The following is a 144,179-nucleotide window of genomic DNA, read 5'->3' on the forward strand; positions in this document are numbered from 1 at the left end:
CTCCTCTGTCCATGGAATTTTCCAGACAAGAATACCAGGGCAGGTTGCCATTTCCTACTCCAGGGGATCTTCTCAACCCAGGATTCAAACCCATGTTTCCTGTGTCTCCTGCATTGCAGACAGATTCTTGATGCACTGAACCGTCAGGGAAGCCCATCTGTCTGTCAATTATACTTCAGTGAAAGAACAAAACCAAATAAGCATACAGACTTGATTCTATGCTGCATAAATGAGATAAAGACACAAAGATTGGATATAAAAGGCTCTAAATATATATAACATTAGCCAAAAGTAAGCTAGTAGTTATATTAATGTCATACAAAGTAGATTTTTAATTTTATTTTTAAAATTTATTTTAAATGTTTATTTATATCTGGGTACTAATGAATTAGCATAGGCCTCATAATCTCTAATTCTATCTGTCATTTAGATTCTCTTTAGATGGTCCTGCAGCTCTGGTTATAAATGAAATGCCTACTACGTGCCAGGCTCTGGGCAAGAAGCTTTTCATACAACTCTCCCAGAAGTCCCATTATGTTGGCATTTTCTATCCATCTTACATATAAGTGAATGAAGTACTTGTAGTTACATGAGGCCAATTGCTTATTATAACATGTTAAATACAGAAAACCCACCCTTTTGAATTCTCCTTGAAGCTAAATAACTGGCTTTCTTAATTTTTCCTCAGTGACTAGACTGGCTGTTTGGCATTATGTACAGACTGACTAATCACTGTTTTATGCTTGGGCTATGCTTATTATAAAGGGAAAAATTCATCCTTAATTTGTCTTTTGGAAGATTATTTCTCTCCTAGTCTTTTGGAAGATTAATACATTCTTTTTCTGCTTTTTTTAATTAAAAGGGATATCATTTTACTTAGTTTTAGAGCCCACACTCAGCATTTGAAACCATATACAATAAACCATTATAATAATGACAATGTGTTTATCTGTTATAACCAAAACTGAATTCAAGCTATACAAACCTTGAATTTTAGAATTAATATGACAACCTGGTATTTTTAAGACAATATCCCTATGCCTGATCCATTTACAGGAACCTGAGGAAATAATTTGTTCTAATGGTAAGATTTAGCTTTTATCTACTGTACTATCCTCTTTGTTCTTTCCTTGTTCCTATTATTTCCATCCATGAATTATCATTACACAGCAGCAAGGGAAGGTTCTGTTGATCTCTACCTGACGTCCATTACACATTAAATGAGATTCAGACTCCTCATCATGGTTCATGAGAAGCTGCCTCGTCTTGATTCAGTTCTTTTGTCCTGCTGTCCGGCACATGCCTTACTGCCACACCGGCTACCTTGTAGTTATCAACAGTCCCTCAACAAGAGCAAGTTTTTTCCCTTCCTGGGTCCTCCACTCAGGTCTTCCCTCTGCTCTTCCAGGGCTATTCCTTCTGTGTACTGGCCTCATCTCAAATTTGGAGGGATGCCTTCCTTGCTTACTCTTTTAATATAGATTCCATCCATGTCATTCTCTAACCTTCTGCACTATTTCCTTAAGAAGACTTTACACCTTTTATTATTTATTCATTTACCTGTTATTATCAGTTCCCCCTTTAGACTGTAAGCCCTGTGAATAAAGAGAATATATCTGTTTTGTTGACCACAATACACCCAGGTTCCATCTCATTGCCTATATATATAAGATGTTTATTAACTGTTTGTGGGAAAAATTAATAAGCACTTAATACTTGGTTTCCTTGTGAACTCCTGGTGCATTTTTAGTACTACTTATGTTGTTGTCAGTCTGCTTGCTAGCACGTGACAGAAGTCAAGGAACTAGCAAGATATTGAATGTTCTGCTTTTGTTTTTTATGTGGCTAAGGAACAACATTAAGATTTTGGAGTTCTATAGTTGACTGATAGCTCTTTTAAAAACAATATTTGACCATACTCCTCCTTCATTATATTCTAAGAGTAACAAAGATCATCATTCTTCTGCATTTTACATGAGGTAATGGAGAATATAAAAGACAAAACTACACAATAGTAAATTCCAAAGCACATTTTTAAAAAAGATAACTCTTAAGGTGAAAAAAAAAGTGTAGCTCTAAAAATTGTTCATACCTTTCATAGGTTGTTGGGGAATTTTAATGTTGATATAAGTACTACAAATAATGACTCAATTATATATATGAAATGTTTGAATTGGTGTCTATTACAATCAGTATCAAATGGCACTTATTTAAACTATGAATGTGATGGTTTATTCTTTTAAAAAATCCCCCATGCTTATTGTTGGCTATTTTCCATATCTCTTCAGGCTGCAGCCCATGACATATGTAAGCATTTCCTACATGTTAAATAAGTGAGTGGTCATTGAATGTATGCTGTTGAGACTTAAAGTATACATAGTGGTTGTGTGACCTTTCCTGAAGCTGACTTCACCCTGTCCGACAGTATAATGCCGAGGAACAGATACTTTGGGAATGTTTTCCAGCTTTGCAATGTAAATGCCACTTAACCATCTTTTTCTATAATGTGTGAATATTATTTATCTCATTGGGAATTCTTCAGAATACATGTGCTGGTTATTGAAATTAATTATCATGCCTGCGGATAAACCAGATGACTATTTGTTATCTCTTTCAAATCCTTAATCAAGTAACTCTAAATAGCTTTTCTGTATTTGGACAAGGTTCTCTAGAAACTGTCGTGATATGCAAAATGTAAATGAGTTAAATGAGTTAAATAATAGCTAATAAAATACAAAAATGTATGCTTGGTTTATTCCACAGATTTAAAAATCTCCAATGGCAGCTAGAAAATAATAATAACAAGCCTTATGGGGAGTTACTGGTAAATGTTATGCTTTGGCATTATCTAGCTACACTGAAATATGCAGTGGTATCTTTTGTCCAATTACAGTGTACGTTTTTTCCTTAATTTTACCTGCAGGGGTCACTGGTGTCACAGGGCAATCTCTCTCTGTTTAGGTTTTGATGGATAATTACCTGCTGACAGGTAATGTGTTAGAGGAATAAGTTAATATATTCTTACCATTTACTATTCAGTAAGGAATGCATTAACATAAAGATTATGACCTAGAATATACCCTTGGGAAACTTTCATGTTGATATGCTTTTATTTGGAAGGTGAGTCACTATGTTTGCTAGTGGAAAATAGTTGACAGAAACTAAATTTTTAACTTACTTCTTATTGGATATAACTGTGGGGTTCAGTCAAATGACAATGAAGCAAGAACAAAATAAGTGAGTCATTCATTTACATTGTATAAAGCAGATATATCCTTGAATATCATAAGAGGTATGATTGTCAAAAGAAAAATGCATTATGTAAACCTAGTCAATAGAGCTTACTTCACACATTTTATTGGATATGTTAGTGAATTCTAAATAGTAGCCTTCATTCATTCAGGTGGTTAATATATTAGAGGCCACAAGAGATGTTTTCTATGAATTATTTAGTTGAGATGGTGACAATAAACCTTTGCCTTTCACAATCTAACACAAATTCAATTTTTTTATTCATATAATTCTTATAATATATGGCATTTGCCTAAGTACCAAATGTTGATTTTTTTTTCCAAATGTTGATTTTTAAATAATAAGTTTCTATTGATAATTTGTGAAAATGGCTCAATTAGACATTTTATTGATTTTGCTTCTTCTCTTTGAACAAATATTAAGACATGAGCATTACAGACAAACTGGACTGAATTCAATTTTCTTCCTTTTCTAGAACAACAACAAAAAAATGGTGTCAGCAGAGACACCTTAAATGTTGAAAGTCCATACAACTCCTGAGGGAGATGCGTCATTTACAGCCACTTCTGCCTCAGCTGTGATGGTCGGAAAATAATACAGGGAACATATTGCTGCTCTTTCTGTGGGGAAAAGTAATAAAAGTAACCAGAATAAAGAATGGTCAGTGATGATCCACTAAAGTTTAGATTGGCAATACAATCAGTTCAGAGAGTTTTTATGAAACATTTTAATGAACCTGATTTTGTTTTCTTCAAAGCCCAAATTGGCAATGAGATCATTCTAAATCTTTCAGATAATTTTGTAACTGTATGATGGTTAAGAGTGGGTCCATTAAGTTTTTGCAAAATTAAAATAGGATATTAAGAGTTAATATTTTAATTCCTTGGAAATTTCTTCACAACCTCTCTCTGTTTCACAGTGAAAGGCAAACACTATCCTAAGGTTGATATGCGTTGATTCTGAAAAAGTATAAATGTATTTGTACTAGAACTGCAAATGTTTGACAGAAATTGGAAAGTGACTCTTGAAGAAACTCTCAGCAGAAGAACCATAAATAGTTTTAAGATTTACTTCTTGTGGCTTTTCAGACCAACAGGACTTTGTTTGCTGTAGCATCTTAAAGTATCTAGGGGACATTCAGACTTCAAATGTCAAGGAATACTATGTTTTACTCTAGTCCAAAGAGCAATGCGACTATATGGTCAATGTAAAAATCACAACAAAAGTTCCCAAATAGAAGCCATTTAACTTGAGGTCAGTTCTCCTTACTTGGAATAGATAAAATATTTAGACTTTGCAGAATCTTAAAAGTAACCTTTGTGTGATTGTTTCTTACTCTGTGGATTTGTATATTTATTTTGAGGGAAAAAAATCCTCTTCCACTCTTTTTTGTGGTACCTCTCCCGGTTTTGAAGATGAGATATAAAAATACACACAACAGAAATAATGGCAAATTTTTAGTTTACATAAGCAGTGATAGTAAAATAAATTAACCTTTTCATTTCACATACAGAATTTGTTCTAAAAGCTTAATTTGGTAAATTTTTTGACTCACTGGTAAAGGAATATAATCAAAACATAGAATATCATATTGCTGTTAATCAACTAAGTAAAACTTATTTGAGCTTATATCAATGTGTTCATATATAAAAGTATAAAATATGGTCTTTAATGAACTTTAGTTGAGAAGAAATGAAAATAAGGTAATAATAATAATAATATAGGGTTATGTGCTAAATGGATAGAAATATTAAATAAAATCAGTATTTACTTAGAAAGGGAAGATATTCGTATTTGTGACCACTATCATAAACCCTGATAGCTCTGCAGATAAAAGAATCCACCTGTAATGCAGGAGACCCTGGTTCAGTTCATGAGTCAGGAAGATCTCCTGGAGAAGGGATAGGCTACCCACTCCAGTATTCTTGGGCTTCCCTGGTGGCTTAGATGGTAAAGAATCCACCTGCAATGTGGCAGACCTGGGTTTGATCCCTGGGTTCGATCCCTGGGTTGGGAAGACCCCCTAGAGGAGGACATGGCAATCCACTCCTGTATTTTTGCCTGGAGAATCCCCATGGACAGAGGAGCCTGGCAGGCCCCAGTCCATGGGGTTGCAAAGAGTTGGATATAACCTAGCGACTAAGCACGGCACATATCATGAACAAAAATTACATGTGAAAGTATTTAGGCACAAAGTCAAGCATAGGGAGTCCATGACTTCTAGAAGCTGATGATCGTATATTTATCAATTTTTACTCCCTAGTTCTGTAGGTGAGAAACTGAGGACCAAAATAGTAAGCAACTTGTCCAGCACACACACAAAATTCATCAAATTTTAGTTAGAATTATGAAGGTGGAATAAAATGGTGGCAGCAAGCCTGAATTAGTTTTCATGTCTATATTAGTAACCCTGCCCTCTTTTTATCTACTCTGTGTCTTGTTACTAAAATGTGTTCCAGAAATGCCTTTGAACTGCCACTGCTTTGTTTAAAGACCTCTTCAGGGCTCCAGGAGACATGAACTTAAGGCTTGCTTTCCTGCCTTTGCACTCACTGCTCTCCCCTCCCGTAAAGTAAATATGAGTTAAGCTATTCTCCAAACACATTCTGAACATTTCTAAAACACTGTGCCTTTGTGCACAGGGTCCTCTCATCCTGTGAGCCTTCCCTCTTGTGTCTTCAACTGTAAGCATAACCATCCTATGTTCTGATCAGAAACCACCTTTGGGGTCTTCCTTAATCTCTCCCAGTTGAAATTAATCTCCCCTATACTTAGCCTATTATACTGCTGGGTTTATATCTGTTGCTCCCAGAAAACTGAAAGTTCGTTGAAGACTAAGACCTTCAATCTGGCATGTTTGCATCATCTACAGTACATTGAATAACTTTCATATAGCCATAGAGAAGTAGCAATGACAGAGCAGTTCATTAATAACAATAAACATAATTAAAATAGTCAAAGTAGTTAACATAATTAATAATAGTTAATTATTATAATAGTTAATAGTTAACATAATTAAAATAGTTAATATTTATCCAGGCTTCCCAGGTGGCTCAGTGGCAAAGAATCTGCCTGCCAAGCAGAAGATGCAGGTTCAATCCCTGAGTCAGGGAGGTCCCCTGGAGTAGGAAATGGCAACCCACTTCAATATTCTTACCTTTAATATCCCATGAACAGTGGAGCCTGGTGGGCTACAGTAATACATGGGGTCGCAAAGAGTCTAACATGACTGAGCAACTAAACAATGACAATCCAGGCACTTACCCAGGGGGGCCAGGAACTAGCCTCAGTGTTGTACATGAAGCCAGAATGTGAAGCCAGGCTGTTGACTCCAGGATCCTCATTTTTAACAGTGTGGGCTCTGGAGTTGGCTGCTCTGAATTGAATCCTGATAGTACCACTTAAGGGAGAAGGCAATGGCACCCCACTTCAGTACTCTTGCCTGGAAAATCCCATAGATGGAGGAGCCTGGTAGGCTGCAGTCCATGGGGTCGCTGAAGGTCGGACACAACTGAGCGACTTGACTTTCACTTTTCACATTCCTGCATTGGAGAAGGAAATGGCAACCCACTCCAGTGTTCTTGCCTGGAGAATCCCAGGGATGGGGAGCCTGGTGGGCTGCCATCTATGGGGTCGCACAGAGTCGGACATGACTGAAGTGACTTAGCAGCAGCAGCAGTACCACTTAATAGCTGAGTGATCTCTCTGTGCCTTAGGGCTCTATCTATAAAATGAAAATATTAATAGTGCCTAACATATGTATTTTTTAATAGATTAAACTAGATAATTCGTGTTAAATATTTAGAGTAGTGCCAAGCACATAGCAGTGCTGATTAGAAGTTAACCCTATATATTATAGTTTGTTCTAATTATTTGTTGAGTTAAATTAATTCAACCTTCTTGGGTAAAACACTTCTTACTTTCTCACCTCCTATCAAAATCCTATTCTAGTTTTAAGAACTTTATGAGCCAGCTTCTCTGTAAAATCATTCCCAATGCCTCCCAGATTATCATTTTCACAGAGTTGTGTACTTGTAAACTTACACATCAATTAACTAACATCTATTACTTTAGGAAATAGTTGTGGTCAGTTATAGTTGCAATAATGTGAGAAATAGCTATAGAATTACTAACTTTTTCTCATAATAAAACATATGGTTGTCTAAACTTTTGTGTTTTGAACTCAATCTTTCTACTGACTTTATCTAAATTATTCTAAAAACTATTCTTGTGGTAAGAAGGATACTTTGAAAGACCTGAGTGGGAATATACTCAGGAATATTCTCAGGGAATCTACTTGGTCACATCTACAGTAGAATTTTAATTTATAAGTTGGAAGGAAAAAATTCTCTGAAGGTCCCCAGGTAGCCTTGACTGTAAGTCAAGTATTTACTCAATATTCTAGTAAAATCCCAACTTAATCCAGTCTTTCCCCATACAAGAATTGTTTTGTTATCTGAGGAACCATACTCATTTTTCTAGGTAATATTACAGCATGTTTTTGATGAGGTAATCCATAAAAATGTATTTTCCTGTAATGAAAAATAAATACATACCAGGCCTTCTCTGAATAAGATGAAAGCAATTTTATAATTGTCAGGACTGGGTAACTTGTTCGCTCTTCCATACTGTATGGTGTGGTTCAGTAGAGCGGCATAAATATCCAAGAGTGAGATTGCAATGAAGTATTTTGATGTTGTTCAATTTGGTCATGTCTTTTGAAACTAAAACATGAGAGTAGTCTAAATCAGTCTTTGGCTAATGTGATTTTAGCCACTGAAATAATTTTTTAATCTCTTTTCTCTAGTCATTTAATGAGAATAATCTATATAATATTAAGTGATATTTCATATTTCAGTGAGATTATACTTTAGTGGAACCATAACAAACACTAATCTGCCTTGACGTAGTCCTTAAACTTATATGTATATATATTTTCATCTCTGAGGTCATCTTGATATGTAATATACTCAATGGGGCAAAGATAGAAACAAAAAAGAGGAGAATGGGATGTAATATGAAAGTGGCAAAGAGAAAGCCTAAAAATCCAAAAGTTGAATTTTCTGTCTCAGGTTTCTCAATGACATTATATGCTCTTGCACAACCCATGTTCAGTTTCCCTGCTACAAGAAGGAGGAATATGAGAAAAACTAGTATCAACTAATTCAAATGCATGAACTTGAATTTCAGGACAAACGGTGTGTGACTGCACCAGTAATTTGGCCATGTACCTTTCAAACCCTAGAGAATACTTAGGTCATAGTGAAACCAGTATTTTATCAAATGTCTAAGACCCTCTAGTAATAGATCATTTCCTTCCCTTTCAAACATGATCATTTTAAAATATAAGCTCTACACATTTTGAAATCCACAAAAGGATATATAATGGTGTGATTTATGGATCCATCATAAATATTTGAGAAATTAACTTCACATTTCAGTTCAGTTCAGTCACTCAGTCATACCCGACTCTATACAATCCCATGGACTGCAGCACACCAACTCCTGGAGCTAGCTCAAACTCATGGCCATCAAATTGGTGATACCATCCAACCATCTCATCCTCTGTCGTCCCCTTTTTCTCTTGCCTTCAATCTTCCCCAGCATCAGGGTCTTTCCGAATGAGTCAGTTCTTCGCATCAGGTGGCCAAAGTATTGGAATTTCAGCTTCAGCATCAGTCCTTCCAATGAATATTCAGGACTGATTTCCTTTAGAACTGACTGGTTTGATCTCCTTGCAGTCCAAGGGACTCTCGAGAATCTTCTCCAAACACCACAGTTCAAAAGCATCAATTCTTCGTTGCTCAGTTTTCCTTATAGTCCAACTCTCACACCCATACATGACTACTGGGAAAACATTAGCTTTAACTAGCTGGATCTTTGTCAGCAAAGTAATATCTCTGCTTTTAAATATGCTGTCTAGGGTGGTAATAGCTTTTCTTCCAAGGAGCAAGTGTCTTTTAATTTCATGGCTGCAGTCACCATCTGCAATGATTTTGGAGTCCCCAAAAATAAAGTCTGTCACTCAATTTCCATTGTTTCCCATCTATTTGCCATGAAGTGATGGGACTGGATGCCATGATCTTAGTTTTCTGAATGTTGAGTTTTAAGCTGGCTTTTTCATTCTCCTTTTTCACTTTTCATTCTCCTTTTTCACATCAAGAGGCTCTTTGTCTAACTCGATGAAACTAGGAGCCATGCCATGTAGGGCCACTCAAGATGGACAGGTCATGGTGGAGAGTTATGACAAAATGTGGTCCACTGGAGAAGGGAATGGCAAACCACTTCAGTATTCTTGCCTTGAGAACCCCATGAACAGTATGAAAAGGGAAAAAGATATAACACTGAAAGATGAACTCCCCAGATCAGTAAGTGCCCAACATGCTACTGGAGAAGAGTGGAGAAATAACCCTAGAAAGAATGAAGAGATGGAATCAAAGTAAAAACAGCGCCCAGTTGTGGATGTGTCTAGTGATGGAAGTAAAGTTCGATGCTGTAAAGAATAATTTTGCGTAGGAACCTGGAATGTTATGTTCATGAATCAAGGTAAATTTCTTATGTCTATTTAAGTCTAAATTCTTATTAATTTTAGGATACTCAGTACCCATAAAAGAGAATGAAAGACAATACACTCAGTAACTCTCTCTTACTAATGTTAAAATTGGCATTGATCAATTAAGCCTTCTAAACAAATTATTTCTTTGGAGTAAACTGGGATATATGGTAATCCTAAATATATAGTATTGAAACAGACACAGCCAATATACATAATATCTTCCCTCTCCCTTTAACATCAATTTTAGCTAATATGCAGGGCTGAATTTTTCTCCTTCCTAACTCCCACTCCTGCAATATCCCTGGATATGACACATACAAAATTGGAATAACTGAAAACAACATTTGATAATGATGGTTAAAGACATGTTCAATTAGAAACCACAGATTGAAGTGGTCTCTCCTTTTCATGAAAACACAGATTATACCTAAAATGTAACTTTAACAAGTTCCAGCTTTCCCACTAAGAATAGCACAGAGCAACCAAGGGACTTTGAAGTTGACAGAATCTGTGGTATTTCTATTTTCTCCACAGTATGGAAGTCCCCAATTCTGGTGGTATTATCATGCTCCATATGTGAGGATCAAGAAGCCAGGTGAAGACAATGGCAAACAGTGTTGAGATAGGGAGAAATGAACTCTGAGAAGGAAAGAGACAATTAATTTATTAAACCAAAATTCTAAAACACATGAAGGAATAAAATACTAAATGTAGCTAAAAGCAAATCAACAAAGGGCTTCCCAGGTGGTGCTAGTGGTAAAAAATCCACCTGCCAATGCCGAAGATGCAAGAGAAATGGATTCGATCCTTGGTCGGGACAATGCCCCGCTTGGAGTAGGTAATGACACCCCACTCCAGTATTCTTACCTGGAAAATTCCACGGGCAGAGGAACCTGGCAGGCTATAGTCCATGAGGCCACCAAGAGTTGGACATGAGGGAGCACAGCAGAGCAGCAGCAAATCAACACCTGTTACAATCACTTCAAACAAATGGAGTATTCCACTAAAGATTTTAAACATCACCATTTAAGATAATCAAAGTGATAAAGGAATACTTTTATTTTCAAATATCAAGGAATTATATTTTATAAAGGATACTTGATTTACAATCAGTTCAGTTCAGTCACTCAGTCGTGTCGGACTGTTTGAGACCCCATGGACTGCAGCACGCCAGGCTTCCCTGTCCACCAACTCCTGGGGCTTGCTCAATCATGTCCATCGAAATTGTGATGCCATCAAACCATCTCATCCTCTGTCATCCCCTTCTCCTCCTGCCTTCAATCTTTCCCAGCATCAAGGTCTTTTCAAACGAGTCAGTTCTTCCCCTCAGGTGGCCAAAGTACTGGAATTTCAGCTTCAGCATTAGTCCTTCCAAATGGATATTCAGGACTGATTTCCTTTAGGATTGACAGGTTGGATCTCCTTGCAGTCCAAGGGACTCTCAAGAGTCTTCTCCAACACCACAGTTCAAAAGCATCAATTCTTCAGTGCTCAGTTTTCTTCATAGTCCAACTCTCATATCCACACATGACTACTGGAAAAACCATGGCTTTGACTAAAGAGGCCCTTTTTTGGCAAAGTAATGTCTGCTTTTTAATATGCTGTCTAGGTTAGTCACAGCTTTTCCTCCAAGGAGTAAGCTTTTAATTTCATTACTGCAGTCACCATCTGCAGTGATTTTGGAGTCCCAAAATATAAAGTTTCTCACTGTTTCCATTGTTTCCCCATCTATTTCCTTTGAAGTGATAGGACCTGATGCCATGAGCATAGTTTTTGGAATGTTAACTTTAAAGTCAGCTTTTTCACTCTCCTCTTTCACTTTCATCAAGGGGCTCTTCAGTTCCTCTTCACTTTCTGCCATAAGAGTGGTGTCATCTGCGCATCTGAGGTTATTGATATTTCTCCTGGCAATCTTGATTCTAGCTTGTGCTTCATCCTGCCTGGCATTTCACATGATATACTCTGCATATAAGTTAAATAAGCAGGATGACAATATACAGCCTTGACACACTCCTTTCCCAATTTGAACCAGTCTGTTCTTCCATATCCAGTTCTAACTGTTGCTTCTTGACCTGCATACAGACTTCTCAGGAGACAGATCATATGCTCTAGTATTCCCATCTCTTGAAGAATTTTCCACAGTTTGTTGTGATCTACACAAAGACTTTGGTTTAATCAATAAAGCAGATATTTTTGGAACTCTGTTGCTTTTTCAATGAGCCAGTAGACGTTGGCAATTTGATCTCTGGTTTCTCTGCCTTTTCTAAATCCAGCTTGAACATCTGAAAGTTCATGGTTCATATACTGTTGAAGCCTGGCTTGGAGAATTTTGAGCATTACTTTGCTAGCGTGTGAGATGAGTGCAATTGTGCGGTAGTTTGAACATTCTTTAACAATATTTTCCTATTTGCAATATTGATTTAGTTTCAGGTATACAGAATTATTCTTTGAAGAAGAAAAAATGAAAATGGCTAAGTATGAAAAAGAACAAATTCTATATATTTAATAAAAATCATTGTTATTAAAATGAAAAATAACTCCTATTAGACAAAGTAGAAGACACAACTACTGAATTAGAAGGGTAATTCAAGAAATTCCTTAAGAGTACAGGACAGAGGGAAAAGAAAAATTTTAAATAGAAACTCAAAATAACATGGTAAAGATAATTCCAAATGTATTACCTAATCAAAATACCATGAATGGTTCAAACTCCTGTGTTAAAAGACAGATTATAGGTTGTATTTTTAAAGTATAACTGCAAGAGATATAAAGTGATGAGGAAAACCGCACTAGTCATAAGAAACCCAGTACATCAGTATTAATATCTGATGGCATATAATTTAAGGCAATTATTAATAAGAATGCCATGTACAATAATACAGGAAAAAATCACTAAGAAATGGTAAAATTTGCATTTTATTTGCAGCTGAAAGCTAAGAGTGTTAAATATTTAAAGCAAAACTAGCACAATTACAAGAAAAAATGGATAATTTCATAGTATTAGGAAAATTGAAATAATGATTGTCAAAGCAGGCTAAATATTAGTTAGAATTGAACTACACTTTAATGAAGAATAGTTGATTTACAGTGTTGTGTTAGATTCTGCTGTACAACACAATGAAATAGACAAACGTGACCGTTCTTTTTAGATTCTATTACCAAATAGGTCATTATAGAGTCTTGAATAGAGTTCAGTTCAGTTCAGTCGCTCAGTCGTGTCCGACTCTTTGTGACCCCATGAATCACAGCACGCCAGGCCTCCCTGTCCATCACCAACTCCCGGAGTTCACTCAGACTCACGTCCATCAGGTCAGTGATGCCATCCAGCCATCTCATCCTCTGTCGTCCCCTTCTCCTCCTGCCCCATTCCCTCCCAGCATCAGAGTCTTTTCCAATGAGTCAACTCTTCGCATGTGGTGGCCAAAGTACTGGGGTTTCAGCTTTAGCATCATTCCTTCCAAAGAAATCCCAGGGCTGATCTCCTTCAGAATGGACTGGTTGGATCCCCTTGCAGTCCAAGGGATTCTCAAGAGTCTTCTCCAACACCACAGTTCAAAAGCATCAATTCTTCAGCGCTCAGCCTTCTTCACAGTCCAACTCTCACATCCATACATGACCACTGGAAAAACCATAGCCTTGACTAGACGGACCTTTGTTGGCAAAGTAATGTCTCTGTTTTTGAATATGCTATCTAGGTTGGTCATAACTTTTCTTCTATAACAGGTTCTTATTACTTACCTAATTCATATATAGGTGTGTATACCTCAATCCCAATTTCCCAATGTATTCCTCCCGCCTTACCCCTTGGTAACTGTAGGTTTGTTTTATACATGTGTGCCTCTATTTTTGTTTTGTAAATAGGCTTATTTGTACCATTTTTCTAGATTCCACATATAAGCTATATTGTATGATATTTATCTTTCTTTGTCTTACTTACTTCACTCGGTATGACAATCTCTAGGTGCATCCATATCATTGCAAATGACATCATTTTGCTCTTTAATGGCTATGTTCCGTTGTGTATATGTACCACACATTCTTTTTTTAAAAATAATTTTTATTCATTTATTTACTTTTGGCTGTGCTGGGTCTCTGTTGTTGCGTAGGCTTTTCTCTAGTTGCAGCAAGCAGGGGCTACTCTCTACTTGTGGTGCTTGGGCTTCTCATTGTGCTGGCTTCTCTTGTTGCAGAACATGAGCTCTAGGGCACGTGGGCTTCAGTAGTTGCAGCATGTGGGCTCAGAAGTTGTGGCTCCTGGACTCTAGAGCACAGGCTCAATAGATGTGGCACATGAGCCTAGTTGCTCTGCAGCACGTGGGATCTTCCCAGAGGGTTCAGTCCTGTGTCTCCTGCATTGGCAGGTGGATTCTTTACTGCTGAGCCACTAGGGAAGCCCCGGCATCTTCTCATTCATTCCTCTGTTGATAGAAGTTTAGATAGCTTCCATGTCCTAGCTATGGTAAATAGAGTTGCAATGAGCATGTATCTTTTCAATTATGGCTTTCTTCAGATATATGCCCAGGAGTGGAATTACTGGATCAAATGGTAGCTCTGCTTTTATTTTTTTAAGGAACCTCCATACTGTTCTCCATACTGACTGTACGGAGATTTATATTTCCACCAACAGTGTAGGAGGGTTCCGTTTTCTGCACTCCCTCTCCAGTATTTATTGTTTGTAGACATTTTAATGATGTTTTCTGACTGGAATGAGGTAATATCTCATTGTTTTTCTGATTTGCATTTCTCTAATAATTAGTGATGTTGAGCATCTTTCATAGATCTCAGCCATCTTATGTCTTTTTTGGAAGATGTCTATACATACATACTGTTAGTCACTTAGTCACATCCAACTCTTTGTGACCCCATGGACTGTTGCCTGCAAGGCTCCTCTGTCCCTGGAATTCTCCAGGCAAGAATACTGGACTGAGTTACCATTTCCTTCTCCAGGGTATCTTCTTGACCCAGGGATCAACCCAGGCCTCCTGCACCGCAGGCAGATTCTTTACTGTCCGAGCCACCAGGAAAGCTCAAATATAATGTAGTTGAAGATGGGTGGCAAATTCAAGTTTTGTTTTTTGGAATTTCATGGAATTTTTTTCAATTATTTTCCATCCTTCGGTTGAATCCATGGATATGCAGATACAAAGGACTGACTGTACTTTCCTTCTTTCCAAATATCAAATTCTTAGCAAATAGAGAATACCATATACAGTTTTAAATTAAAGTAAGTTCACAGGTTTTTTGTTGTTGTTGTTGTTTAATTTGCTTTAACCTGTCACGTACATATAGATATCTATTTAGATCTTCCACACTTTTTTTTTTTTTTGATTGGGTTGTTTGCATTTCTGATGTTGAGCTGCATGATCTGTTTGTATATATTGGAGATTAATCCCTTGTCAGTCACTTTCTTTGCAAATATTTTCTCTCTCTGTGGGTTGTCTTTTCATTTTGTTTATGGCTTTCTTTGCTGTGCAAAAGCTTTTAATTTTAATTAAATCCTATTTGTTTATTTTTGTTTTTATTTTCATTACTCTAGGAGATGGGTCAAAAAAGGCCTTTCTGCAATGTATGTCATAGTGTTCTGTTTTCCTGTAAGAGTTTTAAAGTGTCCCATCTTGCATTTAGGTCTTTAATCCATTTTGAGTTTATTTTTCTGTATAGTGTCAGAGAATGTTCTGATTTCATTCTTTTGCAGGTAGCTGTCCAATTTACCTAGCACCACTTATTGAAGAAACCGTCTTTTCTCTATTGTATATTCTTGCCTCCTCTGTCATAAATTAGTTGACCATAGGTGCATGAGATATTTTCTGGACTTTGAATGTATTTTGAACAACAAATTTATGAAACATGACCTAATAAATACATAGAGAACTCTATCCAAAAAGAATGTGTACATAGACTAATTACACTGACAATGCAGTAGATCACAAAGGAAATATCACTTCAAACAATGGCTGTCAACCACGTTCTATGACAGTCAGGTCAGATCAGTCGCTCAGTCGTGTCCAACTCTTTGCAACGCTATGAATCGCAGCACGCCAGGCCTCCCTGTCCATCACCAACTCCTGGAGTTCACTCAGACTCACGTCCATCAGGTCAGTGATGCCATCCAGCCATCTCATCCTCTGTCTGCCCCTTCTCCTCCTGCCCACAATCCCTCCCAGCATCAGAGTCTTTTCCAATGAGTCAACTCTTCGCATGAGGTGGCCAAAGTACTGGAGTTTCAGCTTTAGCATCATTCCTTCCAAAGAAATCCCAGGGCTGATCTCCTTCAGAATGGACTGGTTGGATCTCCTTGCAGTCCAAGGGACTCTCAAGAGCTTTCTCCAACACCACAGTTCAAAAGCATCAATTCTTCGGCGCTCAGCCTTCTTCACAGTCCAACTTTCATATCCATACATGACCACAGGAAAAACCATAGCCTTGACTAGATGGACCTTTGTTGGCAAAGTAATGTCTCTGCTTTTGAATATGTTATCTAGGTTGGTCATAACTTTCCTTCCAAGGAGTAAGCATCTTTTAATTTCATGGCTGCAGTCACCATCTGTAGTGATTTTGAAGCCCAGAAAAATAAAGTCTGACACTGTTTCCACTGTTTCCCCATCTATTTCCCATGAAGTGGTGGGACCAGATGCCATGATCTTCGTTTTCTGAATGTTGAGCTTTAAGCCAAGTTTTTCACTCTCCTCATTCACTTTCATCAAGAGGCTTTTGAGTTCCTCTTCACTTTCTGCCATAAGGGTGGTGTCATCTGCATATCTGAGGTTATTGATATTTCTCCTGGCAATCTTGATTCCAGCTTGTGTTTCTTCCAGTCCAGCGTTTCTCATGATGTACTCTGCATAGAAGTTAAATAAGCAGGGTGACAATATACAGCCTTGACGTACTCCTTTTCCTATTTGGAACCAGTCTGTTGTTTCATGTCCAGTTCTAACTGTTGCTTCCTGACCTGCATACAGATTTCTCAAGAGGCAGGTTAGGTGGTCTGGTATTCCCATCTCTTTCAGAATTTCCCACAGTTTCTTGTGATCCACACAGTCAAAGGCTTTGGCATAGTGTAATGTAATTTATACCAATTAAAAAAATCATAAAAAATTAAATGTCTTGTTAAATAACTAAGGTGTTAAATTACACTGGAAATTATGGGAAACGGGAAATAAAAGGGAATTAAAATGTTTAAATATTGTATATATGTATATACACATATATATGTTTTTAAGATATAGGTAATTATCTCAAAAACAACTGAACATGGTTAAAAATATTTGGTTTATATGAACTTTTTTTTTAAGAGAAAGGATTAAAAATAAATAGGATATACATTTATCTCAAGAAGACAAGAGAAAGAAAATAGAAGTGAATTAAAAATAACACAAACTAGTTGTACTAATGGTAGAATTTGACAAGATGCATAACATAAATGGACATATAAAACTCAATAGTGTTTTATGCATTATTGCCATAATGACCAAAATATTAAACTAATAACTAGTAGAACTAGTGAGAAACTTTGGCAAAGTAGTTGAATAAGTGACAAATAAAAATCAAGTGTTATAAAATATCAATAATTTCCCCAGGGAAGATCTTATAGGAAAAATGGTTCATTCAAAATAGTAAAAAAAAAAAATCCATAAGGTATTTATGGAGTGTGGTGGTCAGTCACTCAGTCATGGTCTGACTCTTTGTGACGCTATGGACTGTAGCCCTCCAGACTTCTCTCTCCATGGGATTTTCTGGACAAGAATACTGGAATGGGTTGCCATTTCTTCCTCCAAGATTTAGGAGTATATCTAATAGTAAACATGCAATGCATTTATGGAGAATATTTTGAAATCATAATTGAAGGAACAGAAATGCATAGAAATATATTATTCTTTTGGATGGAAAAACAATATTTTCATTTAAAAAATATTTTTAATGTCAGTTCTCCTCAAATTAATGTATGTGCTGTGCTTAGTCGCTCAGTCATGTCCAACTCTTTGTGACCCCATGGACTGTAGTCCACCAGGCTCCTCTGTCTCTGGGGATGCTCCAGGCAAGAATACTGGAGTGGGTTGCCATGCCCTCCTCCAGCGGATCTTCCCAACCCAGGGATCGAACCACATGGCAGGCAGATTCTTTACCATCTGAGTCACCAGGGAAGCCCATATTAATACGTACATTCAGTAAAATTCCATCAAAATTTAAGTTTTTAATGAAACATTGATAAGCTGATCCTACAATTTATGTGGAAGAACAGCAAAGGGCAAGAGTTACAGAGTTTTAAAGAACAATGTATAGGAACTTGCCTTACCTGGTATCAATATCTACTATAAATCTATAGAAATTTGGGCCATGTAAATCTACAAAATGAAAAAGAGAGGCAGAAATATATCTATAAAATATAAAAATTGGCACTTTAGAAACACACATTACAAATTCCATATTCCTACCTGCCTTCAAGAACCCACAAACATTTCCTTTACAGTGAGTCCCTCTATCACCCTCTGCCTCCAGTTACTGGGAAACAATGGATTGCATCTAGAACGGACATCTGAATAAATTTCTCTCTTCTAGGAGTTAAGAACTGAGATCCAGGGAACTCTAACAGTTAACTTTTGGATATATTCATTCAGGATGCAAGACTACCTTTGGAGAATTCTATTTTAGGCACCATGCATCTTGCTAGCTGTCTTGGTGATAAAGAATCCACCTGCCAATGCAGGGGACACAGGAGATGTGGGTTCAGTCCCTGGATTAGGACGATCCCCCCTGGAGGAGGAAATGACAACCCACTTCAGTATTCTTGCCTGGGAAATCTCATGAACAGAGAACGTGGTGGGCTCCAGTCCATGGGGTTGCAAAGAGTTAGACACAAAATAGTGACTAAATAACAACAAGGACAACTATGCTAGCTTTTTGCCATTCATTCATTATGAATATATTTTGCAGCTTTAATTATGATAGTTGTTCTTTGGATAAGGTTCCAATGCACACCCTTTAAGCAGAAGTGAAAGAAATGCTGATCCAATATCATTCGCAGTGTTAGCACAGCACACCTATGTGAAGTGAGGCCAAAAGTGAAGGTTATTGTAAAGGCCAAAAGTAGGTGGACTGACACTCATTTTGCCTTAAAATGTCTTTGTCTCTTATTGGATATTTGTGATTATTTGTTTATATTTTAATTATTTTGCTGTTAAAATACTAATGTCTTGCTTCATGGTTATTAAATGTCAGTAATATGTAGTTTATGCACAAAAATTTTATTCCTTTTACAAATTTTGAACAATACATATACTCATAATACAGTTTCCAGCAACATATGCCATTATAATTTTGAGTAACATGCAATGGCTTCCACAACTTTGGCATAAGTCTCCTCCATCTTGTCCTACTTTTACTATACTGAATGATGGAATTATCATATCCTGAGCCGTCTCAGTAGGCTTTAGGCTATAGTATCAGATTCCAAAGTGTTATGATTATCCAGTGTCAGTAATGTAAATGACTTCTCTCTAATGGATTTTGACCAGCACATTCTTTACAAAACGTCCCTACTTTTTTTTTTTTTTTTTTAATTGCCCTCTGCAATACTGAATCTGCAGAAATGTTGTTCTTCTTTACCTCGGCTGACCAGGGAATAGTATGTATGAATTATATTATACAAACCTAAGGACAGGAATTCTGCCAGTAGGTTATAGATGGCATTCATATGGGAAGTTCCCCCTTTATTCTTGGACACAGACTGAAATACACCTATTAGTAGGATATTTTCTTGGACTTTTAGGCTGACCTCATTTTTCATCCAAATCACATTGCTTTTGAAAGTGAAAGGAATGCTGGTAATAATTACACTGAGACACCAGTCATAAATAAGCACTATACCAGTCACATCAATATATATCTTCACTGTAGTTGTTATGTAATACATCAGTTACAGTCAGACATTTGGAAGGTTTTATTGTGATTTCCTTGATACCAAAAATTATAGTGGTGAAAAGATAACACATTTATGAAATATTGAACATAAGAAGCAGAGTCCTCAAAGGACCAAATAGTCCTTCCTTTGTTCCACTTCTGTTCCTAGATCTTACCTCTACTGTTGAACTGGCAACAAGATATTGCAATTAACTATTGAACTCTATCTTCATTTACTCAAACTAGGCAAGATTTGGGACCAGCTTGTGGCTTGGAAGAAGGTCAATGTGTATTTTTTTTAGGTCATTTGAATAAATTGATGAGAACAGAATATTTCTAGAAACTTCCTTTATAAGAGCATTACAAAGATATGATCATCTGTGGGAGAGATATGGTGTACTCATATCTCGCAGTATGTAATATACTTATATACTAGTATGGCACCATGCAGCATGGTAACATGTAACTACAGTTTTTAAGATAACTTGGTATATCTAAATTGAAGGAACAACATGGTACCATGTTCAAGAGGATCAACTCTGGGGAAAGACTGTTGGAGTCTTAATCTGTGCCAGCATATGACCTTGGGAAAACTAGCCTTTGTGCATCTATTTCTATCTGTAAAATGGAAAAGTAATAGTACTTCTCTCATTAAGTTGTAAAACATGAATGAGTTTTTCACATAAAGAACTTAAATCAGTGCCCAATTATATTTAACAATCAAGAGTTGGCTATTATAGGGTAATAATAATAGTCATTATAACTATTACTACTTATTATCATTAAAAGTTGAACCTCACATGCATAGATCAATAAAGATACAAATATAGATGTTATACTCAAAGATTCAGGCTACAACTGATTTCTTTACTTATTCATGTAATAAAACATTAACATGCTGCACTTAAATACTAATTTAAACATGGGAGTAAGATCATGTAGGCCAAAGAATTCAAATGGTAGGAAAAAAAGTCTTAAAATATGCCTGATCTCAAACACTAAAGACTATGAAATAAATATGAATGACATTTATAATCTCTTATTTTTATTTCCAATTTTCAAAGAGTAAAGATGTATTTAAAATATACGTGTTCATATCTGTGAAGATAGGAAATAAATTATCTTTTCTTAAGCTTTTATTCTCTTTCTTAGGTAGGGCTTAGAATTGTTTCATTAAACACAGAAAATTCAGGTGTAATGAAAAATTACAACTGAATTCCCAAAGATTTATGGGTAAACTGAAGAATTACTTAATATGTAGTAGCAAATATCACTTGTAGACTATATGTATAAAAATGGTTTAGATGTATGATATATTCATAAATACTTGATGCTAAAAATTTTTATTAACTGTACATAAAAGTTACCTACATAGAATTATTAAAAGTGGGTTATGGGTTAAGTGTTTACAAAGAGAATTTCTAACCTTGTATAGTGATTTTTTTAAACCCGCTGTCTCTGTTGTTTGATATTATGTTTTATAGAGTGTATCTTTAGGGAATTTTAAATCTGCTTCCACTCAGAACCAAGTCAACTGATACATAATATTGATGAATTCTACAATAGACTAGACATGTATCTGGCTTTTTAAAAAAATTCTTGAGTTTAAAAAATGGTCTAATGGTCTTAGGCTGCTAAATGCCTTGCTACTACATTTCTAGGCCATATACTGCTTTCCTTTAGACTCTACCTGCTAAACAGGCATAGCTTTGTGTTATTTTAATTTCATATTTAGGAACTTCCCTGATGGTCTAGTGTTAAGACTCCACACTTCAATACAAGGGGTACAGATTCAATCCCTGGTTGGGAAACTAAGATTTCATATACTGTGTACTATGGCCAAAAATCAATCAGTCAATCAATCAATAAAATTAACTTCATATCTAAATATAATAGAATGAGTCTGTTCAAAGAAAAGATAAACCTTTTATATATGATGTTATATTCACTACTATATCACCCCATATGATATTAGTTGACTGTTTACTCATTTACTATCACTACTGTCATTTATTAGATCTTAGAATACGTGTATTTATGTGTGTGTATGTGTGCATGCATATGTGTGTGTGTTTGAGTTATATATAGATAATCTCATGTGCTAATCAGGGAAATGTTTCCATTTAAAAAATCCACTTACTATCTTTGCTAGTTGTTCTGTTTGCGTATCCTAAAAGTTGACATGCAGAACAGGTGTGAAATTGAGAGATCAGCCATTTTTGAAGGGCATGGCAGCAGATGGGAAGATTGAGTTTCTTACACTTTATACCTTGTGATGTCTGTTGTTTTTTAATCTACTAAGCTTCTTTATTTGAAGACATGCCTTGTTCTATTAGTTTTCACATTAGCCAGTGAATTACGGTATTCATTATTATTCTTTTAGCAAATTATATAATATTTCCCATGAAATAGAATGAAGGGAATGTTTCCTGTGCCAGGAAGAATTAATATAAAAAACAATTTAATTGCTAAGAGGTATGAGAGAAAAGATTTTTTTTCTCTTTCCCACATCCCCAATCCACTGCACTACTCTGTCTTGTAGGTACATTTTCTTTATCTTTTTCTACATTGTATTTGGTAGCTTATTAATACAAAAACATTTTGGCTTTGCTAATCAGATGTCAGAATATCCTGTCCGCATTTCAGGGATAGGATAGGAAAAAGACATTGCTACAGTTCTATTCTATCCACAAGTATTGACTATGGATTCCTACAAACTAGACCTTGAGAAGTGATAGGATGGAAGAAGTCATGTTCCTCTCCTAAATAAACAGGCGGTCAGTTAGGATAATTAGTCAAATTACTAGTGCATGCACAACAGCTAGTGTCATAAGAGACCTGAAAATGAAGAGATACCACCAACTGAAATAGTAGAAGACTTCAAAAGGATTAAAGTAGTACATAGAAAAATGTACAGAGTTGCGAAGGAGGAGAGGAGGAAAGCTAACTGAAATCTTCTAGACAAAGAGGTGTACATGAGCAGACACAGAGGAACAGATGAACACGGCATGTCCTTGGGACAGTGTGAGCTGCTTGACTGACAGAAGACTTGAGGCAATGAGCGATGGATATTAGGGCTGCATGGTTCAGATGAGGTAATAAGGACAATGCACTGATTCCAACCAAGACCAGTAACTTAACTAGACATTGAAGTATGCTGCAAAATCGGTCTTGGTGTCATCTCAGCCAAACAAAAATGATTTCTCTGTAATTCACTTTTGACTTACCCATGCTACTCTTTATTATCTTGAACAAAAGAATTGAATATATTAGGAAAAGACTTAGCTCATTTTTTCTTAAATTTTCATATAATACATTGTTTCATGTCTGACAAATGAAGGTAGTATGTAGGTATCTAACAAATATAGAATTGACACAAACAACAATACTGAACTTCTTAAAGAGTTTTTTGCTTAATAAGGTTTTAGCACAGTATAGTAATGACATTCCTTATAAAACATGTTCAAAGCTAGTGAAAATTTGATTAGGTCTTAAAGAGGTTTGGGTAAAATTATGGAAATATATTTTATTAGTGACTGAATCCATTTTTAAAAGATGAAAAGTAACTTACATCTCTGAGTTTTATTATGAATTATTTCTGAAATAGAAAAAAATTAAGCAAATTAATTAAATAAATAAAAGTAACTTTTTAAGCTGTTCTATTATGTAGGAGTACAGCTGTGTAGATGTTGGAAGAACATGTGCTTCCCTATTCTTTCTTACCTTGTTGCAGAATCACGGTAGATCCTATTCCTCAGTTCCACAGAATCAGCTAAGACAGAACTTAATTAGCAAACCACCATCTTTATTGCCTAGTTCAATTTCTGTATTCACTCTGAAAATTTTAAAGGTTTCAGAGTTCAGCAGATGACCTGACTCTGGGGTGGCTGCTCTCCTGCCTGCATCTTCACTAGTTCTCCTGCTAGTTTTTTGTTTTGTTTTGTTTGCTTTTTTGCCAAAATTTATATGCAAAAATTGAGCCTAATAAAGACAGCAGGCCTGGCAATATAAAATAATATTCCATGACTAAAAAATTACTAAGAAAGTATGCTGAGTGCTATCTGGGAAAAAATTTATGTATTTCCCTGTATCTACTCTGGATACTTCTTTGTTTTCCATTTAACCAGAAGATTGGTTTATGATAACATATAAAAAATGATCCTATCTCTCTTACAAAATGATGATAGTATATATATATATATATAGTATTAAGCCAATATTCTTGAAGGTTGAGAGATGAATGTCATCTCATTGGCTCATTTATTCTTACATTGAAAAGTTTGTTGAGATGTTGGTGGCTTATGTAGATGTGACTTTTTAAAGGTATTTAATTGTACTACCTATACCTGCTTGACTCATCAATTAATTTTTAGAACTTTGTCCCTAATAGACAGCAGCCCAGCAAGATAAAAGGTGATGGTTATTATATCACATTTCGTACCCACTATAGAAACAGACGTGCAATAATACACTTCTTTTTGTTTATTCTCATGCCACATCCTCTTTTGGCTCTTAACCAATACTTGAGGGGACATGATGAAGGTAGCTAAGCTTATAAAGGTGACCCTTGTTATGATGGTTCAGAGTAAAATCTTTATTAACCAGAGGCTGCCGGTTCTTCCTGAGATCCACTTTTCTTGTTCAACATAGTGATGTGACCAAAATGGGTTGCAAAAATCTACCTCCCCTCCACCTAGCAATAGTTTCATGGTTCTTATGATTTTATTTCCAATTCTTCACAAGTGGTCATTGGAAAATCAGTTAAACCACCGATTATTTCTTTTTTGCCTGCACTGAAGTACACATGACATATTTTAAGTCCTTGGAAACTTCTTTGTAGTATTGCAAGTATGCATGACAAGGTTTAGTAAGTTAATGTTAAAGTCAAATAAAAGAGATTAAAGACGTTACATTCTTTTATGTATAAGAAAATAGTTACAGTTCAGACACCTGTGTTCATAAGTAATATAGTGTTCTTTGCATTAATAAGACACTGCATATTGACTGAAACTCTTAAAGGTAGAATGCAAAAACCAAGTCATTCAGAACTGAAGAAATGCTAACCTTAACTTTGTTGTAATATAGACCTGTCAACAAAATTATCAAGAGAGCAATTTTAGAGATAATATTCTAAGTACAGCCTACAGTATCCCACTTGTATTTAATGAAAATATGCTTTCTCAAACAATCAAATATTTGCCCTCAGTTCTACTTCAGGATGTTTGTATTTGTTCAACTAAAAAGTTAAAGTCAAGCATTCAATTTCAATGGGACTTGAGTCAAGCATGCAATTAGGGGATTTGGAAATAGTTGTGTACCTAATTAAGAAATTAAGAATATTATCTTAAACCTAAGAAAATTAAGGAAATTATCTACTACCACATGAAAGTCAGTTTAAATGCTTCATTCTCGTGTTGTCTTCCCATACATGCATGTTTCTTAGGAGTGTGGGATGGTATATACAAGTGTTAGTCATTGAATTACCTTCATAGGTTAATAAACAGATTACCTTTTCTCTCTGAAGATCAATGTTACATTCTCTATGAAAGAAGTTCCTGTTAAAAAGAAATCACCCAAATGGGCTCCCTCAGTGTGACTCTGTCCCATATTTCTGACCAAGTCAAAAGCATCAAATTACTTATTAATGCCTCCTTCCTGAGGATTAGCTGTTTGGGGTATCAAAGGAAGTGCTCTACTGTAGAACAAAGCACAAGATTTTGCATATTTTAGTCATTTAATAGTTGTTGAAACTGATTGTATAGTAATATTTTTATTATACCTATGTGACTAAAATGATTAGTTCCATTATTTCACATACTTAGCCATAGCTAATAGCAGCAACCAGTCATTGGTATATTGGATATTCATTTCTCTATCAGAAGATCTCCTTGTCTGCCTATTTGACTTTTTAAAATTTGAGATATCATTTAACAACTTGGTAACTATATAATGACTATTACCAACGATTAGTTGTTTATTCTCTTAAAGCACCTTGGGGAATAATTTATTGTTTTATAGTAAGGAAAGTTAAAAAATTTGCTTGAAGACAAAAAAAAAAAAATACCGAGTAGTCCATTTGTAAATCTTTTTTTAATTATTATCATTTAATGCTTTATGCTTTATAGGTACAAATTCATTCTGAAGCAATGTTTGTGGAACTTTTAATTTAAATTTACAACTCTGAATAATAGTTGATGTCAAAGTTGTTCAACTGTGTTGTACAATCTTCCTTTAAAAGAGAAAAAATATTGCTTATAGAAAGGCCATCCCCCAAATTTTGCAAAACTGAAAGATCATCTCTTAATTGTTTTGATCTTTGTCAAATTTGGCTTACAAATGTCCTGATTTTGTAGGTATGCAGGAGATAGTACGTATATATGTGTATTGTTATTCAGGTACACAATGTGTTTCTTCAACTTAAATCCACGCTTGGATGTTGTTTTTAAAAATATGAACTTAAAGTTGAAAGATTTGATTTATCAAAGTGTGCTGATAAATGATACAGTGGTAAATGCAAATTTCATAGTCAATATTCAAAGACCAAAAAAAGTCCTCTGTCATTGTCCATGTTTTATCTATTTTTAAAAACCACAGAGGGAAAAATATGCTCAGGGAAAAAAATGAAGCTTTACTGCAAAAGAAATGAATGCAAGAAATGGCACTTTAAGTAGTGAAGAGACATGAAGCATTGAAACTTCATAGCCTGCTAAGGAGCAACAGCTGTACCTAATTTCAACTTGACGTGCTTCAGATCTCATATTCATATAGGTATTTAATGATCCAAATATAATGGTCCTATATAGAATAATTACTTATATGAAGGAGCAAACTTCATACGCATTCCTTTTTAAATGATCCTTCAAGAGAAAAACTGCACTGGCTCTTTGAACAATGAATAGTCTCTTTCACCAATCCAAACGTTTGGGGCTAAATAGCTTATCTTTTAAGAGAGAGTAATAATAGTGCTGAGGTTACTTCTTTTTAACAGACTCTTTTTGTCTTCCCCCTTCCCAGGATAGCCAGTACAATGAAAAAAGGTAGAATGCCAAGCCAATCATTAAGTCATACTGATAGATGGTTACAAGAAATATCAGAAACAAAAGGAAGTAAGGTACTTTAGAGTTGATGTATTTTGAAAGCAGAGATTCACTTTGAGATTGACTTTCCTGGGCAGGGAGACTATCAGAAGCAGGGCTGTCAGATTCCTTGTCGCCTGAAGAGTACAGTGATTGTCCAGAGTTTATTAATCCTTCATTTTCATGCCTTACCCCTTCTATGTTCTCAGAAGCTTCACTGATTAAAATCGTTGGCCCTAGAGGTTTCTCCACACTGCATTCTCCTTGTTTGACAATCTGGCCTATACATCTTTCCTTTGTACTATCTGATGTCACTATTCCTGAACTTTTGGAAACTTCTTCCAGTGGAGATGCAGGATGAGAGTGCTTTTCAGTACCCTGGATTTCACTTGTTGGGTTACAATTATATTCTGATTTAGAAGAAATAGATTGGAGAGTCATGGTAGTAATTGCATGCCCTGTAGTAGTGGCCTGTTCGTGAGATGACCCTGAACTTTTAGCATGGTGATTGGAAACCTGAGAGCCATTCTGAGAAGTTCTATTTGTGTCTGAGTTTAAAGAAGAATGAATAATGACATCTATAATTGTTTTCTTTGATAATTCTTGGACCTGCTCATGATCTCTATTTTCTGGAAATATTTTTTTGTCTGTTGGTAACATTCCCAAATGTAAATCTAATTTTGAGGCTGCTTTTTGATTGTCTGTAATGACCTGTGAGGATTCTTCTCCAGATGTTGTATTCCCAATGACACATTTCTTCCTGTCATGTGTCTCCCCAGGATTGTATATAGCTATGGTTTCTTCCTTCTCCTTTTCATCTACATGTACATTACAAATACCTGAACATGACTCCTTTTCAAAATCATTGTCATAGATTACACCTACTGTATCTCGTTGACAAAGGGTATTATGTGAATCATCATTTCTCCCTTCATGTGGATCAAACGCTGTTTCCTTTACTTCGATGGGCCTGTCACTTTGTGCTGTCTCTTGAGGTAGCTTAGCAATTATTGCTTTTTCTCTAGCAGACATGCATTCTAGAGTACTTTCCGATGTTGTCTTAATTATATAAGCTGTACCTGCATCTGCTTTCTCAGTAATACCATGATCAGCTAGAGAAGACAGTTCACAGCTTGCTGTTTCTTGGCAGGTAAACAATTCTTCTGTAGGATTAGCTTTCAAGCTCCTTGTGTCATCTCTTTTCCCCCACGTGTCTTCACAATCTGCTTGTTCTTTGGACTGCTCTGTTATAGTTGTCTTACTCCCTCTTGCTCTTTCCTGACTTTCCAGAACATTCCAACTTTGTTTATGCTGTGTGTTCTTATTCTGATCTTCAGGATTAATCCAAACTGATTTTTCTTCTTCAGCTTGGAAAAGGTACTTATTCCTCAAAACATTTGCATTTCTTGGTGAACCAGCTTGACCAGGCATTCCTCCTAGAGCAGTGCCTTTGCTAGCCGAGAGATCAGAGTCTGAGGTTGCTGACACAGTTTCCTCCAGGCTTAGATTTGTCCTTGGTGAATGAAACGTATCTGCTCTGATTGACTGGTCATGAATTTTGGTGTCTTTACTCGGCAGAGCAGTTAGGTCTCTGTTACTGGCTCCCATCCCTTCCACACTTATTTCAGAGTGGCTCATCTTTCTTTCTTGGTCATGTAAGACTGATTGAAAACTTTTGCTTTGTTTTTCACTTACACCTAAATATATCTTTTGCTCCTCCTCCTCATTCTTACCATTGCCATAATCTTTCTTGGAAGATCCTTTTTCTATCGATTTTTCTGAATGGGAATCCAAGCGGAAGTCACCTCTTAAACATTCCCAATCTTTTACTTCAATTTCTTTAGCTTCTCCTTCAAGTTTTTTGTTAAGGTTGTCTGCCATTAGTTGGTCTGCAGAGGGACAAGACATTTGCACTCTGCCTCTCCCTTTGGCTGGATTAGCATTATCATCCAGTACTTCTTTGCTGCCAATATGTAATTGTACTATCTCATCACTACTAGTATTTCCCAATGACAGCTTGATTTCTCCTGTATCTGAAGTAAATTCCTCTGAAGGTGGATAAGTGTGCTCATTTCCTGAGAAATATTTTTCCTTGTGGTAAAAATCTCCCTTTAAGGATCTTTCTGCTGATGAACTTGAAGATGAAGGCCTTTTAAACAAGTCAGTGTATACATCATCATGGATTTGCTTCTTCTCTAACCTCTCAGCGTTATTTGGGAAATTGACTGTATTCTTTTCATCTCCAGAAGCAGTACTTCTTAGCAAGTGTTGGTTTATCTTAAGGGATAAAAACAACAAAAATAATGATTTTTATTGTTTTTAAATATACAAAGCAAGTTAGATAGGTTTCATTAACTTGACTAATAATTATCTGGTAGATTTCCTTGATTCATTTCACTTGTAGATTTTGCACAAATTCTGAAAGATGAATGTTTGGGGGAGATTCTTGTAGGCTATGACTTAGGAATGAGATTAATAAGAAAAGGGGCCAAAATTAATAACTCTCCTTCCCAGCTTCCAAATATCACATTGTATTATTCAACCATTCCTGCTTGTCATTGCCCTTTCTCCTCACTTAGGATATACACATTGATAGCTCCATGCTCATCAATTAGAGAGCGGCTTCCTGGATGTCCCTTGCCGCATTTACACTTGCTGTAGGTGCCCCTATTAGAGTTTCTCTTATTAATATGTTTTCTGCAAAGCCTCTGCAAACTATTAATAGCAAAACGTCACTCAAAGAAAAGTGAGGGAGTTAATGTCTCTGCAAATTCTGTTTTAATGACCCTCTGCCAACTGGTACTCAAATGTATTTGAGCTCTTCAGTGATGCCAACTGTCAGGATTTAACAGTGAGATGCCTGTGTTTTTTTTTCTCCTCATAACTGACATTTGCATGATCTCAATAATTATATGCAAATCTTACGTTTTCCCCTTCTTCTCACATAAGGCTCATGTTACTTGTCAACTGCACAGCTGTCTTGTAAGCCAATGCCTGTGGGTTCCACAGATTTGGTTGTATTTCCATCTATTATAGAGCTTCATTGTTTTATGCATTAACGTCAGCATGGAGCAAATTAGCATCTAAATTACAGCTCCCTGTTCATTTATTGGATGTACAATCTCAGTAACTTCTAAACAAACTTTATATTTGCGCCTGCTCATTGTAATGAGGTGTATTGGTGAAGTATGTGATTTTTCAGAGTCCTTTCATTATATTCTGTGGTTTGAAAAAAATGGCTGTGTTAACTTTCAGCTGGTGAGAATTCACACAGTGGGTGACAACTTTGTAGTTTCTTAAAGTTGGAGCAAAGTAAATTGCATACTTTAGTGATGCAGCTTCCATATCACTATAGAAAGGGTGGAATGTCGTGGGGAAAGAGATGAGCTCTATTTCTTTTCTGTTTCAGCAATGACACTTGAAGAGGCAAATGTCATTTTAATCTTTGATGATTATGAATCCATGTATCCTAATGATATGAGCTCCAACCAAATACAGTAAAGGATAAATTGCATTATGTGACTCATTTACTCCTATTTCTTTCTTTGTGATAAAAATGCTATCTAAACCATCCCCCTAAAAATCCCAAATAGATTGAATGTTCACGAAGCGTGAAATTTATAACAAATTTAATACTAAATTGTACAGTTCTAAATTTGTTTCCTGTCTAAAAATTGTGGCACAAGCTATTTTATCCTCATTTGGTAATTTAATACTTTCCAATGATATAGAACTTAGAGATTCTCATGAAGATGGAAGTAAGTTAAAAAAAAAAAAAAGCTGCTAAATGCAAGAATCAGACTTGTAGAACTGGACAGAACCCTAACAATCATCCAGTCCAGCCCTCTCATTTTACAGACGATTTTATAAGTGTACACTTGTCACAAAGATTAGAAATGCACATCAGGATAGCGCTACCTCTTCTGTAATTCCTACAAACTGTTACTCAGAGCCGCTGGTAAAGAGATAAGAAATGAATGTCATTAATTTGCCACTGCAGAGACCTGAAGTAACATACTGAAATCAAATCACTAGCCTTGTTGATGAAGCCAGAGACGCAAGGACAGAATAGGCTATGCTTTCACATTTGCAAATTATATTAGCTGAAGCTGTTGAAAAGCAGACATTGCAGCATCTTTGAAGCATAAATGGATTCATCTTCTCTAATACCTTGGCAACCAGAATACTTACCATCGGCTCTAATTCTTTTTCATTACGTTCATCCTGTTCCCTGTTTACATCTTTTACATTTTGATTACTGGTTTCCAAGTCTTCCTTGTCCTCATGAGAACAAACAATTGTTGGGATATATGTATCTGAAAAGTTAAGATAATTGTACCTATGTAAGATTGTCCTAGTTGTAGGCTTTAACAAAAGAAATATATTCTGTTTAAAAATTAAAGAAATATTACCTGTAACCTTTGAATTCTCAAAGTTATTCTCATCTGATGTTACCGATGATTCTTCTTTACTGTTAAATTTACAACAAAATGTTACACTTTTTCAGGGACTATAAATGTATAGCATTTTTATCATAGGAAATTCAAACCAGTTACAAGCTAAACAAATATTATTTAACTTTTCACATTTTCTTGCAGTACTTTGTATGTTTTTTTCATTAAAATGATCTCTTAGAATGATGCAATAAAGTATATTAGTTGTAGAAAAATGTAAAAATTATTTACACAATACCATAATTCTAAATAAAATTATTTTACTCATATTAAAACATACAGCCAAAGGAAAAATATATATAAATCTAGATTATCCCATAATTCTCACTTTGAAAGTCCAAATATTTCTCTCTTGTTTTAAATGATGAAGTTTTATGAACTGACAGTCCGTTGTGGTCATTGAAATTACTTTCTAATGTTCCAATTATTAATTTTTTTGTGTTCCATTTTACTCAAAATTCTTCCAGTTGAACTGACATAATATTAACTCTCTCTCTCCAGAAAAGGAGAAAACAAACAAATTTAACAGAAACTAAACGGCAGCTAAATTTATACCCAGTTTAAAGACTTCATGTGTGTATTGCCAAAGGCCAGTTTTACAGCCAAGACTTTGGTCATTCATATGGGAGCATATTTTTTTTTCTTTAAAATAATTCAGATTATACTTGCTTTTATCTCATATTCTGCATACTTATTGAGGAAGATAAATACTTTTTCCTTTCAAATGTATTCTGTTTATAGGTGTATTTGTAGAAGTATAAGAATTTAAATTTGCCCACTACAATAGCAAGAAAATAGTTAGTGAAAAGCTCACTTTGTGTATAGTTATGTCACAAGTCAGTCTGTCAGAAATGATTGGACCAATATTCACATTTTCTTGTACTATCTCAGCTGAATTTTCTCCTACTGACTTTTCTCAATGATTTTTCTGCAATAAAAGAAATCCAGAGAGTTCACAATGACTGATGAATTTGTATAATAGAACCTAGTTTTCATTGCATGGACAGTGTTGATCCAAATCCCCAGAGGGCTAATCTTGTTTTGACAAATCACAAGAAAATTACAAATTCTTCCATCTTGACCATGTAAGAAGTAACTCAGCTTTGTAAACATTTATGATGCTCAATTTTAGCTTTGCCAAAACTATTTTCTACCTTGAAGTGGGCCCCGAAATGAAAATAATGTTTTTACATAGCCAATTTCATTAGAAAATATTATATTACCATAAGTGATACTGTTTTAATCTATAATCTATATTGTTTAATCAGACCTATAATTATACAAAGATTCATTTTTGTGACTCCAACTGCAAGTTGACACATTTTTCTTTCTCTATGTCCAGAAAATCTATGTACTTTTTAAAATAAATAAACCATTAAACAGCATTTAAGTATTCTTTCTTTATCTTTCATCTGATAACAATATTGAAAAATCTCCTTTGTAGAGGAAAATATCATTAAAGCTTTATGTTTTTGCCTAAACAAAATGTTATTAATCATTTTTCTTATTAAATTCTTTAGAATGCTTAAATTTTTAAAATAATTTCTTTTTTTTAAAGGAACTACATAAAAATTTTAATGAAATATATTTTACATGTAAAAGAAAATATTTAATGTATATATATACTTAAATGATAATTACAAAATAAATTTCTGTTTACACAGTACCTATCTGAAGAGTTAACCTTGGTTCTCAAACCTTGGTATCTATCAGAATTCTCTGGAAATCTAATAGAGAGATCACAGAGGCCAAGCTCTTAGAAGTAGCATAGAACTCAGGTTTTTCTGGTTTGGTTTTGTTTTTACCAAATTCCCGACATGGTTCTGCTGAACTAGAACATGACTTATACTTTTGAAGGCTTCTGTATATGGAAGCCTTCATGGAATATGAATGGAATATGACTCTCACCAGTCATATTCCATTCTTTCTTTCAGAATCAAATAATTTCATCAAAAGGAAAGGAACTTGCTTTTAACTCACTGTGAGGACAAATAGGTATCAAAGTGGATATTACTCTTTTGATATCTTACAAAAACATGTAAAGACAGAAATATAGAGGGGAAATCTTAGATTTAGAGGTAAATACAAGAAAAAGAATTCAAAATAGATGAAATTTAAGTATTATATCAAATATTTGTTTAAAAAACTAATAGAAAATGTGTAAAACTCCTACAGGGAAAAGAATAGAATTGCATCAATAAGTATTAAAGACCTAGAAAATATTGAGAGATATACCATATTCATAGATAGGAAAATTATGAAGATAGTATCTCCAAATTTGATCTACAAATTGACTTCTAATCAACATTTCAAAACATGTTTTCACAAAATTTGAAGATATGATTCTAAAGAGAAGAATAAAGGACTAAAAATAGCTGGTCTACTTCTAAGGAATAGTAGAGGAAGCACCTCTATGTAGTTTCAATACTTCTATGAGGATATAGTTATTAAGACAATTATATTGGCACTGAGACAGGAAAGTATTGAGAGCTTAGAAACAGATCCATACATATCTAGAACTTTGGTATTTGATAAAAGTGGCATGTCAGACATCAGTGAAATAAGGGACCTCTCAGTAAACGGAGATAAGGAAAATGACTACCCTCATGGGAAAAAAGTGAAATTAGCACAATAAATATTCAATAATCAATTCCAGATGGATTAAGACTTTACATGTCAAAAACCTTGAAATTCTTAGTAGAATATATGAATATTTTTCAGACTTCAGAGTAGAAAATGTTTTCTTAAAGAAGGAAAAAAAACTAAAATTAAGGAAAATAAACTAAAATTAAAAAAAGATTATCAGTTTAGCTCTATTAAAATTTAAAACTTCTGTTCATTGAAAGACCTCTTTATAACAAAAATATAACTAAACTGGGAGAAGATGCTTACATTGTACAGCATCAACACAAAATAAATGTCAAGAAATATAAAGAACTTCTACAATGCAATAAGAAAGCACAAACATTTCAATAGAATCAGAGGAGAGGAGAGAAAATGCACATAGTTGATAAGCATATAAAGGATGGTCAGCGTTATTAAAAAACAGAGAAATGCAAATCAAGACCACAAGGAGATGCTATTTTATACTTATTTAATTTTATACTTATTCAACTGATAAAATTGACTGTCAGTTTTATCAGTTGATAGTTGATCGCCATCAACTACATAAAATTGAACCAATCCAAATGTTTATCAATGGAAGAGTAGACACAAAACTTGGTATACCACAAGAGAAACATACATAGCACTCAAAATTGATTTAAAATACACAGAGACATACCATGATATGGATAAATCTTAGCAACATATAATATTAAATGAACAGTGCTAAAACATTGCATCAGAGTAGGTTCTTTTTTATTGTGCTAAAAGCTATTGAAATAATCTAAATATATTTATCAAGGAATACATAGGATATCATTCATGTAAACAAGAAAGCTTGATTTTCAAGATTATGATTATGTAAAAGTGGGGTGAGTCAGAGGAGAGGAATGAGGAAATGATAAGTTGTTTTGTTTTACAGGTGTTTATTGTATCATTTAAAATATCTAAATTGTTAAATTCTAGTTTCAGGTAATATATTCAGACAAATGGATTGCTCTCTGGTCTAAGTTACAGGGTGTGTATAGATAAAATCCCACTCCAAAACCCAAAGTATCTGTTATATGACCAATTACAGTTAAGGGGTTTAATTAAAACAACTTTAGAAAATTTGAAAATAAAGGCAAAGAACTTTATGGTTGATGATGATAGGCCCCAGAACTATATACAGTCATGGTAGAAATGAAATATGTTAGAGAAAATTTCTAGTCTCCCCTTTATACTCTGAGTCCTTTTTTTTAAAAAAAAAGTAATTTATTTTAATTGGAGGATAATTACTTTACAATATTGTGGTGGTTTTTGCCATACATCACCTTGAATCAGCCACGGGTGTACACCTGTCCCCCCTATCCTGGACACCCCTTCTACCTCCCTCCCCACCCATTCCTCTGGGTTGTCCCAGAGCACCAGTTTCAAGTGCCCTACTTCATGCATTGAACTTAACTCTGGTTATCTGTTTTACATATGGTAACATACATGTTTTAATGCTATTCTCTCAAATCATCTCACCCTCATCTTCTCCCACATAGTCCAAAAGTCTGTTCTTTACATCTATGTCTCTTTTGCTGCCTTGCATATAGGATCGTCATTACCATCTTTCTAAATTCCATATATATGCATTAATATACTGTATTGCTGGTCTCTTTCTGTTTAATAGACTCCAGTTTCATCCCCCTCATTAGAACAGACTCAAAAGTGCTCCTTTTTATAGTTGACTAATATTCCGTTATGTGTATGTACCACAACTTTCTTACCCATTTGTCTGCCAATGGACATCTAGGTTGCTTCCATGTCCTAGCTATTGTAAACAGTGGTGCAGTGAACACTGGGGCACATGTGTCTCTTTCAATTCGAGTTTCCTTGGTGTGTATGCCCAGCAGTGGGATTGCTGAATCATATGGCAGTTCTATTTCATTTTTTAAGGAATCTCTGCACTGTTCTCCAAGTGGCTGTACCAGTTTGCATTCCAACAAACAGTGTAAGAGGGTCCCCTTTTCTTCACACCCTCTCCAGCATTTATTGTTTGTAGACTTTTTGACGGCAGCCATTCTGAGCAGCATGGGATGATACCTCATTGTGGTTTTGATTGGTACTCTCTAATGAGAGATGTTGAGCATCTTTTCATGTGTTTATTAGCCATCTGTATGTCTTCGTTGGAGAAATGTCTTAGTTCTTTGACCCACTTTTGATTGGGTTGTTCATTTTTCTGGTATTGAACTGCATGAGCTGCTTGTATATTTTGGAGATTAATTCATCAGTAGTTTCATTTGCTATTTTTTTTTCTGTTCTGAAGGCTGCCTTTCACCTTGCTTATAGTTTCCTTCATTGTGCAAAAGATTTTAAGTTTAACTAGGTCCCGTTTGTTTATTGTTATTTTTATTTTCATTACTCTGGGAAATGGGTCATAGAGGTTCTTGCTGTGATTTATGTCAGAGAGTGTTCTGCCTATGTTTTCCTATAAGAGTTTTATAGTTTCTGGTGTTATATTTAGATCTTTAATCCATTTTGAGTTTATTTTTGTGTATGGTGCTAGAAAGAGTTCTAGTTTCAATCTTTTACACATGGTTGACCAGTTTTCCTAGAAGCGCTTGTTAAAGAGATTTTCTTTTCCCTGAGTCCTTTTTGAGCAGGGGAGTTTCTTACTGGTCTTCCTAGTGGTTAAGTGTCTGTCATTGTGCTGAATAAATGCACAGTGTCCTTTCTACTCTTCCTGTCTGTCTGCCTCTTATCAGCATTATCATAACATTGTTCTTCTTTTCTTTCCTCATTAAAAGTCAGTGTCAAAACTAATACAATTATGTAAAGTTTAAAAATAAAATAAAATTTAAAAAAAAGTCAGTGTCATAAAAATTCTAATAAAGCATGCATATTTTTCTGTCTTATAATGTTTGAAGTACCTCCCTCTCCAAAGTTAAAAGGCAAAGTTTTTAACTATGGGCCTAAATAATTTTAAAAAATTTAAATCTAGTATAAATTTAGAAATTAAAAAGTCAAAAGGATATGTCATTTGTGGAGGGATACTTCATTAATAGTGTACCTTAAATATATACTATAGTCAGTCATTAGTATTATTTAATCTTAAGACAGGTCATTGTTGAGCACCCACTCTATGCCCTAAGTTCTAATAAACATTGGGAAATCTATATGCCATACATTCTAATAAACACTGAGAAATCCAAGATGAATTATATATGTATATATATAATTACCTCAAGGAAGCTCTAATGTAATGATGGAAATAGATACATCAGCAGGCAATTATTATAATGTGATAAATTTTATAATAAATAATGGGATATGATATTTTCCAGAGAACAAAGAACAGGAATGAGGAGAGCACTCAGTTGGAGGAATCAGGAAGTTTTTCACAAAGGAAAATTTATGTTTATGGGAAGTAGGACTTCCTCAGCTAGAGAAAAAAGATAAGGTCATTCCAGGCAGAAAAAATAAGAAGTGGTCAAAGAATTAAAGGTAAGAAAGCACAAAAAGATGAGAACCTTCCAGAAACAAAGAGATGTTCAGAGGGTTTGAGCTGTGGTTTGTGTTTTGTTCTTTAACGCCAAGGAATAGAACTGGGGTTAGTTTAAGTCAGGTTTAAAGGACTTAGTATGCCAGGAAAAGTGGAACTGAATGTCTGAATTCTTTATTTACTTTTAAATCAATGCTTGAGGAGGGGTGGCAGTGACAAGGGGGGCAGTGGAGGAGTTAAATGGGAGAGAGACAGGGTAGGTTTTACATTTAGGGACCAATCTCTGGAAGTACACTTAAGGATCTCTCTTTAGGAGAGCCTGAATGGGATAAGCCATAGTGAAGCAGGAAGGTTAAGTCATGAGACTCCTGCAGTATTTCAGGCACAAATGATGATAAAAGTGATGGCAATTAGGAGGGTGAAGAGGAATCAAATTTGTAGCATCAGTGTGATTTGTTGATCGATTCCTTGGATATGGGGTGTCCTTGGTATCACAGAGGGTGAAAAATCTGCCTTCAGTGTGGGAGACCCACGTTCGATCCCTGAGCCAGCAGATCCCCTGGAGAAGGGAATGGCTACCCACTCCAGTATTCTCGCCTGGAGAATTCCATGGACAGAGGAGCCTGACTACAGTTCATAGGATTGCAGAGTCGGCCACGCTAAGCAACTAATACACACATACTTGCCTGGATGTAGATTTTAAAGATGCCTTCTTTCTACCTAACCTTGGTTGTATTCTTGAGTTCACAAGTTCAAGAATACTTGGTTCTTAGAAACCAAGTATTGCCCTTTCCAAGACCTAAGCAAGGGAGAATTAAGTCAGTGGCCATCTACGGCTCCTGTTCTGTAAATTGGCATTCTTGAATTAGTCTGTTGGCTGACTTCTGATGTCTTCCAGGCTGGGTAATCTGCTTCTCGGGTGCTCATGTAGACACTTTTCAGCCTTCCTTTCTATTCTAGGGTATGTGTGCCTGAACAGGGCATCAGTAGGTTATGCCTCGTTTCTTGGCTTTTATTTTAGTCAGTTCATAGTGAAAAAAAGCAGAAAGACCTGGATTCAAATCTGTCTTTCCTGTTACTTACCAATTACTAAGTCACTTACTAGCTATGCAACCTCCAACAAGCCTTAATCTCAACACAACATTTAAGCTCTCTGTGTATCATTTTTCTCCAATTATTGCCTAATCCTTATACACAAGAAAATTATTTAACATAATTCTCAATATGTGGAAATGTTTAATAAATGTATTATTATTATTATCACTATTGTTATTATCATTATTAGTGACATGTAGTAAATACCATGCTGATCACCGGTTCTCCACTGCTGCAGTAACCAATTCCCATGCTTCTCCTTTTACTTTCAATTATCTATATATTTTTTAAGGTTTACTCCATTCTCTCATGTCTTTAATTCACAAGTTACCATTTTTCCCACAAGTTACTTTCAAGTGTAAAACTGGCAGCCCATGATAACATACTTGCTTAGTTTTTTTAAAAACATACCTTTACTATCAGAAGGCCACCCTCCAAAGAAAGATCACTAGATCATCAGTGAATGTACCTTTCTATTTAAAAATGTCTTCACCAAACACAGTTTGCATGGGAATGCTAATTCACACTTTCTGTTATTACCCAATTGATTTATTCAGTGTCAGAATCTATGCACCCTGTTAATATTCCTGCAGTTTCTAGGTATGTGGCACTTAGGCTTTTAGAGTTATGGTTAATTTTAACACTGCCAAAATGTAGTAGTTTTAGTATAAGTAGTAATATCATTTTTCCTGAGTTTCTGTAATGCTATTGTGCTAAAAGCTCACATATCTCTTAAAATATGAATGAAACCTGTTCCACACAATCTGTCTAATGTGATGGAATTACCCAGCCAGTCAGGGTAAATGTCAGGATTAGGTTGTAGTTAGTAGAAGTGTAACTCTGTTCCAAGAGGAATCAAAAAGTTGGCATAAAAAAAGGATCATTTCCAAAATGAGTCATGAATGTTGCATTTGTGTCTCTATAACAACTCTGCTTGAAAGTACTCAGCACTGACTAAAGATAACCAGCTTGGAATTCTTAGGCATCACCTCTTGTTCTGATAAGCAGCTAAAAAGTCAATATTGAACTCCTCAAAAAGTATGTTAAGTCTGCCCTCTTTGTTCAAAGCTGGTGCTCTCATTTGATTTCCTTTACCTTCCTTCCCTAAAGGAACAAAGGAAAATAAATGAACAGAGAGCTTTTAAGTTAGAAATAATATGTGCCTCGTTTAAGAGTTTTTAAGGGACACTTAAGAAGAATATTTCAGTATTAGAATTGGCGTTGCTAAGTGGATACTTATACTGAAAAGGTTTTCCTGAAATAAATAATTATGCATTATATGTTGTTTATTTTCATAATCTCATTGTGACATTTCGCTAAAAATGGACTTTCTTGTGTTCTGACATTTTACAGCCATTTATGATTTGGAGGAGGGAGGAGAGCAGAAACTTGTACTTAATGAGAAGTGAAGTTCATAATACATTAACCAACTACAAGGGCTCAGTATCTAATCCTTTGGTGTTAAAACACCAGTAGTCTTCTTTTGATCAGGAATAAAACTGAAAACAGAAAAGAAATATTTGATCAAAAGAAAGACAATTAGAGCAATAAATGTCTAATTGTGAACAAAAGTGTCTAAGGAAAAAAAGTTTAAAGGCACAATGCCAGAAGGAGTTCAGGATGAAAACATGCATTAAAATTCAGTTCCTTGATGATAATGCTAGATTGAATGAAGCAAAAATAATCTCAAAGAGAAAACATAAACATTTTTAAATGACTTTGTATTTCCTTAAGATGCTGAATCTGGGGACTAATAATTAATATGCTGAAGAACATGGTTTTTGTGGGCGTCACATTCCTTATCTTCAAAGTGAAAGCTCTGGATTAGATTAGGGATATCAAATACAATACTCTCACACTGGCCTCCCTCTCCAGCATCCATGGCAAGCACTGATAACAGATCAAGGGGTTTCCTTGCTGAGTCCAGATTGAGCCTGCTGACCATTCTCTATGCAGCCTGGCAGCCACTACCTATCAACTCCTTTATTGTTCAAAATAGAAAAAATTTGCCTTTCTCAGTTTTGATATTAAATAGTAGGCCTTCTGCTTTAAAATTCCATATTTATATGACTAATAGCATCCCATAAATATAATTTTGAAATATGATTTGGAAATTTTTAAAATTTATTGTCAAAAGACATATAAATGCTAGAAGAATCAATAGAAATAACTATTAACATTGCAATACAAAGATACATTCTCAATTAAATATTATAGTTAGCATTTCAAATTTAATACCTACAGAAATCCTACCACTACAATTTGTCAACTAGTCTTGTACAATTTATAATGCAGATTATACAATAATTTGTTCCCCCATTATTTTACTATGTCCAGATAAAACTTTTTAATAATGAAAAAACATTACCAATATCTACAAGTGATTGGGATGAGCAAATATATTGTGTAACACATATGATATAAGTTAATTTATTACTCTTAAAATGTAAGCATAAACCATGGCAACATAAGACCCTTGAGTAAACTCTAGTGACTTAAGTATTCAGGTAACTGAGTATATACTACCACATTAGTGACAAGATGGTTTTATTGAGTCACTTTCCTGTTTTCCATAAAGCTGAATTGCTACATTCCCAAAAATCTTCTGCATTTCTAAATTTAGCACACTGCCTATTGCTTCAGTCCTTGATCTTGAAAACATACTGACGATGATGGTGCCATGCCTTCTTGATGCGAGAAATTTCAATAGCAGAGAAAGAAGCAACTGAAAAACATAACCTGTTGAAGAATTCTTTGGTAAGTTACTTTTCCAAAGTTGCTTCATTTCCTAATTCTGTCTTCTGCCAAGGATTGCTATTTTCAAATCTGCTTTGTCATGTCAAAGTGGTGGGTACTATTTTTTTCTTGCTCACCCCATCCCACATGAATTAGAGTGAAAAAATTATTTGGATTTAATTCTGTGATCAAATCTGGGCATCATGTGCAATTTTATAGAGATGAGATCTCCTTAGAGTGTCTTCTAAAGGAATACCAAAATGTGAGAATCTAGTCTGTAATGAAGTCAAATCTTGGAAGTTCACATGTGAACAACAAAAATATTGTAGATTGCTTTGGGAGCAATGCAATTACAACCAGAATCCATGAATTTTAAATGGAAAAAAAAAAAAAAACTTATAGGTAAACCTGGTCCAAGGGACTATTCTGCCACAATCTGCCAATTATATTCTAGCAAGAGAGAAATGTAAATGTTTTTAAGTGATGGAGGAAAAACTAAAGAATGTATATCAGAGAGATACCAGAAAAAATTCTTAACTTTATTTGGTCTAAAGTCCTTATTTTACCTCAGCTCTTAATGGAAGTAATTGTCATCCATGGATGACAAAAAATTAATGGTTGTCCAGCTGAGATTCTTACTACTTTAAAATTCTGACATTCTGATTCTCCATGTTCCCCTACAAAGCAATTTCTAAGGATTTTATACTTCATCTTCCTTTCAAATATTATCAGAGAATTATTAATATCTGTTTTTTCCTAAGGATACTAATTCTCAGGCTTTATTTATTACTGATTTGTTTGTGGTTGTGTAAAATGTCATTATCACAGGGTCATGACTGTGAGCCAACTAATTGCAATTAAGGAACTCTTGATTAAACCTGTTTTCTCTGTGAAATCTACATGTAAGTATCACTAAGATACTTGGTTTGTTCAATACTGAGCTTTGACATCCAAGCTCTACAGAACTTGTGTTACATATTGTTTTGAAAACTGTTTTAAGAAGAAGGCAATTTAAAATGTAAATTGATATTCCCAGTGTGTATGTGGAAAGGTTGTATTTGGAAGGGCTGAGAGCAGGAAGGAAAACAAAGGAGCATGAGACTTCCAGGCTGTGAAATCAAATCTTTCGGAACCTCACCTCCCAAAAGGATCTGTTGCCCAACTTAGGGTGGCAGCCACTCCCCTGAGCATCTGTGCCCTGTATTGTTTCCCAAGACAGTATAGTTTGCATGTGATTGTTCTTTTCTTTTTAGTGGGGGCAAAGTGGCAATCTTCTACAACTCTTCCCCCAGCCTTTGTCCCATTCCTGTCTCTTGAGAGTTTCAAGCATATATCAATACCTTTCCCTTTATCTGTAGAGTAAATCAGGGGAAATGATGTGTAATTCAATATAAGTACTAGTAGAGCAGTTCTACAGTATTTCATATAGGAGATTATACCTTTTATGTTTGTAAAAAATCACCAGATATCATAAATATAATAATTCAGTTCAGTTCAGTCACTCAGTCATGTATGACTCTTTGCGACCTCATAGACTCCAGCACTCCAGGCTTCCCTGTCCATCACCAACTACCAGAGCATGCTGAAACTCATGTCCATTGAGTTGGTGATGCCATCCAACCATCTCATCTTCTTTCATCCCCTTCTCCTCCTGCCTTCAATCTTTCCCAGCATCAGGGTCTTTTCCTATGAGTCAATTCTTTGCATCAGGCCAAACTATTGGAGCTTCAGCTTCAGTATCAATCCTTCCAATGAATATTCAGGACTGATTTCCTTTAGGATTGACTGGTTTGATCTCCTTGCAGTCTGAGGGAGTTTCGAGAGTCTTCTCCAATAGCACAGTTCAAAAGCATCAATTCTTCAGCACTCAGCTTTATTTATGGTCCAACTCTTGCATCCATACATGACCAGCAGAAAAACCATAGCTTTCACTAGACAGACTTTTGTCAGCAAAGTAATGTCTCTGTTTTTTTTAATATACTGTCTAGGTTGGTCATAGCTTTTCTTCCAAGGAGCAAGTGTCTTTTAATTTCATGGCTGCAATCACCATCTGCAGTGATTTTGGAGCCCAAGAAAGTAAATTCTGTCACTGTTTCCATTGTTTCTCCATCTGTTTGCCATGAAGTGATGGGACCAGATGCCATGATCTTAGTTTTTTGTACGTTGAGTTTTACTTTTTCACTCTCCTCTTACACTTTCATCAGGAGGCCCTTAGTTCCTCTTTGCTTTCTGCCACAAGAGTGGTGTCATCTGCGTATATGAGGTTATTGATATTTCTCCTGGTAGTCTTGATTCCAGCTTGTGCTTCATCCGGCCAGGCATTTCATATATAATAATACAATAATTAGGACCAACAAAAGTCAGAGCAAGCCAAATCAAGTTAGAAATATTAAAGTACTGCCTTCATGTGATTGCTTTTAACTAAATGTTAAATTTATAAGTTATGAAATACTTTTTTTAGATCCTAGGACCATTTATTTATTGTCTTGTTTTTTCTCTTAATTTAAAATTCATTTATATTTTAAAATTCTATATCTTAGCAGTTTCTGCTTTTTAGTTTTATAGTTTTAGTAAGTGTTTAGTAATCTTTATGATATGAAATCCATTGAAATTCATTTCCATTTTCAAGAAATTCAATTTCACAAACATTTTTAAACTAGCTGTTCTACTTATGCTAATCATAGCATAAATTGATATATCAGTGAAAAGAGAAATATGATAAATTAGATTGGATGGTTTGTGTTGAAATCCAAATAATAATGCTATTATCAAACTGGATTTGTATGTAACTGCTTTTGAAAAGTTTTGTAGGCAGACTCAGAAAGTCTTAATGTATTATTTCTAAATTTAATGCTTTTGTGAACTTACATCACATTAAAATCATCTTAATGCACCTTTTTGTCAATTCTTCACAATAGATTACAAAAGGAAGGGAGGAGAAGGTACATTTAAAAAGCAAATGAAAAAGAACTCAATGGAAGCCTATGAGGCTACCTGTTGATGAGCCTGTAAGGGAGTCATTAATATGCGGATCATTGACATGATGGGCCATAATGACTCCTCCAGGGACGCTCAGTCTATTGTGTCAGAGACTAGTTAGGGATTCATTAACATGAAGACTCGTGACTTCTTAATATGCAAATTATTAATGCAATGCACTGAGGCATACTCACAAATGTCCACATCTTCTGTTATAGGTTTGCTTTGCCAGTCCTTCACCCACACCTTTTGTGAACTAGTATTTTCTTTCTTTTGTCCTCTGTTGCAGATTTTTTCACAAAAGATTCTGCTCTTCTGTGGAATCTACCACTTCACTTTCAAAGACCTCCTCCCCTTCAGCCCACCTTTCTTTGATTTAAGGCAGGTTTATATAAACAAACCAGTTGAACATTTTGACTAAATCAATCAAAATTCAGCATAAAATCTGATTTGATATTTTTCTGTAATATCAAATTGGTCTTTGGCCAAAGGCAGAACAATGTGAACAAAACACTTGCTTTTAAAATGTGAAACTCTGAAACAAAGAGTGTAGCCAACAGTTGAATAATTTGCTCTAAAGGTGGGTGGGGAAAGAGTAGTGGAGTAGAAAAAAGAAAAAGAGAGCAGAGAAAGGCCATGAAAGAGGACACAAGAAAGAATAGTGCAATTAAGTAAGCCAAGTAAGTGTTTGTGCCAATGTAACACATGAGTGAAGAAATGGATTTGAATTGCTCAGTGTCTGGCATACAGCAAGCAATCAATAAGTATTAGCTATTATTATTACATCAACACTTTACACTTTGCAAAAAAGATGAAATTAATATCTGCATTCCCTGTTGAAACAATAAGAAAAATGTTATAGAGTGAAAGCTGTTCAGTTCTTGAATTAACATACTATGAAGAAGGGAATCAAACTTATATTCCTATTCCCACAATAGAATTAGCTATAGAAGTCATGGAAAGGTATTCAAGTATCTTTTAAAGCTTATACACACACCATGTATGGAAATACAGTTTTTTTCTGGGACTTTATATGCTAACCTATATTCATTTTCTTCTCATTTTATTCTAGCCTTATCTAAAAAACAAAACAAGCTTTTACTACTGTTCCTCTACTAAATTTTAGGAGAAACAGACCCTTATTTCTAAACTTATAAACCCTAAATTCTGCAGTGCAGCTCAGAAATCAAGATCTGTTTATCATAATATATTTGTATCTCTACACAAAATTAGTAATATATTTTTTTAAGGTAACAGCTTTATTGAAATAAAATTTACATACCACAAAATCCACCCATTTTAAATGTTTAATTCAGATTTGTTCAATTTACAGAATTGTGCAGTTACCACTCAAATCTAATTTTAGTACATTTCCAGAACCCCCCAAAAGGATGTGACTGTTAGAATCACTCTTTACTCCTCTCCCCAGTCCTAGGCAACCACTAATCTTATTTCTGTCTTAATATATTTGCTTGTTCTGCACTTTTCACACTAAAGAGAATCATGCAATATGTGTTTTTTGCTTCTTCCCTGTTTTATGGAGGAAAATGTTTTTGAGGTTCATCAGTGTTGTAGGATGTATCAATACTTCATTTTGTATTGGTGAATAGTATTCCATTGTATAGATACACTGACTTTATTTACGCATTCACCAGTTGATAGGTATTTGAGTTGTTTCCACCTTTTGGCTCTGGTAGACAGTGCTTCTGTGAACAATTTGCATAGTGTTTGGATGGACATGTGTCTTCATTTCCCCTGGTTAGATACCTAGAAGTGAAATGGCTGGGTTTATGATAATCCTATAATTTCAGTTTCTCCACATTCTCACCAACACTTATTATTATCTCTCTTATTGATTGTTGTCATTATAGTGGGCGTAAAGTGGCATCTCATTGTGGTTTTGATTTGCATTTTCATAGTAACTGGGTTTCCCCTGTGGCTCAGCTGGTAAAGAATCCACCTACAATGTGGGAGACTTGGGTTTGATCCCTGGGTTGGGAAGATTCCCTGGAGAAGGGAAAGGTTACCCACTCCAGTATTCTGGCCTGGAGAATTCCATGGAGTACAGTCCATAGCGTCGCAAAGAGTTGGACATGACTGAGTGACTTTCACTTCACTTACTTTATAGTAGCTAATTATGTTGAGTTCTTTTTCATGCTCTTTGTGTTGCTGTTCAATTGCTAAGTTGTGTTCAACTCTTTTGCTACCCCATAGACTGCAGCTTATTGATCATTACTATATCTTCTCCAGAGAAATGTCTATTTAAATCTTTGCTCATTTTCAGATTAGGCTGTCTTTTATTATCGATCTGTGAGAGTTCTTTTGGGTAAGACACTTATTAGATACATGATTTGTAAGTCTTTTCTCCCATTTTCACTGTCCTGACTGTGTCTTTTGGAGTGCAGAGTGCTTAACTTTGATAATGTCCAAGCAGTAGAATTTTTAAATTAGCTTTAAGATCTTCGCTAACTTGCCGATACACTACATAGAATCTATTTGATTAAAATTCTTTAAATAGGAAGCAATATTATTTTTAAAATAAATAGTCTCTATAAGTGTAGTTATCACATGCAATTATCTACATCTCATATTCTTGTTCATGTTAATTTCAATACTGTGATGCTAGAAAACATATACCAGTTATTGGTCCTAGCTAATTTCTAGACTGGAGTAGATGTAAGCAGATTCAGAGATGATGCAAACAAATCTACAGATTCAAGAAAAGAAATCCAACTGATTTAAGAAGCTTAGAGCACAAACACTGTATTATTCCTCTGGTGCCTTTCACTAGAGGAGATGGAGTAGGCAGGAGGAGCTCATCTGTGCCAAGATGACTCTCCCAGTTGAAAGCTTTTGGATCCCTGATTAAGTAAAGCGATATACATTACCAGGGAATCCTAAGATGAAGTGTGAAGGGCTCACTAAGATAGACTACTATGATTAGAAGAGCAGTATGATGTTTGGGAAGCACAAGATGAGAACCAATATGAACTAAAAGACAAAGAACAGATGACTGAAGAAGTTGGGACACAGGCTGGGATTGCTGAAGGTGTCAGACACAAGAGCTAAATCCTGCAGGGATGCAGTTATGCTTCCAAAGATGGGGATCTCTGCCACACTTGTAACATGACGGCACAGGACTTTATACTTAATGTTCTGAAGAATACAGCTATCAAGTGGCTTTAAAAGGATTCTGTCCTTCTACATTATTATAACTTAGATTGGAAATCAGGCTAAGTTAGAATAATGTTGGACAAAATTTAATGTTTATTCATTCAACAAATAGTTAACTTGTGCTAGGCATCATGCTAGATCATGCTAGAAATTAAACCACTAGCACAAGCTGTGATTGAATCAACTGCCTTCATAGAGCTTACTGTCTGAAGAATGATAAATGAAAACTGGCGCTTTAAAATCACAGCCATACCTTTCAGGATTGGGGAAGTATGGAATCCTATAGAAGAAAATACAGTTAACCATTGAACAACACAGGCTTGAACTGCATGAGTCCATTTATATGCCAATTGTTTTTTCAATAGTAAATACTATAGTACTGCCTGAACTGCAGTTGGTTAACTCTGATGATGCAGAACTATGGATACAGAGGAACTGAGTGTATGTAAGGCCAACTATAAGTTATACTCAGATTTTCAACTACAAAGAGGGTCAGCACCCCTGGTATCCTCATTGTATTAAGATCCATAACAGGGTCCATACAGGATCCATACAGGGTCAACTGTAATAAGATCCATAACTCAAACTCAGGGAAGACAATAGCAACTGCGCATGTGCATAGGCTTGCAAAGAGATCAGACTGAAAGAAGATCATATCCTTTAATAAGATTACACACCATATTTAAAAGTTTGATTTTTTCTGAATTGTAAAATATACACTTTTCAAAGAGTAAATACTTTCTGAAAGCTTATTTCATTCTAAATGGAAAACTTTACCATGCTATTTAATGAGTCTTTTTTCTTTCCCAAGTCATCACAAATGATAGGACAAAATTTCTTTAATAAATGCCCTGTTTGTAAAGCTTACATTTGGTATCTTAATTCCCACAGTCCTTAATGTTGCTATTAACGCTTAAAAATCCCTCATGTCACATTTGCAACAGAATTACTTTATTTGCTAATTTTTTCTTTGTTTAATAGTGTTATTCTTTCAGTGGATATTGAGACTAAGTGATTTTCAAAAAATTTTTTAAAGTTACAACTCAAAATATCTGTGTTTCATCTTTTGTTTATACTGTTCACAACTCATTGCATATCAGAATCAGCTGAGGAGATTTTTAAAAATCTGTGCCTGCAACCCAACCCTGACCAATGAAAGTGTGGTCTTATAGGAGGATCTGGGCAGGAGTGCCTTAGTTTTCCCCTTCTGATGTGTACCCAAGCTTAAGAAACACTGCTTTACACTACTGGCTTTTACTATATCAAAGTATGGATAGTGAGAAAATATATCCTTCAGTAACAATACTCTGCTATTAAGATGGACGGGGAGGCCTGGCGTGCTGTAGTGCATGGGGTCGCAAAGAGTCGGACACGACTGAGCAACTGAACTGAACTGAAGATTTTCTGTGGGGTGGGAGGAGGAGAGGGTATACATAATCATGTAGGTTAGCATTAATGTAAATTTTATAAAGATTTTACTTCTGCTCCTGTTAGGTCTATAAAACAATTAATTTGTATTTATCACAGATATTACCAATTCATACATCAATGAATTTAAATTTACTGATTTTTTTTTAACTGAAAGGAAATCTAGATGCTATTTAGGATAAGAAACATTAATCTTCTCTACCTTAACAGCTGTATTGTTGATTATAAAATTGATGGTGTTTATTAAGACTTAAACCTGGGATGGTAAAATGTTTTCCAATTGCACTATGTGGCAAATTGCCCCAACAATTATTGTAAATGCAAGGACAATAAACTGCATTGCCAAGGACACCAGTTGGTTAGACCCCACAAAAGAGACAATTAGTCTTGAGATGACAATGGTAGTGATGAGGTGACAGTTATGGAAAAAAACAGAATATGCAATGTAATGACTTAAATATATCTGTGGATAATACTGATAGTTTAATGTGTTTGGAGTTTATAATATGTAAAATAATGTTTTATAAAGAAAGATCAAAACCGCATACATTCAGGTCTTCTTTTTTCCTTATTTGCTACAAAAGTGAAGTAACCTGCAAGATTACTTTTACTGTCTTTCCAAATCATCAATGTGAAATGATTTGCTTAATTTATTAAGGGCATTGATTTTATGAAGAATATTTTCTTCTCACAGATATCAATGTACATAAACTTATTCAATATTACAATATTCATAATCTATTGTTGGAGCTTCCCTCGTAGCTCAGCTGGTAAAGAATCCACTTGCAATGCAGGAGACCCTGGTTCAATTCCTGGGTCAGGAAGTTTCCCTGGAGAAGGGATAGCCTACCCACTCCAGTATTCTTGGGCTTCCCTGGTGGCTTAGGAGGTAAAAAATCTGCATGCAATGTGGGAGACCTGGGTTCGATACCTAGGTTGGGAAGATCCCCTGAAGGAGGGCATGGCAACCCACTCCAGTATTCTTGCCTAGAGAAGCCTGGCAGCTACAGTCCCTGGGGTTGCAAAGAGTTGGACATGACTGAGTGATTAAGCACAGCACAGCAGTCAATTGTTAGGATAACTGGAACATTTTGAAAATAAAATCATGATAGATACAATAACACAACTGCACCTTCACCAAGACAAAATTGCAACTCAGTCCTTCAGTAGCAAAGATGGATCTAAAAGATAGGATACAGAGATTTGGACAGCCAGAGAAAGCAGAAAAGGGACCCTAAAAGAGTTGATGCCAAAGATAAACTGCCAATGATGTGTTTTCATCTGTACCTATGCTGTACTCCCTCCTTCTCTCAGAGACCTTGTGAGTAGTGATGGATCCTGTGGGAAATAAACCCAAGAATGTACTGGAGACCTGAAAAGCATGAAAACCTAATGCAAACAGAAGGGGAGATCTTGGATATCCTTAGAATATTTGCAGTGGTTGCTTTGTTCAGCATGGAGCTCTCTCCCCCCAGATTTCTTCATGACTGTCTCTCTTCAAGTCTCTAATCACTTATCATGAAGTAGTCTTTATTTCTTATTCTTCTTGTTCTGCTCTGCTCTTTATATTCTCAATTGCATATATCATCTTTCAAGATAATTTGCTTAATATTTATGTTTATTACCTATTAGTTTTCCTTCCATTAGAATGTAAGCTACATGAGGACAGGGATTATCATTTTTTTTTTCCATTGATGTATCTCTAGTACTCAGAACAGTACCTGGCACATAGTAGGTGTTTAATAAATATTTGTCGAATGTATGAAGATCATTTATTCTAGTTACTAATCTTTTTTCTACACCCTTTTAATATGCAAGCTGAAAAGCAAAGTTAGAACTTTGCTAGTAATACTTTGACCATTTCTTTTCATCTGAACCAGGATCAATACCCTCTCAATCTTGGTATTATAGAAAAACCATACTGGTGTGATTTCCACGTATCCATCCAAGAGGATAAAGACTGAAATACCTGGACTAACCTTTTTAACAAAATTAAAACATACACGTTAGATTTTGAAGGAAGAATTTGGGTGAAAAAACAATTATAGCAGTAAATTTCCCCTAAGTATCACCAGAATAGTAAAATAAATCAGCCATGAAATAGTATAGAAGTGTCTAAATAAAAAATAATTAGTAGCATAATATGTATATGTTTATTTACATTAAAGATGACCTATAGCAGAATTCAATTATTGATATTAAAAATGAGAAAGGATAAACTCTACATTTTAAACATTCCATACATATAAAACAGTAATAAAGTTATGAATGTAGAAACTCTATGTCCCTTCTTATGAACAGTGACCTAGTTCATGCTTTTCTCTCCACTTTTCTCTGATTTATCCTGCATGCACTTTCTGAATTGATATAGCTAAAATAATACTTCGTCCCTGAGCATAGGAACTAAATTCAAAATCCTTGGTCTAACAAGACTGTGCAGTTCTTTCTCAACCTTGTTCTTCAAGTTTGACTCTCATAATTCTTTCTATTCCAGGCAGTCAAATTGATTAACAAAATCACCTACTTATCTATTTGCTCCTGTGTCCACAAATATTTTTTATTCTGTATAAACAGTCTCTTAACTCTTCTCTACCTACCCATTTCAAGATTAAGTTCAATTCCTCTGTGATACTGTTTCTAATCAGGGCAGCCTGCAGTATATCATTTCTCTAACATCTATGTTCATATCTCCTATGATCTCCTCTGTCTGTTTTATTCCATTTGGCACATACGGTCTTCTCATGTTCATAAATATTATCTGTTAACCAAATTAATGCTTGAAAATAGAAGCTAACTAGAAGAAAACAAGGGCTCCATAATTTCTTTATGATTAATCGGCTTAATGGAGCACAGGGAATTAGAGACCTTAATCACAAAATAACTTAAATCACAAAACAACTTTTCATCTTATATATTTCCTGAACTTGATCAAACAAATCCCTTGTTGCCTAAATTTCTTCTTATGTAAATGGAGTGGGCCTTATTGATTACAATGTATAAAAGGGTTCTAGTGGAAGATAATTTTATATCACTTAAGAAATAATAAGAGAGATATTTGAAACATGCATTCCTTAAGTTTATATAATTAGATATTTCTGAATAAAAGAACAAGCTCACATGTTAAAGTAGTAAAATATCATAAATTTAAAGCTGTTGATGGGCTACAGTCCATGAATAAGATGAGAGTCCCACTTGGTTTTGTAGACAAGTTCTAATAAATGTTATAGATGCTCAGATAAAAACTGAAAGAATGAAAGCAAATTGGTCCAAAATTACCATAAGTAGTCAAGAGATTCTCCAGAAACTGAAGAATAACACAGAAAAAAAAAAACTCTTATAATCACACCAACATAATTTTGAGGGTTTTTGAAAAATTAATGTCCTCAGAGGTTACAATTAGTCACAGACAAGTATATTCTATTGTACTAAGAAAGACTACCCCTCTTCAGTCTCACAAATGTCATTTTCAGTAGGAACCCATCCATACTTGCATACTGAAAGTTAATTGGACAACAAATGTAGATAATAAAACTTTAATTTTCAGCATTTCATTAAAACACTTCTTATGAGAAAATGAAATATAACTACTTAAAAATACCATGCATTACCTACTTCAATAATACATTTATACTTTGGATGGAAACTTCAGGTTTAATATAGTAAAGCTCTTTAGAATATTAGGAAAATTATAGTAAGACTCTTAGGAAAACTATGAGATGACAGTTGAGGATAGTGATTTCAAAGATTATTAATATATCATTATACATGGGGTTTACTATTATTTTTCCATATAAAATATGTAATTATTTATGCTAATTTCCTAAAAATATGTTTCCTAATTCTTATATCATAAAGAGAAAAATACTATAATTAAAAATTGAAAGCATTATAATATAGTGATAACTACTATTTCCATCTGAGCTTGTTATTTTCACAAAAAATTTTAAATTTACTTTATATTGTGCAAAAATCAGTAATTAGCTACACATCAGAAAGTTACCATTGCTTATGGTTTTCAATGATAAATGCTTTTACCTACAAGAATCAATGCAACTGGACTATTATATAGTTTACAAGAATATGGGACATCTTCATACTATTCCTATAACTTTTCTTTAAGTGTAAAATATATAAAGTAATTGTTTAAAGTACTCAACAGAATGTAGCAGATTCATTATTTTATCTTTAGGTAGGTTTTAAGGTTAACCATTTACATACACTGCATTATTTCTCTTTAATTGCTTTTGTTTTTATGGTTTCAAATAAACAAAGACAAAGAATCTGCAGTCTCAAGACAGGGAGGACATGGTTTAGGTGTTTAGGTTTAGGTACACAGGAGGAATCTGGTAGAGGCAAAAGACCCAGTCAAAGGAAGTCATTCAGGTAAAGAAAAGGAGACAGAACAACAGCCAGATCGGAATCCACAGGTGTCAGAATCAGTGAGTGCAGCAAGCAGCAGCGGTAGAACTAACATGAATAATCAGTATTGGCCATGGTCCTGGCAAAAAGAAAGAATGAATGACTCAGTTCTGATCAGTGGACATACAGTATCTGTTTTTGGTCTTTTGTTACTCAACCTGTTGGATTTTTCTATTTTCCCACTGGTCTGGATCGTGGCATGTGTGTGTGTATTTTAAGTTGCTTTAGTCGTGTCTGAGTTTTTGCAACCCTATGGTATGAAGGAAGCCAAAAGCTGACTAATGGATATTTATTTGGGATATTAAGATTGCATGACATTACAGAATAGTAACATTGTAGTGACTCAGTGGGCTTCCCCGATGACTCAGCGGGTAAAGAATCTGCCTGCATTGCAGGAGGCACGGGAGACAGGTTTGATCCCTGGGTTGGGAAGATCCCTTAGAGGAGGGCATAGCAACCCACTCCAGCGATCTTGCCTGGAGAATCCCACAGACTGAGGGTCCAGGCAGACTACAGTCCAAAGGGTCCCAAAGAAAATGAGTCAGTTCTTTAGAAGACAAGAAAGAAGGGAAGACTGAATGATCCTTTAGTATCATATGCTGCTAAGTCACTTCAGTCGTGTCCGACTCTGTGTGACCCCATAGACGGCAATCCACCAGGCTTCCCTGTCCCTGGGATTCTCCAGGCAAGAACACTGGAGTGGGTTGCTATTTCCTTCTCCAATGCATGAAAGTGAAAAGTGAAAGTGAAGTCGCTCAGTCGTGTCCAACTCTTAGTGACCCCATGGACCACAGCCTACCAGGTTCATCTGTCGGATTTTCCAGGCAAGAATACTGGAGTGGGGTGCCATTGACTGTATTAACTTATTTTTCAATTTGATCTTTCTTTGATATCCTGGTACCTGAAAGGAAATTTAGACTGACTACAAGATGTTAATATGGATGATATGTTCAATTCTAAATTCAATTTTGAGTCAATTTAGGCAACAAATATGCAAATATTCAGAGATAAAGTTCCCTCTTATCTGTTGTTTTTATAATATGTAAATATGGTTTTTGTATACTTTATTCTTTATTTTTAAAATAATGTTTATTTATAATCAAATGCACAGTCATTACTTCTGTGGCAACGGAATAGAATATGAGTGCAGAATTAACATGAGTTTGCAAAAGAGAAATCGCATCATCATTTCTTATGTTGATAATTCTTATTTGCATGACTGGAATGATGTCTATGATTTTAAACAAAATATAGAATAAAGGAAGAGGGATTAGGATTGAAGGGGAAATTTAACTTTGGTTTTGGACATAACGGAGTTAATTTGCCACCTGGGTATCCAGATGGAGATAACCAGAAGGCCCCTGAGTTTTAAAGATTGTGAAACCAATAAAACAACTCATCATTAATGTTATAATAAGCATAATTCATTCCTTAATTATTTAGAATGAATACTTTAGGATTTTACCAGACTTTATGGTTATCAGGTTTAATCAGTATTTTTCTTAGAGCTTTTCCACATGAAACCCTTTGTTAGTTACAGTGGGGAATAATGCTTAAACTAATATATTATCACTGACCTCAAGGACCTTGCAGTCCAATCGGGAAGATGGTACACACATAAAAGTTTCTGAAACTTTTGAAAGTGCAGGGAAAGGCCACTGTTGGAAAGGTAGTATTGACAACACTGTGACTAAACATATATAAAGGGGTATAAGACAAAAGTCTTCTTCCTTAAAATAAAGATATCTGATAAACAGTAAAGTTTCACTGAATGTAATTTCTTTGCCTATAAGTTACATCAGATGCAAACATGGCAAACATCAACACTTTTATTTAAGGAGTTGTTTTATTTTGCATCATGGGGGTAGCTACTCTATGGGAAAATATTGCCAGAAATGTAGGTATTTTAAGGAAGCTTGTCAAAGCCATGAAAGGGCAAAAGCAAGTTGCCTAACATGAATAAATCAGCCACAGGAGTAGCCCTGAACTGCATGAGTTTTATGATATTTGTAAATAAATGCCTTGAATATTTGTATAACTGCCATGGTCTCAAACCTAACTTGATTTACCAAAGTTAGCTTTGAATGAGGTATTATTACTAATACAAACAGTATAAAATACTGGAAAATTACTATCTTTGTGAAAAGTGAAAAGCTCATGTATACATATATGTGTACTTTCCACCAAAAAAGCAATGCATCAAGGATGACTTGAACGCAGGTGGGCAAAATTACTTATTCTTTCTCCCATGTTAGAAGCTCAGCACAGATATTGAATGTATAAACAAATATGAAGGAAGCTCAAGAATATCAGGAGAAGGCAATGGCACCCCACTGCAGTACTCTTGCCTGGAAAATCCCATGGACGGAGGAGCCTGGAAGGCTGCAGTCCATGGGGTTGCTGAGGGTTGGACACAACTGAGCGACTTCCCTTTCACTTTTCACTTTCATGCATTGGAGAAGGAAATGGCAACCCACTCCAGTGTTCTTGCCTGGAGAATCCCAGGGACGGGGGAGCCTGGTGGGCTGCCATCTATGGGGTCGCACAGAGTTGGACACGACTGAAGTGACTTAGCAGCAGCAAGAATATCATGCTGAAGTGATTATTTTATTCATTCATTTTATGTATATATTGACGTGTTTAGAACTTTTGAAACCCAGGTGGTGCTGGTGGTAAAGAATCCTCCTGCCAATGCAGGAGACATAAGAGATGCAGATTCGATCCTTGGGTTGGGAAGATCCCCTGGAGGAAGGCATGGCAACCCACTCCAGTATTCTTGCCTGGAGAATCCCATGGACAGTGGAGCCTGAGGGATAGTCCATAGGATCACAAAGAGTCTGACATGACTGAAATGACTTAGCACACACATGTTTAATTTAATAAATACATTATCAACTAGATTGACTATACCAATACTCTGTACATATTAATTCCTTCAAACAATACCTTTAAAATTGTAACACATTGGAGAGAGTAGCATGGAAACATATACACTACCATATGTAAAACAGATAACCAGTGGGAATTTGCTGTATGACTCAGGGAACTCAAACTGGAGCTCTGTGACAACCTAGAGGGGTGGAATGTGGTGGGAGGTAAGAGGGAAGTTCAAGACGGAGGGGACATACGTATACCTATAGCTGATTCATGTTGATGTATGGCAGAAACCAATACACATTGTAAAGCAATTATCCTCCAATTAAAAATCATATATGGGAAAAAATTGTAAACACACATAGACACAATCAATAATTTTAACATATTCAAATGACTTCTGTTTGTAGACACAGTATTAACCTTTCTACAAAATGATACTTAAATTTAATCATTGAAATTTAAGATAGCTTAAATTTCAGTTGGAAGTATTACATTTGAGTTTTATAAATCTATTCAAACTTTCTTTTCAGTGTACTCATAAAATTATATTATTGAATGAAATTGAATTAAAAATTAGATTTCTAGAAAATAGTAATGATTATTCAAAATTATTCATTATTTGTCTAAGAGAGCTTCAACAAATCTAATACAGCTAACTTTACATGTAGGATTGAGGAATAAATGGAATGATCTTCTGAAGTACTTTTAATTTTGTAATTTAGTAAAATAAAGTCTATTCCCTTCTCTGACTTCAACAGGAGTTCAATAATCAGGACTCAAAGGTAAAGGAGGTAGGATTGGGAGCGCTTCTTAGCTAGCCTACTCATCCATTCAGCTTCCCTAATAACCATGGTTCTGGCAGTGCACAGTCCTTATAATAGTGCTGTCATTCACTGCTTGGTGATGATCTTTTTCTTCTTTGACTTTTGCATTGAAATACTACAAACTAGCTTATTAGTTTAATAGTTAGGAACTCGAGGGGAGATCTAAGTTTATTGAGCTTATTTGACATAGCAAATAGAAATCAGTCACATAAACAGTGTAATTCTAACTTTAAGTAAAAGGATAGGAACTCCAACATTTATTTCAATTGAGAATCAGCATTAAAAATGACAAGATTAAAGACATAGAACAACAGGAATGACTACATGAAAGATATAGAATTTCCTGAAATAATACTTTACTAAAGAATACAATATCTCCAGGAGATGTTTAATAAGAGAATATTATAAGCATTTGGTTTGGGTAGTTTTCAGAATAATTTTGCCTGAAAGAAAAGGATAGAATTAGATGGCCTCTCCTACAATACAATTCAAGGAAGACTGTTCAGATCAAGTGCTGTATTAGCATTGGTAAAAATGATTATAATTTCATTTACACTAAAACACAATAGTCTTATATACATACTCAAGATTACATCTGAGGATCATATTTTTTTTTTTCTGCTTGTACCTGAATGTAATTTTAAAATTTGGTGAGATTTTTCAATTGGTAAAATATTCAAGATATTTAAGTAGTTACAATATATTATTTTAAGATTAATCACCAGGAGGAGATCTTATTAAAATGAAAAAATACTGTTTTATTTCCTATATGGCTTATGAAGCTGAAAGTTACCCAAGCAGTTCTATGTAATCTGTAATTGTGTGAAGACATCTATAATAATTTTTAAAAGTGAAACCAGTTTGGGATTTTTCTTATAATTTCATCATCAATAGGTTAGCTTTGTATTATGGTTTAATTCTGTAAAATAAGCAAAGTACCATCAGTGTTAAATGGGCTATAAAATCTGTTTCACATAATTAGTAAAAGCATCTACAGTTTGGCATGCTTTATAGATTTAAACCTTGGGGATATTTTGATCTTTTTTACTTTGCAAATTTCAAAAGGGGTGAATGAAATTCAAATCCACAGCTGCACACAGGACAAATCATTGTCTTACGATGTTTGAATCCCATTTCTAGTTGTAATTTGAATAGCACTGGTATGCAATACAGACAGACTGTTTTCAGGGTTAACTATAAGGGGAGGGAACAATGAAATTTCCTAAGACAGGTTTTTTTAATGAACAGTTGGTCTCTGTTACTAAACAGTGCTGTGTAACAGTCCAATGTGGCAATTTATTTCTATTTATCATAAAATCTTTAAACAGCAGGATGGTCTGATTAAGGTTTCCAAACCAGTTACTATTTATATGAGAGTGAAAGTGTTAGTTGCTCAGTCGTGTCTGACTCTTTGCGACCCCATGAACCATAGCCCTCCAGACCCCTCCATTCATGGAATTCTCCGGGGAATAATACTGGGAGTGGGTTGCCATGTCCTTCTCCACGGGATCTTCCCAACCCGGGGACTGAACCTGAGTCTCCCAATTGCAGGCAGGTTCTTAAGTGTCTGAGCCACCAGGGAAGCCCAAAGGTTTCCAGTGTTTTCCCACTGGGGAATCGAACCCTGGTCTCCAGATTGACAGGTGGGGATACTCACCACTATACTAACAGGAAATTGCAGTATTATTTATATAATAGATAATAATACTACCGTGCCAGTTACCCAAGAAAAGTTATTAGAGAAGCAGAATAAAAACCTGAAAAGATTTGAGAGCTATGTCCTGAGGACCCTTTTCTTTTTATACAGTGGTGGTGTACAGAAAATGCTTTAAAAGCAGAGAAATGATTAAAATTCAAAGGTGTATAATATATCTTCTTAGAGGAAAAAATTATATCAAATTAAATTTCACTCTCTATTCATGTTTATATACAGAGATGATAAAATGAAACTGTATAGCCAACTCAGTTTTTAGTCCAAAAGAACCATCTTAAGAACTACCTTAAGGAAAAAACATGTTGTAGTTCATTAAAAAAAATACCTAGTTTCTGACTGATGTTCCAAAAATTTTTTGTAGCCCAGAAGTTTCTGGAATTTGGGAATCATTTTTCCCCCATAGTAGCAATACTATAGAATATAGTTTCCCTAGTTAGTGCCCCCAAACTTGTTGAAAAATCCATAATTCTAAAACGTGTGTGTGTGTTAGTCACTCTGTCGTGCCTGACTCTTTGTGACCTCATGAACTGTAGCCCACCAGGCTCCTCTGTCGATGAGGTTCTCCTGGCAAGATTACCGGAGTGGGTGGCCATTTCCTTCTCCAGGGGAACTTTCCCACCCAGGGATTGAACCTGAGTCTCCTGCATTGCAGGCAGATTCTTTACCAACTGAGCTACAAAACTATGGATTTATACTAACCTGGGTCTAGGTAGCAGGAATGATATTGAGGGGAAAAAAAAACATTTCTCCATTAATTTTGGTCAAAGGACTAGCCATATACAAGATTTTAAAATATGGAATTTATCACCAATGCCATTTTGAGTATCTACAAAGTGTCAGCAACTGGGATAGATGTTTATATATGTTAGCTAATGAATTTCTCATAGCAGCTCTGCCAAGTAGAAATTATATCCCTTTTTTACATCTGAATAAAATGGATACAAAGTGTAATTTATCCAAGTTCATACAGCTACTAATTAGTAAGAATGAAAGCCCAAATATGCCCTACTTTACTGCTTACACTGTTTCCAATATGCCTTATTGCTTTTGGAATCCTCCTTCCCTCCCAAATATACACACATACTCCAGACCCCCTGGGCCCTCCTGCTTCTGTGGAGCTCTTACCAGAACTCTGTACTCAACTCTGCCCATAGTGCTCTCTTCTCTAAAATTATCCATTTCCATTGTCTCAATCCAAACTCAAAGCCCATTTGTGCAGTTGACTTTAATTCGGTATAAGGTAGGTATAGTCCCTTCTGTCCTGGAGGTGTCTGTATTCAAGAAGAGGAGTTTTGTGTGTGTGTATCGTGTAAATGTGTGCATACGCATATAAACACACACATACCTATATCTGTATGATCTTTTAAGTCTGACAACACAGTGGGCAGTCAGGCCCACTTCAGGTGTCTGCCCTTAAGGTAACTGCCCTTACACTATTCCTGTTGGCCTGTTGGGGTGAAACCTTGGAACAAGGACAGGAGTCATGGTCAGCAGAATTGGAAGAAGGTGAAAAACTTGTGTCCCACTTCACAATCATCTTTTGCCTGGAGCTTTATTGGCCCCGTGTTCTTGGCCCCTGCTCCATTTTTACAGGCTGCAGATGGGCTTCAGGTGGGAAATTAGGCTCGTAGAGATCCCAGAGGATCCATTTGAGGCCTGGCATCTATAGTGATCCCCTTTAGCTAGGGCTTGAGAGAAACTCTTGAGTGATGAGACCCTCTTCTTCTCTCAGAAAAGGTTCAAAACTACTCTAGGGAAAGTCAAGGCTTATAGGAATATGGATTTCCCATAAGACCAGGAAGCCACAAAGCCCTGGTAGATCTCCAAGGAAACTCTAAGCTAGTTGGCTCCTTGTTGTCAACCAGCCGGCAGTTTCCAAACAGTCCTCTTGACGGGTCCTGTGCAGCTGTGTTTTATGTTTCCATGTGGCCTTGCCAGAGGTCCCTCCCTTAAACAGACCAGGGTTCCACAATTAGTTAGGACTCAAAACAGGTTGGTTATGGAATATATTAAGTCCTAAAGGCTTCATGGGGCTATTTACACTTCTTTGGACTATTTCCAGGACTCCAGATTATACTGTAAGTGTAAATTAAGGAAGTCTCACAATGCTATAGCTCTGACTGGAACATGCAATGTGAGCATATATTAGGCACCATTTTCCAGTGTTTTTCTTGGCCTCATTTTAACAATTTACCACCCTGAAAGATAAACTCTCTGTAATCTTCAAGTCATACTTTAGAAAGCCTCTCTCTCATTCCTGTTCTTGAATGTGCCTGTTTCTATTATTCTTCAGGTACTGAAGAGTGATCTTTTTTTTTCCTTTGGCCTTGAAATCTTTCAGGAATTTATTTGCATTCACCTGGCCAAGTTATAAATACCATCCAACACCTATATCATGCCATTTCATTACTTAAAATAATAAATTGGTTTCACTTAATAAAATACAAGACCATATGAAGTCAGTCTGTGTACCCAACAGTTGGGAACATTTAGCAGCTGTTGGTAGGGAAAAGGATATGCTGAAAAGGTCAGTCCCCTGGCCAGTACTCAAGACCAGTTATTGATCACAGATTTGAGAAAACTCAAAATGTAACGTAAGTGGTTCTTATTTTTCATCTGTGGCTTCCCTTGTTTACCTGAAGAATCTGAGCTTGGCTTTAATGTTCTCTCCCCTCACCCCCTCTGCTCTCAGCCCCTGTGAGGACTGTTTCCTTGGGGCCTCTGGTCTTCACTGAGTCATGTTTCCAACCTTGTGCCTAACAACACAGTACCTGAAACACAGGCCCTTAATAAACACTTAGGGAATGAATTTTGAAACCCTAACAAGAAGACTATGATGTCAGAAGAAATAACACAAGTCCAAGAACCAAGAAATTAGCTGAACACAATTTGATAATAATGATGGCAATTATATTTGAGTTTTGATAGCTATATATGTGCCCAACACTTAACTAGAAGCTTTAAAAATATAATCTCATTTTATGTTAACTTAATCATCACAAGACTGGACAAGCACCATTGCCCCTATTTTACATATGAATAAATAGCGGCTTTAAGAAGTAAAATAATATGTCCGTAGCCACATAGTTATTAAGTGAATATTAACTGGGATAAATATGTATTATGAATATTATAAATATGTATTATGTATTATGAATATTATAAATATGAACTGGGATAAATAACATTTGTTCAATGCCTCAATTAAGCCTTTTTTAACCCTTTTGATCTAGTCCTTATTTTTTTAATTTATTAAGCATGAAAATTTTAATAGTCATTAAGATCTTTTCCAACTTTAAGATGTTCCAGATATCAGGTAACATACATCTCAAGAAAACTGACAATTCAGTGGGTTTCCCTTGTTGATTAAAATCCTGAAAAAAAAACAAAGAAAATTGCTCTCCAAAACAGAAATTTCAGAAACTTTGAAAAGAAAGAAAAGAGAAACTTTTGGATAGTTTGGGCCTCCCTAGGGTTTTTTAGATCCACCTAAAGCTAGAGTTAGCCTTGGCTTTTTACAGGAGTTATTATTTTCTGATAACTTACTATGTGCCATACACTAGGCCAAAACTTTGTATGTATTACTTTACGGAAATCTCTAACAATCTCTATTAGATTCTAATTGTTATTCACAATTAACAGAAGGGATATTGAGTTTAACTTGCAGAAGGTCACACAGCTAGCATGCAGTGCAGCTTAGACTCAAACCCAGATATGTTTATCTCTGAAACCCAAATTTTAACTTTGGAGGTATATTGCTTCTGCATGTTATTTTTAGTTTATTTATCTAATATATCTAATATTACTTACGTCAATTTTATTTAATTCTTTTGGTCACTTATTTTGAAATAATGTTCATGGGACATAGATCAGCAGTGTGCTTAGTTTGTTTGCTAACACATACTCCAGTACTACATATGTGGTGACACTTATCAAGTATCTCATGATGCATGCCTTTCAGTGCAATTAAATACCTCTGGGTCACTCTCGGTCACATGCCTATGAGTTACAAATTCTCTTTTCCTCCCCCACTAGATATTTCTTTTGATCCAAAGGGGATAGATTAATAAGAATAAAGAAAAACCAAAAACAAAAAAATCAGACAACCACATCAATGTGGAGGTTTGCAAACTCTGACCTGAAAAAATCTTCCATAGAGAAGACATCATGCCTAGGGTGACTGACATAACAGAAATCCTACCTCACTAAATGTGTTCCCACAGTTCATTCTGTACTGTTTAGAAGAGATTCTTGATGCTTTTAGAAGATACAATCTCTGAGATCCTGAAAGCAAATTAACTTTGGGATCAAGAGGAATTCACTTTAGTTGCTACTCTCTACGTTAAGACAGACTTATTTTCAGTCTAACTCTGACTTATATTACATACTATTATTAATCTACCTGCATATATGAAGTAAAAATTGACACATATTTCTCTTCTGCATTTGTCTTCTCAAACAACTGACGGCTAAATTAAATTACAAATTAAATTACAAAATTCTGTAACTTTTGAAGGGAGGAAGATATTTTAGAAGCTGTAACTTTTTTGATCAAATAAGTGTTAGTGAATTTTTGCTTTAGCCGAGTACACATTTCGTAAAGAAACACTAATAAGATGTGCTATTTTTCCTTAACCAAATTCTTCACAATGAAATCCAACTGCAATATTCATTTAGAAATTCGATAATGCTCTCTTGTGTGAGTTTTAGGAATATTTGAAACCCCATTGCATATAAATTATATCATGGAAAAGCTGTATAAATATTCTATTATGGCACATGCTGTTCTAAGGATCTGTCAGGATTTCCTTTATACACTCCATTTTGAGTGGTATATAAATCAGATGTAAAAATTCATGTTGGACTGAAACTTAGCACAAAAGGCCTTCTCCAGAGGCAAATGCATTTTTTTTTTTTTCAAAATGTGGTTTGAATTATGTTGGTCATTTTTAAGTTATAGAAGTGCAGAAAATGTATTTGTGGTTTTGAAGGAGAGAGATTTTTTCCATTTTTATAACTCATTAGGAAACTTTACAGGCCTTTAGACCATTTTGTGGTTTAGTTCTTCTCAAGTTTTTCCCCAAAGCAATATTAAAACTTGAATGGTGTCCGCTATGAACCTAACAATTACTGTTCTGAATATAAATGTGGGTATGGATATATATCCAGTTATACATATCTTAGACTAGGAGAAGTTTCAATAATATCAAGACTGGGGTAGATTAGGCCTAGCAGTTATCCATTTTTGTCCTTATGTTCAAGTCAAGTTTGGTCTATCAAAGGAATCCTCTATCTTTACCATAGTTCAGCTTGTAATGCTTATAATTTTAAACTGCATTTCTAACTTGCAGAAAAATCCAGAGTTAAACACTCCTTCTTTTATGAGAGCTTTGACAATACGGCTGTGCCTTTTTTAAATTTTGCTTTTCTCTAATATATAGACCAAGTTGCAGCCTATACATTATTCACTGATGATGATTTTATTTGTATTTAATATGTGTATGTTTATGTATACAAATTAGTTTATTAAATAGTGTTGAACATATTTTGTCTACATAGCTAACATGTTGCTGAGTGATCTCATAAACATAAATTATTTTAGCACACAGATTATGATTTTATTATTTCTCAATAGCATCAGTTAAAACCTAAGAAATTTATTTGGACTGAGAAAGACAGCACAACTCACAAAGTCAGGTAAACCAATCTTTAAATTACTTTAAAGGATAATGAAAACAGAAATATTTTATATGATTGAATTGTTTCACTTACATTATATTTAGTTCATTAATGCATTAGAATAGCACATTTAGTGGTTATTATTTATTATCATATAATAGATCAAGGCATTAGAGCATGAAAGATTAAAAATTTTCCAGTGTAATTCTTTATGTTTTTATTTAATTCCACTTAGAATCTGGATGTCTTGATTCCTAAAACAGTTCCCTTTTCATCATATTACACTATTTCTGGTGCAGTTACTAGAATCTTTGGGTCTAATGACAGTTAGGATGGACCATCCAGAAAATAATCAAGCTTTTGCCTGTGGCTGGTAGAGCAATGTGATTTTCCTTTGGGACACTCTGAGGAGCAGGAGACATCCATCTCCTCCTGGATGTTTTATCTACTCACCTACTGTCATGGAAATGAGCCAACTCTACAATAGAGAGAACGAACTGAATACCCATTTATTTTTATTTTATTTTATTACATTAACAGGAGAGCAAGGTTACTAATGAAGGGTCATATCCCAAATCTCTAATCTATAAAGCTAATATCCTTATTTCTACTTGGGTCATTTTTTTTTTTATTCTGCTCCATTTACTTTTACTAAATTATACTACTTTGTGTTCTATAATGTTACATTTGGTTATAATTATAAATTTTTATGGATAATTCATATACCACTCATATACTACTTTCTCTTAGCTTATCACTAAAGTCATCATAGCTCTTAAAATGTAACTAAATATGTGTTACTCCAGACATCCCTATACAACTAAATGTCATTGAAAAGTTTGAGGGGAAGTCTATGAATTTCTGAGCACTAGGTACATATTGAAACACAGTTTTATGCTCATCAGAAATGTTTTTAAGTACGGCAATAGTATTTAAAATATTAAACATAAATATACTTTAAATGGCAAATAAACAGTTTTACATGTTAAGAATCTAGATTCCATTGTTTGAATTTAAGCAATTTATAGCTCATTAGGTAGGAAATATACATATTGCACTCCCCGTGCTATCTGTTACATTATACCCATATTTTCCTTATATCTGGAGGAGAGATGACACAGTACTATTATCCAAACATCACTGACCTTGTTAAAGCCCAGCACCATTGCTTTATACATAACAAGACTATGTTTTTAAACAGTATGGCTATTTCTTGGTAGTGAAATAAAGAATGACTTTTAAAAACTTTAAAATTATGAAAAGTAATGATGTAAGATATAGCCTCACCTTGATTTTACCTTTAAGCAGCCTTTTATTTGTCTATTAGGAACGTCTTCCTGTAGTTTTTCAGGCTCCGGCTCTTGTTCTTTCTTTTGACAAATCAATACATAATTTGTGCCATTATTATTTGACCAAAATGTACCAACAGAAGTTTCATAACGTATACAAAACTCAACTTTACTGCCATCTTTTTGGTAAGGAGGAACCAATGATATCTTAAAGGAGAACTGGTCAGTTTCACCATCACATGAATTTGGAATATATTCTGCTAATATATCATAATATGACTGCCAGTCATCTAAGGACATTCTCACATATACTAACTTCTCAAAAGAAACATTCAAAACTCGAATAATGCCCTTCATACTTGTAGATCCAGGAGGATACTCGGTTGATTCCAGTATTGCTTTCTGTACTTGAAGTTGTTGCATAAGATCTTCTTTTGAAGAAGGCAAGCCAAATTGTGGAGATAAAACATATTCTTCTGTGTGGAAAACGTCCTGCCTTAAGTCAAAATCAGCTGAACCACTCGGTAATTCCCAGGAATCAAATTCTTTAACAGACACAAGATTGAGTCCAAAGGTATCAGCAAATGAAACTCTTCTTGCACCTGATGGTGGAGAGTCCAGGTAAAGGTCTTCAGATGATTCAGAACCTCGTCTGCTAGGTTGTGGGGAGAATCCAGGTCTGAAGGTAGCTTTAACTTCTTCATCTTCAGAAAGAGAATCAGATAAACTAGGAACTTCTAAAAAGTTATCTTTGCTAATCTGACTAGGTTCTTCAGAAGGCTCCATTAGGCTCTCTGATATCAAATAAGGGAGAACTGTATAACTAGTAGAGGCTGATATTTGAGACACTGAGGCTTAAAATAAGTATAAGGTTACAGTTGACATTGCAAAAAGGAGTCAGCTCTATAAATAGGTCTGATGGCGTGTAAACTATGCTTGCTTGCCTCCAAAGGCCTTTAATATGATAGCATCCACATTAACTCTCGGCAGCATGTTTCAGATTTAACTCTTAATTTTTAAAATTGAGTGTGTTTATGAGTTCTAAAGAGACATCTTAAATCATTTTCTGCTGTGTTCAAAAATCTGAAACTTTAGAATAAAATATTACTTTAACCTGTTGATATTAAAAATTAAAAATTGAACCATTTATTTTAAAAGAGAATAAAAATAGTATCACAATACTAAATATGTAGTTTGAGTTCGATCCATCCATTGAAGAAGGCAAAGGAAGGCAGGAGAGAATAAGAGCATTTATAGAATTCGAAAGATCCAGTATTTAATAATAATGATAGCCACCATTGATCATGGACTTATGTATAATGTAACTCTAAATGGTTAAATAAGATGCTGGGAGTTCTGAGGAAAGAAACAAGATTTAGATGGAGAAGGTATCATTTGAAAGAAATCATGAAGGGTAGGTAGGACATAGACATGTAGGGTTAGAATGAGGTAGATTTTCCAGGTGGAAGAAATAGTGTAAGTTAAGGTGTAAGACAAACAATTAGTCAAATCTGTTATTTCAAACATTAGTAAGTTTCTTTTAATTAAGTCACAGAAAAATATAAACAAGTAATATGTTAATGACTTGAAATATAAGTAGGCAGTGATAAACCTGGTCCAGGAATAAAATATTTATGTAGAATAAAATGTTTGGCAAAATGCCATTTTATGCTCACAAAGCAGAAGTTAATACCATGACATGTTGGGGTTCTATGTGAATTTTAGAGTGTGAGCAGCCTGTTTAGACTCTCATATTTTTGTATTAATGTAAAATCTATTTTGTAGATAACAATTGGGAAATACCTATAAAAATGTAAACATACATATGCTTTGACCTAGAAAATGCTCCAGCTACAAATTTGCCCTATCAGTAAGGGATAAGTCTGCAAAGATGAATGTAAATATATGTTCATAATAGGACTGATTATTTTAGAAGCTATCTAAATATCCATCAACAGGGAAATTGACAAATAATGTTATACCCATTCAATAGAATATTTTACAGTCATTAAAAAGGATAAAGTACCAATTTATGTGTTGATGTGGAAAGACAACCAAAATCACTTCTAAGGAAAGAAAAGAAAGTATGCGCAGATACGTACATAGAAAATTACTGGAAATACACAAAAGAAACTACTAGGAGCAGTTATCTCTAACCACAGAGGTTGAAGGTTTTAAGTGAAAAGGACTCATTCATTTCACTTTATGGTCTCTGTATTATTTGAAATACTAGCCATGACCACGGTTTTTTTTTCAATGTATTTTCAACTCAAATAAATTGTGAGAGGTGATTATTTTTTTAAGAGAAGTCAATAGCATACTTTCTTAAATTTAAACTTTATAAATAATTATGACTTACTGAATAACTTGAATTGTGTACAATAGTGAATTAAGGAATTATTTTGCAAGATTAAAAATAAGTATTATCTATCTAGGATAAGGAAATGAAAACTACTTTAGGCTTTATCACATAGCTAGAATGGATGATAACCACATGGATTGTTCAAGAATGGAGAATTGTTGTGGAAATGATATAATAATGTACTGAAGTAGTTTAACTATTCAAGGATGATAAGCAGAGACATGGAGATAAAGACCCCTGGGTTTGTACTCTGGCTGTGATACTTACTAGCTGGGTAACCTTCAGAACATTGCTTAAATTTTCTTTTCTTTGATTGCTAAAATGTAATGTTAACAATTAAATGAGATGCTTACTAAATAAATATTTATTTAATATATTGCTAAATAAATAGCTATATATGTTTGTGAAAGGTTGATTTCTGAGATACACCAATAGTTAGATCAGCTAGTTAGGTGGATAGGATAGATAGAAATAGATTGTAAAGAATCTACATATACAATAATAAGTAATGGTTTGTAATTTGTTTCATTTTTGTCTTTTTCAAAGGCTATATTATAGAACACTTAGCTTTAGAAGACATAAAATAGCTCTACATTAGGAAATGGTCCTGTTTTTTGAGTTAAAATCTCCTTTTCTTAATTTATCTTTCTGCAGAGCACTACACCCTAGATTTGTAGTAATTGCTGCCTATCTTTTGGAGTTTATAACCTTCGCATAATTATAGATGGTTGACATATTCCCCCTTAGTCACTGCTTAGCTAAAGCAGAGTGATTTCCTCTTTTTAATCTCTTCTTATAGGTCAATCCTTCAGCACTTTTTATCATTTTGTTACTCCTCTATGAATCTTTCCAGCTTGCCTATATTATTCTGGTAATGAGCTGCCCCTAGATGAATGTAGTAGCACAGATCAAGTGTCTCTGGGGCATGGAGAAAGCTCTATCAGTTTCAGCCTTGTGACTTGGTGTTTGTATCAATTAAAATTCACATCTCCTTACTTTTTTTCCATATCAGGCCAATGTCTCATTTTCTTATATTCACTGCTACCTCAATTTTAATAATATGAGTTTTATATTTTCCTCAATTACTTAAGTATACTGTTTTTATCCATTATGACTATTTATTTATTTAATCAAATTTCAGTTCAAGTTTCCATACATTTACTTCTTTTGTGTTAACCAAATATTTTCAAAGGTACCTTTAACATAAAAGACTGTTTCAATCAGGATCCCTGTAAATAGGAAATATAGACGTCATGCACAAAATTTGATAATTCCAGCAGGGCTTATTTACAAGCATCTATTTAAAAGTGTAAATGCAGAAAATCCACAGGAGTTTGTGCAGTAAACTGGAGCCAATTGCATCAGAACTGCTACAGTTTTTCAAGGAATGAGGAAAGGGGCCAAGTATCAAAACTTCAAAGCACAGAGTGTCATAAACTATTCACCAGGCTGAAGGGGATCAGTGATCTTTAGTCAAGGGACACAGTCAGCTGAAGATGAGCAGGAGTGATCCATGGGCAAACACACACTGAATTCACTCTTATCCTTTCATACAGTATCCTACCAGTTACCCGTTGGCCAAAGGCTATGAGTACTATTACAGTTCATTCAGGTCAGTCTCCCAGAGCACAGAGCAGGATGGAAAAGGGTGAAAAAAGTGGTGCATGAATTTGGAAGAGCAAACAAAAGATAATGGAGATTAAAAGTTTTGTATTTATGTATCTTTATGAGCTTATGTACTATGTTTAAGCATATGTGTGTGTGTGTATATTTTCTGAATATTCCATCTCAATGCCAACTGAGTTTCTATTCCTTGATCTTCTATTATCACAGCAAAAAAATAAGTTCAATTATCTAAGATCTATAAGCTCTGATACAGTGCAAGTCACATAAGAAATATTGATCTTATCCACAGATGACTAAAAAAGAAATAGTGTTTTTTTGAGATTAATTATAATATTGCATTTGTTTCCCTTGTTAGCCTAAGTCTTTGTCTGCAACTTAAACTCAAGTAACATTTTGTCAAAAGAGAATCTGGAACAATGATTATTCACAAGTGAAAGTAAAGGTCGCTCAGTCATTTCCGACTCTTTGTGACACCATGGACTATGCAGTCCATGGAATTCTCCAGGCCAGAATACTGGAGTGGGTAGCATTTCCCTTCTCCAGGGGATCTTCCAGACCCAAGGATCAAACCCAGGTCTCCTGCATTGCAGGTGGATTCTTTACCAGCTGAACCACAAGGGAAGCCAACTGATACAGAACAAAAATCACTGAGTGAGATGCTCAAACTACACAGGCTCAGGTGCACTGTCAGATCTACTGAGTGATAGCTTCCAGGTTGCTGGTGCCCCACAAGTGGTTCTGGTTTGCAGAATGGTTATAATGCATAATCTACTACTTTGTTGGCCTTAGGGTCAAGGACTTAGGTTCTAGTTAGAATTATAGCTATCATCCTGCAATTATCACATCTTTTTTTTTTTTTTTTCTTATGCGGAGGCTACAAAATACTTTTACAAAAAACGACAAAAGTTTAGTTGAGTTACAGAGAAGCAGAACGCTGAGGCACTTAACAGTCTTCTGGGCTACCCCTTCATTTTCACATAAGAAAACTGAAATCAAGAACAATAAAGGACCCCAACATTTGGAACAGTGCTGGGACTTAAACTCAGATGTCTCTGCTTTCAGTGCAGTATTCTCCATAGTATACCATCCATACACCAACTTTTAGTTTTATAATGCATAATTAACAAATTAATCATTCTTTGAAAGATAGTCATTAAAATTCATTTGTTCTAGATTTAGTTTACTTTTATAATCAATTAACTTTTGTGAACTTTCTTTTTTCCATTTGATGAAAGATCTCCCAAGATGTCCAAATAATTTTTCTTTGTGACAGAGTCTCTCAACCTTTTTTAACCCATGCTCCTTTGGTAAATATAATATCTTACACTGTTTTATTTCTCTTCCTCAGACTTTGTTATACTCCTATTTGGGAATTACTGGTCTCAGTTATAAAAATGAATTATATAATCTCTTTAGAGCTAATATGGATATTTATTATTTTAAAGGACTGTTAAAGGGTCCTACTTCAATCATGCTTTAAGGATTAAGCCATGCCCTCCTCCAGGGGATCTTCCTGACCCAGGAATCAAATCTGCAGCTCTTATGTCTCCTGCATTGGCAGGTGGGTTCTTCATCACTAGCACCACCTGGGGAGCCTAGTGACAAGTCTATATAAAGAATAAAAATTGTATATATTATTATGGTTATTCTTGATGATGATAATATTGCAGTATTGTTGATCATATTAACATACCTCTATTTGACAGATAATACAACTGTGGGGTTTGAGAACAGTGTCTAGAGACACACTGTATAGCTTATATCCTGCTTCTATTTATTAGCTGAGGGGCTTTAGGTAATTACTTAACCTTTCTGTGCTTTTATTTCTGCAGCTGTACAATAACAATACTAATAGTTCCTACCTCCAAGGTTGTTACAGGATCAAATGAGTTAATAAATGGAAAGCTTATGAAGAAATAAAAACATGCAATTATGGTGGTTATAAAATTCACAAGGAAAAAGATCACTTGAAATTTCATCATCTAAATTATGTGATGGGGGCTTCCCTGGTAGCTCAGTCGTTAGCTCCTGGAGTGCAGGAGACCTGGGTTCAATCCCTGGGTCAGAAAGATCCCTTGGAGAAGGAAATGGCAACCCACTCCAGTATTCTTGCCTGGAAAATCCTATGGACAGACAGTTGGACACGACTTAGCAACTAAACCACCACCACCAAATTATGTGACATGATAGAAGTGTTAGCTAACACTTTGGTGGTAATCATATTTCAAAATATAAATTTATGAACTCAACATGTTGTACACTTTAAACTGGAACAGTTATCTAATAATCTTAAGGGTGCATGCAGTCACTCCATTGGGTTCGACTATTTGTGATCCCATGGACTGCAGCCCACCAGGCTCCTCTGTACATGGAATATCTCAGGCAAGAATATTGGAGGGGCTTACCATTTCCTTCTCCAGGGGATCTTCCGAATCCAGGAATCAAACCACATCTCCTGAGTCCCCTGCATTTGTAAGTGAATTCTTTACCCCTGAGGCACCTGGGAAGCCCCAAACTGGGACAATATTATATGTCAATTATATTGCACTAATTTTTTTAAATCCAATCATCTAGTATAGTCACTGTGCAATTTTCTTCATGAAAGAATAATTCTTCATGGGCAGAATTATTCATCTTGTGTACCATTGTATTTCCATATATCCCATATTATACAAAATGGGTGTGTGCATGGATGGATAGATAGGTGGATGGGTGGATGAGTGGTAAGCAGGATGAAGGACTTCGACATAAGCCATCATCTTCCTGGAATTCAAATATCCTTTTTATTGTTAATTCTGTACTTCTGCAATATAGTAAAGTCAATATATATAATGTAAAATCCTGAAGTAACTTTTAAATTATTTTTAAAAACTATTAATCATATGTGGAAAATGTGGCAATTCTCTATCTGCCAAAATAATTTGTTAAGCAGAATACTCTATTCTTTGTTCAGGCTAAACATTTTCCATAGTAAAGAAAATGTAAAGACAATGCATGCTGTTGGGAAAACATAAGAAAGAATTGTATTAGTTTCAGATTCACTTCCTACTTCATTATTTTAGAGGCATAAATATATTTTCTTTGCATTGAGTCACCATAGGTTCAGACCACTAGAAGACTTTTGCCTTCTCCTCCACTTCATACTAGTCCTTCCTTATTGTTACAGAATTAAACAAATTGTTTAAGATAGAATGAAACAATATAAGACATGGAAGGATATAAAATTCAGTTTTGGAAAATTAAGAGTTTCTGAGATTTTACCATGAGATCCTACATAAATAAGCATGCAGGTACTACAGTTTTTTCAATCTACTTACAGGGTACAATTTTAATATATGTGACTTACTTTTTTATGTCATATTATTTGAGTTACTATAGGCAAAAATTCAGCATTAGTCATGGGTTTTTCTCAAAGTTTCAAAGACAGGTATATACTTTATGCAATGTTTGGCACAATTTTGGGTGATGATAAATACTTAATGCTTCTTCAACAACTTAAAGAATCTCAAACTGAATATATCACGCAGAGTAGGATGCCTACTATTGTTTAATATTGTAACAAAGCCAACAACAATGCCAGTTTTGTCTCAAATATACATTATTTTATTTAACCGGGCCAGGACCTGTGATATATGTTACACTGCTGGATATGTAGGTGGAAGGCAAAGGATCTGAAAAATCTCTAAAATTATATGTTAAATTTATTCATGTCTAAATTTTACTGTTGACTATACACAATTTTTATTGCAAGTCCTGAACCAAAAAATTTAACAATTTTTGATATCTGCAAATAATTATTTGACAACCAAGAGGAGTTGGTCCTGTGAATTAAAAGTAGAATATTTGCAAGTCTCTTTCTCATGCACTTGAAGTTCATTCAAAACTGAATCAAAATCCTTTATAAGAAATCTCTTTGTTATGGAATATGAAAAATACATGATGATGTTTATATCAAAACATACACACATTATGTGTATCTCATCTGACTATTTAGGTGAGCAATAAACAGAACTTGCTTAATTTTTCATAAGGCATTCTTGGTACAGTGAATATAGTGGACATCATTCTAAATTTTCCCATGGCAAATCATCTTTTACCAATAGAGTAGTCAACTGTCACTGGATTATTTTAGGTTTTTCTTAAAATATATAAAAAAAATCTAGGCATAATCTATGGTTTAACTCAGTATCTTAATAACATATATATATATATACATGTATATTAAATTATATAACAAAATATTGTCAAACTTATAAGGAAGTGAGAAATACATTTCCTAAGTGGAGTCAGCTTGATAGTTTAAATGATTTTCTCACAGATAAACAGTTGTTTGGCAAATTGTCTGGAATATACACTTGGGAGGTTGTGTTTCTTCACTGTAAGGTTGACATTATTTTGTCTTAGAATTGGAAAGCTCCTTGGAGATCATTTTATCCAAAGCCCACCCTTAAACAGGAATGCTTCTGTCTTTACCTTGTATAAATCCATTGACAGCAAACTCACTGCTTCGTGAGGCATCACATTCCACTTGAATAAATTAATAAAAGCTCTATTATTTTGTGCTATAGTTTAATTTACATTAGTTTTTGTGTTTTATTTTTATTGTTGTCTCAGAAGCAGCATTTGATATCCTCATAAGAACTTACTGCCTTAACCAAAGTCTTTTGTATCAACTGAAGCAAAACTTTTAAACTATTACATTTATACTAAAAGCTCACAAATCATTAATGTACAGCTCACTGAATTTTTCCCAAAGTGATCTTAGCCATTTAACCAACTACTTTGAAAAATGGATTACCAACTCCAGCAAGAAATCCTCATACCCACTCTCAAAAGCTGTATTTAAAGGTAACCACTATTTTGACTTCCATCACCACTGATTAGTTTTTCTTGTTTTTAAGTTTAATTTTTCTGAAACCAAACTCTGGTCTAGTTTCTTTTGCTTAATATAATATTTGTGAGATTCATCCATTCTCTTTGATATGTCCTCTTCTATTTTATGAAAAGGTCATAACTTACTATTCATTCTACTGTTGAAAGACCTTTGGTTTGTTAATATATGAACCCTAAAGACAGTTTAGGAACATATATTCTAAACTTGTATATGTATATTCTAATTTATTGGGCTTCCCTGGTAGCTCAGAGGTTAAAGCATCTGCCTGGAATGAGGGAGACCTGGGTTCGATCCCTGGGTCAGGAAGATCCCCTGGAGAAGGAAAATGGCAACCCACTCCAGTACTCTTGCCTGGAGAATCCCATGGAGGGAAGCTACTACCAAGCAATTTATCAAAGTGGTGGGACAATATACACTCCAAATAGCAATGTATGAGGATCTGAGTTACTATGAGTTCTTGCAGGCCCAGGGTATTGTCAATAGTTTTATTTGTCACATGGTCATTATGAAATGGTATCTTACTTTTGTTTTTTGATGTCTAATAAAGTTAAGCATCTTCTCACTTTTTGAACATATGCATGTCTTGTTCTGTGAAGTGACTGTTGAAGTCAGATAAATTGATTGATCAATAAATTGATATATAGATATTAATGTTTTTCCCAGAAATACATGTATGCATGTCTATATGTATATTATTTCTCCCATTATGTGACCTGTCCTGTTACTCTTAATGGTGTCTTTCAATGAATGGAATTTAAGAAGTAGAAATCATTTGTTAGTCCTTCAGGTAAATTCTTTATGATTTATCTTTCACATTTAAATCTACAGTCTATCTGGCATTGATTTATGGATATAATATGAGGTAGGATAATCAAGATTTATTTTTGTTGCATAAAAATATCCAGTGTGTACAGCATAATTATGGAAAGATTGCTCTTTTTCTCTATATGTGCTTAGTTACTCCATGGTGTCCAACTCTTTGCAACCCCATTTAAACTTTAGAATAAGTTTGTTAATTTCTACAAAAAACAAATTCTGCTAGGATTTTATTTGGCATGCATTGAGTCTATAGATTATTTGAATAGATTTTTAAAGAGAAATGACATTTTTATAATACTGAGATTTCCAGTCTGCAAACATGGTATGGCCTATGGTTTTAGCTCTTTTAAAGTTTCTCTCAATAATACTTTGTAGTTTTCAGTGAGGAGCTCTTTCATATGTGTTACTAGATCCATTTGTTTATATTTAATTTTGTTTATATTTGTTTATATTTAATTTGTTTATATTTGTTGATATTTAATTTTTTGTTTATATAATTAATTGTTTATATTATATTTGTTTATATTTAATTTTCTGTGCTAGTGTACATACTATCATTCTAAATGTTTCATTTTCCATTTTTTCATTTTTATTTTCTAGTTTTCCTTTTATTGGTATATAGAAATGCAATTGACTTTGATAAGCTGACCTTGTAACTAGTGACCTTACTAAATTCATTTATTAATTATAGTAATTTATTTAGGTTATTTTGTGCTTTTTGTGTACAGTATCATGTTACCTGTGAATAGTGGGAGTTTATTTCTTGGTTTCTCATCTTTGTATCTTTTTCTTTCTTGATTTATTGCACTAGCAAAAAAAAAAAGAATCTCATACAATGTTCAGTAGTAGTGGCTGTAAGAGCATTCTTAATCCTTATCTATGTGGTAAAGATTGCAATATTTCACCAATGAGTGAAATTTAATCTTGGTCAAACTGGGTATCCACATGCAGAAGAATTAAGCTGGACCCTGGCTCCCAATAAACAAAAATTAATTCAGAAACTAAGCAAAGACTTACATTTACTTTTAAGAGTTTAGACTGGAAAACTTTTGCACAAAAGCATAGGCATAAATCTTAGTGAGCTTGGATTAGACAATAGTTTCTTAGCATGACATCAAAAGCACAAATGACAAAAGAAAAAAATAAATTGGACATCATAAAATTAAAAACTTTTTGCTCCAAAAGACACTTTCAAGAAAATACAAAGACTGACTACAGAATGAGAGAAAATATTTGCATAGATGTATAAAGAACTCATATGCAAAATACACAAAGAGCCTTTACATCTCAGTAAAAGGACAGATAGCCCCATTCAAAAATCAGCAAAGGATTTGAGTAGGCATTCCTCCAAAGAAAATCTATTAATAGCTAATAAGTACATGAAAATATGCTCAGCCTCATTAGTAATTAAGGAAATATGAATCAAAACCACAATGTGGTCCCACTTCATACCCACAAGGATGGCAATAATCAAAAAGCAGACAATAACAAGTGTTGTTGAGGATTTGGAGAAATACATATTCTCATGCATTTCTGGTGAGAATGTAAAATGTTATGGCCACTTTGGAAAGCAGCTTGGCAGTTTCTCAAATGGTTAAATATGAGTTGCCATATTAACAAGCAATTTACTCCTAGGTATACCCAAGAGAAATGAAAACATCTATCTACACAAAAGCTTATACATAATAGCCCAAAATTGAAAAAGAAAATGTTTATCAGCAGATGAATGGCTAAACAAACCGTGATATTTTAGTGAAATGTGGTATATACAATGAAATGCCATTCAACAATAGAAAAAAATGAAGTACATATTACAGTACAGATGAACCTTGAAAACATTATGCTAAGTGGAAGAAGGCAGACAGAAAAGACCATATACAGCATGATTCCATTTTTATGAAATGCTCAGAATAGGCAAATCCATTGAGAGAGAAAATAACTTAGTGGTTGTCAGAGGCTGAGGTTAAGAGAATTGGTAAGTGATTGCCCATAGGTAATGGATTTCTTTTAGCAATGATGAAAATATTATATAATGGTGATGTTGTGCATATCTGTGAAAATACTAAAAACTGTATCATATCTTTGAAGAGTGAATATTAAGATGTGTGAATTTTATCTCAATTTTTAAGATGAAATTCTCTGGTAAAATTTTCCATCTTGCACTATTTTCACAGCAATTTTTAAATCCATGTCTGATATCCATTTTTCTTTCTCTTAGGCCTTGGCAGAATAATTAGTGTGCCATAAATATGGCATCATAACAAAAAAGGAAGTTAATTTTACTGTCTTTCAAATATATCAATTCTCCCTCGATGTGTAATTTTGTGAAAATAAAAATAAGGTAATCTGTTGCTTTAAATTTGTATAAAATATTACATTTTTAAAGTACAATATTCATTAGATATTATCATTTTTATTTTATTCTATTTCTGTTTGTGTGACTTTCCTTTAAAGACAGTAACTTATAAGGCTCAGCTTGTACATAACAACCATAGAAGATGAAGAGTTGTAATTATCATATCTTGTTTCATTAAAGATGTTAACTCTCAGTCTTCCTATTTCCCAGCCCCAAATCCCATCAGTTCATCTAAAAAACACACACCTACATATACTCTCAAACCACACTGAAATAGCCCAACAGAACACAAGAAGTTCCTAGGGCCCTAAAGTGTAAAGGGGTAGGGATGGGAAGGATCTGATGCTACCCTTTTTACACTTCTGGAATTTAAACTTATTTTAATTTATTAATTCCCTCAGAAAGATTAAATATAAATTATTTCTCATCCTCAGCTTCCATGGAATGAGAATATGATTCCTAGTTATATTCTCTCATTAAAACAAAATTTCACTATCATAAAACAATTAGTTGATCTCCAAGGTCCTTTTTAATTTTCTGATTCTGACTCTATGCCCTATGAAATTTATTGCAGTGTGCTTAAATTTGTATATTGAATTTTGACTATTTGTTCATTGTATGTTTACATGCATGTGCTGGGACAGGCACTATTGACTGACCCTCCTAAGACTTCTATTTCATAACATTCACTTCAGTAAATATTTATCCATACTCTGTGCTTAGTCCCTCAGTCATGTCCGACTCTGTCACTCCATGGACTGTTGCCTGCCAGGCCTCTCTGTCCATGGGATTCTCCAGGCAAGAATACTGGAGTGGGTTACCATGCCCTCCTCCAGGAGATCTTCCCAACCCAGGGATCAAACCCAGGTCTCCTGCATTGCAGGCAGATTTTATACCATCTGAGCCACCAGGGAAGCCCATCGATAGTCTAACCTTATGAAAGCATGAATAAGAATGTTCCCTTGCCTTCAGGGGGACCAAAATTTATCACAGAAAATGTAGCTTAACTTCTCCATTGTGGATTTAGACAAGCATTTTGTATGCAGTGATTAGAGTTCATCCTTTTAATTCTTTAAAAGTTTATTAGCCTGTGACTTCCTTCTAATTGTTAAAATCTTAGTCCATAGCTTTCAGCACATTATTTAGGTAAGTCACCTACATCAAATATGCATCAGGTTGAAGTACATTGGATTGCTGTGGTGAATGATGTTCCACTCTTATCAGGAAATCCGCATGCCCAAGAAACAGACCATGAAGGTAATATCATAGTTGTTACTAGATTCAGATCAGACAGTATTATGAGCTCGTTTCCTTTACTTGCATAGTAGGCTCAGACAGTAAAGCGTCTGCCTGCAGTGTGGGAGACCCGGGTTTGATTCCTGGGTCAGGAAGATCCCCTGGAGAAGGAAATGGCAATCCACTCCAGCAATCTTGCCTGGAAAATCCCATGGATGGAGGAGCCTGATAGGCTACAGTCCATGAGGTCGCAAAGAGTCGGACAGGACTGAGTGACTTCACTTTCACTTTCCTTTCCTATTATAGGATTCGCTCAAAATTTCAGTTTAATTGTCTCAGTTATTTTCACGTGTGATGGAGTGAGAGCTAGCTATTGAAGGGCTAGAAAAGCATTTATATGATATCACGTCTCCCACAGCTCTAAGTACACAGGCTTCCCAGAAGATGTTTGTGTACTAGAACATAGTTAAATTGGAAGGGATTCTAGAGGCATTTTGATCCTCTGCTTCCATTTATTGTGAAAAGAAGCAGGTCTGTAGGAAAGAGGGATGTCCCCTCTCCTTTTATGAGGGCACTAGCAGCATAGGCAAAGCCAACACTGGGTTGGCTGGCTCACAAATCAGTGGTCTTTCCCCTCAAACTTACTAAGTAGATCTTGCTTCATAATTAAGAAAATTGCTTGAAATGGGTCTCTCTGCTCTTCCTGAAGGTATCTTCCTGATCAGTAGCAGTTGAACCCTTATTTTCTAGACATTTTTACTGTATCTATACATAAGACAGGAATGTTCTATAAAATGCAACTCTGAGAATCAATCAAGTCCCCTTAACAGAAGTGGTATCTATCCTCTTAATCAAAGTAAACCACACTGGGATAATTAGCATATTCCATAACAATAAGAAAATCCAAAGATGATTCCACAATTGATAAAGGTTTTCTACAACAGTGATATGTCATTTTTCTGCTTATCCCCACTTGGAGGTGATTTTTCCACTGCCTGTCTGGAGTCAAAAAGAGAGTACTTTTTATCTTTCTGAAAAAACCCTTTAAAAAGAGGCAACAATAAACATATGTTAAAGTATTAATCCCACTGGAAAAGGAAATGTCAACCTATTCCAGTATTCTTGCCTGGAAAATTACATGGACAGAGGAGCCTGGCCAGCTACAGTTCATGGGGTCTCAAAGAGTCAGACATGACTGAGTGATTGAGCACACAAGGTATTAATCAGTCATTATAGACAGTCTCATATATATGAAGCTATTTACCATACTTAGTTCTTCTGTGTATTCTTGCCACCTCTTCTTAACATCTTCTGCTTCTGTTAGGTCCATACCATTTCTGTCCTTTATCGACCCCATCTTTGCATGAAATGTTCCCTTGGTATCTCTAATTTTCTTGAAGAGATCTCTAGTCTTTCCCATTCTGTTGTTTTCCTCTATTTCTTTGCGTTGATCACTGAGAAAGGCTTTCTTATCTCTCCTTGCTATTCTTTGGAACTCCGCATTTAGAGGCTTATATGTTTCCTTTTCTCCTTTGCTTTTTGCTTCTCTTCTTTTCTCAGCTATTTGTAAGGCCTCCCCAGACAGCCATTTTGCTTTTTTGCATTTCTTTTCCATGGGGATGGTCTTGATCCCTGTCTCCTGTACAATGTCATGAACCTCATTCCATAGTTCATCAGGCACTCTATCAGATCTAGTCCCTCAAATCTATTTCTCACTTCCACTGTACAATCATAAGGGATTTGATTAAGGTCATACCTGAGTAGTCCAGTGGTTTTCCCTACTTTCTTCAATTTAAGTCTGAATTTGGCAATAAGGAGTTCATGGTCTGAGCCACAATCAGCTCCTGGTCTTGTTTTTGCTGACTCTATAGAGCTTCTCCATCTTTGGCTGCAAAGAATATAATCAATCTGATTTCGGTGTTGACCATCTGGTGATGTCCATGTGTAGAGTCTTCTCTTGTGTTGTCGGAAGAGGGTGTTTGCTATGACCAGTGCGTTCTTTTGGCAAAACTCTATTAGCCTTTGCTCTGCTTCATTCCGTATTCCAAGGCCAAATTTGTCTGTTACCCCAGATGTTTCTTGACTTCCTACTTTTGCATTCCAGTCCCCTATAATGAAAAGGACATCTTTTTGGGGTGTTAGTTCTAGAAGGTCTCATAGGTCTTCATAGAACCATTCAACTTCAACTTCTTCAGCGTTACTGGTTGGGGCATAGACTTGGATTACTGTGATATTGAATGGTTTGCCTTAGAAACGAACAGAGATCATTCTGTCATTTTTGAGATTGCATCCAAGTACTGCATTTTGGACTATTTGTTGACCATGATGGCTACTCCATTTCTTCTGAGGGATTCCTGCCCACAGTAGTAGATATAATAGTCATCTGAGTTAAATTCACCCATTCTAGTCCATTTTAGTTCGCTGATTCCTAGAATGTCAACGTTCACTCTTGCCATCTCCTGTTTGACCACTTCCACTTTGCCTTGATTCAAGGACCTAACATTCCAGGTTCCTATGCAATATTGCTCTTTACAGCATTGGACCTTGCTTCTATCACCAGTCACATCCAAAGCTGGGTATTGTTTTTGCTTTGGCTCCATCTCTTCATTCTTTCTGGATTATTTCTCCACTGATCTCCAGTAGCATATTGGGCACCTACCGACCGGGGAGTTCCTCTTTCAGTGTCTTATCATTTTGTCTTTTCATACTGTTCATGGAGTTCTCAAGGCAAGAATACTGAAGTGGTTTTAAAGCCAGACATCCTGGAATGTGAAGCCAGGTGGGCCTTAGAAAGCATCACTACGAACAAAGCTAGTGGAGGTGATGGAATTCCAGTGGAGCTATTTCAAATCCTGAAAGATGATGCTGTGAAAGAGCTGCACTCAGTATGCCAGCAAATTTGGAAAACTCAGCAGTGGCCACAGGACTGGAAAAGGTCAGTTTTCATTCCAATCCCAAAGAAAGGCAAAGCCAAAGAATGCTCAAACTACTGCACAATTGCACTCATCTCACACGCTAGTAAAGTAATGCTCAAAATTCTCCAAGCCAGGCTTCAGCAATATGTGAACCGTGAACTTCCTGATGTTCAAGCTGGTTTTAGAAAAGGAAGAAGAACCAGAGATCAAATTGCCAACTTCTGCTGGATCATGGAAAAAGCAAGAGAGTTCCAGAAAAACATCTATTTCTGCTTTATTGACTATGCCAAAGCCTTTGTGTGGATCACAATAAACTGTGGAAAATTCTGAAAGAGATGGGAATATCAGACCACCTGACCTGCCTCTTGAGAAACCTATATGCAGGTCAGGAAGCAACAGTTAGAACTGGACATGAAACAACAGACTGGTTCCAAATAGGAAAAGGAGTACGTCAAGGCTGTATATTGTCACCCTGCTTATTTAACTTCTATGCAGAGTACATCATGAGAAACGCTGGGCTGGAAGAAGCACAAGCTGGAATCAAGATTGCTGGAGAAATATCAATAACCTCAGATATGCAGATGACACCACCCTTATGCAGAAAGTGAAGAGGAACTAAAAAGCCTCTTGATGAAAGTGAAAGTGGAGAGTGAAAAAGTTGGCTTAAAGCTCAACATTCAGAAAACTAAGATCATGGCATCTGGTCCCATCACTTCATAGGAAATAGATGGGTAAACAGTGGAAACAGTGTCAGACTTTATTTTTCTGGGCTCCAAAATCACTACAGATGGTGACTGCAGCCATGAAATTAAAAGACGTTTACTCCTTGGAAGGAAAGTTATGACCAACCTAGACAGCATATTCAAAAGCAGAGACATTACTTTGCCAACAAAGGTTCGTCTAGTCAAGGCTATGGTTTTTCCAGTGGTCATGTATGGATGTGAGAGCTGGACTGTGAAGAAAGCTGAGCACTGAAGAATTGATGCTTTTGAACTGTGGTGTTGTAAAAGGCTCCTGAGAGTCCCTTGGACTGCAAGGAGATCCAACCAGTCCATTCTGAAGGAGATCAGCCCTGGGTGTTCTTTGGAAGGATGATGCTAAAGCTGAAACTCCAGTACTTTGGCCACCTCATGTGAAGACTTGACTCATTGGAAAAGACTCTGATGCTGGGAGGGATTGGGGGCGGGAGGAGAAGGGGATGACAGAGGATGAGATGGCTATATGGCATCACCAACTCGATGGACGTGAGTTTGAGTGAACTCCAGGAGTTGGTGATGGACAGGGAGGCCTGGCGTGCTGAAATTCATAGGGTCGCAAAGAGTTAGACACGACTGAGCAACTGAACTGAACTGAACTGACTTATGTAAGAGGCCCTAAGGGATAAATTTGCATCATGTATTATATAGACTTCTCAAAAGAAAAAAAAAGAAACTTTAAATAACAGTAGAATACAAAAGAAAACAGTTATGAATCCTTGGACAAGTATACTAACATTAGATCATTTTCAAGTATAATTTTAAATATAATATAAAGGCAGAAGAGGCTTCCCTCATAGCTCAGTTGGTAAAGAATACACCTGCAATGCGGGAGACCTGGGTTCTATCCCTGGGTTGGGAAGATCCCCTAGAAAAGGGAAACGCTACAACTCCAGTATTCTGGCCTAGAGAATTCCATGGACTGTATAGTCCGTAGAGTCGCAAAGAGTTGGATACTACTGAGCGACTTTCTCTTTCACTTTTCCCTTTCTTAAAGGCATAAGGGAAATGACCCATTAAAAACTGATATTATAGACTTTGAATTGTTAGAAAAATACATACTGCCACTACTTCCACCTGGTTGTAAAAATTTTAAATTTAGGGCTAGGCTATTTCCTTTCCCCAGGAGACTAATCAAAATTTAAATTGGGGGTGGGAGGTTTACAAGTTTCTGATCCAGATCTTTCCCAGACATGAAGAGAAGTGTGAATAAAAATGTCCTAGCCTGCTTGGAAGGTAATATTTTCTTCTACCCTTAAACAACTGAAATTATAATCACTATGCAAAGAATAAGGTCTAGCCATCTTATATTGTAGCATTATAGGTTAAGTCTTCTTAACATAGGTGAAGTGAAAATAGCATATACATAAAGTTCATTTGCCCAGTCTAAAATTCAGAGGTGGCATAGCAATCTCTATTTCCAGGGCTCAAATGACTACAATCAGCATACATGGCCTATGGCCTGACACTGTAAATTCCAAAAAGGAAATCAAAATACAGAGTCATTTTAATCCACTCTATGTGTCTAAGTGTCACTCACTCACCCTCTACTGAAAGTTGAGGAGTTTGGAAGCCAGGCAGGTGAATACACTTTCCATACCATCCCTACAAGCTTTTGTCTAAATTATCTGGCTACACAAAAGATCAGCTTGAAACTTATTGCTCACCTCTTATCTATTCAGTGATTTGATGGAACAGCAAGGAATATCGTTAAAGACAATGAGGCATCAACTCCTTTAATTATTCTCTCTTAAGAATCTGCCATTTCAGACCATCTATTTCAGATTTGGAATCGTGACATTTTAACCTCTTCTTGATTAAAGGTTTCTATCTCCATCTCAAAGAATGCTTACTTATATGTGGTTTCTCACAAATGGCTTAACCTTTCTGCATCTCAGTTTCATCCGTTATAAAATAGAGATAATTACAGTGGGTTCTATTTGCCCAGCATGTGGAAGGCATGCTCCATGCCAGGACTCCCTGTAAGGTCTTCATATAGAGTTTGAAATATGTCCTAAGAACAAAGACAGATCTGAAAATAAGTTGGGGACTAAAAACATGGCAGGGCTCAAGGCAGAGGAGAGTTTAATGATGATGTTCTAGAGTCCTTAGGTAACTTTCTGCCATTTGGACCTTTAATTCATTTACCTAAAAAAATTATAAAAATATCTTGTGCAACTTTACAGCTAGTATAGATTAAATTTGTCATCAAGCTTACAAGTCATATAGCACTTTTCTTTTTAACAGTTATAAAAACACAAAGTTGAGAAGTGATGTGATTTTAGTTTTCAAAGTCATTTTTTGCAAGGGAGATAAAAGATGTGGGATACTGATATTTTAATAAAGAAGTGAATTATTATCCCATGATTTCTCCTTTAAGAATGAAAACAGCCGCCGCTTGCAGAAGTGTTTATATTAATTTTTCAGTAATTTTAAATTTGAATGTCATTTATGCTTCCACTTTTTAATTATAGATTTTTTGTCTTGTCATTGAAAAATGCTTTTAGGCAATCAGCTCCATAAATAATTAGTAATTAATGATTTTAGTCTATATTGGTATTTTTGAACTATTTCTCACATAATATAGATAATAACTGCTAATAAATTTAATAACTATGAACATATCCTTGAAGCAACATTTTAATTCCTTGTATTCAGTTCAGTTCAGTCTCTCAGTCATGTCTGACTCTTTGTGACCCCATGGACAGCAACACACCAGGCTTTCCTGTCCATCACCAATTTCCAGAGCTTACTCAAACTCATGTCCTTAGAATTGGTGATACCTTGTATTAGAAGAACTATGTACAACTGTTGCTAGTAACATACCATCAAGATATGATCCACAATCAGATGCTATTAATCTGGTGTTATTGATAAACTCCAGAATTTTTTGGCCACAGTATTTACTACAAGCAAAATGTTGGCAGAATTAGTGTCCCTTTTGTGACTCTATTTAGTTGACTAGAAAAACCGATTAATTTAAAAATGGATGTACTTAAACCCAAATATTTTCACAAGGTAGTATCTACTTGCTTTAGATAAAACAGCAAGGCCAAGGCAAAACAGGAGACATTGATTCTATGTCAATAGATTATGATTTTATTTCTCTTTCAATAAGTAGTCAAATGGAATGTTCTCATTCGTTTTATATGAAGGATGTTGAAGTAGAAATAAGTTGTTCACTAAATTATTATTGATTTTCCTATTATTTTTAATAGGCTTAGAAAATCAGATCCTAATAGAATTTTGACAAGAAGAAACTATTTGCCAATAAATAAATCCTAGCGTATGAAGTAAATTTATTCTTTAGTTTGGTTGATGAGACAAAATTCTAGTATCTTTAAATTTCCTTCTATATATACTAGTTCTTTGTGATAATATACATGTAAAGTTTATATGGTTATGAGTTTTGTAATATAAGAAGAATGGATAAACTTTCTATATAAGTCTCAGGTCTTTGAGGACATAGAGATATTTTCACATTGTCAGTCTTGTACCATTCCCTGAACACTTGAAGAGCCTGCACATTTACTGAGTTAATTCAAATTTTAAAATCAAAATTTGGCAAGTTAGTTCAATGTAATTGAAACTTTCCTAAACTTCTATTTATTTGATAACAGTTCTATGAAATCTGGGCTCCCTTTGTGACTCAGCTGGTAAAGAATCTGCCTGCAAAGAGGGAGACCTAGGTTTGATCCCTGGGTTGGGAAGATCCCCTAGAGAAGGGAAAAGCTACCCACTCCAGTATTCTGGCCTAGAGAATTCGATGGACTGTATAGTCCATGGGGTCACAAAGAGTCAGACATGACTGAGTGACTTTCACTATGACATCTATATTTGATTTGTTTTTGTTTTTTATTCCTCAAACAGCCTATAGCATGTTTTCTTTTCTTCCCCTTCTAAAATGTTAGCTTTCCAGCAGACAACTAAGGGTTAAGGATTTAATTGATATCTTGAATCTGTCAAGAACCACTCACTTGGACTTCCGAGCCTCTTGGTCCTATTTTGAGAGTGGCCTGCTCCATATAAGCCATAATACAGTTTGTAAATTGTCCAACTTAGCTGTTCAGCTGCTGTAGTCTAAAGTTTAAAAATATGTAAGTGGGTCAGTTCTAAAATTAATTTAGCCTAACTTTGCCTGAAAACACTAAGAATATTAGCCACCACAAGAGCCAAGATATTGCCCCCAAGCAGACAGCAACCATCCCTGGAGAACGACTGCCCAGAATGATGGCTCCATGACATGCTCCCTCTACTCCTATGCCTGCAGCTCTTGATTACAACCTAGGGTGCTCTGATCCTGCTTCTCAGACAAGAATGAAGTCAGTTTTGGCTGACATGCAAATGAAAAATAGGCTGATCAAATGAAGCACGAATGATAACAGTCATAGCTAACATTTACTGAGCGCTTATAACTTACCAGACATGCTCATTTAATATTGTAACAATTCAAGAGAGGCATTATTATTATTATGCCTATTTTACAGATTTAAAAACTAGGTTTGAATAAAAGATATAACTGGAAGAAAAGTCTCAAAAGTCTGTGTTCTTAATCACCACATTATACTGCATTTTGTATGTATTACTTTCTTTTGTGTTTATTTTTCATTCATTAAGTACTTTTTAAAATTTTATTTATTTATTTTAATTGGAGGCTAATTACTTTACAATATTGTAGTGGTTTTTGCATACATTGACATGAATCAGCCATGGTGTACATGTGTCACCCTGATCATGTACATGATCCTGATCCTGATCAGGATCATCCTGAACCCCCCTCCCACCTTCCTCCTATCCCATCCCTCAGGGTTGTCCCAGTGCGCAGGCTTTGAGTGCCCCGTTTCATGCACTGAACTTGGACTGGTGATCTGTTTCACATATGGTAATATACATGTTTCAATGCTATTCTCTCAAATCATCCCACCCTCGCCTTCTCCCACAGAGTCCAAAAGTCTCTTCTTTATATCTATGTCTTAAAATGTGTCCGTCACCATGCTAGGGATTAGGGATATAATGATAAAGTTCCTGTCTTCAGTTAATATATTAATAGACTTGATGTGTTCCTCCCAGGAGTGCATGCTAAGTCAACTCAGTCATGTCTGACTCTTTGTGACCCTGTGAACTGTAGCTCACCAGACTTCTCTGTCCACAGGATTTCCCAGGCAAGAATACTGGAGTGGATTGCCATTCTCTTCTCTCGGAAATAAATCTTCCTGACCCAGGGATAGAACTCAGGTATCCTATATTGCAGGCAGATTCTTTACCGTCTGAGCCACCAGGGAAAATGTGTTCCCCCTGCCCACTCCCAAATGCCTATGTTGAAGCCCTATTGTTCAGTGTGATTGTATTTAGATGAGAGACCCACCCTGATGACCTCATTTAATTTTTTTTAATATAAATTTATTTATTTTATTGGAGGCTAATTACTTTACAATATTGTAATGGTTTTAAGTGAAGTTGCTCAGTCCAGTTTGACTCTTTGCGAACTGACCCCATGGACTGCAGCCTACCAGGCTCCTCTGTCTATGGGATTTTCCAGGCAAGAGTACTAGACTGGGTTGCTATTTCCTTCTTCTTAAAGTCCATATCTCCAATGTTGTTGTTCAGTCACCAAGTCGTTTTTGACTCTTTGCAACCTCATTGATTGCCTGGCTTTGGAGATATGACCTTTAGGGAGCTAATTAAGGTTACTGCTGCTGCTGCTGCTGCTAAGTCACTTCAGTCGTGTCCAACTCTGTGCAACCCCAGAGACGGCAGCCCACCAGGCTCTGCCGTCCCTGGGATTCTCCAGGCAAGAACACTGGAGTGGGTTGCCATTTTCTTCTCCAATGCATGAAAGTGAAAAGTGAAAGTGAAGTCGCTCAGTCCTGTCCGACTCTTAGCGACCCCGTGGACTGTAGCCTACCAGGCTCCTCCATCCATGGGATTCTCCAGGCAAGAGTACTGGAGTGGGGTGCCATTGCCTTCTCCATAATTAAGGTTCAGATAAGATCAGATCAGTCTCTCAGTCGTGTCCAACTTTTTGTGACCCCATGAATCGCAGCACGCCAGGCCTCCCTGTCCATCACCAACTCCCGGAGTTCACTCAGACTCACGTCCATCGAGTCAGTGATGCCATCCAGCCATCTCATCCTCTGTCATCCCCTTCTCCTCCTGCCCCCAATCCCTCCTAGCATCAGAGTCTTTTCCAATGAGTCAACTCTTCGCATGAGGTGGCCAAAGTACTGGAGTTTCAGCTTTAGCATCAGTCCTTCCAAAGAAATTCCAGGGCTGATCTCCTTCAGAATGGACTGGTTGGATCACCTTGCAGTCCAAGGGACTCTCAAGAGTCTTTTCCAACACCACAGTTCAAAAGCATCAATTCTTCGGCGCTCAGCCTTCTTCACAGTCCAACTCTCACATCCATACACGACCACAGTAAAAACCATAGCCTTGACTAGACGGACCTTTGTCGGCAAAGTAATGTCTCTGCTTTTGAATATACTATCTAGGTTGGTTAAATGAGGTCAAAATGGTGGGGCCCTCACCCAAAATGACTAGTGTCCTTATAAGTAGAGGAAGAGACACCGGAAGAGCTCATACACCAAGAAAAGTTCATTTGAAAATACACCAAGAATTAACCAAAGAGAGACGTCTCACCAGAAACCAATTCCACTAACACCTTGATCTTGGACTTCTAAGCTCTAGAACTATGCAAAAGTAAATTTCTGTTCCTGAAGCCACCCAGTTTGTGGTACTCTGTAGAGCAGCCTTGAAGACTAGTACAAAGACAGATATATATATATATATATATATATATATATATATATATATATACACATAAATAAATATAAATATATATAAATATAATTTGCTATAAAAGATATTAAAGGAATAGATGTACAATTAAATATTTGGGGAGAATAAATTTCATTTTTTTTCTAATAGAAATATGAAGCTGGGTTACAAAATTTAATTCCTAGACAGCATACGATTTCTTTACTTTTTATGTAGCTGATCTGGTCTTCTTTAAGAGGTCCCTCCTCTGGTTTATTCAGAGAAGCATTAACTAAAACTTAATCCAGTAGGACAATTGAAATAATATATTGGGTAATATTCAGAAAGTGCAGGAAACTATCATGTCTCTCCGATTTCTTACTCTTGTTCTGGCTCCCAGTTTCCTCTCCAACAGGGAGGGCGTCTGGGTAGGCGTCAGGGTGACCGGGGTGGGAGGCTCCTTTGGTGAAGTAGTCTGGCTCTGCCAGCCTTCTGGTTGTGTTCCTTTGGCCTGGTTTCTGGATGCTCTGTGGTCCTCCAGTGCTGCGAGGTGAATAAGAAAACCGTGAACCATTCTTTTTGGCCTCTGTGATGTGTAGATTTCTCCCCTAGTGGGTTCAGCCTCACTTTTGCTCATCTTGCTGCTATAAACAGTAAGCTGACTGCCCCATTCCATACAAGCCTAGGTGATCCACGCACAGAAATCCACCACGCTGCCGAGTCTTGACACACTGTCAGTCAGATGCTTAGCTACTCGGGGGCCTATAATGTACAGGAAAGAGCAAGAGTGAACTGAAAAAAATAAAATTTCAGGTTGTATCTTTAAAATAACTCTCTTATCGCTGAGACCTTGCTAAGATGATACAAAGAAAGGAAAACTATGAGGGTGCCTCCACCCAGAGTCCCAAATGGTGATGGCCTCATTCAAGGCTTCACTCTGCTCCCACTGGAAGCTTTACTCATAGAAAGGCTATATCTGTTTATCATATTCTCCCACATCTCTCTTTCCTTCACATATTTCCTCAGGACTAGAAAGGGACAGGCTTTTTTCTCATCCTCTTTATGTCTGGAATGCTTATGTAAAAATCTATGGACTAAGTCCCTAAGTCTATTCTAATAATAGATAATAAAATTTAGAAAGTTCAGTTCTCAATCACTGAAATGCAGACTATGGCCTTGCATCAGAGTCTACTCTTGAATACTAATTATTATCGCAGACTTTTTCTTTTCATTCTTTTTAGAAGAACCCTTAACCAAATCAAAGCAGGAGGATCTCTTTAATGGAATACAGCTCAGGAAGGCTGTAAGTTACATAAATGATGTTCAACATATAGGCCATATTATACTCTCGCTGAGTAGTTAGATATGAATGATTGATTTCAGTTTAAAATTATTTTTCAGAATAGATAACTTTTGACTTAACCTAGAAGGAAGAAAGGAATATTTGTTAAAATATTTTTAAGAGTGGCTCAGTTTAAAATGCATAGCCCTGGTTCCTATCTAAACTGAGAACATTTTTATATCACCAGAGAATTATGGATGCTACTCAATAAATGTGGAAAAAAAAAGCCTCTTCCATTAGTTGACAGACATAAAGCACCTACTACGTGTTAAGGATTGTGCCGCATACTGTGCACTCAGTCACTCAGTCATGTCTGACTTTTTGTGACCCCATGGACTGTAGCCCGCCAGGCTCCCCTGTTCATGGGATCTTCCAGGCAAGAATACTGGAGTGGGTTGCCATTTCCTCCTCCAGGCGATCTTCTTAACCCAAGGACTGAACCCATGTCTCTTTTGTCACCTGCTTTGGCAGGCAGATGCTTTACCACAGTGCCATCTGGGAAGCCTGGTGTTACCAAAAATGGAAAAGACACACTTCCTACTATTAAGCAACATACAAGCATATTATTAAAAATGTTTACTTGCAGTGCAGAACACACATTTGAGAAGGAAATGAGTTTTCAATCACTGAATAATGTTAAAAAATAATTTTCTAAATGATTTAAAGTCAGAAAGTTAGAAAATCAGGACTAATTCTTTTATTGACGTCTCATCTATCTAATAGTTCACAGTCGCAGATAGCACCATGCTTGCCTTTCATAAGAAAGTTGATAAAAGATTATGACCAAGTATAAGAAAGCTTATTGAAAGAATATAGACAGAATAGGCTGTATTTTGGAGAAGGGAATGACAACTCACTCCAGTATTCTTGCCTGGAGAATTGAACAGAGGAGCTTGGCAGGCTACAGTCCATAGGGTCACAAAGAATTGGACACAACTGAGTGACTAATACTTTCACTTTCACTTTCTTCAGGATATATTTTGGCACAAAATGTTTATTATCAAAATAGTGTTTACAATAATTTCTGAGACTTTTAATCATCTGTCCAATAGGTGCTTTTAAGTTTGTAAGTTCATAATCATTATTTTAATTTCATAATATTGTAAGAAAAGTTCACAAAATATAATTCTGAAAATATATGTAAATTTAAAAATCACTCTCTACTTGTTGAATAAAAATTCTTTCTCTCAACCCTAATGCTAAGTTTAATGTAAATTTATTTTAATTTAATACAAAGTAATACGATATAAATGGAAATGAGACAAGTAGAAAAATTAGCTTATAGAGTAATGTAGTGTTATGACTAAATACAAACATTGTCTTTGAGTAATCAACTAATAAAATTTGAAATTGTTATCTATAAGTGTTTTTAAATTGATGATATTCTATAAATTCAACTATTATTGTAAATAGTAGGCACAAGATTGGGTTTCAGAAACATATAATGCTATACTTCTATTCCTATTCACTTTCTAATTTTAGTGAGAAATTACTTACTGTCCTCATGAATTATATCATATACTATTCAAGAGTAAATAAAAGTAGAACTCCTCTTAAAACATACTGAATGTATAGCCAGCAAAGTCTTGAATATCTTAATAAAAGTGAATCCCAAAAACTTATATGTTACACAAACAAAGATGGATTCAAAATTTTACATGAGTGGAACTTTAGGGCAAAAATCTGGTCAAGCCAAGGGTCTTGTGTTGATGTTACATTTGCAAAGCAAGTACACTGCTTTTATTTAGGCTGTAAGTTATAGTCAATAAAAATATCAATATAAAATTTTATTTGGCTTTTACATAAGTGTAAGAAAGCACAAATCCTCGCATTACAGTTATCCCTTACTATATTACCATTACAGTTATCCCTCAATATTCACAAGGGGATATAAAAAATCAGAAAATGTTGGAGTTTCATATATAAAGTGGCATACCATAGTTGGCCCTAAAGTGAAGTCTTTCAGTCATGTCCAACTCCTTGCAATCCCGTGGACTGTAGCCTACCAGGCTCCTCCATCCATGGGATTTTCCAGGCAAGAGTACTGGAGTGGGTTGCCATTTCCTTCTCTAGGGATATTTGGCCCTATGTATCAACTATTTCTTCAATCTCTGTAGATACAGAGGACCAACCATATTTTCATATAAGATATAGTTTTAAATATTATTGGGAATTAATATGTTCTCTCCTTTTTCAAGCAATTCAGTGATACAGCCACTATAGATACATAAAATTATATACAGATAACTTCCATATTTTTCTAACATTAACCCTCTTCTAAAGTCAAGAGTTATATATTTATCTTCATTCTCAAAGGCATATTAAACTTATTATGTCCAAAATTACATTCATAATTTACTATAGTCTCCCCATTCTTCTCTCTTGGATTTTCTATTTTAGTTGATGGCACCACCAGCCAGCTAGTCAGCAGACTGGCTTCATTCTTAATCCTTTTCTTGGCCCCATCTTCTATTATTAATTCCTCTGTATCTCAAATGGAGGCATCAACATTCATCCAACAATTCAGGCCAGAAATGTGGGGCAGGCTCATGTTCAATATCCCATCTATCTAGCTAGAGAGAAAGTGAGAGTAATAATGCAGATAATACTTTCTCCCTGCTGATGCAATCAATCACCAAAGCTGGTATGTTACCATCAGAAAAGTTTCTTAGATTTATTTTCTCACATGAGAGAGGGCTTCATCAAACTGAGCTTTGTGTAAACTTGAATACTTGGAAGATTCACACATTAAAGATTCGAGTTCATACACTTGAGTACTGTAATTTCATAGCAGAAGAGTATGCAAAAGGCAGACCTGGAATACTGCCCACATAATCAAGATGGAAATAAAAAGGGACAAGAAGTCCTGGATGAGGATTACAAGATGAGAACTCAGTCTTTAATATTAGGTATAAGACCTGAATGAGTCAAAGATAGAAGAGAAGGTTAAGGCTCTGGGTTATGAGTCCAGGATCTTATACATTTCCTCTGATTAGAGACAAGATTAGTTTAAGGATCAGAGGCAAAACCAAACACCTAGCCATCTATATATATATGTACATACCTACACACAAGCATAAAGTCAAAGCAATTCACAATATGTAGCAATATATAAAATCTCAGAAGCCATCAAGTCATTAGTCTTTTTCAGTGCAGCTCTGAAGTCCAGATTCTTGGGTATGATCTTGGAAAGTAAGCTATGTGGTCTGAATGTCATCTGTAAAAAAAAAAAAAAAAAAAACCCAAGGGATTATAATATCTACCCCATAAGGTTTTTGAGAAGTTAAAATGAGATAACTCCATTGATAAAGAATAAACAACGGGTTTTATCATTACTTATTGAAACCTCTCAGATCATTACTTATTGAATCATTATTACTTATTACAATCATTACTTATTGAAACCTATCAGATTAGATCTGATAGACAGAGTGCCTGAAGAACTATGGATGGAGGTTCATGACATTGTACAGGAGGCAGTGATCAAGACTATGCCCAAGATAAAGAAATGCAAAAAGGCAAAATGATTGTCTGAGGAGGCTTTACAAATAGTTGTGAGTAGAAGAGAAGTGAAAGGCAAAGGAGAAAAGGAAAGATCTGAATGCAGAGTTCCAAAAACAAGCAAGGAGAGATAAGAAAGCCTTCCTCAGTGGTTAGTGCAAAGAAATAGTAGAAAACAATAGAGTGAGAAAGACTAGAGATCTCTTCAAGAAAATTAGAGATACCAAGGGAATATTTCATGCAAAGATGGGCACAATAAAAGACAGAAATAGTATGGACTTAACAAAAGCAGAAGATATTAAGAAGAAGTGGCAAGAATACACAGAAGAACTATACAAAGAATATCTTCATGACCCAGATAATCATGATGGTGTGATCAGCAACCTAGAGCCAGACATCCTGGAATGAGAAGTCAAGTGGGTCTTAGGAAGCATCACTATGAACAAAGCTAGTGTAGGTGATGGAATTCCAGTTGACCTATTTCAAATCCTAAAAGATGATGCTGTGAAAGTGTTGCAGTCAGTATGCCAGCAAATTTGGGAAACTCAGCAGTAGCTACAGGACTTGAAAAGGTCCGTTTTCATTCCAATCCCAAAGAAAGGCAATGCCAAAGAATGCTCAAACTACTGCATAATTGCAATCATCTCACATGCTAGTAAAGTAATGCTCAAAATTCTCCAAGCCTGGCTTCAACAGTATATGAACCATGAACTTCCAGATGTTCAAGCTGGATTTAGAAAAGGGAAAGGAACCAGAGATCAATTTGCCAACTCTGTTGGATCACTGAAAAAGCAAGAGAGTTCCAGAAAAACACCTACTTCTGCTTTGTTGATTATGCCAAAGCCTTTGGCTGTGTGGACCACAGCAAACTCTGAAAAATTCTTAAAGTGATGGGAATATTAAACCACCTGACCTGCCTCTTGAGAATTCTGTATCCAGGTCAGGAAGCAACAGTTAGAATTGGACATGGAAAAACAGACTGGTTCCAAATAAGGAAAGGAGTAGGTCAAGGCTGTATATTGTCACCCTGCTTATTTAACTTATATGCAGGATATATCATGAGAAATGCTGGGCTGGATGAAGCACAAGCTGGAATCAAGATTGCGGGAGAAATATCAATAACCTCAGATATGCAGATAACACCACCCTTATGGCAGAAAGTAAAGAAGAACTAATGAGCCTCTTGATGAAAGTGAAAGAAGAGAGTGAAAAGGTTGGTTTAAATTCAGCATTAAGAAAAATAAGATCATGGCATTCGGTCCCATCACTTCATGGCAAATAGATGGGGAAACAGTGCAAACAGTGAGAGACTTTACATTTGGGGGGCTCCAAAATCACTGCAGATGGTGACTGCAGCCATGAAATTAAAAGATGCTTATTTCTTGGAAGAAAAGTTATAACCAACCTAGACAGCATATTAAAAAGCAAGGATATTACTTTGCCATCAAAGATCCATCTAGTCAAGGCTGTGGTTTTTCTAGTAGTCATGTATGGATGTGAGAGTTGGACTATAAAGAAAGCTGTGGTGTTAGAGAAGACTCTCGAGAGTCCCCTGGACTGCAAGGAGATCCAACCAGTCCATCCTAAAGGAAATCAGTCCTGAATATTCATTGGAAGGACTGAATGCTGAGGTAGAAACTCCAAAACTTTGGCCACCTCATGCGAAGAACTGACTCATTTGAAAAGACCATGATGCTGGGAAAGATTGAAGGCAGGAGAAGGGGATAACAGAGGATGAGGTGGTTGGATGTCATCACCGAATCAATGGACATGAGTTTGAGTAAACTCCGGGAGTTGGTAATGGACAGGGAGGCCTGGCGTGCTGCCGTCTATGGAGTTGCAAAGAGTCAGACATGACTGAGCGGCTGAACTGAACCGACCTGATTGAAATCTCAAGCAGCATAATCTTTAATGATACCTAATTTCCTTAATATGGAGAAGGCAATGGCACCCCACTCCAGTACTCTTGCCTAGAAAATTCCATGGGTGGAGGAGCCTGGTAGGCTGCAGTCCATGGGGTCACGAAGAGTTGCACATGACTGAGTGACTTCACTTTCACTTTTCACTTTCATGCATTGGAGAAGGAAATGGCAACCCACTCCAGTGTTCTTGCCTGGAGAATCCCAGGGACGGAGGAGCCTGGTGGGCTGCTCTCTATGGGGTCGCACAGAGTCGGACACGACTGAAGTGACTTAGCAGCAGCAGCAACTTCCTTAAGATAGTTCATGAGGTTCTCACAGCAAGTATACTGGGGTGGTTTGCCTCCTCCAGTGGATCACGTTTTGTCAGAACTCTCTACTATGACACATCTGTCTTGGGTGGCCCTAAATGGCATGGCATGGGTCATAGCTTCATTGAGTTACACAAGCCCCTTTGCCATGACAAGGCAGTGATCCATGAAGGGTCAAGATAAGCCAGAATCAAGATAGGTGGGAAAAACATCAACAACCTCAGATATGTGGAGGATACAACTCTCATGGCAGAAAGTGAAGAGAAACAACAGAGCCTCTTGATGAGAGTGAAGGAGGAGAGTGAAAGGGTCAGCTTAAAACTATATATTAAAAAAAAGAAAGAAAGAAAACAACTTAAGATCATGGCATCTGACCCCATTACTGCATGGCAAATAGAAGGGGCGAAGGTGGAAGTAGTGACAGATTTCCTCTTCTTTGGCTCCAAAATCACTGGGAATAGTGACTGCAGCCATGAAATCAGAAAACGATTGCTTCTTGGCAGGGAAGCAATGACAAACCTAGACAGCGTGTTGAAAAGCAGAGACATTACTCTGTCAACAGAGGTCTGTAGAGCCAAGGCTATCGTCTTCCCAGTGGTCCCATACGGTTGTGAGAACTGGACCGTAAAGAAGGCAGAATGCCAAAGAATTGATGACTTCAAACTGTGGTGCTGGAGAAGACTCCGGAAAGCCCCTTGGATGGCAAGGAGATCAAACCAGTCAATCTTAAGGGAGATCAACCCTGAATATTCACTGGAAGGACTGATGCTGAAGCTGAAGCTTCAGTATTTTGGTCATCTGATGCGAACAGACAACTCATTTGAAAAGTCCCTGATGCTGGGAAAGATTGGGGGCAAAAGGAGAAGAGGGCGTCAAAGGATGAGATGACTGGATGGCATCACTGATGCAATGAACATTTGGGCAAACTTCTGGAGATGGTGAGGGATAGGGATGCCAGGCATGCTGCAGTCCTTGGGGTCGCAAAGAGTTGGACACAACTGGGAGACTAAACAACAGCATCAACTTCCTTTAGGATAATAGTCTACTCTTCTTTTTTTCCCTCTCATCACTATTTTGATGATACCCTAGTGCCCTTTTCATGTCAAAAAGCCCACCTATGCCTTATTTACTTTATTATTTATTTAGATGTCTCAACTTAAATGGCCTTTTATACATTTTACAAATCTGAAACTTAATACATTATCTTCTCTTTTCTACGCTATGCAGCAATAGCCTCAACAAATAATTGAGAACTCTGGGTGAAGAGACTCTAAAGAAAGTGTTCTTCCTCTTAAGGTAAGTTGATCTTAGTCTTCTCAACTACATTGTTAATTCCATAAAAACGTAGGGCAATTCTTTTTACTACTGTGAGGCTCAATACAGGAGAGATGAAATCAATATGTTGGGAGAAGGGTTGGTTAGGAGGACGTTTCTCATATTTTCTTAGCTGAAGGGTGTTTTATTCAGCTAATTCTTTCTTGCCAGAGAGTGATTTTTGTATCCTTGAACAATTCCTCCTATCTAGATCCTCCCTTAGAGGACAAGTCACCATGGAGTACCTGTGGGTAGCTTCCCTTGATAAAGCAGGCAAACAGCTCATTACCTAAGGAGAAATTATTTGAAAATTTCAAAAGGAAATATTGCCTTCCTTTGGGGAATGGTACCCAGATAGGTATCATATTCTAGTGTATGTGTGTGCTCAGTCACTTCAGTCATGTCTAACTCCAGGCTCCTCAGTCCATGGCATTCTCCAGGAAACTGGAGTGGGTTGCCATGCCCTCTTCCAGGGGAGCTTCCTGACCCAGGGATCAAACCCACATCTTCTGCATTACAGGTAGATTCTTTACCACTGAGCCACTGGAGAAGCCCATCATATTCTAGAACCAGCCTAACTCAGCATTCCCAACATCAGCTGGCATACTGGAAATGCTGACAAAGCTGAGACTAAAAAGCTACAAACCTCCTGGAAGGAAATGGGATTTCCTTCACTTTAAGAAGCTGGGCAGAGTTCTGTGGCAGCTGGTAGTGGTATTTGCACTAGAACTGCACATTGATCAGCCTCCGGAGAGCAAAGTGTCAGAGGAGCAGCAAATGACAACAAGAAGCAATTCCAGTGTCCTGGAGCAGTGTCAACTCCATAGTCAGGCAGCAACTGGCTGTGTGTCCAAAGCCCACAGTGGTGGTACATGGGACGAGGTGATGGGATCACTGTTGAGAGATGATGGCAGTAGAATTTATTCAGGCAAGTGTGTTGCCGTACTTAGATCATAGTTAAAGACCTAATCTAAGGCAAGGGTGATGGGGATGATCAAAGGCTGGCAAAGAAAGATTGTGACAGAAAATTAAGAAACCTGAACATTGTGAAGTTGATAACAGAGTAGTAAAGTCACAAAATTTGACAGAGGAATCAAGTTCCAGAGATGGAGAAATCAATAGTCAAGCGATGAATAGAGGGAGATGAAAATGTGGGTTGAAAAGAGATGAAATGTACACAAGAGTGCCTATGGATAGTAGTGCTTTTCACAAAGAACCAGTGGCCCCACTGGCAAAGGGAGTGATGGGTCAAGGCCATCATCACTTGACTCATCAGGTGATGTGCCCCCAGGTGAAGAGAAGAAAGGGAAGACTGGCATTATACCAAATTATTAAGGAAGGGATTGCAGTGTTTCATCATTCCTTCTGGAATTCGTTTCTTTTTATACTTATAAGATTATCCAGTGCCTTTTGCTATTTCCTCTACTTGAAGCACCTTCCCCCCAGATATCTGGTGGCTCATTCCTTGGCTTCCTTTAACCTTCACCATAAAACAACCTTCTCTAAAATTATAAGTTCCTTTCTGGGAAGCGTGCACACACCCACATGTGCATACACACATGCAGACCTCTTGGCCCCTTTCTTGTCTTTTCCTTTTCACCTTAACCCATGTCAATAATTAACACTCTATATATTTGGTTCATTTACCATTTTTGATTGCCTTTCTGATTAGAATTCAAAGTCCATGAGGACGAAGATTTTTATCCGTTTTATTAACTACCCTAGCCCCAGCACCAAGGACAATGTCTTCCACATTATTATATGGGCTCAGTACACATTTGCTGAGTAGATAATTTAACTGCTGGACATGTTCTTTGTACTCTCAAATGGCTGACTACCTTCTCTAGGTATTTTCATGCACACAAGCCACCACTAGGGAATTTTGTGACTTTCGTGACTTAAGTGATTCTGGATTCACTTCCCTACACCTGTGTTCCAATCTCTTGGAATTTGTTCTTTAAAAAATAATGTCTAAGTGCAGATGACTAGAATTAAGTGCAGTGTATTCCAGACACAATTTTCCACTGTAGAGTCCTCAGTGGCTCATCCCCAAAAGTCAATAATGTGAAAAATTCAGGAAATGTGATAGTCTTTTGGGAAAAAAGTTAAGGGCGAGTGATTTTTTTTTTTTTTTTTTTTTTACACACATGCTCCCCATCCTGAACCCTCCTCCCTCCCCCCTCCCCATACCATCCCCCTGGGCCTTCCCAGCGCACCAGCCCCAAGCATCCAGCATCGTGCACTGAACCTGGACTGGCATCTCGTTTCATACATGACATTTCATATGTTTCAATGCCATTCTTCCAAATCTTCCCACCCTCTCCCACAGAGTCCATAAGACTGTTCTATACATCAGTGTCTCTTTTGCTGTCTCGTATACAGGGTTATCGTTACCATCTTTCTAAATTCCATATATATGCGTTAGTATACTGTATTTATGTTTTTCCTTCTGGCTTACTTCACTCTGTATAATAGGCTCCAATTTCATCCACCTCATTAGAACTGATTCAAATGTATTCTTTTTGGGGCGAGTGATTTTTAATCATACAGTGTAGAAAGCTACCTGTGCCTCCTGTGTCTATGTTCAACTTTGGGTCTTCCAATGCAATCATCCTGGCTTAAAACTTATGTGTTGCAAAAAGTAAAAATTACTAAATTCAATGAAAAGTGAAAGTTAGTCTCAGTTGTGCAGGACTTTTGCGATCCCATGTACTATAGCCCACCAGGCTTCTCTGTTTGTGGGATTTTACAGGCAAGAACACTGGAGTGAGTAGCCATTCCCTTCTCCAGAATATCTTCCTGACCCAAGGATTGAACTTGGGTCTCCTGCATTGCAGCAAGATTCTCTACAACGAGAGAAGCCTGGTAAATTCAATAACTGTTTACTAAATGGGAAATTCATTTAAAAATATATTCTAGCACAGATATGGACTTTTTAGCCAAGATGATTTTACTTGACTACAATTTAAGCAAATTTCCTTTTGTTTAGTCCACAGTGGAGAATGAATAGTTAGGTTTTGACCATCTTTATCACAGTAATATTGTGAAAGTTTAGTAAAGGAAGATGCAAAACTTTTGCAAGTACAAACTGCAAGAGAAATAATGATGGCTTTATTCTTAAGTGGTTCCATGTCACCTGGCTATTTCTTGCTTGTCATTCTCTAATTAAATGTCAGTTTCCAGTAGCTACAGGGGTAAAAGTGTTATCTGACATAATCTAAAATAGAATCTAAGTATATCCTGTTGTGCTTGGATACAACTTCTGTTTATCCTTCCCTTCCTCAAGTTTGACCCAGTCTCTCATCTCCTTTACTATTCTCCCCCTCTCTATACCACTCACCTGTCAATCCCCAACTCATTTCCCTGACTGACATAGAATAAGTGAAGGTCAACCCCTGTCCATCTGGTATTTACTATTACAAGTTCCAAACCCGTTGACCTAGTGTTGTACCTTGCAACCTACCATATTTCATGCTAGCTTTCTTTTTCCTTTTATTGTCAGGAATTGTGTTACTGAAGATAAGTAGGCTAGAACTAAGAACCAGTGTTAAATAGCCTTATTGTAAGTGAAGCGTTAAGTTTAGGAGATAGTAAGAGATGAGGGTCGGCAATAAGGAGCAGCCACAGTCAAAACTGACTAGTTCTTGGATGAACGTCCCCACGACAGAAGCAAATGTGTGATTTTGCCAGTGGAAGGACAGTATTTGCAGAATAAAGTTGTTGTTAGAACGGGTAACTTGTAGCACTAACTGACTTCTGTATTTCCTCATTTTACCTTGAACAATGTGAAAATCATGAGCAGTGTTTTGAGAAAATAGAGTTGTGTCTTGAGGAAAATTCCATAAAAAAACAAACAGAAAGTATATCATAACAAATGATATGTTGTACATATAATATTCTGTACAACATCACTGTGAGGCAGAAGTCTAAGTTGCAGAGAATTCAGGTGACCTGCCCTAGTTTGCAAAGATTGTAGCATTCAGCTCTCAAACCCAGGTCTTTGGAATCCACATCCAGTGGTCTTTCTGCTCTTGTTGTAACTATATCCAAGTCTGCATTTTCCAACCTGTGTGTCAGATAGAATTGTATTGTAAAGTCCCTATTTGGATGAATACTTGTCTGATATATTATTATAGTTTATAAAGGGTACAATACCAGTTGTCTGTGTTTCAGGTAAATTTCTGTTGCAATAAATACTGTCACAAAGAAGACACTTGACTAACCAAGCTTTTTTTTTCTTGATACATAAAACAGTTATGTTGGTCTGATTATACTCAGTTTTGTACACATTTAAGGGTTTCATCTGGTGCAACTTTCTTAGTCACCACACAGAGAAAGCATCATTGCACATTGTTCAGATTGGATACAAGAGTAGAAACAGACATGGACTGCAGCTGAATTCTTTATACTCTTTGGGTTCTAAAAATCAAGTGTCTGTTGTTGTTTTTTTTTTTTTTTTCTAATTTTATTTTATTTTTAAACTTTACATAATTGTATTAGTTTTGCCAAATATCAAAATGAATCCACCACAGGTATACATGTGTTCCCCATCCCGAACCCTCCTCCCTCTTCCCTCCCCATACCATCCCTCTGGGCCGTCCCAGTGCACCAGCCCCAAGCATCCAGCATCGTGCATCGAGCCTGGACTGGCAACTCGTTTCCTACATGATATTTTACATGTTTCATTGCCATTCTCCCAAATCATCCCACCCTCTCCCTCTCCCACAGAGTGCAAAACACTGTTCTATACATCAGTGTCTCTTTTGCTGTCTCGTACACTGGGTTATTGTTACCATCTTTCTAAATTCCATATATATGCGTTAGTATACTGTATTTATGTTTTTCCTTCTGGCTTACTTCACTCTGTATAATAGGCTCCAGTTTCATCCACCTCATTAGAACTGATTCAAATGTATTCTTTTTAATGGCTGAGTAATACTCCATTGTGTATATGTACCATGGCTTTCTTATCCATTCATCTGCTGATGGACATCTAGGTTGCTTCCATGTCTTGGCTATTATAAACAGTGCTGCGATGAACATTGGGGTACACATGTCTCTTTCGCTTCTGGTTTCCTCAGTGTGTATGCCCAGCAGTGGGATTGCTGGATCATAAGGCAGTTCTATTTCCAGTTTTTTAAGGAATCTCCACACTGTTCTCCATAGTGGCTGTACTAGTTTGCATTCCCACCAACAGTGTAAGAGGGTTCCCTTTTCTCCACACCCTCTCCAGCATTTATTGCTTGTAGACTTTTGGATCACAGCCATTCTGACTGGTGTGAAATGGTACCTCATAGTGGTTTTCATTTGCATTTCTCTGATAATGAGTGATGTTGAGCATCTTTTCATGTGTTTGTTAGCCATCTGTATGTCTTCTTTGGAGAAATGTCTATTTAGTTCTTTGGCCCATTTTTTGATTGGGTCATTTATTTTTCTGGAGTTGAGCTGTAGGAGTTGCTTGTATATTTTTGAGATTAGTTGTTTGTCGGTTGCTTCATTTGCTATTATTTTCTCCCATTCTGAAGGCTGTCTTTTCACCTTGCTAATAGTTTCCTTTGATGTGCAGAAGCTTTTAAGGTTAATTAGGTCCCATTTGTTTATTTTTGCTTTTATTTCCAATATTCTGGGAGGTGGGTCATAGAGGATCCTGCTGTGATGTATGTCGGAGAGTGTTTTGCCTATGTTCTCCTCTAGGAGTTTTATAGTTTCTGGTCTTATGTTTAGATCTTTAATCCATTTTGAGTTTATTTTTGTGTATGGTGTTAGAAAGTGGTCCAGTTTCATTCTTTTACAAGTGGTTGACCAGATTTCCCAGCACCACTTGTTAAAGAGATTGTCTTTAATCCATTGTATATTCTTGCCTCCTTTGTCAAAGATAAGGTGTCCATATGTGCGTGGATTTATCTCTGGGCTTTCTATTTTGTTCCATTGATCAATATTTCTGTCTTTGTGCCAGTACCATACTGTCTTGATAACTGTGGCTTTGTAGTAGAGCCTGAAGTCAGGCAGTTTGATTCCTCCAGTTCCATTCTTCTTTCTCAAGATCGCTTTGGCTATTCGAGGTTTTTTGTATTTCCATACAAATTGTGAAATTATTTGTTCTAGCTCTGTGAAGAATACTGTTGGTAGCTTGATAGGGATTGCGTTGAATCTATAAATTGCTTTGGGTAGTATACTCATTTTCACTATATTGATTCTTCCAATCCATGAACATGGTATATTTCTCCATCTATTAGTGTCCTCTTTGATTTCTTTCACCAGTGTTTTATAGTTTTCTATATATAGGTCTTTAGTTTCTTTAGGTAGATATATTCCTAAGTATTTTATTCTTTCCATTGCAATGGTGAATGGAATTGTTTCCTTAATTTCTCTTTCTGTTTTCTCATTATTAGTGTATAGGAATGCAAGGGATTTCTGTGTGTTGATTTTATATCCTGCAACTTTACTATAGTCATTGATTATTTCTAGTAATTTTCTGGTGGAATCTTTAGGGTTTTCTATGTAGAGGATCATATCATCTGCAAACAGTGAGAGTTTTACTTCTTCTTTTCCAATTTGGATTCCTTTTATTTCTTTTTCTGCTCTGATTGCTGTGGCCAAAACTTCCAAAACTATGTTGAATAGTAATGGTGAAAGTGGGCACCCTTGTCTTGTTCCTGACTTTAGAGGAAATGCTTTCAATTTTTCACCATTGAGGATAATGTTTGCTGTGGGTTTGTCATATCTAGCTTTTATTATGTTGAGGTATGTTCCTTCTATTCCTGCTTTCTGGAGAGTTTTTATCATAAATGGATGTTGAATTTTGTCAAAGGCTTTCTCTGCATCTATTGAGATAATCATATGGTTTTTATTTTTCAATTTGTTAATGTGGTGTATTACATTGATTGATTTGTGGATATTGAAGAATCCTTGCATCCCTGGGATAAAGCCCACTTGGTCATGGTGTATGATCTTTTTAATGTGTTGTTGGATTCTGATTGCTAGAATTTTGTTAAGGATTTTTGCATCTATGTTCATCAGTGATATTGGCCTGTAGTTTTCTTTTTTTGTGGCATCTTTGTCAGGTTTTGGTATTAGGGTGATGGTGGCCTCATAGAATGAGTTTGGAAGTTTAACTTCCTCTGCAATTTTCTGGAAGAGTTTGAGCAGGATAGGTGTTAGCTCTTCTCTAAATTTTTGGTAGAATTCAGCTGTGAAGCCGTCTGGACCGGGGCTTTTGTTTGCTGGAAGATTTTTTATTACAGTTTCAATTTCCATGCTTGTGATGGGTCTGTTAAGATTTTCTATTTCTTCCTGGTCCAGTTTTGGAAAGTTGTACTTTTCTAAGAATTTGTCCATTTCTTCCACGTTGTCCATTTTATTGGCATATAATTGTTGATAGTAGTCTCTTATGATCCTTTGTATTTCTGTGTTGTCTGTTGTGATCTCTCCATTTTCATTTCTAATTTTGTTGATTTGATTTTTCTCCCTTTGTTTCTTGATGAGTCTGGCTAATGGTTTGTCAATTTTATTTATCCTTTCAAAGAACCAGCTTTTGGTTTTGTTGATTTTTGCTATGGTCTCTTTTGTTTCTTTTGCATTTATTTCTGCTCTAATTTTTAAGATTTCTTTCCTTCTACTAACCCTGGGGTTCTTCATTTCTTCCTTTTCTAGTTGCTTTAGGTGTAGAGTTAGGTTATTTATTTGACTTTTTTCTTGTTTCTTGAGGTATGCCTGTATTGCTATGAACTTTCCCCTTAGGACTGCTTTTACCGTGTCCCACAGGTTTTGGGTTGTTGTGTTTTCATTTTCATTCGTTTCTATGCAAATTTTGATTTCTTTTTTGATTTCTTCTGTGATTTGTTGGTTATTCAGCAGTGTGTTGTTCAGCCTCCATATGTTGGAATTTTTAATAGTTTTTCTCCTGCAATTGAGATCTAATCTTACTGCATTGTCGTCAGAAAAAATGCTTGGAATGATTTCTATTTTTTTGAATTTACCAAGGCTAGCTTTATGGCCCAGGATGTGATCTATCCTGGAGAAGGTTCCATGTGTACTTGAGAAAAAGGTGAAATTCCTTGTTTTGGGATGAAACATCCTATAGATATCAATTAGGTCTAACTGGTCTATTGTATCATTTAAAGTTTGTGTTTCCTTGTTAATTTTCTGTTTAGTTGATCTATCCATAGGTGTAAGTGGGGTATTAAAGTCTCCCACTATTATTGTGTTATTGTTAATTTCTCCTTTCATACTTGTTAGCATTTGTCTTACGTACTGTGGTGCTCCCATGTTGGGTGCATATATATTTATAATTGTTATATCTTCTTCTTGGATTGATCCTTTGATCATTATGTAGTGACCTTCTTTGTCTCTTTTCACAGCCTTTGTTTTAAAGTCTATTTTATCTGATATGAGTATTGCTACTCCTGCTTTCTTTTGGTCCCTATTTGCATGGAAAATCTTTTTCCAGCCCTTCACTTTCAGTCTGTATGTGTCCCCTGTTTTGAGGTGGGTCTCTTGTAGACAACATATGTAGGGGTCTTGTTTTTGTATCCATTCAGCCAGTCTTTGTCTTTTGGTTGGGGCATTCAACCCATTTACGTTTAAGGTAATTACTGATAAGTATGATCCCGTTGCCATTTACTTTATTGTTTTGGGTTCAAGTTTATACACTGTTTTTGTGTTTCCTGTCTAGAGAATATCCTTTAGTATTTGTTGGAGAGCTGGTTTGGTGGTGCAGAATTCTCTCAGCTTTTGCTTGACTGAAAAGCTTTTGATTTCTCCTTCATACTTGAATGAGATCCTTGCTGGGTACAATAATCTGGGCTGTAGGTTATTTTCTTTCATCATTTTAAGTATGTCTTGCCATTCCCTCCTGGCTTGAAGAGTTTCTATTGAAAGATCAGCTGTTATCCTTATGGGAATTCCCTTGTGTGTTATTTGTTGTTTTTCCCTTGCTGCTTTTAATATTTGTTCTTTGTGTTTGATCTTTGTTAATTTGATTAATATGTGTCTTGGGATGTTTCTCCTTGGGTTTATCCTGTTTGGGACTCTCTGGGTTTCTTGGACTTGGGTGATTATTTCCTTCCCCATTTTAGGGAAGTTTTCCACTATTATCTCCTCAAGTATTTTCTCATGGTCTTTCTTTTTGTCTTCTTCTTCTGGAACCCCTATGATTCGAATGTTGTAGCGTTTAATATTGTCCTGGAGGTCTCTGAGATTGTCCTCATTTCTTTTAATTCGTTTTTCTTTTATCCTCTCTGATTCATTTATTTCTACCATTCTATCTTCTAATTCACTAATCCTGTCTTCTGCCTCTGTTATTCTACTATTTGTTGCCTCCAGAGTGTTTTTAATTTCACTTATTGCATTATTCATTATATATTGACTCTTTTTTATTTCTTCTAGGTCCTTGTTAAACCTTTCTTGCATCTTCTCAATCCCTGTCTCCAGGCTATTTATCTGTGATTCCATTTTAGTTTCAAGATTTTGGATCAATTACACTATCATTATTCGGAATTCTTTATCAGGTAGATTCCCTATCTCTTCCTCTTTTGTTTGGTTTGGTGGGCATTTATCCTGTTCCTTTATCTGCTGAGTATTCCTCTGTCTCTTCATCTTGTTTAAATTGCTGAGTTTGGGGTGTCCTTTCTGTATTCTGGCAGTTTGTGGAGTTCTCTTTATTGTGGCATTTCCTCACTGTGTGTGGGTTTGTACAGGTGGCTTGTCAAGGTTTCCTGGTTAGGGAAGCTTGTGTCGGTGTTCTGGTGGGTGGAGCTGTATTTCTTCTCTCTGGAGTGCAATGAAATGTCCAGTAATGAGTTATGAGATGTCTATAGTTTTGGGGTGACTTTGGGCAGCCTGTATCTTGAAGCTCAGGGCTGTGTTCCTTTGTTGCTGGAGAATTTGCTTGGTATGTCTTGCCCTGGAACTTGTTGGCCCTTGTGTGGTGCTTGGTTTCAGTGTCGGTATGGAGGCATTTGATGAGCTCCTGTCAATTAATGTTCCTTGGAGTCAGGAGTTCCCTGGAGTCAGGGTTTGGACTTAAGTCTCCTGCTTCCGGTTATTGGTTTTATTTTTACAGTAGTTTCAAAACTTCTCCTTCTATACAGCACCATTGATAAAACATCTACATTAAAGATGAAAAGTTTCTCTACAGTGAGGGTCACTCAGAGAGGTTCACAGGGTTACATGGAGAAGAGAAGAGGGAGGAGGGAGTTAGAGGTGACCCAATGAGATGAGGTGAATCAATAGTGGAGAGAGTGGGCTAGCCAGTAGTCACTTCCTTATGTGCACTCCACAACTGGACCACTCAGAGATGTTCACGGGGTTATACAGAGAAGAGAAGAAGGAGGAAGGTAACAGAGGTGGCCAGAAGGATAAAAGGGGGGAATGAAAAGGAGGGAGACAGATCCAGCCAGTAATCCGTTCCCTAAGTGTTCTCCACCGTCTGGAACACACAGAAGTTCACAGAGTTGGGTAGAGTAGAGAGGGGTTAGGGAGGAGACACAGGCGACGTGGTGGAGAAAAAGGAGAGTCCAAAGGGAGAGAGAGCAGTCAAGCCAGTAATCTCACTCCCTAGTGAAAAATGGGTCCTGAAGATTGGGTCCTTAAAGGTACAAAATTGGTATCAAATACATAAAAGCAAAAATTAAAAATCTAGAGTAGAGTTTGGAATTTCAAAAATACGATGTTAAAGAAAAGAAGAAGGAAAAGAAAGAGAGAAAAAATGAACAAACAAAAACAAACAAGGTCGTGAAAATTATAAAGAAAGTACAGGTACAAAATTGATAACTAATACCAGAAAGCAAAAATTAAAAATCTAGAGTAGAGTTTGGAATTTCAAAAATACAATGTTAAAAAAAAAAAAGAAGAAGAAAAATAAAGAGAGAAAACAAACAAACAAATACGAACAATGTCACAAAAATTATAAAGAAAATACAGATACAAAATTGATATCAAATACCAAAAAGCATAAATTAAAAATCTAGAGTAAAGTTTGGAATTTCAGATATACAATGTTATATAAAAGAAGAAGAGAAAGAAACAGAGAAGAAAAAAAAAAAAGTCACAGAAATTATATTAAAAAAAAAAACTGTAGGTACAAAATTGATAACATATACCAAAAAGCGAAAATTAAAAATCTAGAGTAGAGTTTGGAATTTCAAAAATACAATGTTAAAGAAAAGAAGAAAAAAACAAAAACAAAACAAACAAACAAGCAAAAAAAAAAACAAGGTCAAAAAATTATAAAATATATATATATATGAAGTTTGCTGAAGAAGAAAAAAATAGGGTCTTTTTTTTTTTTTTGCAAAGTAATAGGTTATAAAAGTGAAAATTAAAGGAACAATAGAGGACTTAAAATTTTTTTTTTAATTAAAAAAAAAAGAAAGAATGATTGTAAAAATAATAAAAATATATCTAGGACTTTTTTGTTTTTTTTTTTTGTGGGTGTTGTGGGTTCAGTTCATTTTTGGCTAGTTCCTTGGTCAGATTTATATTTCTCAAGATCTATAGGTCCCTTCCTATGTAGTCCATAGTAACCACAGGGTTTTGATCTATTGCCTGTAGCTTCCAAGGTGTTTCCCTCTGTTATATCTTCTTCTGTTTGCTAGTCTCTTCAGTATCTGGTTTCCGCCCTGACACAAAGGGCACGGTGGAGGACACTTTTTTTTTTTTTTTTTTTAAGGCTTACTTGTTCCGTCGCGCTGTGGGGAGGGAGGGAGGGATGCTGCAAACAAATAACACTGGCGTGGGCTCGCAGTGCCTCAGCCACCCTGGGTCTGCCCCCGCTCACGGTGCGTGTAGCCTCCCTGTCCACACTGCTCGGACTCTAGGTTGTTCCGCCGGGAACAATCCAAGGCTGGCCCTGGGCTGCATGCACCTCCCAGGTCCAAGCCGCTCAGGTTCAGGCACTCGGGTAGTCCTCAGAGGCGCAGACTCAGTTGGGCCTGCGTTTTGTGCTCTTCCCAGGTCCGAGCAGCTCAGGTGATGAGGTGTTTGGCGAGCGCCAATGCTGCGACTTATCGCCTCCCCGCCACTCGGTTATCTGGGTGTAAAACCAGCGCACCTTCTCAGGCAGATGTTGACCGTCCAGACCCCCAAGAAGTTTTAGTTAGCAAAGAAGCCTGCTTACAGTTTTATAGATAATGTCTCTCTGGGGCTGCGATTGCCCCCTTCCGGCTCTGGCTGCCTGTCACCGGAGGGGGAAGATCTGCAGCCGGCTATCTCTGTTCAGTCCTTTGTTCCGTGCGCGGGCCTGGTGGTCTTAGGTTAGGGCTGGCTTTTCGCGTGGTAGATATCCCACAGTCTGGTTTGCTAGCCCAAATTATTTCGCTCAGATAGCGCTCAGGGTATTCAGGCCAGATTCTTACTCTCAGCGATGCAGCCCACGCCGTGCCTCCCTGCCCAGCCCCGGCTTGCTAATGGCGGATGCAGGCGTCTGCGCTGCTTCTCCGCTGGGAGTTACCGTAGGGCTCGCAATCTGCGAGTTTTAATTGTTTATTTATTTTTTCTCCCTGTTATGTTGCCCTCTGTGCTTCCAAAGCTCGGCACAGATTCGGCAGTGAGAAGGTTTCCTGGTGTTTGGAAACTTCTCTCTTTTTAAGATTCCCTTCCCGGGACGGAACTCCGTCCCTCCCTCTTTTGTCTCTTTTTTTTTGTTTTTAATATTTTTTCCTACCTCCTTTCGAAGAGTTGGGTTGCTTTTCTGGGTGCCTGATGTCCTCTGCCGGCATTCAGAAGTTGTTTTGTGGAATTTACTTGATGTTTAAATGCTCTTTTGATGAATTTGTAGGGGAGAAAGTGTTCTCCCCGTCCTACTCCTCCGCCATCTTGGCTCCTCCCCCCCCAAGAGCCAAGTGTCTGTTTATTACTGTATTTTTCCTCAGTAATCCTACCTCAGACCTATTGAAACATCTCAAGGAGATTCATCTAAATTACTAAGTTTTAACCAAATATAATCCCACAATGACTCTTGAGAATGAGAACTATGATTAATGAAAAAAGGAGAACTAATTGTGATTTCTCTTTTCCCACAATGTTTGAAAAATATGTATTACATCCCAGTGGACATCAAAGGGGCTGTTTGTCAGCTCTATTTATCCTCTGAATTCTGCACATATGCATTCTAGGAACTATTCAAAGGAAATGCATGTGTCCATGCTCAATCACTCAATCATGTCCAACTCTTCGCCACCCCATCAACTGTAGCTTGCCGGGTTTATCAGTCCTTGGAATTTTCCAGGCAAGAACACTGGAGTGGGTTGCCATTTCCTATTCCAGGGGATTTTTCTGACCCAGAGATCAAACCGGCGTCCCTTGTATCTCCTGCATTGGCAGGTGGATTCTTTATCACTGTGCCACCTTAGCTATTTTTGTATTACGAGCAATCGTTTGCATACAATGTAGCTATATATATATTTTAAGAAAAGGCTAAATTCTTAAAGCAGTAATAAATATGTGTAAGGACACTTGTTTCCTTTTTAAAAACATCTTTACCAGTTTTCCTTACAAAAATTATTTTATCCCTGATTACTGATTTTTTGCCAATAATAAGAATGTTTTAGGCATGTTTGTGTATGACCCATACCCACCATCACTTCCTAACAGCATGTTATTACTTTGAGGAAATGACAAATTCCCCATTGTCTCTGTAATCTTGCAGGTCCATGAAATTTTAGGGTATAACTCTGGCTCAGAAGCTTTAGAGGAGGATTCTTTCTTTCATTGCCGCTGCTAAGTCGCTTCAGTCGTGTCCGACTCTGTGCGATCCCATAGACAGCAGCCCACCAGGCTCCCCCATCCCTGGGGTTCTCCAGGCAAGAACACTGGAGTGGGTGGTCATTTCCTTCTCCAACGCATGAAAGTGAAAAGTGAAAGTGAAGTCGCTCAGTCATGTCTGACTCTTAGCGACCCCATGGACTACCGCATACCAGGCTCCTCCATCATGGGATTTTCCAGGCAAGAGTACTGGAGTGGGGTGCCATTGCCTTCTCCACTTTCTTTCATTACCTGTATTCAATAAGAAGGATGGCATATAGCCTAAATTTGGCCAAAATGAAAAGTTGTAATTTGGGGTAAGTGAAGCAAAAATAGAAGAAACAATTGAAATTCCATTTCTCCCAGAGTAGTCCCAACCAGTCTGTTTGTTTCTGTTAACTGAGATAAAATTTTATAAGATCAACCTAAAATTAATCATTGAGTGTTTTCAAGTGTACAACTCATTGGCATTTAGCACATTCACAATGTTGTACAACTGTCACCTTTAATCTTGTTCCAAGACACATTCATCTTACTAAAAGGAAACCCTAAGCCTATTAAGCACTCACTTCATGGCCCATTCTCCCTTCTCCTTAGCCTAGGCAACCACTGATTTGCTTTATGTCTTTGTGGAGTTAAGTATGATGGGTATTTCATATAAATTAAATTATATAATGTGCGGCTTTTTGTGCATGGATTCGTTCACTTAGCAGCATGTTTTCAAGTTCCATCCCTGAGGTAGCATTATCAGTATCAACCAGTTCTTACCCTCAGAGCTTTCCTAGCTCTCCTGTTTCTATTCTTCTGCTCCTGCCTTGGTTTCTAAACCTCACAAGCCCAGGCCCCCAGTCATCCAGCTCCTCCTTCAGTGCCCTTCTTGCAGTACGTAACCTTTCCCACAGTCAGCCAGAGTTGCTGGTTTCTGCTTCTTCCAATTGATGAATTGACACCTTCCTTACTGGACACATTATTTATTAATTTCTAACTGGATACAAAAGTCCAAAGATTTATTTCCATTTCCTACTCTCTTTTCCTGTGCTAAATAAGTATATAACATGATAGAGATCTATTTACCTTCTTTCTCTTTTAGTACTGCTTTTAAGGAGTAATTGTTTTTATGCAAAGGCATTGCAAGCATAAGAAGAAACAGATCTGGGTGACTCATTTCCTCAATCTGGATAATTTAGTGAGAAATTAGCTCAGTAAGTCTTAGCTCAAGAGAAAAATAGATTAATATTAGAGTCTGAGATCCAGAAACTCCTCCTTTCTAACAAGGCCAGCAGGAAAACAGCTCGTCTAGATGCATCCTATGGGCTTTTGAGATGGTGCAGTGCTAAGGAATTCACCTGCCAGTTCAGGAAATGCAAGAGATGCAGTTTCAATCCCTGGGTTGGGAGGATCCCCTGGAGTAGGAAATGGCAACTCCTCCAGTATTTTTGTCTGGGATATCCCATGAACAGAGGAGCCTGGTGGACTACAATCCATGGGGTTGCAAAGAGTCGGACATGACTGAGTGTGCACATGTGCGCGTGCGCACACACACACACACACACAGGATGTATCCTACCCCTGATGTCCCTTCAGCTGAGCACTTTGCATGGTGCCTGGACCCAAGGGAAACTAAGCCCACTTCTATTTGGGACTATGAGAATTTAGATGATGGTACACTTTGCTATTTATTTCCTTTAAGGTTTTTCTCTTAATAAAATGATTTTATATTTATACCATGTGGTACTAAAGGCATGTGTTTATATTTTCTTGGTGTAACAAAGCCAAACCAATAAACATGATGAGAGACACAGCTATAAACAAAAGTTCTTCTTCTCAAAGAGCTCAGGTCTTGTAAGGAAAATATCATGAATGCAAACTACTATAAGATAAATAATGGTGATTAATCCTGTAATATCCACAATCAGGGAACATCCAGATTTTACTGAAATACTTTCTTTGAAGAAAGAATTCAATATTTCTTGAAGCAGATACTAAAGTTGCTGCAACTTATTCCATCATAATATATTCACACTGGTCCTTGTTCTTCCTTTAAGGACCACCATGAGTGAGCCTACCCTTCTTCCATCTGAGAGAGAGAGAGAGAGATCAGTCACTCAGCCATGTCCGACTCTTTGCGACCCCATGAATCGCAGCACGCCAGGCCTCCCTGTCCATCACCAACTCCTGGAGTTCACTCAGACTCGCGTCCATTGAGTCAGTGATGCCATCCAGCCATCTCATCCTCTGTCGTCCCCTTCTCCTCCTGCCCCCATTCCCTCCCAGCATCAGAGTCTTTTCCAATAAGTCAACTCTTTGCATGAGGTGGCCAAAGTACTGGAGCTTCAGCTTTAACAGCATTCCTTCCAAAGAAATCCCAGGGCTGATCTCCTTCAGAATGGCCTGGTTGGATCTCCTTGCAGTCCAAGGGACTCTCAAGAGTCTTCTCCAACACCACAGTTCAAAAGCATCAATTCTTTGGCGCTCAGCCTTCTTCACAGTCCAACTCTCACATCCATACATGATCACAGGAAAAACCTTGTCTAGTCTTGGCTACTGTTCCTGGGGTCGCAAAAAGCCTTGACTAGATGAACCTTTGTTGGCAAAGTAATGTCTCTGCTTTTGAATATGCTATCTAGGTTGGTCATAACTTTCCTTCCAAGGAGTAAGTGTCTTTTAGTTTCATGGCTGCAGTCACCATCTCTAGTGATTTTGGAGCCCAGAAAAATAAAGTCTGACACTGTTCCCACTGTTTTCCCATCTATTTCCGATGAAGTGGTGGGACCAGATGCCATGATCTTCGTTTTCTGAATGTTGAGCTTTAAGCCAACTTTTTCACTCTCCACTTTCACTTTCATCAAGAGGCTTTTGAGTTCCTCTTCACTTTCTGCCTTAAGGGTGGTGTCATCTGCATATCTGAGGTTACTGATATTTCTCCCGGCAATCTTGATTCCAGCTTGTGTTTCTTCCAGTCCAGCATTTCTCATGATGTACTCTGCATATAAGTTAAATAAACAGGGTGACAATATACAGCCTTGATGTACTCCTTTTGCTGAGGGCCCTTCAAATATATGAAAAAAAGTTGTCACGTCAAATTCTTTTTCTTGCAGTCTAAGCATCCTTAATAACTTCAGCTATCACAGAGCTACAAAGTGCTGTGAAAAGAGACGCAAGAGAGACCACTTTCAGGTGGGATCCTGAGCACTATTTATTGAATAGGCAGCATTTTACTTTCAACTGAGAAATATTTCTATAAATGATGGCAAAACAAGGGATTATCCCAGGTGGAGTGAGAGGAAAAATCTAAGTATGAATTTGGAAAAGTGATGATTAGACCAAAAGATGTAAATAGTTCAGTGTAGGTGTGTGATTAAGCACAGTGAGACCACATGGATTAAGAACATAAACTGAAGTTTATCTTGTAGATAATTAGAAACCTTGAAATGCTTTAAAGCAGAAGAATGACAAGATAAAAGATATGCTTTGAGAACTTTACTTAGGTGTAGAAGTGAACCAGAGAGAAAGGAAGTGGTTATTATGGAAATCTAATGGGATGTAACAAATGCCTGAAATAGAAAAATAGTGGGAGGTATGACTTCCCTGGTGGCTCAGACGGTAAAGCGTCTGCCTACAGTGCGGGAGACCCGGGTTCAATCCCTGGGTCAGGAAGATGCCCTGGAGAAAGAAATGGCAACCCACTCCAGTATTCTTGCCTGGAAAATCCCATGGACGGAGGAGCCTGGTTGGCTACTGTTCCTGGGGTCGCAAAGAGTCGGACACGACTGAACGACTTCACTATCTATCTATCTATGATAAAAATAGTTTATATGCAAGATTTGGTGTAGAAATAGAATCAGTTTATATGCAAGATTTGGTGTAGAAATAGAATCACCATTCATAAGTACTACCATCTCTATCTCTTTTACTTATTTTAATATTAAGAAATCACTGCAAAAGATTAGCAGATTATATACTTCTACAAAGACATGGATGAAGTAGAAAGTAGCTTTAGAGTCAGAAAGACTGGAGTTAAAATCTTGAACCTGCTGCTTATTAACTGTTGTCATGTACAAATTATTTTACCTGGGAATCTGCCTAGTTGGTAACAAGGTGATAATAAAGCATAGTGGTGTCTGATACAGTAACACTAAATAACAGTCCCTTCCTCTTTTTCTTATTTCTCTCAAAAACAATTTACTAACCTACTGTTTTGTACCAGGAATATATGAAGTAGATGGAATGTTTTCTAGAAATATCATTCTTAAAAAAGCATGAAGCCAGGAGAAAGTGAAAATTTTGGTGGGAAGAACTGGTTTATTTGAAATGGATAAAAATCTATGACATATTGCTGTCAATAGAAGATGGAAGAATTAAAAGGAAAATCTGTCAACCAGAGAATAGAGATTAAATAAAACATTATATATAACATATCATTTGTTAAAGATCTAAACGTAAGACCAGAAACTATAAAACTCCTAGAGGAGAACATAGGCAAAACACTCTCCGACATATATCACAGCAGGATCCTGTATGACCCACCTCCCAGAATATTGGAAATAAAAGAAAAAATAAACAAATGGGACCTAATTAAACTTAAAAGCTTCTGCACAACAAAGGAAACTATAAGCAAGGTGAAAAGATAGCCTTCAGAATGGGAGAAAATAATAGCAAATGAAGCAACAGACAAACGACTAATCTCAAAAATATACAAGCAACTCCTACAGCTCAATTCCAGAAAAATAAATGACCCAATCAAAAAATGGGCCAAAGAACCAAATAGACATTTCTCCAAAGAAGACATACAGATGGCTAACAAACACATGAAAAGATGCTCAACATCACTCATTATCAGAGAAATGCAAATCAAAACCACTATGAGGTACCATTTCACACCAGTCAGAATGGCTGCGATCCAAAAGTCTACAAGCAATAAATGCTGGAGAGGGTGTGGAGAAAAGGGAACCCTCTTACACTGTTGGTGGGAATGCAAACTAGTACAGCCACTATGGAGAACAGTGTGGAGATTCCTTAAAAAACTGGAAATAGAACTGCCTTATGATCCAGCAATCCCACTGCTGGGCATACACACTGAGGAAACCAGAAGGGAAAGAGACACGTGTACCCCAATGTTCATCGCAGCACTGTTTATAATAGCCAGGACATGGAAGCAACCTAGATGTCCATCAGCAGATGAATGGATAAGAAAGCCATGGTACATATACACAATGGAGTATTACTCAGCCATTTAAAAGAATACATTTGAATCAGTTTTAATGAGGTGGATGAAATTGGAGCCTATTATAAGAATGAAGTAAGCCAGAAAGAAAAACACCAATACAGTATACTAACGCATATATATGGAATTTAGAAAGATGGTAACAATAACCCTGTGTACAAGACAGCAAAAGAGACACTGATGTACAGAACAATCTTTTGGACTCTGTGGGAGAGGGAGAGGGTGGGATGATTTGGGAGAATGGCATTGAAATATGTATAATATCATGTATGAAACGAGTCGCCAGTCCAGGTTCAATGCACGATACTGGATGCTTGGGGCTGGTGCACTGGGACGACCCAGAGGGATGGTATTGGGAGGGAGGAGGGAGGAGGGTTCAGGATGGGGAACACATGTATACCTGTGGCAGATTCATTTTGATATATGGCAAAACCAATACAATATTGTAAAGTTAAATAAAATAAAATTAAAAAAAAAAGAATTATAGACAGGGCTGTTATGACCTATATTACATATATTTTACAAAGGCAGAAAAAGTAAAGAGTGACATAAATTATACTGAAAATCATTAAATAACATTTCTGTATTGATTTCAAGATCTTGCAAAGTAAAAGCAATGTGAAGCAAGTTTAGTATCATAAACTAGAATATCACTTAGATTAAAGGAAGCAAAGAAGATATTTATGTTTATGCTTGGGCTTCCCTAGTGGCTGAAATAGTAAAGAATCTGTCTGCAATGCACCCAGGTTCGATCCCTGGGTCAGGAAGAACCCTTGGAGAAGGGAATGGCTATCCATTCCAGTATTCTTGCCTGGAGAATGCCATGAACAGCCTGGTGGGCTATAGTTTATGGGGTTGCAAAGAGTCAGACATGACTGAACGACTAACACTTTCACTTTTTCATGTTTATGCTATTGTCAGTATTTCTAAAGCTTTTTAAAAAGAACAAATGGAGCATAGGTTGCATCATGAGGAATTTAATGTTAATTTATTTTCTAACAGATGATAATGGCTACAAAACACAATTAAAGCAATATTCTGGGGACTGTTTTAAATAAGCTTAGATGATTTTTGAGAGGGATGGGTTAGAAGGAGTCTAAGTAGCATTTTGCAATAGAATACTTGACTGCGAACCTGGAAACTAATTCCCAGAGTTGCCTCTAACACTAAGTAGCTTGTTATCTATTAAAATTTATGTACCTTTTGCAATCATTTGAAATTCCATTCTTTTCGGTCAATAAACTGAGTATAATCTAAGAGGATGGATAATGTCTTCGGGATCTGAACTTTAGAAATCAATCAACTCTAAAGAGAACTCTGACTATTAAATTGTATCTTTACTAAATAAGTACTTTTCCTAAATTATCCTCTATAGTGTGATCTTAATTATTATTTTCACTTTCTTTCTAAATCTATATAGAAATTAAAAGTATATCCAAAGAAAGCAGAATGTAAGTTGGGGCTTTACGTCTCTTGAATGGAAATTTCTCTTTAATATAACAGTTTTTTTACATAAAATTTTGATCTGTCATGAAGACAAGTTTTCATCTTAAAAAAATGATTTCTCATGGTAGTAATATTCAGAGACAATTTCAGGGGTTACCAACCAGTGAATCTGATCCCATTGAGTAAAACGAAGAATAACTGTTAATGTCACACTCATTTGTTGCTGTGCAGAATATCATTAGGAATAAACTTTCCAAAATATATTTTCTGCTTCTAAATTTCAACACCATTGCAATTCTTGATCTCATTTCTCGCTTCTTTAAGGACATCTAATCACAGGACTCAGACTGGTGTCAAAGGAACTCAATTAACCTTCAAGATCTCAATTCAATGATTGTCCAATATGTAAAGAAGAGTAACTATTAAAGTTTACCCAGATGTTTCCATAGTGAAGATTCACTGTAGATGATACACTTCATGCATTAAAAGCAGAATAAAATTCAAAATATGCTTCATGCATTAGAAGCAGAATAAAATTCAAAATTCAAAATACACTTCATGCATTAAAAGCAGAATAAAATTCAAAAGAAATAACTCAATATTAAAAGCCCAAGAATACTAGAGTGGGCAGCCTATCCCTTCTCCAGCAGATCTTCCTGACCAGGAATTGAACCAGGCTCTCCTGCATTGCAGGTGGATTCTTTACCAACTGAGCTATCAGGAAAGCCCATTTAAATACTGGTAAGTGTAAATGACCAATGGATAGCAATAAGAAGTAATCTTACTATCTGCAGTCTTCAGATTTTTGGAATAAAAGAGGCACATATATTTAATTTGAATCCACCCTAACAAAATAACGAATAAAGAAGAGATATTTTATTAGAGAAGATACTGTAGTATTCAAAAAAAAAAAAAGCACTGGCAATAGATATAAGCCACATGAAATCCAGTGGGTGAAGATATGTATGTACTTGAAAAAAATTCACAAATATTTGTCATTCACACTTAGAGAATTCATTAAACAAAAGGGAATATAAAAGTTTTGTATAATACTTTCTAGGTTTTAAATTGTTTGTGGCCTTCACTGATATACTTCATAAGAATATGCCCCAAAGGGAGAAGTATTAAGGTAATTATTATATTCTTTGGGGTGTTGAGAGTAGTTTTCTTATGCTGCAATTAAAAGCTCTCTCATTAATCATAGTGAATAACACAGAATATAAAGGTCAAACAATCTAAGAATAAAACTTTAAAAATAGAATAATGGAAAAAGCGATTTGGTGTTCCTATAAGATAAATGTTGAGAAAACTATCACTACAAATAAAAGATTGCAGAAGGTATCCTAATTTCAAGAATAAAAATCAATAAAAAAAATTCACCAAACTATCAAAAAACCATACTCAGGATAGAATGTATGACTAATACTACTTCCCTGTTTTTCTATGCTTTAAATTTAACTGAATATGCATATTTAAAAAAAAAAGCTTCTAGAGAAAAAGCTTTTGTTGGTTGGAGTACAACCTCATGAACCCAAATTTAGTAAGAAATGTCAGAAATACTACGATTGATAATTACAGAGTGAATCTAAATCGAATAATAGCTTTTTAATCATTAGAATGATCATAGTAATTTGAAAGGTGAACATAGAAAGAATGATGTTAACATAAAATTGTTGATATCAAAAACTGAAATTAATACTGGATCATTTCCATCATTAATCAGGAAATAAATCTATCTTGCAAGAGGATTTTCTGAGAGCAGCTAATAACTGCTATCACACTTTGCTGAATCCATAAGCCAAATATAGATAGGAGAGTGACTGATCTTAGGAGCCTGAAAGTGACAGTTCCCTCGTGAATATCATCAGAGCACGTGACCTCTGTGGTATTAAGACTTGAAGGAAAATTATCTTATCATGAGATAATTCAGCAGTCAGCTTGATGAGTCTGCTGCACTGCAAAAGCACAGAGATCTGTGTCAAGCTGATTTTCTGCCATTATCTGCATGTTTAGAGAGTTACTTGAAAATAGGGGAAAAAAACAGAATTAATAATAAGTTTCATGTAAGTACATACAGTCACAGCAAATACAATAAAAACAGGTTCAATAAATGGGAATAAGGCTAAAAATTGGCTTCTAAATCTTTATTCATGATTGTTATGGTCATGCCTCAAATTACCATTTAGATTTTATCAGCATCTATCAAATACTTGCAATGACAGTAACATCTCTTTTGTCTTAAGACATAGACATATAGGAAACTATTCTAATAAAATTTTTTGATGTCCCAAGCCACTAAGCCAAAATTATTCTATTCACTATGATTTTTGATCAATATACTACTACTCCAATAAAGCATATTTAAATATTTTCTTCATGTTATACAGTGTCCATGACAAATATTTCAAAGCAGGAGGCTTTGTTTCCTCTATGATTTCTATCCTAGGACTTTATAATTTCTATCAAGGTTATATGGGAAACAATTTAGCCCGAAATATCAAAATTTCTTCCTGGTGGCTCAGAGGGTAAAGCATCTGCCTGCAATGCGGGAAAACTGGGCTCGATCTCTGGGTCGGGATGATCCGCTGGAGAAGGAAATGGCAACCCACCCCGGTACTCAGGCCTGGAAGCTACAGTCCATGGGATGGTGAAGAGTCGTACATGACTAAGCAGCTTCATGTCACATGGATCAGGCTGCTTGCCCCTTCTTGCTGCAAAGTCATCTGATAGTACATTTCAGCTTCACCTAATCAGAGTAAAACAGGCTTGGCCATCCACATTCACAGAGCACTCTCCACTGATATCTTTGCTCAGTACACGTTAGTGTCTGTCCACTAGGAGGCTCTTTACACAACTCTAAATGTGCAGGGAAACTTGTTATCATGAAGCTGGAAATCCAGGCCATATAGCAAAAATCAGTAAATTGGGGCTTCCATGATAGTTCAGTTGATGAAGAAGCCATCTGCAATGCAGGAGATCCTGATTTGATTCCTGGGTTGGGAAGATCTGCTGGAGAAGAAAAAAAGCTACCCACTCCAGTATTCTGGCCTGGAGAACTCCATGGACTGTATAGTCCATGGGGTCGCAAAGAGTTGGACACAACTGAGCGACTTCCACTTTCACTTTCATCACTGGGCTTCCCTGATAGCTCAGTTGGTAAAAAATCTGCCTGCAATGCAGGAAACCTGGGTTCGATTCCTGGGTTGGGAAGATCCCCTGGAGAAGGAAACGGCTACTATTGTATAGTCCATGAGATCGCAAAGAGTCGGACATGACTGAGCCGACTTTCACTTCACATCAAAATTTCAAATACCAATATTAATTAATTCACTAGATCTTCCTCTAGAAATTTATTTAACAAATACATTCAGTTATTTATGTAACACTAATACTCACATGTGTGCTTGCTAAGTTGCTTCAGTCGTGTCCAACTCTTTATGACCCCATGGACTGTAGCCTGCCAGGCTCCTCTATCCATCGGATTCTTTGGGCAAGAATACTGGCGTGAGTTGCTGTGCCTTCCTCGAGGGAATCTTCTAGACCCAGGGATCAAAACTGTGTTTCTTATGTCTCCTGCATTGGCAGTCAAGTTCTTTGCACTAGAGCCATCTGGGAAGCCCAATACTCACATCAGTATTCAAAGAACACACACATATACATCTTTACAAAAGTGTGTATAAAAGATATTCATTATAGCAATATTGTAACAATAACAAATGGAAGCAACATAAATATTTATTAATTATATATATTTATATATTCATATGGTAGAACACTATACAATCCAGTAAAATGAATAATGTAGTTGCCTATAATATTTAATTACACAAAATATACAAACATTCACATATACACACATATACATATACACATGTGTGTGCATTAGAACAGAATATATAACCTGATTCTATGTGTTTTTAATAAACAATCTCTTGTATATAGAAATTTGAAAAATTCATGTAGTAAAAGCTTTGTTTGGACTTTTCCTAGGGCCCAATATGTTAACTTTGAGTCAAGGAAGGGTCTTAAATGATATTCAGTTCAGTTCTGTTGCTCAGTCATGTCCAACTCTTTGTGACCCCATGGACTGCAGCACACCAAGCTTCCCTGACCATCACCAACTCCCAGAGCTTGCTCAAGTTCATGTCCATCAAATCAGTGATATACCATCCAACCATCTCATCCTCTGTCGTCCCCTTCTCCTCCTGCCTTCAATCTTTCTCAACATCAGGGTCTTTTCCAATGAGTCAGGTCTTCACATCAGGTGGCCAAAGTATTGGAGTTTCAGCTTCAGCATCAGTCCTTCCAATGAATATTCAGGACTGATTTCCTTTAGGATGGACTGGTTGGATCTCCTTGCAGTCCAAGGGACACTCAAGAGTCTTTTTCCAACACCACAGCTCAAAAGCGTCAATTCTTTGGCACTCAGCTTTCTTTATTTTCCAAGCCTCACATCCAAACATGACTACCAGAAAAACCATAGCTTTGACTATACAGACCATTATTGGCAAAGTAATGTCTCTGCTTTTTAATATGCTGCCTAGGTTTGTTATAGCTTTTATTACAACATACCAAGAGCTGGGGCACTGAGACTTAGAAAACCAAGGAGATTAAAGAAAGCTTTCTGGAGAAAGTTAGTAGGTCCCAGCTGCCAGCCTATAAAGATAGTTGAAAAGTCATTACTTGTGTCAGGAAGTAGCCAGGAAGCTTTAAATACATTATTACTAATAGCAGGGAGGTCAAGATGGCTTGAGGTACTTAACAATGCAATATGGAGAAAGAGTTTGGAGTTTCTTCAAAACAAGGGGATTCGACTTCCTTATACTACACAAAATAAAGTTAGACCATGAGGGTACTCAAGTTACATATACAGCATTTGTTAAAACTTAAGAAGCTCATTTTTCCCCTGAAATGTGTCTTGTAATCAGTGGTAGTGTCTGGTCACTATTGGCAGTGTTTTTTATTGATATACTTTTGCTAAAATATTATTATTTGAAAAGAGCCTCTTACAGTTGGTGACCTCTTAGAGTCAAGGAAAAATGGTTCATATTTACAAAGCTGTATAAAATTTACAGAAGCAAACATCACTGAGAAATGGAGAATAGTAGGAGAACATCAGATGAATGAGGCATTTTTAGTTTTCAGTACACAACTGAATATTTGGTTAGAGACTTTCTTTCTTGTTTTTACTGCAAATATCTTTACCTTAATCTGCATAAGCCATGTTTTTCTTTTCCAACCTACCATTTTGAAAGAATGAGTTATTAACACTTACCTCCAGTTCCTGCTAGAATATAAACTCCATGAGGGCAGGAATGTTTGTTTTGTTCAGTGGTGTATTCAATCACCTAGAAAACGGCTTACCATTAATAACTGCTCAGAAATACATAGATGAATAAATTAACGAATGAATGAACAAATGAATGCATGAAGTTGCTTTTTAAATGAGTCTTGACATTTTCTCTATAGATGCACATACATAAAAGCCTCATACTTTTCTCACAGACCCAAAGGGAAAAACTGTCTACTGATGCACGTGACTAAGATTTAGCCAGAAGAAATCATTTCAGTTCCAGAATTTTGCTTCATGTATCATGGACTATCTCTCTCTGCACTCTTGAAAGAGGTAAGAATTTACCTTGATACTTTCTCACAAATTTAGAAATTTAAAAAGGTAAATACTTCTTCAAACTAATTTAGCCCACTTTAAATTTTGTTTTGGGTTCGAGTTTATACACCAATCCTCCAGCAGCAAGGACCACTTTAAATTAATTAGGGAATGTTCATCTCTGCCAGTTCATTAATTTTTTATCAAAGATTTTAATGGGATTAATTTTTGTAGTAGATATTCAAATGTCATATGTTACCAGTAAGTTTGCTTCTGTCTCTTCTCTTCTGAAAACAGGATGGAGCAAATTCAAACCTTTGAATTTGTGCACCTGTATGGCATCTCACTTTTAGGTATTCCCAAAGGTGTCCCATGAAGGGGTACCCGATGCAAGGTATGATAACAAAAGTGCTTCATTAAAGTTTGAAATCTGTTTATGCTGGAGGAAGAAATGAAATATGATAACGTGAAAGCCAAAGTATTTCCCATTTTGTTGTTTTTATGATTGAGCCCTCCAGTTCCCACAGTGACTTTCCAGACCTTACAAATCAACTTGTTTTTTTTTAAATGACAATCTTTTTGCAATATATCAAAAGACTTCTTGACCTATCTACTCCCAATTCCCAGATTATTCTAAATACTACTTTAGAGAATAACCCCTTGTCCCATAAACTGCCATTTTTAAAACCACAGTCATTTTGACACATTTATAGCCAAAGATGCTATTTCCATCTCTTCATATACTGACAAAAATGTCCTCAGCTTGTCAGAGGGATTAACAAGATAGATATGGTGTGGGAAAAAGAGAGCATACAGTTTATTTACACTATTTTTTTAACAGAAAAAATGTAGCAAGTATGAATGCCCATTGAACAATTATACATTTCATACTCCAGCCTTATCACAACATAAAGTTATGTGGGAATTTTGTAGCTTCCCATCAATTATCAAATACCAGAGCACTAGTCAGTTGACTACATGGAGCAAGTATTGGTCTAATAAATCCAACAAATTTGTTCTTACATACCAAGAAGACATACCTCTGATAATATACGTATATGCATATTAAGTTTCACCCCAAAAAATGTATGTTTGAGGCCATTCCATAACTTCACTGTTTATGATTCTAAAGATATAAGAATGAACTAGTTAAGTCACTATTTCATCTTTGAAAATAATATATTTGTAGTAAATTGAATTTTCCATCAAACATTCCATACTTTCCCCTTCCCACATTAAAAAAAAGCAATGCAGCCATCATAATGTGCTAAATATTGTACCGAATATTTAAAGGCTGGTAATAAGCATAATTTTTATTAATAATGTTTTTGAAAAGGCAAAATAATTTCTAAATAATTCCATTAAATAAACAAAACATCTGTTGGAGTTTCACTTATCAAAACTAATCTCAAGATAAAACTCTGAAGTTACTGTTTCTGATTTCATAACATGAAGGCAACTCATCACATCACAATTTACATACTGTCTTAATGACATATAGTATTTCACCATTTATAGCGAACTCTTCAATAACTCTGGGACATTCCACTGGACAAATTATTAACAGAAATAAAAACTTAAAAATAGAGCTGTGGTGTGATAGATTGTTTCCCAAGATGGTCCCTTGCTTGCTTCGAATGCGCCTTGGACAGTCCACCATCAAGGAATAAAGTTATCTTCTATACTCTTGAAACTTGGTGGACACTGTGACCGCTTTGACCAGTATAATGAGGCAAAAGTTACATTCTGGGGAGTCTGAGCCCAGATCTAGAAAGTACTGGCAGCTTCCATTCTCGACCTTTTAGAATGCTCACGCCAAGGACATTCCGTCTCAGAACTCAGCCACCACGTTGTGAAAACCGAGTCATGCGGAGGGGCCACGTGTCCGTCGGCATTTCTGTGAACAACCCCCACTGAGTCCTCGCTGAGCTCTGAGCTGACAGGGTCCGCCCCAGCAGCGCCAGCTTATGCGTGAGTCGTCTGAATATCCAGCCCAGTCCAGCCTTCAGACTCCAGCTGAGTTCAGCATCCAACAGACTGAAACCCAGGAGACATCAGTGAAAACCACCCGGGTGAGTTCAGTCAACATACAGAACCATGAAAGATAATACTAAGCCGCTGTTTTTGCCATTAAATGTTTGAAGTAGTTTTCTATGCTGCAATATACAACCAGAACATGGTATGACTACCACTTTACTCACCCTTTAACACATCTCTTTCCTGCCCCATCTGTTAGGTAAAGAAACAGATAAAGTCAATGAGTAAATAAAACATAATCTGGACATTACAGGATAGGATATTTCATGTTTCACTTTGTGTTTAAATTTCTTCAAACTCATCCACTTTAAAAAGCTGAAGGTTGAGTTATGATTCAGTCTCTTTTGTTTCAAATAACCCTTCAGATAGTCTTTGAATTTCATAATAAAATTGCCACCAGAAAAGTCATATGATTTCTAGTATTCCCTCATTGCTATGTGTTGTTCGCTAGAACAGAAAGGAGGAAAACAAACCTGGGTGTATTGAAGTCTCCCTAGTGTTGTATTTATAGCATCCTCAAGAAGATGGTACTACGTGAAGAGCATCTTCTGACCATCTAAGGGCAGCACCTTCCTTTAGCCCTTCCTACGATGAAAGTGAAAGTTGCTCAGTCCTGTCCAACTCTTTGCGACCCCATGGACTATACAGTACATGGAATTCTCCAGGCCAGAATGCTAGAGTGGGTAGTCGTTCCCATTGCCAGGGGATCTTTCCAACCCAGGGATCAAACCCAGGTCCCCCACATTGCAGGCAGATGCTTTACCAGCTGAGCCACAAGGGAAGCCCCTTCCTGTGATAGCAGTGGCTAATGGTAGTCATTAGGAGAGCAGTAGTTCACACCTGCAACCACTCTAAGATGTTTCCCTCACCTGCAGTATAGGGTTTCTTGGTATTAAAGCTAAAAGTAGCTCCTTCTTTAGCCAATTCTATTAGTAGCCCTTACAACAATAGCATTTTTAGGAACTGGTCACATTAGAATCACCTGGGTCTCTTCTGACCATCCTAGTTCTAAGGGTGTATACTTGACCAATTAAATGTGAATCCCTGGAGCTAGAAGCCAGGCATTAGTATTGTTTAAATCTCCCCAAGTGATTTGCATGAGAATCCAAGACTGAGAACCACTACTCTAGAACAATCTTAGTTCTATGAATAGGTTAACCACTCAACCTTAGATTTCAGTAGCATCACTAGATAGCTCTAGGCAGATTTGCTGTTGGGCCACCAAGGAGCAGCTGTGGAATTGGCACATTTTACCCCCCAGGATCTTGGTAAACTTTCCATGAAGTTAAATTTAACTAATATCTAGCAATATGATGAGCTCTGGGAAAGCAAAAACTAGTTGTATTTGACCCCTGATCTTCAGGAGGTTAAGGTCTGGTTGCAGGGCAGTAGAAAAAGCAGGGATGGAATAATCATAAAAATAAGTCACTCAAACATGAAGTGCATCATGTATTAGTAGAGGAATGCTACAGAAGGGCCAGGAAAGGATACTTCGAAAGAGTTTGTGGAGGCTCAGTCAAGCAGAGGGGAATGCATACACAGAGGCTCAAATAAAAGCCAGGCCAAAGACAGGATTGATCTGTTTTGATATGGCTATGGATTTGGGGGTGATGGGGAGAAAGTCTGAGGGTGGTGGAGAAGATTAACATTATTATATTTCCACTTATTCTTTCATTGTTAATTTTAAGAAAGTATGTGTTACATTATAAAAGAAAATAGACATAAGTAGAAACTCAAACAGCTAATAGATACATGAAAGAAAGCTCAGTCTAAAGAAAATGCAAAATTGAACCTCAATGAGACACCATTTCCTACCCATCAGATCGGCAAACAATGTGACAGTAATAAAAGCCAGTAAGGATGTGGAACAATGGGAACTTAGCTATCAGTAGGAATGTAAATAGGTATGAGAACTTTGGGGAGAAATTTGACAATACCTTGGTAGAGTTGAAGATACATAAACTCCAGAACCCAGAAATTCCACTCCTAGGCATGCACTTAGAGAAACTCGTACAGATGAACCCAAGGAGATGTGTATAAGAGTGTTTTAAATAGTATTATTTGTAAAAGTAAAAAGTTAGAAACCCTAAAAGTCTATCAATGGAGAAAAGAAGAATAAAATGTCATATATTTAACTATTGCACAATAGTGAAGTAAACTACAGCTGTAAGTATCAACAGGAATAAATCTAACAAGCAAGATATTAAGGGGGAAAAGTAAGTTACAAAAAATTTTTACTGTATGACATCAGTTATGTGTGTTCAGTAGCTCAGTTGTATCCGATTCTTTGCAACCCTAGGCTTCTCTGTCCATGGGATTTTACAGGTAAGAATACTGGAGTGGGTTGTCATTCACTTCTCCAGGGGATCTTCCTGACCAGGGATCAAACTTGTGTCTCCTGCATTGGCAGGAGGATTCTTTACCACTAGTGCCATCTGGGAAGCCTGGTATCAGTTGTCAATAAAGCTAAATAATATATTTTGTTTGGGGACTCATGCAATCTAGTTGTGATTTAAATACAGGCACAGAAGTAAACATGAAATTCAGTATATTGGTAACAGGAAGAGAAAGGAGAATGGATGGCACAGTGTGTATGATCAGAGAAGAGTATACAGAGAACTTACAAGTATATTTGTTCTGTTTTATTTTGTAGCTTAATAGAAGGGACACATGCAATTTTATTTATTTATTTTTATTGATGTATCATTGATGACAATGCTGTGTTAGTTTCAAATGTGCAGCAAAGTGATTCAGTTATGTATATATATTTTCAGATTATTTTCCGTTATAGATTATTACAAGGTATTGAATATAGTTCCCTGTGCTATACAGTAAATCTTTGTTGTTTATATATATCATGTATAGTAATTTGTCTCTGTTAATCCCATACCCCCAATTTATCCCACCCACCCTGCTTTCCCCTTTGGTAACCATAAATTTGTTTTCTGTGTTTGTTAATCTGTTTCTATTTTTTATATATATTAATTTATGTTATTTTTTATAATCCATATATAAGTGACATCATATAACATTTATCTTTCTCTTTCTGACCTACCTCACTCAGTATGATATTCTCTGGGTCGTCCACATTGCTGCAAATAATAATATTTCATTCTTTTTTAGACTGAATAATATTTCCTTATATACATATATATTATACATATATATGTATGTATTATATATACATATATATATTATACATATGTATATGTATAATATATATGCACACATATATAATCCTTTTTATCTTATTGGATTCAGTTTGCTAATATTTTCTTGAGAATTTTTGCATATTTATTCATTAAAGATTTTGGTCTATAATTTTCTTTTTGCTATATTGCTTTAATATTTTTATTTGTCTGCTGTTCTGATTGAGTGATTTCCATTATTCTGTCTTTCATATCACTTATTCATTCTTCTGCATTATTTGGTCTGCCGTTCATTGCTTTCAGATCTGTTTTTATCTCAGCAATTGAGTTTTCTAATTTCTACTAGTTCCTCTTTATAGATCCCTGTTCCTTGTTACAGGGACCTGCAGTTCTGTCAATAACCTTTCTTATTTCCTTTAGCATGTTTGTCACTTCTGTTTTGAACTCAGACTGTAGCAGACTGGAGATGTCTATGCTACTGGTCGTTCTTTCAGGGAATTTCTCTTCTTTTAATTTGGAGTGCTTCCTCTGCTTTTTCATTTTACTTAAATTTCTCTGTATTAAGTAGAGACAGAGAAATTTCTGTCTCTGCTGCTGCTGCTAAGTCCCTTCAGTCGTGTCCGACTCTGTGTGACCCCATAGATGGCAGCCCACCAGGCTCCCCCATCCCTGGGATTCTCCAGGCAAGAACACTGGAGTGGGTTGCCATTTCCTCCTCCAATGCATGAAAGCGAAAAGTGAAAGTGAAGTCGCTCAGTCGTGTCCTACTCTTAGCGACCCCATGGACTGCAGCCTACCAGGCTCCTCCATCCATGGGATTTTCCAGGCAAGAGTACTGGAGTGGGGTGCCATTGCCTTCTCCCAATTTCTGTCTCTACTTATATTCAATTATCTGCTGTGGTCCTAAAGTGCCGTTTTTATGTGGGAACATCCCTGGGTAGATGTGTGAGTCTAGTATTTTTGGTGTGAGGACTATTTTTTGGTATGGATGCCTGCTGTGTCTTTCCTGAGTATGCTGGTGGTTATCCCCTTGATGCGACTGTGATTGGTATGGGGGGTGGCCGAGCCTAAGCTGGATGTTGGCTGAGGCCTTCTCTTTGCTCTGTGGCTGTCATGGTTTTTGTCAAGGGGAAGGTCTACTCCCCAGTTTTGGAGGAGAAGCCTTGAGGGTTGGGTTTGATAAGGCTCTGTTGCCCTTACGTGTGTGCTTTGGAGTACATCAGGAGATGAACACTGGAGCAGGTGAGGGCTGTGGGGTCACAGGTAACCTATGCACAACCCATGCAGGCATCCAAGGTTCTGCTGAGAATCAGCCCAAGATTGTGCCCGTTTCCCCTTTGTGTTTGTCCCAGACCTAGTGCTAGATGGGCACTGGAGACCAGGGCATGATGGCTTCAGGAATTGAGGTGGTTGTGCTGCTGCCTGAGAGCTGGGCTGCCTATATGGCACAGCTTTCCCAGGATCTGTCAGCCCCAGATCTGACTCCAAGCTATGGTGTGAGGTAGGAGGAACTGGAGCAGTCTTGCCTAGAAAGGAACCTCTGAGTACTCCTCTCCAAGGGTTGTCTGCCTGGGATATGCGCTTCCGTAATGCCACCCAATATGCATACCAACAAAGTCTGCTGCTGCTAGAGCTGCTCCTGGCCTGCCCCAGCTGCACAAATGCTGATAATGGGCTCTAATGTTTGCCTCAGTCCCACCGTGTATGTGTGTGTGCTCACAAAGCCCGCAGAAGCCAGAGCCCTGCTGCCGCCATAACCACGCTCTTATGGTGGACCCATGGCCCCTCCTGTACTTGCTAACAAGCTGGAGTGTGGTTCTTCCAGCTGTCTCTACACAGTTGGACCAAGTCTTCTCCCAGGATCCACCTGCTGGAGCCTGAGTTTCAGCACCCAGCTGCTATGTGTACCAACAGCCCTGCCCAGCCTGGGAAGTACTGCCACATGGCAGTGGGAGCTCCCAGGGTGAAGAAACCTTTCCTCTTTCACAGCTCCCTCTCATAGATGCCAGTCTCTCCCTGACTTTTGGTATTTGATTGGTTAGTTGACTGAGATGTAGCTGAAAGTGAAAGGTCTAGAAGAAATTAAACATATTCACTTTTGTACAAATTATATTTGAAATGCCTGTGGAATATTTAAGCAGATACGTCAGGCAGTCAAATCAATGTAGGACTCTGAAACTTAAAAAATGGTTCAGTGATGGAAATATGTGTATGGGTATCGTCAGTTTATGGAGGTATGTGAATCATGAGAAGTTCTAATGGAAGCGTATAGAGTTAAGAGGGAAACAGACTGAACATGAGCATTTCAGTTGAGAGAAGGGTTAGTCAAATCATAGACAAGATCATGGAGAGAATAACCATGGGTTGGAGGTTCCAGGTGGATAAATCCTAATGCGTTAGGAAAAAGCCCATTCTAGCTGCATTAGTAAACTTTTGTCTCTTCCAGATTAAAGATCCTCTTGCACAATATCACATCCACTCCTGAGCAAAGGATTGCAGTGTAGGCTTCTTTTTGTCCTTTTGCATATTCAAATTAGCATAGACTTTTGGTAAGAGAAGCATCATCACATTCTAAAGGAAAGAGGAAAAACACTGGGAGAGTTTCAATTCAGGCTTGTGTGGGCATGTATTCAGTCCTTTTGCTCATCCTACTCTTCCTGCTTGTTGTTCTGTCGCTCAGTTGTGTCCAGCTCTTTGCAACCCCATGGACTGCAGTATGACAGGCCGCCCTATCCTTCACAATCTCCCAGAGTTTGCCCAAACTATGTCCACTGAGATGATGATGCCATCCAACCATCTCACCCTCTGTCACTTCCTTTTCCTCCTACCCTCAATCTTTCCCAGCATCAGGGTCTTTTCCAAAGAGGTGGCTCTTCCCATCAGGTGGTCAAAGTATTGAAGCTTCAGCATCAGTCCTTCCAATGAATATTCGGGGTTGATTTTCTTTAGGATTGACTGGTTTGATCTCCTTGCTGTCCAAGGGACTCTGAAGAGTCTTTTCCAGCACCACAGTTAGCAGAAAGTGTATTGACACTTTCAATCTCATCCCATATTCATCCTAGTTTGAATTGTTTAGGATATCAAACTCCTGCTTGTGGGCTCTCCTCTGTAACGGTGTTCAATTTGCCACCTTGCTACAGCCCGTGAATTTGATATGCACAAGTTTTTTTCTCTCTTAAGTTCAGACTTGGGCTTCTGACTTCAACTCTTTAACCTTTCCTCTCCTTCTCCCCAAGTCCTACCAGGTCAGATATGTGGGGGAGGCATCAGTGGAGTTCAGCATTTTAAAATTCACAATATTTTTTTTCTGATGATTTAGTTAGTGGTTTATCCAGGCAATTATAAAATGAGACCTAAGATTTATGGGAAAGAGAGAATCTTTCTGAAAAGCTTTGAATCCCAAAGGACTGGGCAGAAGACAGTTTCCATGTGTGGCAGGTTTGTACTCAAACCACTTAGTATTTATATTAGAGAAGATGGATGTGAAAAGAAAGCAGGAAGCAGAAAGATGATGTGAGAAATATTCATGATAAATTTTGCTTAATTTACAATGCTTAGTCACATCTTACATTGTAAATAATATATCCATCATCAATTATAAAGTATGGAGTTTTTTTTACTTAAATCTGTTATTGCAAAAACTTAATTGGCATATTTCTAGGTGTATTTTAAGCTGCTTGGAGGTAGAAAAGATAGCCTTATGCAATTCTGTATCCCCAATATTTAGTATAATTACTAAATTATATAAAAGACACAGAATGAATAAATGAATAGAAGAATAAGAGCAAACTCTTGTACAGTGCTTACTTGTATAGTACTTGAAGAGTGCAGGTAGAATATGCCTGGCATATATTAACTCATGTTAGTTATTTACTTTCAAATTACAATTCATTTACATAAAAGGGTGAAATTATAAGTTTTCTGAACTGTTAGTCCTATAAAAAAGAAAAACCGCAAAACTTAAGATGTTGACAGAACAAGATGGCAGAGGAGTAGGTGAATGTGGAGTACATCTCTCTGTACAACAGGAATAGACCTTCAGACACAGAAGTGCATGCAGAACACCAGCTGAGAGCGGACAGGAGTACCTGACCAGTGGAAAAGAATATATAGACCCAGGCAAAACTCGGTAGGATGAAGGAACTAGGGGGAAAACAGGAGTGTTCGTAGGACTGGACCTGCCCTCAGCCAGTAGGGGAGCTGAAGCAGGGGTCTGATCCCCACTTCAGGGCAATTGCCTGAATCAGAAGAGAAACATTTAAGGCTGAGAGTGAAACAGCTTATCTGTGGCAGTCTAAATGGAACGAGAATCAGATAGTCGTCGCAGCCATACATGCTCCAGAAAGGGACGTAGGTCTCCTGGAAGGTGCAGCAGCTGGGACCTGGAGTTTGGGGATTGTGGAGCAACCCTAGAGCAAGGGTTGCTGTTGACTGCAGACAGATGGATCGAGGGGAGGAGGAGGAAATTGTGGTGGGAAAAGCCTGTGGAGGAAAGTTGGGGAGCCATGGAAGCAAGGTGATATTGCTGAGTCACGCGCAGGGGGTAGAGCCATCACCATAGCCCCACACGCCAGAATCAGCAGCTGAACAATAGAGAGGCTGGCCCATCAAAACCCTGATGCACTGAACTAGAGTAGGACCCCACCCAGGGTGCTCCTTTAAGTGACTGATGCCCTGATCTACAGAGTAGGACCCCAGCCAGGGGGGCCTTTCTAGGTGCCTGATGCGCCAAACAACAGAGAAGGACCCCGGGCAAGGGAGCCCTCTAAGTGCCTGAGCGGGTAGAACTATGGAGAAGGACTGGCCAAAGAGGCCTTCTGATTGGCAGCTACAAGAGGCTCAAAAAAAAGACTCTGATAGGGCCATAACTCCTGCAGTGGAGGCAGTCCACGTCCCTGCACACTTGATGCTGCCAGGGCCCCAAGCAGCTGTGCCACCTTCATGCTCAACTCTCACTGGGGCAGAGCTGCCACAGGCAAGAAAAGTCCTGCATCTATGTGCTCAGGGTCGCTTCAGTTGTGTCCGACTCTTTGCGACCCTGTAGACTATGGCCTGTCAGGCTTCTCTGTCAGGGAGGGGGTTCTCCAGGCAAGAATACTGGAGCGTATGGGCCAATACTGGTTGCCATACCCTTCTAGAGCACTATATTTCCTGCTGCCCTAGCCGCCAACTCCCCTGAGTGCCTGGTGCTGCCAGCGCCCCTGAGACCCAAGCAGCTGCAGCACCTCCACACCTGGCCTTCACAGGGGCAAACCTAAGTCCTCCTGGGCAGCCTCAGGAGCAAACCTCAGTGGACAACCCACATAAAAAGGTGAAAACAAAACCACAATTGAAAACCAGGGGCAGTGTGGCTAAGGAAGAAGACCCTAAAGCTTCCCACTAGATGTACAAGCTGCAGATTAAATCTACATGATCCACTAGGCAGACTCTGTATCTGTGGAATATATGAAAGGTCATTGAGAATTCCTACAAAAGAAAACACACTAGTTCTGATAACTGTGGACATTGGAGGCAAGAACACACAGGAGTAGGACCAGTTTAGAATCTGAGCTGCCCCCACAGCAGGTCCAGAGATCAGCGCAGTGCTGGAGGGCATCCGAGGGAGGTGAGATGGACTGTGACTCCCGGCGAGGGAAAGGACTGTGACAGCAGTGACTCAAGAAAGCATTTATTGTTCTTTTGTTTTGACTTGTTCTGTAGATTCTTTTGGATTTTTTTCCTTTATTTTCCCTCTCTGTTGTAGTTGTCAATTTTATTGGCACTAAGAAATCTAATTAAGCTTTTGAGCTTTTTTTTCTCCCCTTCAGTCACATTTTTTATTGTTATAAACCTCAGCCTCTATGTTGGGGTTTTGGAGTTCTGTGGAGTTTTCCTTTTTCTTTTTTTTCTTTTATCTTTTCTCTTAAAAAATTTTTTTAACCTATTATTATTTTTTCCACATTTATTTCTTTGTTTGCTTTTCCTACTGTTCTTTTCCCCTTGCAGTTAATCTTTAATGTATATACATCTTATTTATCTAACTCTATTTAACTTTGCATATCTATTCTTTCTTTTCTTTCATTTCTTTCCACTAAACATATTTTTTAGTTTTATTTTCATTGCTTTATTCTACAATTGGCACCTTGCTTTAGTTTTGTTTTCCAGTTTGTGCTTTAGTTAGTTTTGTTCTGGTAGATATAATTTTTGGTTTCCTTTGTTCACCAGGTCAGTCTGTTGTACTTTATTTTTGTTGGACTGTTTTGATTTTGCTTATGGGTATATTCAGTCACACTTTTTCTTGTTGTTATAAACCTCTGCCTCTACATTGGGCTTTTGCAGTTCTCTGGAATTTTCTTTTTATTTTTTTTCTCCGTTTTTATTTTATCTTTTCTATATTTTTATTTTTTAAACCTATTATATTTTTTCTACATTTATTCCTTTGTTTATCTTTCCTACTGTTCTTTTCCCCTTGCAGTTAATCTTTAATGTGTATAAACTTCTTCATCTACCTATTTAAATTTGTGTATCTATGCTTTCTTTTCTTTCTTTCCTTTTCTCTCAACATATTTGTTAGTTTTGTTTTCATATCTTTATTCACCACTTGGCACCTTGCTTTAGTTTTGTTTTCCAGTTTGTGCTTTAGTTAGTTTTGTTCTTAACTGGTAAATATAAGTATTTATTTTCTTTATTTGCTGAGTCAATCTACTGCATTTTACTTTTATTGGACTGTTTTGACTTTGCTCATGGGTATATATGTGTATATTCCATTATTTTAAGGATTATTTGCCTGATTTTGTAACTGCCATTTGTCTGGGGTTCATCTTTGGCTTCTCATTTTTGGATATTTGTTTTAATTTCATGTAATGCCATAACAAACCTCTTGTGGAATCTTCATTTCCTGATCAGAGATCAAGCCCTGAGCCTTTAGAGTGGGAGAACTGACCCTAAGACCCTAGACTACCAGAGAACTAACCCTAGGGAGTATCAGATAGTGAGAACTCACACAAAGGAAACCACTTGAATACGAGACCCGGCATCACCCAACCACCAGTAGCACCCTGTGCAGGACACCTCATCTAAACAACAAACAAAACAAAAATACAAACCCAATCATCAGCAGACAGGATTACCACCTCACTCAGCCTTGCCCCTCAGAGGAAAAATGAACAAACAAAAAGTAAGCTCAAATCTCACCCTATACAAAGCTTACACAAACCACTGGACCAACCTTCAGTTCAGTTCAGTTCAGTTGCTCAGTTGTGTCCAACTCTTTGCGACCCCATGAACCGCAGGATGCCAGGCTTCCCTGTCCATCACCAACTGCCGGAGGCCACCTAAACCCAGGTCCATTGAGTCAGTGATGCCATCCAACCATCTCATCCTCTGTCATCCCATTCTCCTCCTGCCTTCATTCTTTCCCAGCATCAGGGTCTTTTCAAATGAGTCAGGTCTTCACATCAGGTGGCCAAAGTATTGGAGTTTCAGCTTCAACATCAGTCCTTCCAATGAACACCCAGGACCGATGTCCTTTAGGATGGACTGGTTGGATCTCCTTGTAGTCCAAGGGACTCTCAAGAGTCTTCTCCAACACCACAGTTCAAAAGCATTAATTCTTCAGTGCTCAGCTTTCTTTATAGTCCAACTCTCATATCCATACATGACTACTGGAAAAACCATAGCCTTGACTAGCGGGACCTTTGTGGTCAAAGTAATGTCTCTGCTTTTTAATATGCTGTCTAGGCTGGTCATAACTTTCCTTCCAAGGAGAAAGCGTCTTTTAATTTCATGGCTGCAATTCCATCTGCAGTGATTTCGGAGCCCCCAAAAATAAAGTCTTCTACTGTTTCCCTATCTATTTTCCATGAAGTGATGGGACCGGATGCCATGATCTAGGAATAAACTTACCTAAGGAAACAAAAGAACTGTACACAGAAAATTATAAGATGCTAATGAAAGAAATCAAAATGACATAAACCAGTGGAGAGATATTAGATGTTCCTGGGCAGGAAAAATAAATATTGTGAATATGACTATACTCCCAAATGCAATCTAGATTCAATGTGATCCCTATCAAACTTCCAATGGCATTTTTCGCAGAACTGAAACAAAAAAATTCACAATTCATATGGAAACACAAAAGACCCTGAGTAGCCAAAGAAGTCTTGAGAAAGAAGAATGGAACTGGAGGAATCAACTTTCCTGACTTCAGATTATACTACAAAGCTACAGTCATTAAGACAGTATGGTACTGGTACAAAAACAGAAATATAGACCAATGGAACAAGATAGAAAGCCCAGAAATAAACCCAAGCACATATGGGTACCTTATTTTTGACAAAGGAGGTGAGACTACACAATGGGGCAAAGACAGCCTCTTCAGTAAATGGTGCTGGGAAAACTGGACAGCCACATGTAAAAGAATGAAATTAGAACACTTCTTAACACCATACACAAAGGTAAACTCAAAATGGATTAAAGACCTAAGTGTAAGGCCAGAAACTATAAAATTCTTAGAGGAAAACATAGGCAGAACACTCAATGACATAAATCAAAGCAAGATCCTCTATGACCCACCTCCTAGAGTAATGGAAATAAAAACAAAAGTAAATAAGTGGGACCTGGTTAAACTTAAAAGCTTTTGCACAGCAAAGGAAATACTAAGCAAGGTGGAAAGACAACCCTTAGAATGGGAGAAAATAATAGCAAATGAAACAACTGAAAGAGGATTAATTTCCAAAATATATAAGCAGCTCATAACAACTCAATGCCAGAAAAACAAACAACCCGATAAAAAAGTGGGGGAAAGACCTAAGCAGACATTTCTCCAAAGAAGACATACAGATAACTAACAAACACAAGAAAAGGTGCTCAACATCACTCAGTATTAGAGAAATGCAAATCAAAACTACAATGAAATATCACCTCACACCAGTCAGAATGGCCATCATCAAAAAGTCTACAAACAATAAATGCTGGAGAGGGTGTGGAAAAAAGGGAACCCTCTTGCACTGTTGGTGGGAATGTAAATTGATGCGGCCACTATGGAAGACAGTATGGAGACTCCTTAAAAAACTATGAATAAAACCACCATATGACCCAGCAATCCCACTCCAAGGCATATACCCTGAGGAAACCAAAATTGAAAAAGACACATGTATCCCATTGTTCATTCCAGCACTATTTACAATAGCTAGAACATGGAAGCAGCCTAGAGGTCCATTGACAGATGAATAGATAAAATAAGTTGTGGTACATATACACAATGGGATATCATTCAGCCATAAAAAGGAATGCATTTGAGTTAGTTCTGATAAGGTGGGTGAACCTAGAACCTATTATACAGAGTGAAGTGAGTCAGAAAGAGAAAGATAAATATCATATTCTAACACATATATATGGAAACTAGAAGAATGGTACTGAAGAACTTATTTACAGGTCAGCAATGGAGAAACAGACATAAAGAATAGATTTATGGACAATGGGGAGAGGGGAGGAGAGGGTGAGATGTATGGAAAGAGTAACATGGAAACTTACATTGCCATATGTAAAATAGATAGCCAACAGGAATTTGCTGTATGGCTCAGGAAACTCAAACAGGGGCTCTGTATCAACCTAGAGGGGTGGGATGGGGAGGGAGATGGGAGGGAGGTTCAAAAGGGAGGGGATATATGTATACCTATGGCTGACTCATGTTGAGATTTGACAAAAGACAACAAAATTCTGTAAAGCAATTATCCTTCAAAAAAAAATTAAAAACAAAACAAAAAAAATAAAGATGTTGACAGGTATAGTAAATAATTTTAAACAAGATATGAGATCATCCTATCTCAAATATTGCTTTGAAACACATTAAAATTCTTTGAAAAAATTCTTTGAGAAAGGTTTCTAAGTTTTAGGAGATAAGTAGAAGAATTCAAGAATCCCCAAAACTTATGTACACAGAGCATGAAAATGAAGAGTCAGGGAAAATTTTGTCATGTTGTTTAATCGCAAAGGTCAGAGCTAGTAAAGTAATGGACATTTGTCAATCCTAGTGCCAAAGAAACAGAGAGAGTGATTGTGGGAAGAAAAAAAATGAAAAGTTGTTAATTGATGTGCATTTCTACACTTCATTTTTGCCCTGGAATATTGCCCATTCTAATGGTTGAACGCAACTTCCATCATCTTATGGGGTAACAGAGAGCTAAGTTGTCAAATTTTTATCTTTTAAGTTTAAGAGATTTATTTCCAGTAGCATCAATCCTGCCTTCCACTTTCTGGGTACCACCACCAAACTTCATATACATCTGATCAGGGAAGGAAGAGAAGGGACTCACTTCCTTAGGTAGAGTACTGGGATTGGAGATGTGATGAGAGTAAAACTTCACCTAATATTATGAGTCTAAGAGAAAAAGAGATGTATTTTCTACTTACTCTCAGGATCCCTGAGAGAAGGAAGTCTCTCATAGTATTCTCTCTGCCTCTGGGGCACAGGAAGAGCAAACATAGAGTGAGCTGAAGAGTAAGGTACAGGCAGAGACTCCTTCCTTACCCACCTGTGTACCCTTGGCCCCAAGCACTGAAGTGCAGAGTGTGCTGCCAGTAAATGTTTGTTGAATAGATTATGGGGGGAAAAGGTGGTTGGAGGAAAGTCAAAATTAGTGTCAAAACACAGATATATAATATGATGTAATATTCAACTGAAAGAACAGAAAAACACAGCAATCAGAATGCTAATGAGGGGTAAAAGAAATAATAAGACTATAAATCCCTTGAGAGGAGAAATCATGTTCGCCTGTATCCCGATTGCCAGGCCCCATACTTCACACATTTTTATTATCGAATAAATGTTTGTTGAATGCAAAAAGAATGGCTGAACAAACAAAAAAAGAATGAATCAACAAATTAATGAAAAAAAAAATTCAAAGGAAATCACCTCCTCCTCCATAGCTACACTGCCATGCTTCTTTCTCTAGCTAGATGACTGCTCTTTCCCCACCCAGAACACAGGTTTCCTTTCTGGAGACATTAAAGCTGCCAGAAGCACTGAAGGGGTGGCTGATTTGTCACACCAAAAAAGGATGTGATGTCAGAACCCTAGGAGTAAAATGAAGATTTTAGACTTTGCCTGCAGAGAAAAAATGCAGGACAAATACAGATGGTAGGAAGATAGATATGTCATATTTCTCAATAGCAACCCTGTAACTAGATTACAGTGGAGCCATTTGAAAAATTCTGAGAGGATATTATTTCCAGTCGAGCATCATGTAAAAAGCCAAACTGTTTATCAGGTGTAGGAGTAAGTTAAAAAACACGCAAGTCACAAAAATTTCCTGTCCTGTACACCCTGTTCTAGAAAACTACTGAAGAGAGTAATTCCAGAAAAAATAACCATGAAATTACAGGCAACAGAGGGGCACAGGAAGCTTTGGGTGATGAACGTGAAGCTGGACTAGAGAGTGAACAGTTGAGATTGGTGTAGGAGGCTAGAGGTCCCACAAGCAATGCCACCAGCGAAGGAAGAAAAAATTCTATCCCGTGTGTTTGATCATATAGACAAGTTTTATAGCTCTGAGTGGTTGGAGAATGAGTTAAAACAAAGCAAACAACAAAACAAAATAATAAAACTTGTACAAGAAGGTAATAAACTATGAATAATAGTTCTATAGTGGCACAAGCAAAAACATCAACTACTGATTCTAATCAAAAACCATGTTATGTTTGAGAGGTAAAGTGGAGAAGAATTATGTACCAATTGGGGTGAGAAGTGCATAATTTAGCTAATTTCATAACAGTAAGTCAATAATATCTGAATTTAAAATAGTTTATATGGATGTTTTAGCAGATTATTTAGAAATGTGGAATAAAATGGCAGACAACAGCTGAGAGAGATGACAGTGACTGCCTCTGAAACAATAGAATTAGTGGTGGCTAGGTGTGAGCCGGGGACTGCTGCTATTGGTGAGAAACCTTGTGTTATTTTTATAATACAATGTGACTTTTTAAATTATGCACAGATTTATGGTGCTGGTGGTGCTCAGTCGTGTCCAACATATTGCAACCCTATGGACTGTAGCCCACCAGGCTGCTCTGTCCATGGAATTTTCCAGGCAAGAATACTCAGTGGGTTGCCGTTCTCTTCTCCAGGAGACCTTCCCAACCCAGGGATCATACTCGTGTCTCTTGCATCTTTTGCACTGGAAGGCAGATTCTTTACCACTTTGCCACCTGGGAAGCCCAAAAACCAAGTTACTGAAAAAAATCTGAATACAAGATATATCAAGTTCCTGCATGGGAAGAAAAAGTGCAGTAAAGATACAAAGCTCAAATTAAGAAAGAAGAAAGATGGCGTAGATGATGAGAAAGTTTATCCTTTCCATTTCACCTATAAAATCAGGCAAGACTACAGAAGTTCAGTGTTGGCAAGGGGCCATGAATACAGGAGTGTGTAGACACATCCAAAAGCAGTATGGGTCTTCTCAGGCAAGTCCACACCTAGGTAGTAATCCGCCTGGAAGTAATTGTCACGAGGGTATGTACAGATTTACTTACTGAGATGTTTGTGAAAGAATTATCTTTATTAGGGAGAGAGAATTACAGGAACATGATTAAATTAGCTACAGCCTGTTTCCATGAAAAATTTATATAACTATTAGAGTAACCTTTTTCCCAAAAAGTTTACAAAGCCATAAGAAGATGCTTATATGATGTTAAAAACAATCTCAAAAGTTGCACATGCTCTTAACTCCAGTGACATATAACATATACACTCAACACACTTCTACACAGAAAAAAAAATGAAAAAAATTGTAAACTGTTAACAAATACTATCTTTAAAGTTGTAGCATTACGAATTATTTGAGGATTTCTTCTTTGTACTTTTTAGCATTTTCTAGGCTTTTTTTTCTTTTTTACAATTGATGAGTGTGATCTCTCTAAAATTAAAACCTATATAAAGATTATGCTTTTGTTTTTATGAAAGATTTCATTTTGTTTTTCACAAAGATAGCTCCTAGGTGGAAATCTGTGGACAGGTAAAGATGAAAGCCTTATGAAGACAGAGAAACTGAAGGCATACAGTAGAAAATCCTACAATAGTCCGCCCAGTGTGACAAAAGATACGGGCATCACTTTCTTAACAGATTAAAAAGGCTGTCACGGAGAAAAGACATAACAATAATGGGGCACTTCCACTGTAAAGACTTCTGTTAGAAATCTCATTAGACTAAAAAGCTGAGCATCAGACATTCTTGACTTGTCTTGCTGACAATTTCATCTCTCAGAAGGTAGCAGAAGCAAAAAGTGGGAGTGCTACTTAATTCCGACCAGAAAGGAAGAAGTAGTTGGTCTTGTGAAGTAAGAGGAGCTATAGACAGGGGTAGTACAGTAACATGAATTCATACCTGACTGAGCAACACTCCTAAAACTTGTTGATTAGTGTCTATGTAGATTGTGAAGTAGAAAAGAACTGGGAGTTCAATGACAGTCAGATCAGATCAGATCAGTCGCTCAGTCGTATCTGACTCTTTTCGACCCCATGAATCGCAGCACGCCAGGCCTCCCTGTCCATCACCAACTCCCAGAGTTCACTCAGACTCACGTCCATTGAGTCAGTGATGCCATCCAGCCATCTCATCCTCTGTCGTCCCCTTCTCCTCCTGCCCCCAATCCCTCTCAGCATCAGAGTCTTTTCCAATGAGTCAACTCTTCGCATGAGGTGGCCGAAGTACTGGAGTTTCAGCTTCAGCATCATTCCTTCCAAAGAAATCCCAGGGCTGATCTCCTTCAGAATGGACCAGTTTGATCTCCTTGTAGTCCAAGGGACGCTCAAGAGTCTTCTCCAACACCATGGTTCAAAAGCATCAATTCGTCGGCGCTCAGCCTTCTTCACAGTCCAACTCTCACATCCATACATGACCACAGGAAAAACCATAGCCTTGACTAGACAAACCTTTGTTGGCAAAGTAATGTCTCTGCTTTTGAATATGCTATTTATGTTGGTCATAACTTTCCTTCCAAGGAGTAAGCGTCTTTTAATTTCATGGCTGCAGTCACCATCTCTAGTGATTTTGGAGCCCAGAAAAATAAAGTCTGACACTGTTTCCCCATCTATTTCCCATGAAGTGGTGGGACCGGATGCCATGATCTTCGTTTTCTGAATGTTGAGCTTTAAGCCAACTTTTTCACTCTCCTCTTTCACTTTCATCAAGAGGCTTTTGAGTTCCTCTTCACTTTCTGCCATAAGGGTGGTGTCATCTGCATATCTGAGGTTATTGATATTTCTCCCAGCAATCTTGATTCCAGTTTGTGTTTCTTCCAGTCCAGCGTTTCTCATGATGTACTCTGCATATAAGTTAAATAAACAGGGTGACAATATACAGCCTTGACAGAAATGGTATGGACCTAACAGAAGCAGAAGATATTAAGAAGAGATGGCAAGAATACACAGAAGAACTGTACAAAAAAGATTTTCATGACCCAGATAATCATGATGGTGTGATCACTGACCTAGAGCCAGACATCCTGGAATGTGAAGTCAAGTGGGCCTTAGAAAGCATTGGTACGAACAAAGCTAGTGGAGGTGATGGAATTCCAGTTGAGATATTCCAAATCCTGAAAGATGATGCTGTGAAAGTGCTGCACTCAACATGCCAGCAAATTTGGAAAACTCTGCAGTGGCCACAGAACTGGAAAAGGTCAGTTTTCATTCCAATCCCAAAGAAAGGCAATGTCAAAGAATGCTCAAACTACCACACAATTGCACTCATCTCACATGCTAGTAAATTAATGCTCAAAATTCTCCAAGCCAGGCTTCAGCATATGTGAACCGTGAACTTCCTGATGTTCAAGCTGGTTTTAGAAAAGGCAGAGGAACCAGAGATCAAATTGCCAACATCCGCTGGATCATGGAAAAAGCAAGAGAGTTCCAGAAAGACATCTATTTCCGCTTTATTGACTATGCCAAAGCCTTTGACTGTGTGGATCACAATAAACTGTGGAAAATTCTGAAAGAGATGGGAATACCAGACCACCTGATCTGCCTCTTGAGAAATTTGTCTGCAGGTCAGGAAGCAACAGTTAGAACTGGACATGGAACAACAGCCTGGTTCCAAATAGGAAAAGGAGTTCGTCAAGGCTGTGTATTGTCAGTGACAGTAGGTGGCCATAAATTCATCATGTACTCTGCTCACACCTCTGGACCAATAGTCTCACTTTAGAAATATCTGCAAAAGATATTTCTCAAAATTATAAAATTATGCACAAAAAGGTGTTTGTGATAACCTTATTTGTCATTACAGTAAGATGTTAAATGTACTGTAGGTGTCCAAAATAGGACAGATTATGAGGTTATTCTATTCACTCAATAGAATATTATGCAGTAATTA

At 36.7% G+C, this 144,179-nt stretch overlaps 1 protein-coding gene and 3 long non-coding RNA genes across 6 annotated transcripts; 1 reads left to right on the top strand and 3 right to left on the bottom strand.

The window, feature by feature from the left end:
• Nucleotides 1-25,776: 25,776 nt before the first annotated feature.
• Nucleotides 25,777-66,321, bottom strand: PPP1R3A (protein phosphatase 1 regulatory subunit 3A). 3 transcript variants are annotated; one of them, XM_086396650.1, is made up of 5 exons: nucleotides 65,882-66,321; nucleotides 65,521-65,603; nucleotides 31,194-31,252; nucleotides 30,973-31,097; nucleotides 25,777-29,058 (listed from the first exon to the last, which is right to left on the bottom strand). In XM_086396650.1, exons 1-5 carry the CDS (start codon nucleotides 65,990-65,992, stop codon nucleotides 26,677-26,679), a joined length of 2,760 nt encoding a protein of 919 aa, XP_086252776.1. In that variant the 5' UTR covers nucleotides 65,993-66,321; the 3' UTR covers nucleotides 25,777-26,676. The 3 variants fall into 3 exon arrangements, with proteins under 3 accessions (XP_086252776.1, XP_086252777.1, XP_086252775.1); XM_086396651.1 differs by adding an exon at nucleotides 46,881-46,979 and having other exon boundaries at nucleotides 65,521-66,321; XM_086396649.1 differs by having other exon boundaries at nucleotides 65,521-66,321.
• Nucleotides 66,322-89,456: 23,135 nt separating this feature from the next.
• LOC147374278 (uncharacterized) lies at nucleotides 89,457-110,461 on the bottom strand. Its single transcript, XR_015162581.1, has 3 exons — nucleotides 110,293-110,461; nucleotides 93,648-93,800; nucleotides 89,457-89,784 (listed from the first exon to the last, which is right to left on the bottom strand). It is a non-coding gene; the product is annotated as an uncharacterized LOC147374278 (long non-coding RNA).
• Nucleotides 110,462-123,550: 13,089 nt separating this feature from the next.
• LOC147374279 (uncharacterized) lies at nucleotides 123,551-125,510 on the top strand. Its single transcript, XR_015162583.1, has 2 exons — nucleotides 123,551-123,667; nucleotides 125,455-125,510. It is a non-coding gene; the product is annotated as an uncharacterized LOC147374279 (long non-coding RNA).
• LOC147374280 (uncharacterized) lies at nucleotides 124,936-126,516 on the bottom strand. The gene is made up of 3 exons (XR_015162582.1): nucleotides 126,160-126,516; nucleotides 125,851-125,878; nucleotides 124,936-125,686 (listed from the first exon to the last, which is right to left on the bottom strand). It is a non-coding gene; the product is annotated as an uncharacterized LOC147374280 (long non-coding RNA).
• Between the last annotated feature and the right edge of the window lie 17,663 nt (nucleotides 126,517-144,179).

Source organism: Bos grunniens, chromosome 4 (genome assembly GCF_055505025.1).
Source record: "Bos grunniens cultivar Pamir isolate PY7600 chromosome 4, Bosgru_T2T1.0, whole genome shotgun sequence".
Lineage (NCBI taxonomy): Eukaryota > Metazoa > Chordata > Mammalia > Artiodactyla > Bovidae > Bos > Bos grunniens.

Bases quoted from the DNA above. Each gene is read 5' to 3' on its own strand.
- PPP1R3A (XM_086396651.1), bottom strand. From the start codon at position 66,308: ATGGAGCCTTCTGAAGAACCTAGTCAGATTAGCAAAGATAACTTTTTA. The intron at 31,098-31,193 runs GTAATATTTCTT...TTAACTTTTCAG, and splicing joins TGAGAATTCAAAGGTTACAG to ATACATATATCCCAACAATT. The intron at 29,059-30,972 runs GTAAGTATTCTG...TTATCCCTTAAG, and splicing joins AAAAAGAATTAGAGCCGATG to ATAAACCAACACTTGCTAAG.